Source organism: Pantherophis guttatus, chromosome 3, assembly GCF_059756535.1.
Source record: "Pantherophis guttatus breed Tessera chromosome 3, ASM5975653v1, whole genome shotgun sequence".
Taxonomy (NCBI): Eukaryota; Metazoa; Chordata; class Lepidosauria; order Squamata; family Colubridae; genus Pantherophis; species Pantherophis guttatus.
Window position 1 is genome coordinate 187,850,368 of NC_142065.1, and position 110,255 is coordinate 187,960,622.

The window sequence follows — 110,255 nt, forward strand, 5'->3', positions numbered from 1 at the left end:
GGTAGAAAATGTCAGGGCCTGAGAAAGTATGGAGACTGCTTTCCACAAATTCTTTTTCTCTTCACATACTAAAACTTGAACGCCAGTTTCTGTCTCAATGAAGCAAATGTCCTTAAAGACACACCCTCAGTAACTATCACCGATACCAATACAACCAGTTGAAATTTGGAAAAATGAGATTTTGGTAAATTACATGAAGTAACAGGCCTACTCAGTAATTCAGAAAACCAAAATGGAGACACAAGACCCTATCCCCGTGCCTGTCTCAAGTTCTTGGTTGATGGGGGAAGATCAGAAGAGCAGCTGTACTGTTCTATAGTTCAGGTAGTCCTTGACCTACAATGATAACTGGGTCTGGGATTGCTGTCGCCCAGCAAAGCGGTTATAAAGTGTGACTTGCTTTGCTTACGACAATCCAGGCAATCCTGGTTGCCATCCTTAAATAAATGCCCTGGTCTTTAGACAAGGCAACATCTTTCCAGCATGAGCCAGGGATGGTATGCAAGATTCTGGAGGAGGGTCAGAGAAGAGATTGAGAACAGATTGTGCACAAGAGCCTCAGAGCCAATTGGATTTTCAGGCCCAAAGTCAAACAGCTTTTGAATCCTTTCCACTTTAGGACTGAAAATCTTCCATGGTAAGAAAACTCTGCTTGGATTTTGGCACAGGGCGTTATCAGCCAACCTCCAGAGACCAGAAGGAATCTTCTCAGCAAGTGCAGTTGCAGTTTCACTTAGTGACATGCTTCACTTAACAACCAAGTTACAAGTTACAACTAATTACTAAATTGAGGATATACATGTATAGCTGTAGTTCTGCCCCAACATCAGGAACCCTAATTGTAGGTTCCAATACTCAGTGAACCACTGTAACGTAACTTTATTTTGTCAAAAGCAGCAGCTATAATATCACTTCAGATATACCCTCTTCCCCGGGGTCTTTGGGCCATCAACATATACCTGGCTCTTCTTCATCTTCGGCTTTTTAAATACCTGGGAAGCGCTGATTGTTTTACAAAAAAAGACAGGGCATGTGGCATTTACAAGTTGCCTAAACTTTCTATATCTTTCTTCTGAAATGGCTTCCCCTAAAAATGATCTTGCAACATCCAGAGTTGCTTGATGAATGGTAGCTTTAGAAGCTGATCAAATAAAGGCAACAGCTGGAGGTTTAGGAAAGGGCTTGACAGATTCTGCTATCTCAGAGAGCCAAAAGGTGATCTTCATTCATTACATAGCAGCCTGTCTCAATGGTATCTTAGGTGAAAGCCACATCACAAACCTACTGCAAGCAAAAAAAAAACAAAAAAAAAAAAACACCTTTATTTCTGGCGCATCATGTCATGCCCCAAACACAGGCAAATATTACACACACAAAAAAGACAGTTTTATTGAAATCTCAGGTCTTGTATGAAACAAAATTGAATCCCTAAAAAAAATAATATCTTGCTGCCCTCAGGTACCAGAAGGTCTAGCGTTGGTCCTCAAATATATTTTAAGTATTTCACCATCATCTTGAAATGTTCCGAGTCAGAATGTTCTCAGAGATCCATTTATCGAGTAAAGGAACGAACGTGACGTCCTCTTCCACTGCTTCCGCTAACAAACTTTCCTCTTGAACCACCACTACCACTGCTGTTGGTACTTGCCCAAGATGGTGTAATTCCGCCACGACCTCTGGATGCCCGATCACGGGGGCTTGGCCGGTAGCCTTAAACAAAAGAAAAGGTTATTGGCAACATACCTATGCACTTCTAGTAGGATCTGCAACGTGCATCTCGAAGTGGCATACGGCGCCATGGTGCCTGGCACGCGTGGTGGCACCCATTCCTCTTCCGGGTTTCTGGTGTGCATGTGACAATCAGCTGGCCTTTGTGCGTGTGGCAGTGCCGGAAGAGCTGATCTTCCGTTTTCCGGCATGAGCATGCATGCCAGCCAGCTGATTGGGGCATGCGCAGCAGTAACCAGAAGACTTGCTGACCAGCACGCATGTGTGCGCCAGAAACCAGAAGTTCATTTTCGGGCATGTGCATGTGCCCTGGGGTAGCTCCTCTTCCTGGTCGCTGCCTTGACGAGCGCGTGCATGCGAAGTGCTCCCTTTTCCGCACCTGGTGCCACGCAATCACTGGTCTAATACATATCTCCAACTCACATTTTAATCAATTTAAAGCTATGTATGTTAACAATTAATAAGTAAACATACAAGTTGTGGCGCGGATAAGTTAACTTAAAAGCCTTTAGTAAGGCATGCCTTCTATTTCCTGTGATGATTACCTACTATCTCAGGGAAACTGTTTGACTACCAAGCAATTATGTGTGCTTGCTTTCTATTATTCTGAACAAAACTTTCATCTGGTATTCACTTCTCAATTTCACATTCAATGGTGGTTTTGTGATTTCACTCTTGTTTTGTAAGGCATATTGAGAGCTCCATGCAAAGAACAATTAGATACAAAATGTATAAATGAATTAATTATACTATGGAGGAAAACAATCCCTTACCCGCAGAACTTAAAGGCCTCAGAGGAGGAAGAGGGCCTCTGTTGAAATTGCTCTGTCCACCTCGACTTTCACTGTAAGTTCCTCGGGGGGAGCTTTGGGCACTCCAGCTTGATCCTCTGGCTCCTTCACGGCGACTATAATTTCCTAAATGAAAAGTGCAATTTAAGCCAAACGCATATTGCTCTTATTTTAATTTGGATTTAACAACATTTCAGTTTAACACCATGTTTTTTTTTTTTAATGACAAAGGTAATACAACAGTGCAGGAAGTGAGAAGTGTTAAACTCTGATTTATTTTGCAAGACTTCATCTGTTTGCAAACTTCAACAGCACCCACCTCGCCTAAATGAATTACTTATAAAATTATATATAAATTTTACTCATTTTTAAATAGGAATAGTAACAAAGAGGACAGGAGAAAGAATGTGGGGAAAAAAAACCTGTAGATTCGCTTCTTTTTACTTGCAAAAATAAATAATATAGCAGCATGACAATGAAGTTCACTTTATGGCAGGGGTCTCCAACCTTGACAACTTTAAGCCTGGCAGATTTCAACTCCCAAAATTCCCAGAATTCTGCGAGTTGAAGTCCGCCAGGCTTAAAGTTGCCAAGGTTGGAGACTCCTATTTTAAGGAGTATGTGAGATAACTGACTGTCAACTTGCCTTTCTAAGAGCTCAAAGTTTTCAAGTTCAAGTGAACTATATAACTTACCTTTCGAAGCAGGTGGTGTGAAGAATCTGTTTTGGCTGTGAAAGGCTCCCCGCCCTCCACGGTTCCCTGAGAAGCCACCACGGGAAGAAATTTTCTGTGAAACTTTAGGTGGCCTCTTGGGAGGGGGGATCCCATCCGGTGGAACCACCTCTTTGCTCTCTGCAGCTACAAAGTCATCAACATGCATAGAGGGCGGCCTGCTGGTATTCTGTTTCCTCTGACGGAAAATGTCATGGGGGCGGATGCCTTGGCCAAATGCTCCCCTGCCTCTTCCTCTAGGGGGAGGTACAATATGAGCCCTCTTGGCAGGTTCAATGTACTCCGACTTTCCACTATAGAGATGCAAAGGAGAAGGAGAATTTTTACAAATTCTTCACAAGCCAGCTAAAATCACACAGAATTTTTCTTTTCTTTTTTTTGTAGTCACTTTTCTGAATATTTTTCAGAATTGAACATTGACATTGCTAGTTCAAGCAAGCATTTTCATGTCAGTTAAGTACAAATAGTATTACTATAATTCATTGATATACTCTATAGAATTTACCAAATCTCAGATTTAAGTCTTAAAGGGGTTTAAAGAGTCTTCCCTTCTCTCAACAATCTGGTATACCCTTATTTCATTCTAGCACATATATCTGTTAACATCTTAGAAAGAGAAATGCTTCTTCCATTGGAGTCCACTGTACCTTCTTTGTGACAAAATAATCCAGACTGAAGCTCACCCACATTGGTTAGTTGCATCATTTTCAGCAACGCTTACTTTTTTGCTTGTTTTGATTTGTTTACCAAACTACAAAACTTGGAAGTTTCAGGGTTTAATTTTTCTAAATCATGGGATATAAAATACATGGAATTTGAATGATTTAACATAAGTCACATAAATTATTAGGCTTATGAGAAGTTTGCTGCAACAATGCAAACAATGGGCTGAATAATTTATGACCACAGTTCAGCTAATCTCATTATATCATGCTCACAAAATTACAATTTGTGTAGTGAAGTAATACAAATCCATCTTTAGGATTGACCCTAAAGTGGAATCTACCTGTACATGTAGAGCCAGTTTGGTGTACTGATTAAAAGCATCGGGCTAGAAACCAGGAGACCGTGAGTTCTAGTCCTGCTTTTTAGGAATGAAACCAACTGAGTGATCTTGGGCCAGTCATTCTCCCTCAATCCTAGGAAGTAGGCAATGACAAATCACTTCTGAAATCTTGTCAAGAAATCTGCAGAGACTTGTCAGACAGTTGCCATGAGTCAACAATGACTTGAAGGCACACAAAAAATGTGCAAAATCAAGACCACTGGTTACCTAGAAGTTATAAATGTCTCATGCTTGTGTTTGCCAAGTTTAAAGCCTTTTGTGGTTTTGGTCCGACCAGGAGATGAAGGCTCTGTAACAAATGACCTCTCCAACTCTGCTTGCAGATCAAAGTCACTACATCCTTTTTCTGACAGTTCAATTAAGTCAACTTTCACCTACAAGAATGAGAAAATATTCCATTTTGTAAATCCATGAGTAACATACTAATACTCAATATAAATAGAATGGAAAATATTTACAGAGAGGGTGGCATTCATACTTATGGGACAAAGACAAGAAAAAGAAAACCTATTTCCACAGGCATAAAATTAGGGACTCCTTAATACAAATGTGGGCGGGGATCAGGCAGAGACACTATACAAAAGTTCCAAATTGGCTCTCTACGGTAGAGGCATTGATTTACCCCAACAGGTGGGGAATGGAGAAACTGTGCAGATATAAAGATATCATTGACGGAGGGGGAAACCTCAAATCAAATGATGCTCTGAGAGACCAAGGCATAACCTTAGATTGGTGGACTTACCTGCAAATAAAATCAAGATACCAGAAAGATAAAGATGAATTTGGAATTGAGATATAACGGATTGGACAAAATTTTGATGGGACCAGGGAAAAAAGCGCTGGCCAAGCTATATAATTATTTACTAGATGAAGATAGAGATGAGGATACAATCAGAAACCAATTGAGAGCATGGGAGAGAAACATTGGGCATAGTTTGAACTTTAATGAATGGGAAGAGGCGTGGAATAAAAATTATAAATTAACTAGAGCAGCCACGTATAAGGAAAATCATTATAAAATGCTCCATAGGTGGCATTTAGCCCCTGCAAGATTATCAAAGATGTTTCCCAATGTGCACCCAAATTGTTGGAAATGCGGTCATGGGCAGGGCACCTTCTTTCACATGTGGTGGACATGCCCCGAAGCAAAAAGATACTGGAGCAAAATTCGGAGATGGTTGAAAGACATACTCAAAGAAGAAATTGATTTGACTCCAGAAATATTTCTCCTGGGAATGGTAAAGAAAGGGCATGGAAAGGAAAAGGTCCACCTCCTAATACATATAACTACAGCTGCCAGACTGGCATATGCTCAATACTGGAAAAAGAAAGACCTACCACCAGACGACCTTATAATTAGTAAAATATTAGAGTGTGCAGAGACAAGTAAATTAACGCACGAAATAAGTGATGATGAAAATTCAGATTACGATACTGTGTGGGGAAGATGGTACGAATGGATAAATGATAGAATTAAGGAAGGAGTTTAAAGGTGCAGAAATTAATTAGAAATGTATAGTATAAAAGACACCAGATATTTCTTTCATGTACATATGTATAAACACTGCGAATCCGATGTCAAACAAAATTGTTATTATATTTTATCTGTCTTAAAAAATCAATAAAGTGTAAATAAAAAAAAAAAAGGAAAATATTCTACACTACAAAATAGAAGAGGAAGAAGACTTACGAGACTAGCAATGTGAATCCAAATCTCCTGATCAGACTATTCCTTTAGAAACTATACTATAATAACATGCAGATTAGGTGAAAATTATCTACAGATATAATCCCTCCAGAATTATTAGTTAAAAGGTTGAGGAATGTGTATTAAAGGCATTCTTTAAAATAAAATCTTTTCATTTGCTTCATTTATTAAAATCAAGGCATTTCAAATTCAAAACACTCTGTAGAATGTACCATTCAGATCTGGCACTGACTGGGCAGATTTTCAAACCTGATCACTGATCACAAGAATGTAGAAACAACAGTATCAACTGAGAGGCATAGGACTTCAAATTTAATAGAATCACAAATTGTAGCAAATCTGTATAGATAAGTCCCTCCTAGTCAGCTTTATCAAATCAAAGAGATTTTGCAAAGTAATACTGGAATCAGCTATTAGTATCAGCTCTGTCCCCAGTGATCAAATATGTAAAATACTACGTCTAGGGTCAAAAGTAGAAAAAAAGGTCACATGTACTAAAAAATTACATATATTGTAGTCAAAGGAGGTTTCTATGGCATCTGGTAAATTGTTTTTCAGACCACAGGGATTTTCCAAAAAGATGCTGAAATATATAATTCAAGATGGGGGAGAGGATGTTGATATGAAAAATAGAAATAGAATATAAAATTATATTGGATAACCCCAAGTGCTAACAAGCTTAACATAGAAGTTTGAATGCAATATTGTAGTACTCTCAGAGCCCAAGTAATTACCCAAGAATTACTTTTTAATTATTTACCATGTCAAGGTCAGTTTCAATTTCTTCAGCCTGGAATGGTGAGAACCACATAGACTTCAATTGGTCATCCATCACATCTGCCAAGATGTACATAGTCCTGCAAGGTAAAACACAACTTTCATTATTGGTCAATATTTGTTGAGTTGACACTAATAAATACATTAAAACTTTTCATCTCTTTCCTCAAACTACATATTTACTAAACCTTGTCCTAAACCCAAATTCTAATTACCCTGCCAAAAATCTTTTTGTAGCCCACACTATTAAAACCTTATGAAGATCTGTTCTTAACTGAAACACAAACTCTTGCCATTTTCTCATTCAGTTGCAACTATTAGTTGTTTTATCATTTTAAAACGATATCACATCATTTTACCTGCCATTTTTTTCTTACCTTCAATACATGGTATAATATTAAAAAAATGTAAGTTAAAAAGTAAAAGGAACCGATAGAACACTAGAAATAAAAATACACTTGTTTGATATGCAATTCTGGAAGAAAATTAACAGAAAGAAGGAAAAGGTTGAACTCCATGTTTTACAGAGATAGGGAATTAATAATTTAGTATAATAAATATAGTAATAATAATTATACAATTACTGAAGAATTTCTATTGTGTACCACAATCCCCTTGAAAATAAACTGATTTATTCAAATGTGATCCAAATATACCAATTCCAAATATTATAGTTCTCTTGTCCATGCAAATGTCTTTTTGTTATTTTACCTATTATTAAATAGATGTTGGAGAGATTCTGGAGCAGGCAAAATTGGTTCCACATCTTGATCACTTAGAGGACAAGCCTCTCCAGCAGATTCCAACATCTGCCTAAGTCCAACAACATTATCCAGTAATGCTTCCAGGTTCTCTTCTTCCTTAGAACACTCCTAGATAAGAAACTCTACAGTCATCAATCATATAAAATCTAGCATTCTGGACAGTTAACAAGATACATAGAGAGAGCATTTCACCAGAATATATTTATTTTGGATTCCCATTAGAGATGATGCACTACAAAACAATACAATTATAAGAAGTAATTGTATTAACATAATGCAACAAAAGGTGGCATTTTAAAGGTGAACGGGTTTATTAAAAATTTGTGTACTGTAGAAGCCATTTTATCTGATATAGTGTACAAAAGGCTGTTGGCAGGTTATGTAAGATCAAGATGATGTGTAGACAACAAGACCAAATAATCATGAAGACTGATAGATGCAGGCAGAGAACTCTGTGAAAAGCTAAATGAATGCAGGATGGCAACCATGATCAAGAAAATCAGGATGGCTGTATTATCATCCAAAAATGTGATAAGATTAATCTTATATTTCTCTCATTCGCAACAGTAACTATTCAATCCGAATAATGCATACACAATACAGCCAGTCCTCGAATTACAACAGGTGATTTAGTGACCATTCAGTTACATCACTGAAAAAAGTGACTTATGATCATTTTTCACACTTCACGACCATTGTAGCATCTCCATAGTCATGTGATCAAAATTCAAACAGTTTGCAGCTGACTCACATTTATGAAGATTGCAGTGTCCTGGGATCATGTGGTCACCTTTTGCGACCTTCTGACAAGCAAAGTCAAACCAGATTCACTTCACGGTCATGTAACTAACTTAATAACTGCCATGATTCACTTAACAACGGTGGCAAAAAAGGTCACAAAATGGGACAAAACTCACTTAACAAATGTCTCGCTCAACAACATAAATTTTGGGCTCAATTGTGGTCGTACGTCAAGGACTGCCTGTATCCAATATTACTACTGTATAGGTTTTCACTTATATTAAATATATATATATATATATTAGTGAAAGATATATTACCAAAACCAGTTTCTCCAGTTCAAGGAGCAGGTTTTCAGGAGTTTCTTCTTTGGTCTGCAACTGATATTTTAATTCTGCAGTGCTAAGACCCAGTGTTCTGGTGGGATGATTTCCATCTATTTCCACAAGACTCCCATCATCCCCACAAGATCCCTGAAGAACATGAAAAAGTATCTAAGTGAAAAAGTACTGCAAAATGTATAAAAAGCCATGTTATATGCAACGTAATGTTGCCAATGGAGGACACATAAAATAAACGAACATTCAACATAATCTTCAAGCTAAACAAAGATAAGAATCTTTATGGCAGCTGTAATATATAGCTTTGGGTACACTTGTTTGTATGCACTAATTTGTTACAGAAATGGCTAAGATATATATTAAGCATGCAAAAGTAAAAAGCTGAAGCTATAGTCGTATTATTTCTATCTTACTGCTCTGAAAAGAGTCAGACCCCTTCATCCTACACTTCTCTCTCCTCCTTTTACCATTCCCCCATTTTCATTTGTATTTTATACTTTGGTAAATTTAATAAAAAATACATTTTTTAAAAAAAGTATACACTCATTCTTTCCTTTAAGACAAACTTCCTTTCAATACTAAATAGATCAATGAGATGTCTTTCCTTTTCAATAGCCCTGTGGAAACATGCTTACAGGATGCACATCAAACAGATTTTGCAAAATGCTTTTTTATACTTGTAGATCCATCATATGAAGCTATTTCACAAAACCATGTTAATCGTTGACACTGTGATCATACATAATTGTTCTTAGAACTTTTTATTTCTCTATAATCATAATTATGGGTAGCACTTTCAACATTCTGAGAACTGAAATTTGAATTACTTGATGAATAAATTTATTTATTAAGCAACTCTGGGTGATTCACAAAGTAAAAAAAGATAACAATTGAACCATAAACAATACAGTAACATAAAGGCAAATGAATAAAAAGATGGCAAAACCAAACAACAACAAAAACATGCAAACACTACTCAAAAGGGGCTTCAACTACCCTACCCAAAAGCCTGAACACATTCCCTTATTGAAAACCATCTGAAATTCCTATCATTTTATGTTTTATTATTTCTTGCTTTGATGGAATTGTTGTATTTTTTAAAAATTAGATGCGCCTTGCGTATTTTTGCAACAGAAAAGCAAGATATAAAACTTCTTCAATGAAATAACCTTAAAATCAATACTAACAAACTATGTGGATACTTTGTTTAGAAAGCGTCTTAACTATTTAGATAGCATAGTAGTCTACTTCAAAGATATTTTGCTAAATTACAGTACATTTTTCGCTGTAAAATGTAAGCTTGTATTTACTTACCAAAGGATCAGAATATAGTATCTGTCTCATGAAATCCAGAAAGGAAGAGGCCAGTTCTCCTGTGTCTTTACTGAAGCTGCTCACTATTCTCTTCAGTACTGTTTGCAGAGCACCACAATGTTTTGCCAGAGAACTAAGTTGTTTCAAAAAAGAAACAACTACTGAATTTAATGTAGTTCATAAGTGATCAAGAGACTAAAAAGCAGTTAGTTCATGTCTTCATAAATGAGTATTGCTAGATAAATGTGAAGTAATTTCATTACACTTAATATTCTTAGGTGCAGCAAAACTCTCAGGCTGCTACAATGCTTTTAGATTAGTCAGCCAGTTACAATACCTAAAATACACACAAAGATCATTTTAATTGCAGAACTGATAAACAGAATCTGTCATTCATGGGGCAATTCTTATTCCTTCATTTGCACAAGAGGAGGTCTCTTCTAAAATAATTGCCATAGCAACTGATAGCCAAAACCGTGTCTATCAATACTCTCTAAAAGACTGGCTGCAATTCTTATTATTGAGTAATATTCTTATCTCATTTCATTTAATATAATATTGAAACCAAACACCAGCAAAAATAAAAATGACAGAGTTGGAAGGGACTTTGGAGGTCTTCTAGTACAACCCCTGGCTCATGCAGGAGACCCTATACCAGTATTTCTCAACCTTGGAAGCTTGAAGATGGGTGGACTTCAACTCCCAGAATCCCCCAGCCAGCACTCCTGGCTGGGGGATTCTGGGAGTTGAAGTCCACCCATCTTCAAGCTACCAAGGTTAAGAAACACTGCCCTATACCATTCCAGACAAGTGGCTGTCCAGTCTCTTCTTGAAAGCCTTCAGTAATGGAATACCCACATGAAGCATGAAATCATTGAAGCCAACCCACAATCTTTCCATATTAACTATTACCAGGGTGGATAAAAATCAATGATTTTTTAAAAAAAATTGAAAAAATCAGATTTTTTTATTTAAATCGGATTTTTTTGATTTAAATCGGATTTTTTTTATTTTTATCGAATTTATTTTAATAAAAAACTTTTGAGGTAAAAATCTATCATAAGATAGTTTTCTATTTAAGATACATAAATAATTTAGTTTATTCAGCATGAAATGGAGCTTAGTTATGTAGCATGAGGCTGTATATTCTGTAACACTGGGACTATCGGTGAGTCAACAGTGTAGCAGGAGGTCAAAGGAGTAGCAGAGATGACAGTTGCTCTTTAAAAATTATGATTTAAATCGAGTTGATTTAAATCAAGCCTTTTTACTAGTGATTTAAATCATGATTTAAATTGTGATTTAAATCAACTTGATTTAAATCAAATCCACCCTGACTATTACAAATGGGTTCATCCGCCACCATGGCCCAATGCATGGGAGAAAAGAAGACAGCAGGACACAGAATACTTTATTCTCTTTATAAATCTGCAAACTGATGCAAATGGGATGACATCACTGAACAAAGCACATGCGGTCAACTACGTTTTATAGTCCCAATTATCACCTCTGGGACAGAATTTCTATATCATGCTCTTCCAAGATCAACATTCTGAATTTCAGTGAGGAATTTTACTGGAATATTCGTCTTACATTTTAATTGTAAAAAACTGGACATAAACAGCATTGAAAGATACGAACTCGCTTTAGGAAGCTGATTTTTCAGGTACTGATTTTCACTGTAACATTTTCTTTTGGTGTTGAACTGACATGACTAATCTCCACTGAAAATGAATGGGAATTGCACAAAATTTACAGGTACTTTTAGAAACATTTGAAATGGGGAAATTATACCTTTTCAGATGATAGAATCCATAATTGTGCTCTGTAAGGAACATCATTGTCCTGATACAAGTCAGCAAGCAGGTATAGCTGCTTTCAGCATTAATAACTGTTTCTATCAGGCAGTCACAGATGGAAGCCATGAGTTCCTTGCCTGGCAATGAATTGGAAAGCTGCTCCAATTCAGAAAGAATGCTTTCGGAGGAACTGGGCAAGATCAGGGCGATATCCTGTTTAAAAAAAACACACACACACACACACAATGCATTAATGAAAGGCAGGGGCATATTTTATAATTATGGCAATGCAAGCCTAGTTGGGACTCAAAGAGCTAATTTAGAATGTACCTTGGTTCAGGGAGAATGCCTCAAAGATTTTCTCTTTTTTGAATAACAGACCAACACGACATATTACAAAAGATACCTGAAACTCCCTACAGTAGTAATGTTTTTAGCACAGAAAGCAGATTTACTGCTCACAATAATTAATTGGCTAATAGGTAACTCCTTTAGGGTTAGTGGGCACATTGGGGATTTTGGGAGCATGTTCTTCTTTAGATTTTCCATTTAAATACCTGGTCACAGAAGGACTGTAAAATAGAAGCTAAGTATTCTGCACACTGCTGATGAATTATGTTTTCCCCTGCAGTTTGCATCAAAGACAAAAGTTCCAGGAAAACCTCAGTATATTTTTCATCGCCTTTAGCAGCTCCATTAATCAGGTGCAAAACAGCCAATTTACAAGCTTTGTGGGAAGCCAGAGCATCAAATAAAGCAAGCAAGCGGGTGGTCTGACCAGTGTATTGTTTCTCCTTATCTTCTGGGTTGCTGAAATGGTGAGAAATTTCTTTATTAGGATGATAGCACATCAAGTAGAAATGCAAATAAAAACAAACATGCAAGTTTGAATATTCCCATTCATTCACACACACACACGATGTTCATTCTTGCACAACTGTCAAACTGCCACCTACAGTAGAACCTCTGGTCACAAATGCTTCTGACCATGGCCAAATCGGGTTCCGACCAAAAAATTCAAAAAAAAATTTCGCGGGCGATTTCCCCTTCCGTGCCATTTTTTTTTTTTTTTTTTTTTTTTTTTTTTTTTTGTAAGCATCAAATTTCCAAAATTAGGTTTGGGTCACAACCAAATCGATTTGCGACCAAAGTTATGGAAAGAATTATGGTCATGACCAGAGGTTCTACTGTACTTGAAAAGTTACTGGGATTACTAATAACACTGAAAATAATACTATTAGTGGTGTTTAAGTGACTTTAATGACAAGCAAATGTTCAGGAGGGTTTTTTTTTTCTTGTTTCACTCACTTTATATTAGTCCACTAACTTTTTCTTGTTCTAGGATTGAAATGAAATGAACCAAAACGAAATACTTTTTGGTGTGTAGCTCCCTAACACTTGACACACTATTCAAAGATCAAAACTTCTTCTTGCCCTCCACCCCACAATACAAATTGGTGCTACACAATGTTTGGCTGGACAATCACATGACTGAAGCAACAGAAGGTGTAAGGTTCAAAGCAATTGCTTATGGAGATTCTCAGTCATCCAGGTCTTGGTTGTTCCAAAGATGCTTCTTCTCATCCAAAAAGCTTCTTCGGTTCTCACTTCTGGAAGAAGCTTATTGGATGAGAAGCAAAATGTTCTCAAGAAAAAACAAAGAAAATTAAATTGCCTTTTCAAAAAAAACAAAAAAACAAACCTTTGGTCCAAAGCAAATGACTAAGTATCGAAAAAGACAGGAAAAGAGAACATAATCCAAACAGGACCTTTTAAGTCTACATTCAATTATGGGTAGACAAAATTGTGACCAATGAGATCGACTTTTCTACTTTGGACAAATCATTAGACAAATTATTAAACAATAATTGGCCATATTAAACAAAATATTGAAATGTACCTCTGCAGATCTTCTACAAGTAGATCTAAGACAGTTCTCATAATGAGGAGAGCTGTTGGTGAGGCTAAATCACACAACTGTACACAAATGCGCCTTAGCATATGCTGAATAGGTTGGCAAGTGGAGCCAGAAAAGGATCGTACTATTTCTTGCAGTAATTTTGCCTGGACATGAAGATGCATGCTCCAAAGTTTTCTAGTATTCAGAGCTACTGATAGGTCATGTGGTTCAATAACCTACGGAAAACAAAATAATCCTTTGAAATGCACAATAATCATACATTTGCAACATGCTGTGTTAGTTTCCACTCTGGTATTTTATAGAAAATGTATATGAATGGAGTGAGGAGTTCCAAGAAAAATTGCCATGGAGAATATGTCAATTGGAATTCATATTCAAAATTATTCTCACAAAACATCCCTATAAAGGCACATAACTGGAAACAATTTTACACATCTGAGTGCTCAATACAAATATCCCTGTGGTACCTGATCCTATATTTTCTTTGATTCTCCAGTCTATATTTTGTTCAGGGTTTCTAAATAAAACCAAGCTCTGTGTGTATACAATACAACTATATTAATAAAAACAAAATTCATAAATATGTTTCATAACTCCTCAACTTTCAGGTTAACTGATTTTTTAAATCATTTAAAAGTAGTTTTTATATACCTGAGTGGTCTGCATAGGCAGAGGAAGAGGCAGTAGTTCTGAAAGCAATATAAGGCCAGAGAAAAATCCTTCTGGGATTCTTAGAACAGAAGTAAGAACCTCTTTGAGCATTAGTGACCAAGTATTATTGGCTAGAGTTTCTTCAGAGATAGTTAACTTCTCATTAACACCCTGGGTGAAAGTCAACAAGATATCAACAATATCATTCTGGATTTTCTGTTCATCACTGTCCAAACGCCCAGAGAGGGTTATAGAACATAAAAGCATGTGTAAAGAAATAAGTGCTGAAGGAACACGCATATCTTTAAATTCAAAGGATCCTCCCCGTAGCAATTCAGTTAACATGGTCTTCAAAAGTGTGAGAGTACATCGGGCCATGGAGATTGTAGTGACTCTGTGAAGAGTTGTTCCCATGTTGACATGGAGTCTCCAGGGTTGAATAAGGATGCTGTTTAGTTTTTGCAGAACTCTGATAAAAGTGTCCATTCCTTCAGAAGAGAAGAGCTGAATAACTGCAAGGTTCCATTTAAGGTCCTTCTGCTGACCTTTATGAATGATAGAAATAAAAAGAAAAAAAGTCTTTATATTTTATTTTCGACTTTATAATTAATAGAAATTGGATGCAGTGATTTTGTTAGTGACCAAAGGTAAATATTTTGACGTACTTTTTTCACTCAATAAAAGGAACTGAGAATTACTCCAGAGTTTATATGATCGGTATGCAGAGAACAATATATTTTACGATGCTTGTGTGATTTAATACAATACATTCTACTGAATGAGAACTAAGAGGTTAAAGATTGTACCTTCAACAGGTGGTGGTGGACATGCAATATGACACAAGACACGAAGTGCTGTAGGAAGACCAACTCCTTCCTGAGTCATCAAGCTATCAATGTTCTTTAAAGTAAAGAAGTAGATGATTAAAAAAATATTCAAAATATTCAGTATATCAGATATATCTGATTTAACAGGCAAACACTGCTTCTGCACAAACTATGGAGAGATCCATTTAATTACTGTATGTAACAAAAACAATTACGCAAAAGCCACAGTTCCCCATGTTGACTAATAGTGTAGATTTAGGACTTGAAGTTCACTTATATAGAAAGCACAGGGAAACAGAATGCCCGACTTATGTAACTCTTCAGCAGTCTAGCAATGGATTTGGTTCAAGATTTGGTCCTTCCTTATTGTGCAATACATCCAGCTTTGTTTTTAAAAGAGAACAATTGGTATGTGTTCTGTAAGGTCACCATTCCAATATTTAGAATATTTAGATACCAAACTAAATGTTAGCATGTATTTATTGTTTCATGAATATTTAAGTAAAACTGTAAATAGAATAAAGAGGGCTAGAGTGGGAGGACCAATCTAGATCCCATAAAGGAGAATATTTGTAGCTCAGGGTTGAAATGAGGGACCAATCTAGCAATCCAAAGTGAACAGCAAACACAGCATTGCCAATCCAATTTTTTCCCCTTCCCAAAACATTTTAATTGATCAGCATGTCCATTTTCAACAAAATCTGAACTACAATTAACTTCAGAATACATTTGTTTAAAAAGATGAGCAGTTTGCTATTCTAAGGTTATATTTATTTTTACTTTTTATTTATTAAATTTATATGCCATTCATCTTGCTGCCCAAGGATGGCAATGTAAACCATGTAAAAACTACAAAGTTTGTTACATAGTACAGTAAAAACACACTCCCCCTATGCTTTTACATATTTATTTTACTGACCTGTTTAATATATTCAATGAGATTTGGGATACAATTAATTTCAAATCGGATTGTTTTCAATGGCTCCAACCATTTATTAAGTTCTAAAAACAAACAAGATCATTTTATGACTGTTACATGAGGCATTCAAGAAAATGTGAAAACAATTAGAGCAGTCGGCCTTTTGGTTCTAAAACTGATTGAGTCTTAACAATGGGGACATACTTTGTCACATATACACACTAGGAACATGGTACTCATTTTTAACTAAAAGTCTAAGAAACTTTTATACAATTTTATAATTCAGTTTGAATATTCCTTACTATTTTTCCTTATAACTCTTTATTTAAGATGATGATAATAATAATAATAATAATAATAATAATAATAATAATAATAATAAATGGTCAAATAAAGACTAATATAGTAAAAGTATACTCTGCCCAAGTCCCAACTCTGGATAGTCTACAGTTATTAAAATCATTTGGGGAAAAAAGAGCACAAATAACAGCACCAGACAAAAGAACAACAGTTGCAAAGAAAACAAACCCTCCAAGCCCAAAGGGAACAAAAAGATAGAAAGGGATGTCAGATGTTCTCCGATAAAGCCTGGGCAAAGTACAAAGGAACATATAAAGAACACCATTAAAGAAATGTTTGGCTTATTTATCATAAGTAAAGGCCGGTTAATCTGGTGGAAGAAGAAAGCCATTTTACTCTAAGATTGGTGAGACAGCATCTGTTGTGAGATTTGCTTCCTGATTTGTCCATATCAAAAGGCTGGCAAAGACACACTTTTCTTGCTTTCTCCCAAGGACTATGCACTGAGGCCTTGAGCATTGCTTGCATATGAATCAGATGCTATTTCTAAGCATAGCCTTGGAAGCTATGAACTTCACTACCTAGCAGCCCAAATGTAACTTCCAAGATTACCTGCTTATATTCCCCAATATCATAGATGTCAACATGGATTATAAGCACCACTTCTTTCTGAGCACTATTTATAACTTATCTAGATTACAGATAACATCCATTATCTTCACACCAGGAAGATCTTTTTTTTTTTCATTACAAACTCTAAACATTGAATGATCCACAACAAAAGCCCTCTGTCTCCCTGATAGTTTTAGGACTAGAGCACATTGGTTCCACCACCCAAGAAAGAGTGTTTTTCCAATGAGACCGGTCTATCAGGGCAACCTGGTCTACCCAAATATGGGACAGAGCATACTGCTTCCGCTTTCTCTTTATTTCTTTGTCGATAAATTTAAATTTAACATCACCCAAGGACTGAATCCCAAATTTGAAAATATCTCCTTTATCACTGAAATCATATCCTCCTTCCGCAAGATTCTCATTCTGCCTGACAACAAGTCATTGTTGTTCTGAGGTAGTACGTATCAGAAGGACCAGACTGTATACATCTAAACATCTCCAGTTCAGCCAGTTTGCATTTAAAAGATTGGAACTTTTCTCTGACAGACAGGACTGTTGGTACACACTCCCAGTTTACTCCCAACAGATGTCTTCCCTATACTTGATATGTAAAGTTTTAGAACAAAATAATAAAACAGAAATATTGTTTTTTCTACCTAGATGAATTTCACAGCAGAAGGAAAAACTATTCCATACAACTCTGAGACATCTTATTCATATTGTATTCAAAAGCATCTTTCCACCAATGAAGTATGAAGCACATAAATTGTATCAACCACCAACCTAAATACCCTAAGCAGCTACGGAAACTGGACAGTAACTTTAAAGAAAAAAAAATGTCTGGAAGTGCACTTCATGCATGAAAGAAATTAGAGGTATCTATCAGATTGCCTTTTCCACTCAGTAGCAGATTTACACAATGCTTTGGGCAGCACTTTTGATATTAAGACAAATCAAATTTATGATGTTGGGAAACAGCAAGTGATAACTATTCAAGGAACAAAAATCCCAATACTGTTTGGGAATGTAACACCAGCCCACTTCATATCAGAAATATTTCTCCTACATCATTTAAAACATTGTCCAACAATAACAAACAGTGTACCTTGTAATTTAGTATTATTTTCATCCGCTTTGCAAAGCTTCAGCAGGGGTGCTGAGTACAGCTCAAGCATCTGGACATCACTTGAAGACTGTATCACCAGTAGGATAAGGATGCAAGCATAATTGTAGGCAACTGACTTTTTTGATTTGGAATCACTGTTTAAAACAAAAACCTACAACTTACTAATTTGCTTCGTATTACTTCATTTCATGTTTTAGTCTTCATACTAAGCATAAAATCCAGAGATTCAGTTTCCATCACTGGCTTCTCACCCTCCAGAGATTTAGTGGGCACATAGAACTCAGAAGGAAAGGCAACTGTGCGAGAGGATTCTCACCTGCCCAGCACAGGATTCCATTTATATTAAACACAGGAGACCAATACAGTTATCATTAAAATTGAAAGAGATTTTACCAAGCCATCCTATTCTTTCATAATCCTTCTACTTTTAAAACGTATTACAGTACAGAGAATAGTACATATAAGTAAGCAATCATCTTTAGAATAAAAATTAATTAATAAAAAAACAGTATTGTTCTGAACTGAGTTGACAGTTTCTATCGATCCTGTTACAGACAAGTCTCGCGCCACTACAATTGGAATCAAAATTGCCGTCACTAAGCAATGTGGTTATAAACCATATCATATGACTGCCCTGCTTAATTCCAGGCAATCCTGGTTGATGTCATAACTCCAGATGCACAGGGTCATTAGCAGCGGTGAAATCCTTTGAAGTCTGCTACTGGTTCTGTGAGTCTGTTACTGAGTGCATGCAGGCATGCCTGAGGCACATCCGCACAGTGCTAAAAAAGGAACATTTTGAAGCCTTCTGAGTCTGCAAAGGTAAGTAGAACAGCGGGGGGGGGGACTGCTGTGCCACGTGATTCAGGTTAGCTAGAAAGCAGGAAATCCGACAATTCTAGCTAATATAAATTGCACATCATAACTGATTGTCACCCAGCTGATTGTTGGAAATACTGATCACCTGAACCGGTAGCATTTTTTACTACCGGTTCAGGAGAACCAGTCTGAACTGCTAGCATTTCACCCCTGGTTATTAGGAAGAAAGCAGGAGTCGTCCCAGGTAAAGAGCATTGGGAGGGGGGGGTAGGTAGTGCAGGCTGTACATGAGTTGGGGGAGGAGGGTGTTGCAATATGGCTCAAGCGAAGGAAGATTGGGGGAAAGGTGCAGGGTGTGTAGAAGCACAAAGATGCGGGAAAACAGGGTACAGCATGCATGCAAGAGAAGGGCAAAATGACAGCATAGTGCATACGAGCGAAGAAAGTCAGGGAGTGGGGGGAGACTTACCCAAACGACTTGTTTTCTTTTCTAATGCCTTCCCCATTGACTTTACTTGAGGGAAGCCTGGAGGGAGACTCACAAATGGCGATTACGTGACCATGGGACACTGCAATCAGTTTAAGTGCAAACTGTTTGCCAAGTGCCTAAATTTAGTTCACATGACCGCAGGAGTACTGCAATGACCGGAACTCTTGAGGACCAGTCTTAAGTCCCTTTGTTCAGTGCCATCACAACTTCGAATGGTCACTGAATGAATGGCCGTAACTTGAAGACTATCTGTACAGGAGCCCTCAGAGATATCACTTAATGTATTACAACATTTAGTGATGAGGCCAGTCATACTCTCCACCCAACCCACCTCACAAGACTGCATCTGTGGAACAAGTAGAAAGCAGCAGCATTGTATACATTTTCTTGAGCTGCACAAAACAAAGACAGAATACTGTGAGCCCGCCCATTACAGATATAAATCTAATAATAAATCATTACCCTAATGCTTCTTTGGAATAGAACTCCATTAAAGTAATAAGGCTCTGGAGATTCTTCTCAAGGCTGAAGACATGGGCAACAGCAGCTCTTCCTACTGGGTTAAAAGTTATCAAGTAAAGATTATGAAGTGTTCCCAGGAGATCTGAATGGTCAGTTTCATCAGTGGCTGTGCAACGCTGGAAATGGCTGAAGAGTTCTGAAATGCACTGCAGCGTCTGGGTCGAATGAAGAAGCCATAAGGGAAATGCTTCATCGCCTGCTCCATCTGTTTGCAGGCTTTCTTCTTGATCGGGATCCGAAAACTGACAAAATGCTCGAACCAGCAAATTGGTGGCTTCGTATTCAGAAAGGAAAAAAAGGAGACCTTTCTGCGACTGTGCTAAAAACCTCAGAATATCTCTGACAGACTGAAGCACTCCAGGATGCACATTTGTTATTGGATTGGACAACAGCAAAGTGACAGACTCCAAAAAACTGTGGTTGTGAAGATACCTGAAGAAATGAAAAGGATAAATAATATTAAGAAATAACATCTATCCACTACATTTTCCCATAAGATAGCTAAACTGCAACATCGTACAATTCTATACTTGTATTACACAAGGCATCCTTGTGGTTTGGGATAGAAAACAAATCCCACAAATACAAAGTGGGATGAATTAATATCACATTAATTAATATCACCAATATTAAAAGCAAAATTGATATCCATCACTGGAGAAAGTAATTATGTTTGGTAGAGTTAGAGGTAAAAGGAAAGCAGGGCGTCAGAGAACACGGTGGCTGGACACCATCAAAGGTGACACCAGCAAGAGCCATAGAACAGCTCAAAAGAAGTAGTGCAAGCTCGGAAGATTAGGAGAGATTTGACCCTTAGAATTGCCAAGAGTCAGACACAACTGAATGGATAACAGCAGCAGCCACATCATGATATACATCTGAGCCTGAATTTAATTTCAATAGATCTATACCTGTTTTATATTGTTGCATTACAAAACATAAAAACATTATTTCAATTTTTTACTGATTGCTATATATTCATTCAATCCAAGAAATCAAGACTATTTGTTAAAAGTTAATTAATGATTTTGCAAATCAGATGACATCAAATGTCCCTACAAACTTAAATTAATGAAGCAGATGGCTAATTATTACTATTTTTATCAACATAAGCAGAAAGCACCACCATGGTAACAAGGAGATTACTACAATTTTCAAGGACTACAAATTGGAAATACTGTAGGATATTCAGGGAGTAGATTATGCACAATCTTCTCTTTAAAATCATGAAGAACTCAGAATAGCACATTGCTTGGAAAGTATTAAGAACTTGTGAATTACCTATAGTCTTCAATTCTAAGTAAACATTTGAGTAACTCAAATCTTTTTTTAATTTAAATGGGGAAAGTGAGCTGACTTGTTAAGGAAAATGAGAAGAGACAAAGAAATGGAAATGAAAGTAGTAAAGAAATTAAAATATTTCCTGTTAAATCAACAATCTTCATTAAATAATGGACATGCATTATCAGGACATATTAAAAATTGGGAGGGGAGGAATCTGGCGATCCTCTGGAACATGTAAACAGAAATTCCCAACCTGGGTCAAGTTTCAACTCCAATTAGCCCAGGTTTTGGCTTTTAAATATGCTATGGAGTAACAGTGGAAGTCTGATGAACGTATCTTGAAGGTACCAACTAGAAAAACCAGAATACACATAACTAAAGCCATCTACCCAAATAAAAAATATACATACCTGAACAGAACTGGAAAAGGATCATCCCTTTCTGGAGGCCCTGTAATACGTGCTGTTGTTGGAAAAGATTTCACAGGTGGTTGGACCATGGTGTGTGGGGCTGTCTCCATCAAATGCAAAATTTCATCTAAAATGTTAATGAGTTTTTCAATTTCTCCTTCATTCATAGGGGAGGACTCCAAAATATTGTCCATATCCATTGGAGCATCTACATCATTATCATATTCCTGGTTGCCTCTTTCAGGTCCAGCATCTGGATCCTGCTCAGACTCAGAATGATTTGGAAGGGGTGGAGAATTTTCTGCTAGCTGGTCACCAATTTTCTTTACCTCAGACAGAATCTCATAGAAGTGACATTTCTGTAAAATGGCAGAACCTGCAGTGACTACCCTTACAGTCTGATCCAGGAGAATAAGTTCCAACAGTCTCTGATAGCCACTTTTTTCACTGGCCTCTAAACTACTCCTCAAAAAAACCTCCATTCCTTCAGTCATGCTAATAACACTATCCAAAGCTTTGAAAGCATTCAGTTTAAGGGAAGAGGACACATGATCTGCAAAGAGCAACTCAAATAAAGAATCAATTACTCCCCCTTGCAAGAGGGCTTCTATTCCTCGAGTTCCACATTCTGCCAGCGAAGAGACAAGCTTTGTCCCAGCTTTCAGCTGACGGACATTCAAAGCAATCGGTTGTCTCAGGGCTACTTGAAGATTTAAAGACTGCATTGTCCAGTCAATCAACTGGCTTAGGTAATCCTGGCTTGTATCCTTTAATTGCAAGTAACTTAGTCCTTTGACTACTAAACTGGGTATTTCTTCCAAAGCTGTGACCCACTTTGCACCTCTCTCCTCCTGATATAATTCAAGGAGCTCAGTCAATTTAACAGAACTCTCTACTGCCCCATTGTTTTCCTTCTCTAGATCTTGATCTCTCATCTTGGCAACTTCCATCTCAAAAGTGGTCTTATAGGAGCAACTGAAATATAGAAGAGGTCCAAGCTCCCTATCAAAAGGATCGTAGGTTACAGGTGGCACTCTGGCCAAATCTTCAGCAGTATATTCAATGTCAAAACTTGGGTATTTAAACGTCTCTCGTTCCAAGTCAGCAATTCCATCTTCATCACTTGAAATCTGTTCATAACCATCATCTCCTGAAACAAATATTTAAAATATCATTGTGAAAAAACATACTATAAAACTTATGTTTTAACTGTTGATTAGATAAAATAACATATTGGCTCCCACTTTGTATGTGTGTCCTTCTAAGCATACCGAAGCAATAGTGCCCCATCGAAGCAATAAATAATGTATTATTAATCAAAGCACACATTAAGAACAGAAGGCTATAAAATGCTATCTAATAATCTTCCCACATCTAAGATTCTTTTGTTTTTTATTCCAAAAGTTTCTGTAAGTTTCAATCATATGGACCTCTAAAAAGGTGAGTGTACCAAAAAATAAATGACTGCCAAGTAAACAAGACCAAGATCAGGCTTCAAGTATTCAAAGAGAAAATAAAGAGAAATACTTTGGCTAGCAATGGTTTCTCATGCTTACAAAAGGTGATGCAACTAATTCAAAATAGAACACAGATGCTCAAATATACAATATGTAGAGACAAATTCCAAGTGTCTTTGCAAAAAATATTTGAATATACTGGCCTACAATCCCAACAGCCCTCCCAAAGATTGCAAACAATCTTCATTGCAGCCACACTGAAAAGGTTACTAAGGCACAATGAACAGCTCCTTTACTTTCTGGCCCTTGTTCAGATGGAATGCCTACGTTTAGAGTTTTTTGGTTCCTACTGTATCTTTAAAAGGACAGGAAAAGAAAATATAACATATGAGAAAATATGTATTTAAAAAGAATGCAGAAATGTTGCTAATCTGAGAACATCTCATTAGTAAATGTCAGAACAACGACTGATTAGTCCTAAGAATGACACTAACTAAAGCACTCACTACCGGGTGGAGTGAAAGATATCAGAACAGCAAATAAATACTGCAATTTAAGCTTTGGAAAAATCAAATATACTTTCAAAGAAAACACTAATTTGGGGCTCATCAACAGCTCACATAAATTACTGAATTATCGCAAATTATTGATTTGATTATATACCCAATTATTCCCTTTTCACTTACAAATGTTGGCAGCCTCTCTTGTAAAAATGAATACATTTTTTTTCATCCTTTTCCAAAAATTAAGAGTTAAATCTTCTTTCCTAAAATAATGTGTTTTCAAAATTGGTTCTTAAATACCATACTTTCAGCTTGCAGGTAAATCAATGATTGACTATTAACATCAAGCAAAGATTCAGTTGTATGCATTGCAGTATGCAAAACTCTGTTAAACCAAATATATTTTTGTGCATCATGTATTTGGTTCCCTAATTTAGACATCAAAATATACATTAGTGAAGTTATTTTAGAAAGATGCAAAGCTTTTCTTCTCAGATGTGACAATAATAAAAACAGAATTTCTTCCTGGCTACCTGATACAGGCATTGGCTCATCTTCTTCTTCTCCATCACGTGAAGGGAGGCCAGGTGGGGTTCTTGGTCCTCTAGGTTGGCCATCATAGACTACGCAAAACAGAATTTTCATACACTGCTAACATTGTTTCAAGAACAGGGTCAAACCAGATATGTATCTGCGAGTCAATGCTTATCAAGCAAGGACAACATAATGTATATATGCATGAACCTAGTTGGTTGTATTTGCCTACCTTCACCTTCTTCCTCTTCATCACCTTCTTCCTCTTCTTCCTCATCCTCATCGTCATCCTCATCTTCATCCTCATCATCGTCCTCTTCATCATCCTGAATGCTATCTACTGTTTGACCATCATCATCCTCTTCCTCATCCTCTTCCTCCTCAACATCCACACCTTCTTCTTCATCATCCATTTCTTCTGCTTGTTCTTCTTCCACTTCTGCCTCATCAGAATATGGACCTTCTTGATGAATGGAAGTCCGATCTGGAGAAATGGGCTCAAAATAATCTTCTCTGTGATCAACATCGTCATCTTTTTCTCCAGCAACTGAAAATAATGACATTAATAGCAGGAAAACAAATTGAATGCTTGAGGTTTCAATACTGAAAAGTTACTTATAATGAAAGTTAAGTAACAAAGATATATGATTTAAAGTTATGTTAAAATATACTATTGACCCATCAGATACTGTACCACCAGATTCAGTTTTACATAATGTGGATGTGGGGATGTGACGATTTTAAAAAAATGAATGTCAATTCTTTATTAAACATGGAACCATGTACTCTAAAGTACCATATGTGGGAAGGAAAATTCTTAACCCAATAGTAGGATGCATTGTATATTTGGTTCTCTAATTTAGACATCAAAACATGTATTAGTGAAGTTATTTTAGAAAGATGCAAAGATTTTCCTCTCAGATATGACAATAATGAGAACAGAATTTCCTCTTGACTACCTGATACAGGCATTGGTTCATCTTCATCATCATCAGGAGGAGGGGGGCCAGGTGGAGTTCTTGGTCCTCTAGGTTGAGGCCGGGGAGGGCTGCCATTGAACTGTTCCTCTTTCTCTCCATCAGCTGTAAAAGATGTTTGCACCAAAGAAAAATTATGTATTTTTTAAATCGTACTGCATGATAAACAAAGGCCAAACTGTTTTTGCAATTCCCTTCAGTTTTCAAAGCAGCGGAAATGGACTGCCGAGAGCGGGATAGGAGAAATGAAATTTAAATTGATAAAAAAACAAAACTCTGTGTCTGGTAACACCACCACCACCCTTAAGGGTTTAAATTGGGAAGAAAATTATTCGGAAAAAATCTGAGGCATGTGCTGTACTGATACTCATACTCATGAACTTACAGAATGAATTCCACTGCAAGTAGTACTGAAAAACACAAATGTTTAGAAAAATACGCTTGATTGGTATGAAAGATTTGCTTTTCTAACCAAAACCTTTTTGAAGAGTTAAAAACTAGAACAGAATTGCTCACCTAATTTTGGAGTTCTTTTCAAAGCTTGTTGTTGCTGAGGAGGTGGAGGAGGTGGTGGTGGTGGAGGAGGAGAGTCTCTATCGTGGCCAACCACTCTATCAACAGAGCCATATATTGCCAGTGTCAAGCAATTATACCAGCCTCTTAAAACTAAGCCATCAGTGTTTACCTGCATTATTTAAAATAAAACACAGAATTTAAAATATGACTTGCTACATTTGAATTAACAGTATTAATTTCATCAGTTCTATTTTATGTGTATTGCTTGTTAAACCAGAACTTCAGCTTTGAAAAATCCTACATATCCAAATTCTACAGCAGTTCTGAAACATATGCTTTTTATTTCAAATGTTTTCAGCTCTAATTACGAGGATCTACCTAAAAACATGAAGCCCATTTTTGCTAGGAACATCTGTCTGTTAAACTAAGTATCATACAATGCTATGACAAAGAATGAAATTTGGGGAAATATATTTGTTTCTCTTCTGAATGATTGTAATATAATGACATTCAACAATGCCATAAAGTACAGAGAAATCACAAATCATCATTACACACAGTGTTTCCTAAAGTTTTCAATTTGGTAACCAATTGCAACAAACCACTCCCCAGTTATATCTCTGACGACTCCCATATCCAAAAAATGCAAAACAAAATCTCAACTCATAAGATCTAAGGCATTGTGTAAACAAACACATTTATGTAGATATGTATATATTTGTGTGTGTATATATATACTTAGTAATCCTTCAGCATCCATTGAACCAACTTTGAGAAGACTTTGATGGAATACACTGAAAGTAATCCAGTCTCTGAAGATTACCTCTGCCCAAAAGGGTTTTTTAAAAATTATGATATTAACTAACGAGAGGGACAGCATCACAATTTACATAGTAATTACCTTTGCATTGGGCCTGAAAATAATTGAAGAGTTTTCATCATATTCCAGGCTATTAAGCAGAAGAAAATTAGATATTAGGTAATAAACATGCATATTTTTCTTCAACATCTTCTCTTACTAGCTAATCTTACAATAGGACCTTCTTACAACCTATCCTTTTAGAATTAGGCTGACAACTATACATCTTTGCATTAAGTGGCAGAATAGAGGAACTCTCTACCTGCATTTTATTCATTTTCTGTAGACTGTGTATCCCAAGGATTGCTTGTTTAATGTTATGCAATAGTACAGTTGGACAGAATTTGGCAATGTGACAGCTGAGAAGACCACAAAAAATAATGGTTACAGGAAATGGTAAGTATGTGTTATCAGAATCCCTTCTCAAGAAAGAAGTGACAAGTTTGTTTTTTGTATTCAATAATTTTATAGTTTCTGGTAAAGTATATTCAGTATATTCAATGAAGGAATGTTTTTAGTACTTACCTTCCTAGCCTGTCAAATACAGGTGCACTTGGTTTGCTGACATTGTTGAAAAACAGGTCTAACTGAAATGTATGAGGAGATGTCTCACTGGGAACAGAGTCAAAGTGAAAAAAATATCATCTTTAATCAAAATCTGGTTAATGAGCAAGGCAAGCCTTAAAAGACTGCTAATCAATCTGGAGGAAGATAAAGAGTTCCCAACTGTTAAAAATAGTCAATATTTACATTATTAAGCTCTTATTTCATATATTCCATATATTTTGTAAAATATGGTCCATACTTTTCTCAAATATTCTGATGAGCAGAATGAGCATTCATATATATATATATATATATATATATATATATATATATATATATATAAAATATAGATAAAACTACAAATATTTTTATTTTTGAATTAAAGCTTGTAATAAAATCTAATAAAATCCATGAATTGTAGAATAAAAAATTGTTTTTTTTTCTTTCCATACAACAATTTCTATGACATTTGGCAATGTGTGATACTTTAATCTCTTTAATGTGTGATATTCTTTAATCTCAGATATTTCACTAACTTTTTGGCTAATCTAGAATACATGTATGTCCACATAAAATCCTGAAGTATTAAAATGTTGTCTTTGCAATATACTTTACATTGAATCACTTGACAATGAGATGGCCAGCATATAAATTAAATAAATCAAGTACTCAATGCAACTGTCAATGATCTCCTTTTCCAACTAGTGGAAACTGCTTTTGAAACAAGTGTAAGCAAGATCTCAGAAACAAACATCTATTGCTTCCTCTTCTTCTTCTATCTTGAGTCATGATTTGCAATATCTGAATTGGGCAAACAAGAATTGACATTAGCCAGAACTGACTCCAAACTATGGCTGGCAAATCCAGCTCAAAAGATTATTTTCTCAGCAATTCTTTTACTTTTTCATCAGCATTTCATACATCCTGCCATTACTTATTCAAAATTGAAAAATTATAAGAGCTATATTTCTTGTCTCAATTAAAACACAAATCCTTTTCAAAGTTATTTTATATTTTTGGTTTCTTAAAGCTGAAGTATATTCCATTATATAATGCTGGATGGACCCAGGAAATCTCAGGTTCAGGTCTATTGCAAATTTAGGCATATACTTTCACTCTCTGATTCAATATCCCATTTTACAGAAGTTAACATATCTTCTCATAAAAATAAGAGAACACCACAAAGCACTCTGCATGTTAAAAATGACATAGAAAACAGTGCTGGACAATCTCTTATATCATTTGTTTGCTTACCCATAAGCTCTACTTTCAGGTAAGTTAGAGTGAGCTCTTATTCCTGGAGGAATTACACGCACTTCATTGATGTAAACTACACATGGAAAGCGAACCACGTCTACATTAGTGCTTTGCTAGAAAAAAAATGAACAAAATTCATGAATTTTGAAGTGCAAAGTAACTTTGTTTTGTTTCATGAGCACTCAAAAATCTGTCAAAATATGCATTTCACATAATCCAGACATTGCCTAAAAGTAACAAGTGGTGTAACCATAACCATTCATTCTTCCTGACATGTCCAGATGTAACATGCCATCTGCAACAGACAATAGTATACCATTAAAAACAACACTGCAGAATTCATTTTAATTTGGCTTTTGTCATTTTAACAGTGCCCCACTTTTCTATGATAAACATTGTAACCCTATGTACAATATTGCATATCTGGACACTTAATAAACTTGGACACCTGGTTCACAATTAGTTTACTTGTTTTCCTACGCAAAGACATGTCCTCAAGCATGGAGTGAATTTATGATATTGTGAAATTGTAACATAATGTGTGGATGGCCTTGCAAAACTTGAGCAAGAGATGCTGCCTAGGATCTCTTAACAGTCAGATAAAGAAACTGAGAAGGACTCTCCCTAGTGGATCAAGCATTTAAAAGTGGTGGTGGAAAATTTGTACTTTCAGGCTTTCAAGATTCTGTTAATGTAGCCTTTCAATAGAGTATAATTGCTTCATCTAGTCATGTTTCCTAATCATGGTTTACCTGGAAGGGCTGACAGAAATATTGATAAGGATTTATGGGAAGATCGAATAACACTATGTTTGCTGTTATGCAACAAACATGCTGCACAAATTGTGGTGAGAAGAAACATTTTAGTTAGTTGATTAATTAATTAAAATTCATCTTAGCCATCAAATTTCAATGGACCTGTTAGGGACAGAGACAGATATCATGTTAATAAGCCTGATGAGATGCAGAGGCAGATGATTTGCAGGAAAGGTCCAGGAATTGATTTGAAGAGGCCAAGCAGACAAGAAATAAAGATCTGAATAACATCTGCAAAGCGACAAGTGAAGAAAAAAGAAGTTGCAGAAAATAGAAAAGATTTAATATTTAGCAAAAATATGGAAAAATTGATTATTCATAAGAACTACTGACACAATCTAACAGTATTTTACTTAAAATTTTACTGCTCAGCCTGCAGAAACTTAAAATCATCTAATTTAAATAATTAAATCAAATAATTAAATTAAGTTGGAGAAGACTCCTAAGAATATCATGAACAGCAAAGAAAATAAACTATGGATCACTGAACACATTAACCCATAGATCTCGCTTGAGGCATAAATCGAGAGGGGCAGATCTAAGATGGCAACAAAGCAGCAGCTTCTCTACTGAATTCCATATGATAGTTTATTTGTGGTAAACAGTCAAAATGACCAGGCTCAAATTATAATAGCATCAGAACATTATGTGAAGATCCAGCTCTCTAGAAAAGGCTCTAATATTGGGAAAGGTGGCAGGAAAAAGAAGACCAGGATGACCAATGTGGATGGTCTAAGTGGCAGTGGCAGTGGCAATGAGTGAACTATTGAGAGACTTGAAAGACCAGATAGATCCACATAAACAGACAGACAGACGTATTTCTTAGCATACATTCACAGGACTGCAGTTAATAGAAACTGAACCTAACTTGTGAATATCTTTTCTTTACAGGATATGTGACTGGTTTTATCTGATGTTCAACAAAGAAGTTCAATTCCAATAACTTGTCAGCAAATTCTTTTAACATTAAAGAAATAAGTAATTCTTAAAATAAAACAAGAACATTTTAGGAACCCCAACTTTTTATAGTTTTAAACACTGACTGCTTTTAAATTCTACATACTCTAAGAACTCTTAATGAAAAGGTGCATAAATAAAAACATCTAAACATTATAAAATCTTCCCCCAAAAATATAGCCTAAGATTCCTCAGTAAACAATCAATTCTTATGCAATTATATTATTGATATTCTTAGTAATGTTAAGAGTATCAATTGGAAAGACAGGATACTATTATAACAATAAATTAGTAATAATCAGATTGAATCATTTAGTTGAAAGATCTTAGAGGATATTTAGCCTTACCCCCTGCTCAGTACAGGATTCACTACTGCATGTTTGATAGATGACTATCCAACCTCCATTTGCAGACTTTCTTATGCCTATCCTGAACCTATATCCTGAACCAGTTTTGACCCACTGGTTCTGCTCCTACCAATAAAGAATAAGTCCTCTTCATGCGACACCTTTCTGATATAGACTAAATGATCCCAAATCATTTAACCATTCCTTATTTGGTTTGCTCTCCAGATCCCTCACAGTCTTTGACATAATTGCTCTTTCCCCATTTCAATATATTTCATGTCCTTTTTAAAACTGAGATCAAAATAAACTAATGAAGTTTTACCAGCTTATACTGAAATGTACTAAAATAACATAATAAAAAAAATCAGCATGCCCTTCATTTGCTAGATATGGGCAAAAAGCATATTAAAAACCAAAGGGGCTGGAATTCTGATACATTTTTACTACACTATCCAAAATAATCTAAGCACCTAACATTGGGCAAAAGGTTCCTTTTACCTATCTCCTAGCATAAATTTTAAATTAAATTCTTATATCAAGACAACAGAGCTCCAAAGCTGCATGCATGTATACAATCCACACTAATTTCACAGATAAAGCAGTATACCACCTGCACTTCAATTGATCTTAGAAATCAAATAGCACATAAATATAATGATCGCATGTAGAGAAATTTATATTCAAAGATTGACTTATTGTTGTTGTCTATACAGCATTTCGATGAATCCCATTATTTCTTTTATCTTGATAATGAATTTAAGAAAGCGACATGTTTTTAAATGTTGATTAATAGAGGATGATTTTATTGCGGTCATTATTTAACTGAATTAGTCCTATACCGGCATTTCGCCCTTCAAAGCTTTACTAGGGGAGAGATAGGAACAGGAATTATATCGCTATGAACTATAATCGGAAGGTTCATATTTCGATTGAAAGATAAACTTGGGGGGGGGGGGCAGGTTATGCCAAAACGGCAAAAAAATTAAATATCCATCATATCTATACACGGCCGCACACCTACGGCTCAACCAGATCGACTTATATATATATATATATATATAAACAACTATCGCTACCGTTACATGAAGCTGATTTCCTTTGTGGAGGCTGCAGAAGGAGCTCTGAACATAAGAGCCCATTAATTCCCGCCTGATAATGAACATCTTCTCTCAGAGCCCAATTCCATCCTATCTGGAAGGCGGGGGGCGGGGGGGAAATGGAGGGGGATGGGATAGAAAGACCCACATTGCCTCCGTTACCTCAGTGCTCTGGTGTTTGAAAGTATCCAAAAAAAGCAGCTCCGTTGTTGCATCCGCCGCCATCTTGCGTCGGCGGAAGCGCCGAACCTTCGATGACGAGCACTTCCGGGGCAAAAAAAAAATGTGTGTGGGGGTTGGCATGTGGTTTGCATAGCTGCCTTTGCCCTTCTTTTTTATCTGTATAAAAAGCAAAACAAACCACCCATGCCCGGAGGTTAAAAATCAGGAAGGCAGGGATTTTTTTGAATTTCTTTTTAAGGTACCATAGACCAGGGGTCTCCAACCTTGACAACTTTAAGCCTGGCGGACTTCAACTCCCAGAGTTCCTCAGCCAGCTTTGCTGGCTGAGGAATTCTGGGAGTTGAAGTTCACCAGGCTTAAAGTGACCAAGGTCTCCAAGTTTTGCTGGATGAGGAATTCTGGGAGTTGAAGTCCGCCAGGCTTAAAGTTGCTAAGGTTGGAGACCCCTGCCATAGACCAACAGCAGCTCTCCTGCTATAACATCTCGAGTTTGACAGCAAACGGACAAGTCGATGAGGTTGTTAAAACCGCAGTACAAGTCTTCTCTTATTTAGGAATAGTATTATTTGCTTAGGATTGGTTCCAGTTGAGTCTCGCTTTAAGTATTTTTTTATAGCAAGCCTGCAACGAGTGGGAATGAATTTATAAGGCAGGCGCATTTGAAAATAAGACGCCCATATAATAAGGTGACTTCTGAGATTTCCGGTGCCCGGTTCAGATATATCTAACTGGGATTATATCCAAATGAGCAGTGAGGCCGGCTCTGGATGAATAAATGAGCATTGAACTGAGAAAAGCCTTTCTTTAAAAATCCACAGGAGGAAGACAATGGCACCTTTTCTGACTAACACATTTTATGAAAAGACACCAGGCTCCACTCTGTATTGGATGATGTGAGCCATAAGATCGCAAACGTGGCTATAAATTAGGCAGCATCTTTTCCGACCAATACATTTTATTAAAAAAAATAAAAATGTATTCGTCGGAAAAGATGCTGCCTAACTTATTTTTTTCTATCATTCACATGACTACTATTTTTAAAACCACTTTAATCCCGAAATCCGTTCATCTTGAAAATAAATTTCAGGCACTGGGCTTACTAGAAGCTGATCCAGGAGTGAAATCCAGCAGGTTCTGACAGGTTCTGGAGAACCGCTAGCAGAAATTTTGAGTAGTTCGGAGAACCGGCAAATACCAGCTCTAGCTGGCCCCAGAGTAGGGTGGGAATGGAGATTTTGCAATATCCTTCCCCCAGGAGTGGGGAGGGAATGGGGATTTTGCAGTATCCTTCCCCTGCCATGCCCACCAAGCCCACCACAGAAACAGTAGTAAAAAAAAAATTGAATTTCACCACTGAGCTGGTCCATGAATGTCACGTATTCTTCAGGGATTCTGACTGGTGACGTGTTTCTGTTCACTGAGCACTTAACAGCTGGCATAACATCCCAAATAGGATGTAATAATACAGTTAGATTCCACGTAAAGCCCAGAAAGTAATTTAGATACCAGGACTTTTAATGCCAGTGGCAACATCTACACAGTAAACCATGGCAATAAGGAAAGATATTTCCCCTTATATCAGCTTGCAAAAACTGATAGTCTGATGGGCTTCTTTGTGAGTCGATTTAGGATGACCAGAGATGAGTTTTGACAACATGCATTCTCTGCAGAAATGCACAGAGTGACTTCTCAGTACAGTAAAGGATGTATTCTGATTTATTGTATTTCCTCTTAATCAAGTCTTACCTAAATTAACATCTCCAAATGTCCTGTAAGGCACTCCACACACACAGAAAAGTTTAAAAGAATAAAAAGGGGGCAATTTTGTAAGCCAAGTCACTTGGAATGCCTCCGAGAAGAAAAAATATAATACATAAAAAGGATTTCTACATTTAGATTTTCCCATTCCGGCTTCCGCTCTCATGCAGAGCTAGGCAGATGTGTTGTTTGCTTTACTAGACCCTGGAAATTTTGTAAACAAACCACAAAAAGCAGTTGTCAAACCAAACAGCCATTCAAATGCTTCTGAATACAGATGGTTCCTAGAAATTCCGAACCGGTACCATACCAGAGTTCTGCCCTTAAACATAAAATGCAAACTGGAGCTATCTCCTATGCTACCCTATGGTACCTTCCAGATGTTGGATTAACTCTCAAAATCCCTAGTTAGGCTAATGGTTGTATGAGCAAGAGATACAGAAGTTGAAGTCCAGCTGAGAGCAACATTCTTGTTTAACTCTAATTCATTGTAATACCGGTAAACTTGTTGTCCTTAGTTGCAAAGTTGTGTCTGACCTATCGTGACCCCATCGACAACTTTCCTCCAGGCCTTCCTGTCCTCTACCATCCCCCGAGACCATTTAAGCCAGTGGTTCTCAACCTGGGGGTCGAACAACCCTTTCACAGGGGTCGCCTAAGACCATCGGAAAACACATATTTTCAATGGTTTTAGGAATAATTTTATGGTTGGGGGTCACCACAACATGAGGAACTGTATAAAAGGGTCGCGGCATTAGGAAGGTTAAGAACCACTGATTTAAACTCACTTAAATGACTGCTTCAGTGACTCCATCCAGCCACCTCATTCTCTGCTGTCCCCTTCTTATTTTGCCCTCAATCGTTCCAAGCAGACTCTTCTCCTTCCTTCTCATTAAGTGGCCGGTAAAAAAAATACCGGTAATAGCTGCTGCTGAAAAGAAAAAGCGAGCCGGGTAGACAGAAATCCTCGTTAACTTTCTTAAAATCAGTCCAGAAACCTACTCAAATCTTCTGCGATCCCTTTTTTTACTGTATTTCGTAGGGTTGCCAGGTGTTCACTATTTGAACGGACAGTCCACTTTTTTCACATTATGTTCACTATTTTTTCTCACAAAACAGTGGACATTTTTTTTTATTCAAAAGCTTTATGATGAAATGGTACGTAATCTAAAGCTGTACAGCCTAAGAGAATAAGGATAGGAGAATCGCGTTTTGTCTTTTTTTTTTTTTTCATAAGTTAGAATGAGACAAAGATCGAATATCCATTGAACTCGATTCTCCGAAAAAATTAATGATGAGATTAAAATAAAAATATGTTATAAAATTATGTACAGTTCACATTTTTAAAATGTATTGTAGCTTGTGTCGACTGACCTAAAATGGCGTGTTAAAATGTTTGTAAGAAAATATATAATTTAATTGTAATTTTTTTTTTTTTTTTACTATTTAACCCCCACCCCCCACCCCCAGCTTGTCCGCTATTTTTTGGAAGCAGACCTGGCAACCCTATGACTGTAGACTTTCCCGCAACAATCTGGGCAACGCGCTTAGGGGACAGCCGTGTTATCTACCTATCCGTTTCTTTACCTAGCTACTCCCGGAGCAGCGTCGGGCGTAGCAGCCACCTGTGGAGAGGCGAGCTCCTGCGCAGACTCCAGAACCGCCATTGAAAAGCTTTTTGACCGCTTTCATGAATGGCAGGCAGGCAACCAGCAGGGGAAGCGCTGCTTCTTTCCCCCTGAGGAGGGCGGAGCAAGCGAGAGTCTCCTCCCCTTCCAAAGGAACGATTGGCCGCTTCCTGCAACGATTTGCTCCGCAAGGGAAGAGGTGACTGGCGGGGCTTCAAGCCTCCGAAACTTGACCGCCTAGTCCTGCAGCGACGCTGCCGTTCAGCCACCTGTTTTCGGCTGCCGCAGTTTCCATCGCGGGTGGAGGTCTTTCTTGCCAAGCGCAGGCACAGAGAGAGACGTTGCACAAAAAAAAAGAGCAGATCATAGGTGGCTGTGTGACCTGCTCCTCAAGGCCAACGTTTGATTGCAAAACGATTCATTCCACCGCTCTGGAGCTTCTGCGCATACGCTGCAGCTGAATGAAAACATTTTTTTTTTTTAAATTTGATTTATATGCCGCCCTTCTCCGGAGACTCAGGGCTGCTTACAGTGCGTTAAGCAATAGCCTTCATACTTTTGTATATTTTATGCAAAGTCAGCTTATTGCCCCCACAAACGGGGTCCTCAATTTAATCAAACGGACTTGCTTGGAAGGCCGCCCTTCCCCAGGCTGGGGTGCAATTCCCATCATCCTCGCCAGCCTCTCCAACTGCTGGAGAAAAGATCAAAGATCAAAGTTGAAGGCTGGGCTGGAGAAAGGCTAGTCTCCCCCACCCCCACCCCAGGCTTCACCCTCTGGAATCTGCATTCGCCAGTGCCTACCTTGTTCACCTGAGCGAGGGCGGCGCCTTTGAATGAAAGAAAGCGAAGACAAATCAGAACCTACAGCGTGAAGATGCGCCCTTCAGAGACTTACTTTTCTTTCTCTGATTGGGCTGGTTGGTTCTTCTATTGCTTTACCCGATGCTTCCTCCTGCTTGCAAGGCTCTCCCCCTTGCCCTCCACGTTTGACACCGTCCAAAAGGCCGAGCTGTCAGCTGTCCTGGCTTCTTGGCTGAATTTTGAGTTAGCCAAGCTATTTGGAGTGAATCTGATGCTCTTTTGGTAATTCGATGTCTTGCTAAGAATTCAAATAACTAGGTTTAACAATACTACTTTCACTACTTTAAGGGCAAGCTTGCTGTGTCCCCGTATTCGCTCTGCTGTCTTTCAGCTTTTTCAGGGGATTCTATTTTAATATTTTATTTCAAAATAAGGAAGGGCGCAAATGGGATTCTCTGGAAGGAACCTGGGCTGCATCTTCGGATAAAAAGAGAGAGGACTTAATTAACTGGAATACAGCTCACTGGAAAGCAAATTAAACACCTGCCATATTTACACAATACTTAAGATTAACATGGGGTTTAGCTAGTTTAGGATTCAGTGGATCAACTAGATCAGTGTTTCTCAACCTTGGTAGCTTGAAGATGGGTGGACTTCAACTCCCAGAATTCCCCAGCCAGCGCTGCTGGCTGGGGGATTCTGGGAGTTGAAGTCCACCCATCTTCAAGCTACCAAGGTTGAGAAACACTGAACTAGATTTAAAAGACTCCAGGTACTTAACATTCAATCCATAGTGAGTGAGACCTGCTGAGTTGAATGGCACTTATACCTCAAGGATGAAAATTAAAAGCAAAATGTCACGTGTGCTTATTCCAAACTTAAGTGCTACTAGATTCACTGGAACTTGTGTATCAAATCTGCAGTTTGGTAAATCTACTGAATACAGGACTATTGCCACCCTGTACATACAATGGCCACCTACTCCGCTTCTCAATTTCAAATGCCTTGGGCAGCTTCTATAGCTCTTTTTGTTCCAACTTGTGCCCCTCCCTTTCAAGTTAACCATCTTTTATCTCATGACCCACTCTACTAAAGCTTTTGGATTGCAACATTGAAAGTTTGCAAAAGGGAGCACACTCTTCGCTGCGTTTACTGCAGCAGACTAAGATAACATCTTAAAATATCTAAAATTGAATGGAGTTTGGTTTCAAGTACCTGAAAATAGCTCAAGCCCTCTAGCATTCCTAATATATTTTGACCTCTAAGCAAGACTAATATCAGCAATAGTTTAATGTTAGGTGCATTTAAACAGAGTTTATTTCTACTTGGGATTACTGGCAGCATTTTAATAAAGTTGACACAAACTTACTCCAGTCATATTTCATTATAACAAATTTCTATATGTAGAGATAAATTACACTAATGATATAGGTGCAATTTATTTCTAAAGTATCCATAACCTTGGATTGTTGCCAGCCCAACTTTTCTATATTTTTCTAATACAGATATAGTAGCTCTATCAGGATAGAGCTCATTCATTCATTGCTGCTTAACCAACCAATTTAACATCTCCAAATTTGTTGAACTTTTTCAAGTCAGAGTTGGCTCCTGGCACATGAGTGGATTAGTCCTTGTAGCTTTCTTGGCATCTTTTTGGAAGTAGTTTGCCATTGCCTCATTCCTAGGGCTGAGTGTGTGTGACTGGTCCAATTTCACTCAATTTGATTTTATGCCTAAAGTGAGACTAGCATTCATAGTCCATGACTTTTTAGCCTTGTGCCTTAACTACTACACCAAATTGGCTCTCATAATTTTTATTTTAATTAAAATTACAAGAGCTGAAATCCATAAAGAGCTCCAGGTTGAGACAGTGTTATATTTCATGTTCTTCTGGTGTTTCTCAATCTGTTTACACACGTGGAAAGCACCTGCCGAGGGACATTATAGTGAAATGTCCAGTAGACAAGAAGGCAATCAGCTGCTTTCCACTGACAGTGCCTTTGACCCCACCTTCTACATGCCTCACCAGCCCTCAGCCAGCTGCGCTCTTCCTGCCTGGAGCTCTGCTCCCCTATAGCGAGCCCTTAGTCCGTCCCCTCTTATTGCCACGTCCCAATGGGAAAGAGCCAATGGGCGGGCTCCCTCAGGTGTCTCCAGCCCGCTCGGTCTTACCTGCACCACGTGGGGAGGGAGGAGTGGGCAGGTAGAGCCACCTCCCTAAACAGCCAAGCCCGCAGCCATTGCGCGCTTCCGAGGGGTGTAGCCGAACTTATGCTTCGGAATTGGCTCCCATGTAATTAAGTTTCTCTGGGGCCCCCCCTCCGAAAGCCACACCGGGGCCTGCGTCTCTCTCTCCTAAAAGAAGGACCAGGACGGAAAAGCAGGGCTTTGGTGGTTGGAGGTGGGGGCCAGGGAGGGGGCGTTTTCCTTCCTTCCTTCCTTCTTTCCTTCCTTCCTTCCTTCTTTCCTTCCTTTCTTTCTTACACTATAAATTGGGCTCCGAAATAGCGGCTGGCTGGTTTTTGCGGGGAGGTTTCCTTCTTTGCAAAGTTTGGTGAAGTGCGCGGGGGGTGTTGTTTGTCTTTCCTTTTTCTCCACCCCAATTTCGGGGGGCTTCTTTCTCGTCCGCCCTCAGCATGACGACGTCTCCCGATTACCTGGTCATCCTCTTTGGGGTCACCGCTGGGGCGACCGGAGCTCGACTGGGCTCCGATGAGAGAGAATTAATCCAGCTCCTATGGCGAGTAGTAGATCTGGCCAGCAAAAAGGTATTTATTTTATTTATTTATTTATTTTTGGTCCGGCGTGGAGTTGGCGGGTTACGAATTTACCTGAACGTGGCCGGGGGGGAAAAAAACCTTCTCTCTTCCACTTTTTTTAAGTTAACTGGCTCCCGGATCGGTTCAAATAATAGGAGTTAAAACTATGGGACCAGCCCAATCCGCGCTTATTGAGGAGATAAACCCTACTCTCGATTTCGAAAGATTAGTAGAACTTCGGAGGGATTTTGTCCGAGCTGTTGTAAATCGTGTGTGTGTGTGGGGGGGATGGATATTCCACAGAGGAACTATAATCACCGGTGGGGAAAAGGCAGATAATTTAAATCGGTCTTTTTTTGCACTTTGACGACCAAAGTTGGTTGGGCGTGTTGGGAAAGTTTTCGTTCGAAGGGGGAAGTAGTAGGCTTTGGGTGGGGGGATCGGGGAACGTTGCGGGGTTAAATGTGTTCCCCCCTTACCCCCCCAAAAAAAGAGGGGCGGGGTTGGAGCCTGGGAGTCGAGATGGAAGGGCTGGATCCCCGATTTTGGATTCCAGTTTTTTGGGGTTTTTTTGAGGAGGGGGTTATAAATGAGCCTCCTGGTTTTTCTCCAAGGGGGCTCGAAAGAAAACCGTAGGACGCACCAGGGTCCCTGCCTGCCGTCCCTCGAGCAGGTGGAAGAAAGCGATTCCAAAAGAAAATTTATTGGGAGTCTCTCTTAATGGAGAAAAAGGCCACTTTTTCCTTGGGCCAAGAGACCGAGCCTCTAGAGCAGGGGTCTCCAACTTGGGCAACTTGAAGCCTGGTGGGGGAATTTTGGGAGTTGAAGTCCACCAGGCTTCAAGTTGCCCAAGTTGGAGACCCCTGCTTTAGAGATCAACTCCCCCCCTCCAAGAAAGCCTTCGCCGCCCCCTACCCCTCTTCCCGGCGGGGGTTGGCTGGCTGGCTGCCAGATCCCATGGGGGCGAACTGATCTCTTCCTTTCCTCCCCAACCCTCCCCCTCTCCTCTCCCCCACTTTTCCCTGGAGGTGGGCAGTCTTCACCACGTCCTGATCGGGCCCGATCGCCTGGAGCTGACGGACGAATGCAGAGAGGAGACCGGCTTAGACGAGGACAGTCTGGCGCTCGCCCCGCAGCTGGAACAAGCCCTGGGGCAGGTAGGCGAGACGGACACGAGGCCCTTTTCCCTTCCAGGGCCAAACCTTGGCTTGCTTGCCCCCTCCCCTCTCCCCCCTCCCCACCCGACAGAGCTTTCTGGAAATCGGGGTGTGCGAGGCGCACCAGATCACTTCGGGGTTGGGTGTGTTGTGGGAAGGGAAGGAGATTAGAGGTGACTCACAGCCTGAGAGAGGGAGAGCAAGCGTGAGAGGCAGGTGGCTTCTTGCCCATGTGGACTGGTGGTGCATGAACTGGGATGGCCAGCCTGGTTGAGTCAGAGATGCTAGTGACCCGACTGTCACTGGGGTCAGTGATACCTGCTGCTATCAGCTCTATGGTACTTATAATCATTTATTAGTGATCCCCAAAGTCATCTACTCTGATCCAGTGAAGAATCTAAAGGTGGGGAGGGGGAGGAGAGACGGTGTTCAATAAAGTCAAAAGGACAATCCCAACTATGTGCAGCCACCATATTGATTTGGATGCTCCAAATCACCCAGCTGTCCTTGAGTCATATCCTCAATAGTTGGGTTGGATGACCCCCTATAGGGCAGTGTTTCTCAACCATGGCAAATTTAAGACAAGAGGACGTCAACTCCCACGGCTGGCTGGGGAATGGTGGAAGTTGAATCCGGTGAATTTAAGTTCCACACATCTTAGAGTGGCCAAAGTTGAGGAACGCTGCCCAAGGATATGCAGTACGTCGGCAAGGAAATATCCCATAATAGTATTCAATCTCATGTGACTTAAGGGCTGGCAGAAGATGTGACTGAACTCTTGAAAGGTTTCTGGTTGCCCCCTGGTTGGAATAGCAGTGTAAACAAAAAACCTAATTTATGCTGTAATGATTTGGATCAGAGGCCTCTTGCTGCTTTCTAACTATCTTGGATTTCTCACCATACAGCAGGAGATTTCTGAATGTACAGTACAGCACAGTTAAAAGACTGAGGAAGTCTAATCTGGTGTCTCCATTAAAGACTTCTTCCTTCTCATGGAGCTAATGATGACTTTGCCATGTTCTTGATGGTTGAAGTTGATTACTACAAATGCATCAAGATTCATGCAAATAATACAATTAGTCTAGCTTTTAAACTGAAAGGTACACCCTCACTCAAGTTGAGGTCAAGCACTGCTGATTGCATGGGAACATCAAGGTTTTTCTGGCAACAGTACAAGAGTGATTTGCCATTATCTTTTTTCTTGGAAGTATTTTCCGCTTTCCAGTTAGCCTAAAGCTCTAGTTTCCTAGGGATGTCCCATCTCAGTTTGGTCTAATGCTTAGACCAAGCTAGAAAGTGGGAGGCTAGAAAGTGGGAGACCATGAATTCAATTCCCACTTTAGCTATGAAAGCCAGCTTGGGTGACTTTGGGGTCAGTCATTCTCTCTCAGCCCAATCCATCTCACAGGGTTGTTGTGGGGAAAATAAGAGGAAGGTGTGTTGGATATGTTCACCAGCTTGAGTTATTTGTAAAAATACCAAAAGGTGGGATACAAGTAAATAAAGATTAAATGATTTGGATCCTGTTTGCCTTTTTTTGCTGTTTGTACCAGCCAGTTTGGATAGCTACAACTCCACCCAAGCCACTCTGCAATCTGTTGCACCAAGTGTATTGCATTACAATTCTCAATTATTGTGTTTTCTGGAAGACTGGAGAAGGCTGATTTAGGTGATCTTTTTAGATGCAACAGCTTTTTGAAAAGATACTGACCGTGATAAGACAAATCAAAATAATTCACAAGCATTAGCTATGTCAAATAGGCTGACACAGCTATTGTGTGTTGCTGTTTCTACCATTATTATCGAAGAGTTTGAACTGATACCAATTTCTATGACACTGGAAAAGGGGGCTTCAATTAAAACAGACTTTCTGTGTGGTGCTGGAAAATCAGAGGACTCCAGCCAAGATGTCATAAAAAGTATGATAATTCAAGTTACTAGAGCATTGTTTCTCAACCTTGGCAACTTTAAGACATATAGACTATGGTGGCTGGGGAATTCTGGGAGTTGAAGTCCACACATCTTAAAGTTGCCGAGGTTGAGAAACACTGTATTAGTTAGCTAGAATGGAAGAAAATGAACTTCCCATTTCAGGGGGAATTGTTTGGCATAAACAATGCCTCCCATTTACATTAAGATGTGCATCCTTAGTGAAAGTATACAAATATTAATTTTACAGAATGCACTTTCATATCATAAATGCTTTGTATCCTTTTTTAGTTTAACCAGTCTGTGAGCAATGAACTAAATATTGGCGTTGGTACGTCCTTCTGTCTCTGTGCCGATGGGCAACTTCATATCAGGCAGGTTTTACACCCTGAAGCATCAAAAAAGGTAAGTGGACTAAATTCAGTCTCTCTCCTCTCCCCCCCCCGCCCCCCCCCAAAAAATCAGGCTGTGATGCAGCACACAAGTTTTCCCTTAAAAACTCATATTTGCTGTCACATTTTTGCTTATTAAGGCTTATGACATTACAGCTGGAATTGCATTAGTGACTCCCTAGCTAAACTTTTCGGGTTTCCTGGTGTTTGAAATATTAAAAACAATGTGCCACATTTTATTATTCACAGGCAATGTATTTGCATTTCCATGTTACAAAGAATTAAGAATCGATTTAAGCTTAATGAATTTGAGTTTTGCATCAATCTTGCCCATGAGTAGATATTGAGGAGCAAAAGGAAGTAGCCCAGCAAAACCATCATGTCTTTTAGATGCCTGGGAAAAGTTCTTAACTGATCTTAGAACAGTGCTTCTCAACCTTAGCCATTTTAAGATGTAGGGAATTCAAAATCCAGAATTCTGCAGCTAGTCACAGGGTTTTGAAGTCCCTACATCTTAAAATTGCTAAGATTGTGAAATAGACAGTTCTTGTTCAAGCATTTTGCTTGCTGCTTATTTGGTTGTACTGCTTTGTTTTGGATTTCTTGCAAGTTATCTTGAAATTTGGAATAAATGTAACACATGTAACCATTGATAATATATCTTTTTAAAGTGTTTAACTCATGATTGATGAGTAATTGCTTGTATTATAACAATTCTCTATAAGGAACTGTTGCAATTTGTCTTTTAGATGTGGAGTGACTTTATATTTGGCTGCAGTTAGTACATTTCATTGTTTTTATCACTCTTCTGTTCAAAGAGATTAAATCTCTCATCTGCATCTTCAAAAATCACATTGCTGTAGATCTTGAAATTCTGGTAGTGAACAGTATCTATTCCCCAAGCATTCCCACTGTCTCGGTGTTCTATGACAAAAATATGCATCTGGCATGAATTGATACAATTTTAGAAAATAGGAAAGCATGCCACTCATACGTCACTAATTTGTCGTTTTTTCCCTTTATTATAAATAAAGTTCTTCTTAACCTACAGGTATCATTTCTCATAAAACAATTGAGTTCAAACTGTAATGGATTAGTCTCAATCCTTGCTAAGATTCTACTCTTTGGCCGTGCCACTGAATAAAACACTTACATTCTTGAGGGATTGAAACCCAAAATAGTGTTCAGTTCATCCAAGAGACTTGGTGCTCCTTTTAATATAAAGGCCCAACAGACTACATATTTTTAATTTTTTCTTGTTCCCACCAAATGAACACATTTTGTTATCTTCTTCTGTATTGTTTATATATTCTAAAATCTTACACACATCCTACAGCAAAGCTGAAGATCTCTCATGTTATAGTGAGAGATTATATGCCATTTTATAGTGGCATTGATAGTAGTTACTTGGCAGTTCTTTAACAGAAAAAGAAGTGATAAATAAACTGATCTAGCTGGCAAACTCTTGGGAAAAATTAGTTTACATTTAGTCATAGTTGCTACAAACCTACCACTATCTGAGTATGATAATTTTCTACACAGCCTCTGAGCAAAATAAAATCGATGACATATTCTCAGTGCATGATTTCATCTATCCTGTGAAGCCCAGCTTACATTCAGCTTGTAACAAATCAGTCTCCTTCAGCAGAGAATTCCCTCCAGACATCTCAAGGGGCTTGAAGCAGTTGTCTGTCAATGTATCACAAAACAGATCAATCATTCACAAAAGCATGCACTTCATCTCCACTCCTTTCTCTCAGCCATGCAAAGAAATAATGCTTGTCTGGAGTTTATAGTTGGATAGAGCATCAACTAGCTTCACAAGGCAAGGAAAATTTCCTCTTTACAACTAGAAGATGAAAGACTTTCAGCCCATCTTTTTAAACTGTGGCTGCAAAGGAGAACAGCTGTTCTCAAAGCTAGGAAACTATGGCGAGATGAGTTGCACTTTTGTTCCACCAAAACAAAAAGTCTACAGTGGTTATGTCAAAAACATGGCATCTTGAAATAAAATTTAAGAAATTAACCTTGAGACAAACCTGTCTTAAAATGACAGGGTGAGAGGGATTCTGTTGTTATTCCTTTGGGATGAGTTCAATTGAACAATCCTTGCATTGTATGAGTAACAGAAGCTGTTCCATGTTACGACTTTTCCTAATTTCTTGGGGCAATTCTATGTCAAATCATACATTTTTATGTTGTTTTGAATTGCAGTCAAATGGGTGTAAAATCTTGTTAAATGTTATGGTGAATAAGACAGCATGATTAATCTGGTTAAATATTTTATGTAAACCAAAGAGGAGGCTTGAAATGGATGTTTGGTCATGGACTTTGTATAGAAATATTTTTCAAAGTAAATATTAAGACAGAAGGAAGTATGGGTGTTTTATTTATTTTCAGTTTAAAATCATTTACACTATAGGCAAAGCCTGAAAAGTCAGAACCACTGCTTTAATTGCCGATTCTGAATTTAGACTTTTCGAAGGGCTTTTGTAAAATATGTTAGACTCCATAATTGGGTTGCTTTATTACACGTAAAAAAGAAACCACCCCAGTGCTAAACAAACCAGAATACCTAGGTTCACACAACACACTAAGCCAAAACCAACCAAATCACTTTGTGAATCTATCAGTTTATGACTTGACATAATATATAAGCACAGCCACTGTCCTTTTTTTTCTGTGGATATGAAATTGGTAATTAAAGAAAACTAGAATCTACATAGAGGGATGAGGTGGCTCAGAGGCTAAGACGCTGAGCTTGTCGATCAAAAGGTCGGCAGTTCAGTGGTTTGAATCCCTAGTGCCGTGTAATGGGGTGAACTCTCGTTACTTGTCCCAGCTTCTGCCAATCTAGCAGTTCGAAAGCACGTAAAAAAATGCAAGTAGAAAAATAGGGACCACCTTTGGTGGGAAGGTAACAGCGGTCCATGTGCCTTTGACATTTAGTCATGCCGGCCACATGACCATGGAGATGTCTTCGGACAGTGCTGGCTCTTTGGCTTTGAAATGGAGATGAGCACATATGTGCGAAGGGAACCTTAACCTTTACCTAGAATCTAAATGTGTTTAAGGCAGATTAGTTTCTCTTTTAGCTATGTTCTTGAAATATAGAAGCCTGATCATATTTTTTGCCTACAGGTAATCCTTACAACCATTTGTTTGGTAGCTGTTCAGAATTACAATGGCACTGAAAAAGTGATTTAGGACTAGTTTCACACTTATGATCATTGCAGCATCCCCATGGTCACCTGAACAAAATTTGGGCATTTGACAACTGGCATGCATTTATGACAGTTGCCCTGTCTCAGGGTTATGTGATTTGTAAACGTTCCCAGCTGGCTTCCAACAAGCAAGGTCAATGGGAAAGCCAGATTCACTTTAACAACTGCAGCAAATCACTTAACAGTTTTGGCAAGAGAGATTGTAATATGGGACACAACTCACTTAACAACTGTCTTGCTTAGCAATGGAAATTTTGGACTCCAATGTGGTCATAAGCTGAGAACTTATTTGTATTGACATAAAATGAATCTGGTTTTCGTAACCGGATGGCTGCCAGATACATTGGATTAGAAAGAGTCCTTATTGATCCCAGCTAGTAAATTCAGTGATTTGCCAGCTAGGAATAGCAGAGGTTTAATAGATTTCTACAATGGGGAAAGGCTGACAGATTTGCTGGTTTTAAAGAGGTCTTTTTGGCCAGTGAAGTCCCAACTTTGCTCTGGGCTGGAATTAATAAGGAGATCGCAAAACCCTTCTTGGTAATTGATTCCACTCTTGAAATGCCCTTATTGTTAAGAAGATTCTCAAAACTTTCGATCAGAAGTAGCTCTCCTGTAACTATTGTTCAGTGCTCCTTTCTAGGATGATCGAGAACAGATCTTGACTTTTTTTGTGTGACATCCTTTCAGGTATTGATGGAGTTCTATCATATCCCATTTGTCAAAGCTTAACATACCCAGTGCCTTCATTCTTCATACCCACTTTCTCCTTTCTTCTTCATAAGTTTGTTTCAATTCTCTAATCTTCCACCCTGCCCTCCTTTTTTGTACCTGTTCCAGTTTCTATTTCAGCTATTCTTAAAGATAATGGAGAGAAGTTAAACCAGACTATCAACAATTTCCTGCAGTGTCCAGATGTAATTCTTATTTGAATTTGTTCAAGGGCAGGAAGCATTCCCTGCCTAGAATTCTATCCAGCTTGGAATTCTATTCCTCCGTTTGCTCCTAAGTGCTTAGCAGAATGTACATCCTCTTCTTAAAAGGACCAGGCCAGGTTAGGAGCTGACTCGATCTGCCTTTTCATGTTTAACTTTTGTCTTTTTGACATTTTTTTTTTACAAAGCAGTTGGTCCAGTGATGCTTTTCTCTCTTATTTTGAACATATTAGAATAAATTGTTGTGGTTCTTAGCTTTCCTTGCTTATTCAGCTGGCTCTGATCTTACCAACATCCATGAAAATATACATTATGTGACTTTCTCTTCCTTGATGACCTGTCTCTTTTCCAGTTCCTACATACAGGCAATCCTTGACTTGCAATCATTCATTTAGTGACCGTTCAAAGCAGAGGTGAAATGCTCCCGGTTCGGACCGGATCGCCTGATCCAGTAGCGATGGATGCGGGTAGTTCGGAGAACCGGTAGCAAAAATCCCGGCCACCTCCCCATTGCCCAGCTGAGCCGCGCAATCATCAGAGGTTTTTTTTTAATTTTTAAAAGCATTTTTTCTACAACCTCTTCGGCCGAAAAGGTTATAGAAAAAAAAAATTTAAAGGAAAAAAAGAAAAAGCCTCTGCCAATCAGGCAAGTCAGCTGCGATCATCAGAGGCTTTAAAAGCATTTTTTTACAAGTTACTTTTTTTAAAAGTAAAAAAAAAAAAGTTGGCCACGCCCACTCAGTCATATTACCCCCCCTCCCCACCAAGCTACGCCCACAGAACCGGTAGTAACAAAATTTACATTTCACCACTGAAATGTAGTTCAAAGTTATGACAACACTGGAAAAAAAATGACATGGCTGTTTTTCACACAACTGTTGCACCATCCCCATAGTCATGTGATCAAATTCAGATACTTGACAACTGGTTCATTTTTATGACTTACAACAGTTCACTTAGTGACTATTCAAAGTTACAGAGGAACTGAACAAGGTGACTTACGACCATTTTTCACACTTACGACTGTTGCAGCATCCCCATGGTTGCGTGATTTACATTTGGATGCTCATATTTATGACGGTTGCTGTGTCCCGGGGTCATTTGATCACCTTTTGCAACCTTCTGATCAGCAAAGTCAATGGGGAAACCAGATTCATTTAACAACCGAGTTACTAGTTTAACAACTGCAGTGATTCACTTAACAAATGAGGCAAAGAAAGTTGAAAAATGTCGCAAAACTCAAGAAATTTCTCACTTGGGAACATAAATTTTGGGTTCAGTCAGGGGTGAAATGATCCTGGTTCGGACCGGATTGACCAATCTGGTAGCGATGGAGGCGGGTGGTTTGGAGAACCGGTAGCAAAAATCCCTTCCCCCCCCCCCCCCCATACCCAGCTGAGCCGCACAATCATCAGAGGCTTTTTTTTTATTTTTAAAAGTATTTTTTCTACAACCTCTTCAGCTGAAAAAATGCTTTTAAAAGTTAAAAAAAAAGCCCCTGACGATCGCACTCAGGTGGGATTGTCAGAGGCTTTTAAAAGAAAAAAAAAGCCTCTGACGATCAGACAACTCAGCTAGGATCATCAGAGGCTTTTAAAAGCATTTTTTTTACAACCTCTTCGGCAGAAATGGTCTTAAAATGGTCTTAAAAGTTTTTTTTTTTTTTAAAGTTGGCCACGACCACTCAATCGTATTTTCCCCACCACCACCAAGCCACGCCCACAGTGTGCCATACTAAAATTTGTAGTAACAAATTTTACATTTCCCCACTGGGCTCAATTGTGGTGGAAAGTTGAGGACTAGCCATAGTGTCTTTTTATTAGATTTTCACTAGCTTCTTACAGAGCTACACTGCCATTATTATTATTATTATTATTATTATTATTATTTTTTGCTGGAATTGTGTTTTAAGTGTTTTTGCTATCCATCTTGGATTCCTTTTCCTACACTATTCTCCTATCATGGAATCCTTCTCTTTTCTTGTGATTGTTGTCTACAATGCAATCAAAGTCCAAAATCTTCATTTAACTACAGTTAGCTTTAGGTTCTGTTAATTCAAGGATTTCCTGATTACATTGGCCACTTTCCTTGAAAATTCTGTTTCCGCTTGGTCTTGGTTAAAGTCAAGAGCAGCTGGTTTCCTTCTGCCTTTTTTCACCTACTGACGAAGAAACTTGTCATGAAGATAGGGCAGGAATTGCTTCTTGGAAGGACTCTGCTTGGCAAATGTGTAATGAGTATAACTCTTCGTAAGTGGGTGGTCAGTTAAGTTAATTGGGCATGCTATCAATTGAGAGTTTGCACTACAAATTGTAAGTGACTGATACCTTGGTTTATTAGATGTAACTTGTTTTGCAGAATATCTTGTTACCTGAATGCTTCTACTCATTTTTTGATCTCCGAAAAGAATTCAAGAAATGTTGCCCTGGATCACCTGAAATTGACAAATTAGATGCTGGTTCCATGATACAATGTATCCTTTTAATAAATATATAATTTATCTGTATATTTCTATAATGTTAAGGAAAGTTTATATATTGCCTTTATCTCACCCTAAATATTGACCTGCCAAAGGCTGTTTTGTTTTGTTTTTTAAATCAGGAAGTAGCTACAGAAAATCAAAATAGTAGATACAATGATGGGTGTTTAAAAAAACAAAACTAGAATAAAAATTGGAGAACCAATAGGAAGCAGAACAGAATACACTTGTGTGTGTGTGTGTGACTGTCTGTCTGTCTGTCTCTGTGTATGTATGTATGTATCAGTGGTGGGTTCCTCCCGGTTCGGCCCGGTTCGGCTGAGCCGGTAGTGGTTATGATGTGACGTCACCGAACCGGTTCTCTTTGTCCTGGAGCTGGGCCCTCCCGCCCACCCCTGCGTTATTCCTACCTTTATTTCTTATTTTTTTTAGCCCAGCTGATAGGTGCGGCAGAGTGGATTGCCGCACCTCAGCTGGGAAGATCCTTAATGCGCTTGCGCGGAGCGCAAGTTTGGCACGCACGCGTGAAGCACGTGCATGAAGAGAACCAGTAGTAAAGCCGGTTGGAACCCACCACTGGTATGTATGTATGTATGTATGGTATGTTTGTACCCCTTGGGTAAGTTAACACATTTTATATTATCTTAAGGACGTTTATTATGAAATCTTCATTGAATAGGCTTATTTTAAAGTCATGCTAGCTGACAGATGTTAATACTGTATGCAACAAAGCTATGATTCTAAACTCAGTTTCTAAAAACAAATGTACAAGAAATAAATAATACCAGTATAAAGCAGGGTTAATGTGGTGCCATTTACTAACTACATTCTTAATTGTGAGCAATGCCTAGAGCAACATTAGTTCAGCTTTTTGATAATTTCTATATATTGGTCTGTTGAATGGCTTTGGTGCATGGTTTGATTGTATAACGTATCATTATAATATTATGAAAATACATCCTTTGGTCCAATCGGAGTTGCTTGTCTATGTGCTCTGTTTTGATGAAATTTCAAATATAATCCATAGTATGTGATATTTTCTACGGATCTTTTAAAAGGAAAATATGCCCTAGTTACAGATTGTTCAAGTCTGAACTGCCATCGTTGTAAGTGAAGCTGATTTTATTACATTGTCTTATCAGTTAGAGTAGAGAGCTGTAAAGGCTGTCTATGAAGGGTTGCTTGCAAGTCCAGGGTTCCTGACTACCGTGTTTCCCCGAAAATAAGACCCTGTCTTATATTATTTTGAACCCCAAAATAAGCCCTTGGCCTTATTTTTGGGGAAGACTTATTATTTTGTGGTGCGTGGAGGAAACCAGAGGAAATGGTGGGGACTGGCTGCACATATGTTGAAATATTTTCAGGGAGGGGTTATTTTTAGGGGTGGGGGCTTATTTTAGTGCATGCGCTCAAAAGCCCGATTGGGCTTATTATCAGGGGATGTTTTATTTTAGGGGAAACAGGGTATCATCTGAGTTACAATAATTGAAATGCCTGGTGGGTTGAACAACTGGCCTCTTCCTGCATTCAATGCAAGTTGAAATTCCTCCTTGCCAAAATGAGTTTTTCCTTGGCCCAGCAATCTATGGGACAAAAGTGGCATTGAAGTTGAAACACTGGTCTGGATAAAGCCATAGCAATTCACTGTTCCCCATTTCTAGGGGACACGTCCCAACATGTAAAGACCTTTGATATATGTAACAAGGGAATGGGAGGTTCTATATATGGTAATAACCCTAAGAACGGAAAGACAGTTGCAGCTTCTGTTGAACAATAAGTAGTGGTGGAATGAGATTGGAAAATATGCACTCTAACCGGTTGCTAAAACACGTTTACATGCAATTAAATAAAGCCTTTGTAGGACTTGAAAAATAGTCCCAACCTGGGACCATAAACCTTTCATGCAGAAGGCCAAGAGATTTGTTTAACGTGACTCGGAAAGAAAGTTTAATTGAAAGCAGTTTCTCTCCACTTAAATCATTTTTGTTCACCATTTTATTTAAAGAGGTATCTAGATTTACTTTTAAATTCAAGTCCTTTTTTAAGAAAGATGCTCGGTTTAATAGAAATCTCAAAAAAAAAATAGCAATTTAAACTTCTTTAATAAATGCTGTTAGATTCAGGCATTTCTCATCACCCAGTACAGGTAGTCCTTGACTTACAACCTCAATTAAACCCAAAATTTCTGTTGTTAAGTGAGTTTTGCCTCATTTTACGACCTTTCTTGCCATAGTGGGTAAATGAATCATTGTCATTGTTAAATTAGTAACACTTTTTAAAAAAAAATTGATTTATATGCCGCCCTTCTCCGGAGACTCAGGGCGGCTTACAATGTGCTCAGCAATAGCCTTCATCCTTTTGTATATTTATACAAATATTTATACAAATATTTATACAAATATTTATACAAATATTTATACAAATATTTATACAAATATTTATACAAAGTCAGCTTATTGCCCCCACAACTGGGTCCTCAATTTACCTACCTTAGAAAGGATGGAAGGCTGAGTCAACCTTGAGCCTGGCGAGATTCGAACCTGCAGTAATTGCAGGCAGCTGGTCTTAATAACCAGCTTAATAACAGGGTGCCTTAGACCACTGTACTACCAAGGCTCTTGGTTGTTAAGTGAATCTGGCTTCCCCATTGACTTCGCTTGTCAGAAGGTCACAAAAGGGGATCATATGACCCTGGGACACTGCAGCCGTCATAAATATGAACCAGTTGCCAAGCATCCAAATTTTGATCATTTTGAGCAATTTGCCAGGCCCCCTGGGACCTGTTTTGGCTGGCAAAGTACTGCAGGAGGCCATCCAGGCTGAAAATGGGTTGTGAGGGGGCATGCGTGGTCCCCTGTGCCCTGGTCTGGCTGGCAGGGTGCTGCAGGAGGCGTCCATCCCATCTCCTCTGAGGCCAGCCCACAGAGGAGAACTACAATGCTGATCCGGCCCTCAAAGAAATCCAGTTTGACACCCCTGATCTAAATTAAAGTCTCCTCTTTGCAAGACTTTATTAGAAAACAAGACCAATGTTTCCAATGGATTGAAAGCAATATCACGATTAAATTTATAAGCTCTTTATCTATGCATTTATGATTGCAGTCTGATCTTGAGCAAAATTAGAGAAAATCCATTGCAAATGTTTTAACGATAGTATTTGCTGCAAAAGGAACTTTACCTGATAAATTCTAGCATGATGTGTTTGACAAAACATGAAGAAATAAAAACATGTGGCCATCTGGTCAACTTTGTACTCAACTTGTTATTAAAAGTTGCAAATTGTAAATGAGACTACTTTATTAAGTAGTCTAAATTATTACATTGCTCGATAATTGCCATAATACCTAACAGCAGGTTTTCCCTGACTGTAAAGTATACTCTCTTGGGGAGCCCTAGGCAGAGTCCGTGAAAACCCTTTGTTTTGTTTTGTTTTATTATTAAAATAGAATTGGTATATTTCCATATGATGGCAAATAGTGAAACCATTCTAGTGGAAAAAATTCACAAGAAAAACAGAAGTAATGATAATGCGGATAATAACTTCCTTGGCTTAAATTTAAAGTATGCTTTTATATATAATTGTATACAATTATTAACCTAGTTACTACCCAGTTCCAGATTTCTAGATAGTTTAGTTACATAACCCTATACGTATTCTGCTTTTATTTTTATTGGATTGATTAATTGATTTGTATTATATCCCACTTTTATTTATATCACTCAAAGCAGGCACATGTAAGGCTCCCTGCCCTTGTTTTCCCCACAGCAACAACATCCCTGTGACTGTGAGTGATTTGGACTGATAAAGTCACTGGCTAAAACTGGAGGTTAATGGGGAGGGGGAAATTTCTTAATGTCTAATCCAGCATCGTAGCCACCATGTTGACTTTCCAGGTTTAAAACAGTCCTCTTTCAATGACAAAAGTTTGTTAAGTGATTTGAGGCCAGTGACTTGTCCCCTACAGCAATCTACCTCGCAGGGGGATGAATTTCCAAATATGATTCCTAGGGAGAATAAAAGGTAAAGATAATATTATATGTTCCCCTGTCTTTCACCCATAGAAAAAAAGACCTCAAGAAAGCCATGTTAGCATATTATGGCAAAAATATTAGGAGGTATCTGGTAGCATTTTTTCCAACTAACATGGAAGCTCGCAGAAAGCTTTTGTTAATTGGAAATGGTACTAGTAGACACTTCCTTTTTTTCCCCCTAGAACGAAAGTGGAATATTGATCTTAATTATAGCCTTCATGGTATATCCCAACTTTATTTTTCCTAGAGCGTATTCTGATTTTTCATCTTTAAGACAGGTATAGCAGGCCTTTTTTAGAAGTTTATAGTCATTCCAATCAATCACACTTCTGTTTCTCAGCCTTAGTGACTTGAAGCTGGGTGGACTTCAACTCTCAGAATTCCTCTGCCAGCTGTGCTGGTGAGGAATTCTGGGAGTTGAAGTCCACCCAGCTTCAAGTCACTAAGGCTGAGAAATACTGCCATAATTGATTACTGTTTTCTGGTTGGAAAAAACACTGGCTACTTTTTTTATTGTCCTGCAGCTATCCTTCCCCCCCCCTTTTTTTTTTTTTAAAATATCAGTGAATGGAAATAAATACAGAATTCCCAAAGGGACCTAACCAGTGTTATCTAATTATATTTTGCTACTTGTAAGGGTTTGGTAGAAATGTTCCTCTGTAGGATAATATTGGCCTTTTGGATTGTGGTGTTCCATTTCTGATTCACATAGCCTTGGTCTGATAACTCTTGCATCATTCTTGAAAATATTGTTGTTGAGCCAGTTATCCATTGTGTCATTCTTTGCTATTTATGTAGTATATTTTACAGGTATACTGTACATGTTAAGATTTGGACTTTTATTTCTTCTGCCCATGGCTTAACCTGAAGGTTTTTTTTGTTTTTACTTTAAAGAGATATTTGCTGAGAAAAGAACTACGAATTTCGAAAGGGCCAGGGCCAGGTCTGTGTTTCAATTTACCCATAAATACCAGCACTGGAAGATTTGTCAGTCTGCTCTGTTCTGACTAATAAGCTGCAGTTCTCAACTTGTGAAGCTTGCTTAGCCGGTTCACAGTAGCAAATGCCCCAAGGGTGGAGTGAATCAAGCTTGCACTGGCTACTTATATATCAAGTGCCTTCAGAGAATGCATTCCCCTTATCCTCTAAATCTGTGTTTGTCAACCTTAACAATTTGAAGATATGTGGACTTCAACTCCCAGAATTCTCCAGGCAGCATGAGAATTTTGAAGTCCACACATCTTAAAAAGTTGCCAAGGTTGAGAAACACTAAATAGTTAGACGTGCAGTAACCATTATACAGCCACTGATAAGCCTACATAGAACTAGACTGTGTAGTGTACTTGAGTTGTACTTTGAGATGACATTCAGGTGCATAGAAAAAATCGAGCATTATAACATTTTTTTAAAATTTGATTTATATGCTGCCCTTCTCCGGAGACTCAGGGAGGCTTACAATGTGCTAAGCAATTTATACAAAGTCAGCTTATTGCCCCCACAACTGGGTCCTCAATTTACCTACCTTAGAAAGGATGGAAGGCTGAGTCAACCTTGAGCCTGGCGAGATTCGAACCTCCAGTAATTGCAGGCAGCTGGTCTTAATAACGATGCTTTAGACCACTGTACTACCAAGGCTCCTTGGTACATTGAGGATGCAATCTGGGAATTTAGGTTTAATACACATAGAGTAGCAGTGCAACCATATGGAAGCTACCGTAAGGCTGTTCCAAACCAACTAAACACCCTGTCCTGAAGATTGTAGGGTAGTACTTGATTTATGACTGTAATTGATCCTGGCAATTACAGTCACAATGATGATAAAGCAGGTCATCCTATGACAGACCTGATTTTATGACCTTTTTTTTGCCATGGTCATTCAGCAAACCCATTGTTCACTATGGACAGGTTTTGTCGGAAACCGGAAATAAACGTTGAGTTTTGGCAAAATCATCATAAATTCCAATCATGTGATCATAGGATGCTGCAAATAGCTGTAGATGTGAGCCAATTGCTGAGTTGATGACTACAGGGAAGACGGGGAGGACACAACCATCAGAACTTTAGAATCAAGATCACATGAAGTGTTAATACCACTTTATAATGCCTTGGTAAGGCCACACTTGGAATATTACATTCAATTTTGGTCGCCATATGTAAAAAAGATGTGGAGACTCTAGAAAGAGTGCAGAAAAGAGCAACAAAGATGATTAGGGGACTGGAGGCTAAAACATATAAAGAACGGTTGCTGGAATTGGGTATGTCTAGTTTAATGAAAAGAAGGACGGGGGGGGGGGGGTGAAATGATAGCAGTGTTCCAATATCTCAGGGGCTGCCACAAAGAAGAGGGAGTCAACCTATTCTCCAAAGGACCTGAAGGCAGGACAAGAAGCAATGGATGAAAACTAATCAAGGAGAGAAGCAACCTAGAACTAAGGAGAAATTTCCTGACAGTTAGAACAATCAATCAGTGGAACAACTTGCCTCCAGAAGTTGTGAATGCTCCAACACTGGAAGTTTTTAAGAAGAGATTGGACAACCATTTGTCTGAAATACTATAGGGATTCCTAAGCGGGATGTTGGACTAGAAGACCTCCAAGGTCTTTTCCAGCTCTGTTATTCTATATTCTAACTTCAAAGCCAGGTCTTAATTTTGGTCACTAAGCTACTGGCTATCAATCAAGGATTAGCTGTATTGCTAAGAGAAAATTCTCCTCCACTGAAACATGTTCACAATCCCAAAACAAGACAAAAGGCATCGCAGAATGCTTCCCTTAATCTGCTTTTCTATTGCCAAATATATTTTATAGGTAACGTTCAAAGGCAGATTTTTATCTTCCTTTGGAATTTTCTTGTGAAATTTGAATTGATTTTTAAAAGAAGCTAATAGCTTATAGCAAAGGGTATGTGCCTGCTCACAGGTTACTAAGAGGCTGTATATTTTGCTTTTATCACGATGTTTCATAATGTCAACAAATGCTTTGGTTAAGCAAAATAATTACTAATGTCACTAATCTTGAGAAGCTGTAGAGGGTAAATGGATCACAGCAGAATATATTCTAGCACTCCCTTCTATTGCCATTGATGTGTTAAAGCAGTGTTTCTCAACCTTGGTAGCTTGAAGATGGGTGGACTTCAACTCCCAGAATCCCCCAGCCAGCGTTGCTGGCTGGGGGTTTCTGGGAGTTGAAGTCCGCCCATCTTCAAGCTACCAAGGTTGAGAAACACTGTGTTAAAGGAAGATAATCCATGAGAATGAAGGACAGAGGAGTGCAGGGACATGGGATAAATAAAAACATGATGCAACAGGATAGAAAATGGGGCACTCTGGTATTTTTTATTTGCACTATCTTTAAACAATCAAGGTAAATTTGTTTCAATAAAAATAGCAAAATTTTCCTGCATTAGGTATAAGCTTTGGCCACAAATGAATGCCAATACAAGTAGTTCTTGACTTAGAAGAGTAATTGACTGCAGAAATATGGTTGTAAGTTGTGGCTGTCATTAAGTGGGTCATCATGTTTGCTGGAAACGAACAAAAGATGGCAGAAATCGCGATCACATTATAGAGCGGAAGGGTTGGGTCTACACTTCACCCCTCCTCCAATTATTGGAAGGCCAGAGGTATATGTTGATGTCACCAAGAAGGATTTTGGTGAATGATTTTGGCCTTTGTTGTCAAGGTTTTATGTGCAGGAATGGGACCAAGAAGACAGCTTAGGAAACAAACCACTTCCTTGCCAGCTCTTAGCACCCCACGAAAACCACCTAAACTGGAATCTGCCTAGCCCATGTAAATTTGGGGAACATTTGGTGCAATTAAAGATGGGGCAAGGATGGTTTGAGGTGCCAAAGGCCTGCCATTTGAATGATTGCTTTAAGATTCTTAATGTTGTATTCAGATCTGAATCCTGACAAGCGGAGCTCAGCACAACGTTTTGGAATGCAGCAATTGGAAGATATGGGCAATGTGATTTTAGCACTAATTTCAGAAGCCTACAGTAAGCAAACAGGGTATTCCTTTGGGATGGGATGGTTTAATTTTACTTGTATGGACCTATTCAACATTATTTTTGTTACTGCCTTTTTGAGGGATTGTTGAGTGGGGTTTTTTAAGTTTGAAGCAGGAATAGGAATTTTTTTAGTGTTAGAGGCACAGTTTTCTTTGGCCAGACATGCATCAGACTTTTCACAGAATGTCAATGGCCGCGCTCCAAAAATGAATGCCTTACTGGGGCTTTATGACATATTAAGATATAAATCATTTAAATCTTTGTGGTCATTAAAAGTCAGTACTGATTTGATGGCACATAGTCAATAAAATATGGTGGTGCATATGAGCAGTGGTTAGAGTGCAGTACTGCAGCTACTTCAGCTGACTGCTAGTTCAGCAGATCAGCGGATCAAATCTCACGGGCTCAAGGTTGACTCAGCCTTCCATCCTTCTGGGGTAGGTAAAATGAGGAGCCAGATTGTTAGGGGGCAATATGCTATTTAGTATACTGTCTTTGGTGTAAGCTGCCCAGAGTCCTCGGAGAGTGGGCGGCATAGAACTATGACTAATAAAATAAATAATAAATAAATAAAAATGGGAATATGGGTTTTGAGTACCTATTTTTCTTTAGCCTCTCAAAGTTCTAACAAGTAAAAAAAATTGGCTACAAAGAGGATATGGACAGAGCAAAATTGGCTACATTTTTTGCATCCAGTTTTAAATGTGGCTAAACTTTTTTCCTCTTTCCTCCTCTCTGTCCCTCCTCCCCCCTCCCCCTCTTTCTCTTTCTCTCTCCATACTGGACATCATTGCAGGAAATTATCAAAAATGGGATATTATTAGTGGACTAAAAGAGCGATTCAGGCAGAGAAGTCTTCCTTGTCAGACTATTGACCCATCAAATTATCAAATATGAACTACAAGGAATGTTCAGCGATATATAGAAAGGCATAACCAACCTTCCTTGAGTGTGTCTAGGAATTAACCAGACTCTTCCTGCATGCAAACATGTGTTGTATCATTCAGCTAATACGTCATCCTATGGAAAGTACACCTTTGAAGGAGGCAGGTGACAATGCCATAAATCTACCTACAGAGAGTGTAGGTTCTCCATCTCTGGAGGTTTTAAAGTCAGATAGCCATCTCTCAGGAACAGTTCTATTGGTTTTCCTGCACATCTGAGAAAGTGAGAGTAGATGAACTTTGTATTCCCTTCCAAATCTACAGTTCTGATTCTACGCACACTACAAATGCTGGGGCAAAAGAAAAGGGCCTTGAGTAGCAAGCATTGCAATGAGATCATATCCATCGTCTGTCTGTCTGTCTCTGTCTGTCTGTCTATCTATCTATCTATCTATCTATCTATCTATCTATCTATCTATCTATCGCAGGTGGATAGTATTTCATTTTGCTATTCAACCATATTGTTGGAAATGGAATTGATTTTATTCTTTGTTTTATAGACCACAGGTTTTCAGATCCAGAAAGGGTGAACTATAAATTTGAAAGTGGAACCTGGTAAGTATGTACCTTAAAATAAAATATGAAAAGCTTTTTAAAGACTATTAAACATATTACTAGGCCTTCCTGAGATATGTCTATCTTTCTGGAGCCCAGGCCAAAAGCAAATAGAACAAATAGAATAGAAAATTAATGTTGACTCTCAGGAAAGAATCCTAGGAAGTTATGAAGAACTGTTACCTATATAAAAATGTAATGTAAGAGAGAGGATCCTTTTAATTAAGTTCAAAGCCTTTCTTCAATGCAAATTCATTTGAACCCTTACTCCTTTGAAAAAACTTTTTAAAATCAACACTGTAATTACCCTTTTGCTGTATGTTGCAAAAAATACAGCAAAATTGCAAAATTGCAGGCATATACATTTCTTTCTTTCTAAACAGACTAAAGAGAAAGCCAGTGAAATGTATAACGTGCTGTCCTGAAGGTTTTTTCAATCTTTAACCAACAGTAAGAATAAAAAGCCCCAAAGTGATTTAAAAATGGGGTTTGTTGAATGTTGAATCCCCCAAAAAGTCTACATTAGTCATTCAGAGCATGGTGGAATCTTGCGACTCCCAGCTGATCGCAAGAGATTATAAAAAAAACCCTCAGTTTTAGCCATCTGCTCACCACAAACATCTGTCCATAGTACATATGGGTAATCTCAAAATCTCTCCTTTATCCAGAGAGTATTTCTGGCAGCCCACATCGAATGAGCAGCTGCCTTTAAGTGACAATGTCTCTCACATTCTGCAGAATTTCAAATTGCCATTCCCAACTGGAAATGACTCCCAAGTGCTGGTTTTTCTCATAACTGTGGAAATGTGTATGCCTTTTTTTCCCTACAAACATAGAAAAATACAACCTATACTGAAAGACAATGCCTGCTAGATAGACGAATAGGAAATTAAATCTCAGTTTCTCTCTCATAGGGCATATCCACACTGCCAGGGTTCTCTGATATTAGTACAGGCCACTACTGTATTTTTTGGAGTATAAGATGCACCTTTTTCCCCCCTAAAAGGGGGTGAAAATTTGGGTGCATTTTATACACCGAATGGGCTGCAAGAATGGAATGTTTTAAATTTTAAAGCTGATCATTGTGCCTATATGTTTCTGTGTGTGCATTTTTTAAAATTAAATTAATGTGCTGCCCATCTGACTGATAAAATGACCTTGAGCATATTGTTTTGATGCTTTTGACGTTTGTGTAAACTTATTTTAACATTATATACATATATTTTGTGTGTGTGTATATAGATACAAATATACACATATAGGCACATACATGTATATATCCAATAAGAGCTATTCATAGAAAAGAATGGCATTATAAATTGCTTTCTGACATAGAAAATTGGGAGGGCAAAGTAGCTGTAAATTATCCAACAAGAATGGTAGTAGAGGCGTTACAAACTCAACCTTTGAGAAGTTGGTTTGCTGAAGCATCCAGGGCTGGACAGAATGTTCTTAAAGTAAGGTCTCTTTGGCCTCAGGACACAATAGGAACATCTTAAGGGTGCAGCCCCAATAGTTTAATGACTACATTGCAAATGACTATATTTATCTGTACAGGTGATGGATAAAATTAGCCAGAACAACACTAGTGAATTATGAAGAAATTCATCATGTAACTTTAGAAAGAGAGATTAAAATGTAATTGTCCAGTACTTATAACTACTGTGAAGAATATTGGAAGCTACTTTTTAATATCTTTTTTCCCCTTATTTTCTTTACTTATTGCATTTTTAGCTTTTTTGTTATTTCTTTTTTATTTTCTCTGTTCTAATTTAGTTTTTATTAGTTCTTATTTTTGCTCTTAAAACCTTTAATAAAAATCACTCCTATAAAAGAAAAACACGCGAATCACATCATACTAGAGGACGAATCTCTAATTTCAAAAAAAAAAATAGCGGTGAATTTTAAAGTTTCCACTTAATTAACTGAAAAATGTTCTGATGAGAATTTACAGCTATGGAAAAGCCTTAATGTTGTTTGTGGCTGTGGTTTGTGATGATGAAAATATTAAAGATATTAATAAAGTTATACTTATATTTGATCTACAGCAGCAAGATGGAACTTGTGGATGATAACACCGTGATCCGAGCCAGAGGCTTACCTTGGCAGTCATCAGACCAGGACATTGCCAGGTTCTTCAAAGGATTAAATATTGCCAAGTTAGTACTATCTAAATGATATACTTGTTATGTTTGGATATGTTCCATTATCCCCAGAGGTCCACTTATTGACTGAACTTGATAGCCAAGCCAAAGGTTGTTTTCCCTAAGCTTCAGGGAAAGGCAACGTATTCAGACATCAATATGAATGAACGTGTTTGTATATTTTCCAATTCCTATTCAAGATGGCAATTTATGGTCTTCCAGACACGTAGACACTGATGAGGAATGCTAGGGTTTGTAGCACAGTCTCCCTACTCCTATAGTAGAAGAATGACAATTGGTCCCCTATTGCATTAAATGGGAGACACAAAAAAAGAAGAATGCCATCTTAGATTTGTCCAGAGCTTTGCACTTCACCAAGGATTATCTGTCTTCTTTGAGTGGTGTATAAGGTCATCTGGTGCTAAGATTAAAAATCATGCAGATAAGTGAAAATTATGTAGCAAAAGCATGTTTGAAATGGGTTTTTCCCCATTTGATAAAATGGCCTGAAGTAAATTTCTTTTTACCTATGGCATTAAAGTCGCCTAGAGTCAACATTGATTGGAAGGCACAAAATTTATAAGCGGTGTTTATGAATAAGAGCATCCTGCTCTAAAAAAAATGCTCCATTCTGCTCCAAATCTTACAGCAGAATAGCAATAGCACTTAGACTTATATACCGCTTCACAGTGCTTTACAGCCCTCTCTAAGCAGTTTACTGAGTCAGCATATTGCCCCCAACAATCTGAATCCTCATTTTACCAACCTCGGAAGGATGGAAGGAAGGCTGAGTCAACCTTCATCTGGTCAGGATTGAACTCCTGGCTGTGAGCAGAGTTAGCCTGCAATACTGCATTCTCACCACTATGCCATCGCAGCTCCTTCTTGATCTTAAGAAGTAATTTTGCTATTCATATGTTTATCCAAAGTTGCTACTTTTTTCTACTATGATTTTATGTTCCAACTTTAATGAAGGCAGCTAATAAGAAGATTTAAAAAATATAAAAAGGAAGGAGTCAAAAAGTACAGAAGGCCAAACCAAAGTGAACAATAATACAACCCACTCCACTTAAACATAAATGTTTCCTGGAGAGCTGCTTCTTAACTCCTTTTCTTTTTATATACATTTTTATTAAGTATAAGTGAAGTGTATTATGCTTCAGCAGATGCTTTCACAACCTCTGCAGAATTTTTTAAATACTAAAACCCTGTAATTCTATAATTATTTAAGTGATTAAAAAATGGCTTTTAAAGTTGAAAGCAATTCAAGAATAGACACCAAATTTGGGGTCTCGGGAATTAATATAACTTTTAGAGTTAATATAGGGATTTCCAAAGCGGGAGGCAGGGGTTGCCTCAGCTTCATCTTCTTTAATTAAGATTGGAGAGTGAGAAGTGATTTCTTTTTTTTTTTAACACTCTGCTTGAGAATCCTGAGTTCATTCAAAAAGCATCCACTGTTCAAGAAAAAAATAAAGTTATCTGCTTTGTCATTTAAGTCATAGAACAGTCCAGAGAAATGGCATAACTACCACACTGATGTCTATGACTGCAAAGAAATACAATCATTTTATTCCCACCTCACCATCCTTTCAGTACCTATCCTTCCATCCCCCCACCATTCAGTCACAACTGATAAAACTTCTTGGATGAGAAGCAAAATGTCTTCTTCTTCTTCCTCCTCCTCCTCCTCCTCCTCCTCCTCCTCCTCCTCCTCCTCCTCCTCTTCTTCTTCTTCTTCTTCTTCTTCTTCTTCTTCTTCTTCTTCTTCTTCTTCCTCTTCTTCCTCTTCTTCTTCCCTTTCCCTTTCCCTCCTCCTCCTCCTCCTCCTCCTCCTCCTCCTCCTCCTCCTCCTTCTCCTCCCAAAAACAGTCCTGTTGCCTTTTGAAAAAACACCTTTGAAATTACCACACTGATGACACTGGGATTGTAGATACAAATGATGCCACTAAATACCAGAAGTCCGTGGTGAGGTGATTTTCCACAAATCTTTTAACCAAATAAAGTGTTGCTCATATTTATTTTAAAACCCTTTTTACAGTAACAGAACTGGAAGGAACCTTGGAGGTCATCTAGCCCAACCCCCTGCTCACGCAGGAGATCTGTACTAGGGATTCGAACTGCCGAACTGCCGACCTTTCTGATTGACAAGCTCAATGTCTTAGCCACTGAGCCACCTAAACTTTGGAAGTGAATTTTGGGCTAAAATTCACATTGTAGAATTAATGGAATTGTAATTTTTTAAAGGAATACATCCAAAAATAACTGGAATCACTTTTTTTCCTTTCCACATAAATACAGCTTTTATGAAAAGGAACATCTACTTAAATTTCTTTCTTCTTTTTTTGTAACCTTTTCTTCCTCTCTCTTCAGAGGAGGGGCTGCACTTTGTCTCAATGCCCAGGGCAGAAGAAATGGAGAAGCTCTTGTCAGGTTTGTAAGTGAAGAACACAGAGAATTGGCATTGCAAAGACACAAGCATCACATGGGGAACCGGTATATAGAGGTGCGTTGGTCAAGTTCTGAATGGTATATTTGGGTGAAATAGTGGAAGGTTTGCCTGAGTTTAATTATACTTTTCTTTTCTTATCTCCAGGTATACAAAGCAACAGGTGAGGACTTCCTCAAAATTGCTGGAGGTAAACTTTCTTTTCCTATAACCTAAATTAACATTTTAAATCAGCTTTCTATGATTGCATTCTCTCCACATTTGTGGTCCTCAACTAGAAGAATTTTCAGCAGTAGCCATGTTCAGAATATCCAGGTTAAGGAAAGCTAGTCCTAAATAGAAAAACCTTCCTTTCTGTTAAGTTAAAGAAATTGATTGAATTAGCCAGGAATTTTAGATCTCTGGCTACATAACTGTGTTAACTGCCATTAAGGTCTTCAGGTAATTTTAGGGCAAGAATTGGATAAGTACAATTTCTTTGTAGATTGAAGAAGGAAAATAATTTGCATTGGCCATTGATCTAAAACAACAATAAAAATATTAATTTTTATTAATTCAGCAGTACAACTTTTAAAATGGGAAGATCTTAATGTATTATCTAGCATAGGGGTCAGCAACCTGCGGCTCTGGAGCCGCATGTGGTTCTTTCACTCCTCTGCTGCGGTTCCCTGTCACTCAAAATATCACAACCACCAATATGCGACAACCACCAGCATGTGATTTATTGAGCTTTTCAACCCCTGGTAAGCCAACCATGGATAAATCCAAGAAAAGAAAAGTTTCAGAAGAAAACAGAATGTTTAATTCAACTACATATGCTAGTTTTGTGGCTGCTCAAGAAATAGCCAGGCACGGGAAGGATTTTGTGGCTCCCGGTGTTTTCTTTTCTGTGGGAAACGAATCCAAATGGCTCTTTGAGTGTTTAAGATTGCAGACCCCTGATCTAGCATAATGCAGGTTGAAAGCCAGTTTGGTGCCATGATTAAAAGCACCAGGCTAGAAACCGGGAGACTGTGAGTTCTAGTCCTGTCTTAGGCACAAAAGCAGCTAGATGATTTTGTGCCAGGCGCTCTCTCTCAGTCCAAGGAAGAAAGCAATGGCAAGCCATTTCTGAAATATTGCCAAGAAAACTGCAAAGACTTGTCCAGGCCATCGCCAAGAGTCAATGCTGACTTGAAGGCGCTCACACACACAGACACACACACACACAGCATATGAAACAAGATTAGAGGTACAGCGCAAGAAACAATGATGGTCCAATTATCCACAGATATTCCCAATTGCAATGTTTAATTAAACCATACAGATGATGCTCCCAAGATATGATAGTAAGGTGAAGGCACTTTCTTGAAACCTCCTCAATGTTTAAGAGAACCAGCCTGATCCAAATACAGTAAGTCATGATTTCTGGCCCATGATTTCTTGAATAAATCAACTGCTGGGATCACGCAACATATAGTACTACAAACTACTGGTTTACAAAATATGCTCCATATTGTATCTGGACAAGAGTTACAATGGGTGGTAACAGTAGGGCTTACCATATGGTTAGAGGATACAGAACCTGCTCTACTAGGGTGTGGAAGCTGTAAACCCTATAGTAGTTTAATTTTTAGTTTCTAGTCCAGGAGCCATTGGAATAGAGTTTCTGTACAATAGTGTAGTTCACAGTGTGTGTGTGTGTGTGTGTGTGTGTGTGTGTCATTCCCATGCTACTAAAAAAAAATTCCACATTGTGTTTATTACCTAAGAAGGTTGCCACCCTATGCATAAATTGCTATACAACTAGTCCAGTGTTTTTCAAACATGCTGGCTGGGAAATTCTGGGAATTGAGGTTCACACATTTTAAAACCGCCAAACACTGCATTAGATCTATTTTCTTTCTTCATAATTCTGGGTTGTGGATGGGTACCTAGCCTTCTAAATGTTTTTTCTTGTTGTTCTTCAAGGTACATCCAATGAAGTAGCCCAGTTCCTATCTAAAGAAAACCAAGTGATTGTTCGGATGCGGGGTCTCCCATTCAATGTAACATCAGAAGAAGTGTTAGCATTTTTTGGTCAACACTGTCCTGTGACAGGTGGAAAAGAAGGCATCCTTTTTGTGACTTACCCTGACAACAGGCCAACGGGAGATGCATTTGTGTTGTTTGCTTGTGAGGAATATGCACAAAACGCACTAAAAAAGCATAAGGACTTGTTGGGGAAAAGGTATATAGAACTTTTCAGGAGTACAGCTGCCGAGGTACAGCAGGTGAGAACCAGTATTCTCTGATATTATGGTGTGAGATGCTAATTCAAGATAACTATGGAATTCACAACTGCAAGATAAAGCAATCACCAATTTGAATGTGTTTAATGGAAGACTAAACAAATTCAAGGAGGATAAATGCTATATATTATTTGAAATGTCTTTGAATAGTAGTAGCTTGGGTTGGTAGTTATGTTATTGGTTTGAACTCCGACCTAAGCAATTTGGTTGCAAACATTTCATCCCCATTCGAGGAGACATCTTCGGTGCGTTTTGGATTGTGCTTGTCTGGGGGATCACTAGACTTTAAATACCTTGCTGAGTCCTGGTCTGATTTCGGGTTGTGTGATTGACTGGCTGTAGTTGCTGAGTCATAGTCCTTTGCTTTAAGTATCGTCTGTATATACTGTACTTTTTGGAGTATAAGATGCACTTTTTCCCCCCTAAAAGAGGGTAGAAATATCGGTGCGTCTTATAGACTGAATGCGGCCATTTTTGGCCTCTTGAACACCCCCCCCCCCGTACATGTCGTTTTGCAAAAACAGGATGCGCAGAGGGTTTGGAAGGCCTGAAGAGTGCTCCTGGGGACTGGGGAGGGCAAAAACGGGACACATGGGGGTTCAGGAAGCCAAAAACGGGATCATTGTTTGCAAAAATGGGCCAGTTTTTCACAAAAACAGGATGTGCAGTGGGTTTGAGAGGTATGTACAGTGGTCCTGGGGGCTGGGGAGGGCAAAAACTGGACGTGCAGAGGCCAAAAACTATTTTTTTCTTGTTTTCCTCTTCAAAAGCTTGGTGCATCATATACTCCAGTGTGTCTTATAGTCCAAGAAATACGGTAGTCTGTATACAGACTATATATTATCTCTGATACCAGATATAATTTGGTGGCTACTATACTTCTGAAGATAATCTGAACTAGGGAAAATATTTTTTTTAAGATTTTGGCCTCCAAAATTAAAGAAACTAATTATAAGCCTGCAATGGTTCAAGGCAGGCCCACTGGCCAGGTGAGAGGAATAGAACTGCCGTGACTCAGTCCTGATACATCAGAATGTTCACACAGAAAGTCGTATTGTGTTTTCTGATAGGAGAAATCATTTTCCTACTAGATGGCTTTCATCCCACCTTCATTGGTGGCAGGCACTGAGGTAGAGACTTTGTTGTGGCAATAATGTCCTTGAAAAATGATTAGCAGACCATCTCAATGTTAGGGCAAGGAGGGTGTGGATGAAAGACAATATAAAATTTACCTTAAAAAAAACAAGTTTACCCAGTTAATTGGAAAGCAGCTGTTAGTTGAGGTATTCCCATATCTAATCTCTAGCATTTTTTTTTTTTTTGAAAAAGCATGAGAAATCTATCCCAAATTTTAGAGATTTGCTGCCTGTCGGTGTAGATTAGGCATGTGTGGTCTTTTAGTCATGAAGGGCTACATTTAATATTTTTTGAAGTGGTGAAGGCCATCGTGCTAAGGGTTAGGCTTCAAAACAAGAAAAGCCAGATTGTGCACATGGGGTGTCTAATATTTTCTCTTTTTCTCGGTGGGGAGTCTTTGTTTTCGAATGCATTAAGCTGACTTTAGAGCTTACACTAGTCATTTGGTATGTTTCCTGTTTCTAAACATGTTTATTATTTTTTGCTTGCAGGTCCTGAACAGGTATTCCTCTGCTCCTCTCATCCCTCTCCCAACTCCTCCTATTCTTCCTGTGCTACCTCAGCAGTTTGTGCCTCCCACCACTGTCCGGGACTGTGTTCGTCTGCGTGGTCTTCCATATGCTGCCACTATAGAGGACATTTTGGGATTCCTGGGAGAGTTTTCTGGAGATATTAGAACTCATGGGGTTCACATGGTATTAAATCACCAGGTTAGTGAAGAATATTAACAAGAATGTACTCACAAGGAAGTGGTTCAGGGGTGGGCTGCAGGGGATTCGCAGGGATTTGGGAGAACCTCTAGCTAAGATTCTGTGCAGTTCGGAGAACTCCCAAATTCCATTCCTGGCTGGCCTCACCCACCCCACCCTGCCCCTCCCAGGAGTCCCCACATGGCCCTTTTTGGATGCAGGTAAGTAGAAGGCGCACACAGAGACTCAGGGAGGGTGAAAAATGGGCCTACCAGAAGTTTGGGAAGGCCAGAAACAGGCTTTCTGGCCTCCAGATGGCCTCTGGAGCCTGGGGAGACCATTTTTGCTCTCCCGGAGGCTCAAGAAAACACTCCGGAGCCTGGGGAGGGCAAACCCCCCCCCCCGCACCATGGCGCAGGAGGTCAACTAGGCCATGTCCACCATGGCCACGCCCACCCAGCAACCAGGCAGAGAACTCCTTGCTAAAATTTTTGAAGCCCACCCCTGAAGTGGTTGCTCCTGAAACAATGAATAGGACTTTGAGTCTTCATTTTGCCCAGTGGTAAGGCCAGACATTTCTCAAAGGCTCAGAAATAAAAGTAAGGAAGCAAGAGTGACTCCTGCATGGAGTGAAGGCTTTATAGTTGTTTGGCCTAAAAGAAAAGACTGGCTTCCTAAAAGGCCCAGCAGCAATAATGAGGCATACATGCCAATACAGAACACTTTAGTTTCTGCACAGCATTGGCCCTTTCAGAATTTGCCTCTTTGGGAAATTGTCCTTTCTATGGGAAATCTATGACCAAAATAGTGGTAATCAGAGAGTGCGTGACACACAGAAGGTGAGATAGAAGGAAAGCCATCATTTTGCCCGTTGCAAAGCAGAGAGAATATATGCAGCTCAGGGTTGAATGTGGAATTCTTGGTGCTCTCTGAGCTTGGTTATTTTCTTACAGACATTTCATTACCCCACTAGGTAACATCATCCTAGTTGGGTAATGAAACATCTGAAAACAACAACCAAGTTCAGAAAGCATCAAGAAATCTGCAAGAAAGATTGCTGCAAGAAAGGTAGAAGCAGGGTATATGTGAACTTTCTAGAATAAGGATGGCACTCAGATGTTTCCATACTACAATTTCCAGCAACCCAGCAAGAAGTGCTAAGAGGAGTATAGCAATATCTGGGATGCCATATATTATTTACACTTCTCCTAACTTCATATGCATCCCTTACGGATAAGGAATTGCCCACATCTGGCTTAGGCTATGCCTACCACCACACCAGGACTTCATAGTCATAACCATAAGGTTGCAAAGTAAGTTGAAAGCCAGCATTGGAGAAAAACAAATACGAAATAGAAAAGAATACTTCTTCCTCTTGTATGGAGCCTTGCCTAGCAGTTAAAGATTCCTCCCAACTTCAACTTAGAAAAAATATGTGTATAGTCCCAGGAGGACAAAAAAGTTCATGACTTCAGTGGCACTTGAATGAAGGTAACATATGTCATTGACAGTCCAGATGATACCTCTGCCCTGATGTGAGACAGTGAACTAGGCTTTACTTACTTTAGTACAGCAAGAATTATCTTAGATGATAAATCCATAATGCTGATTTGTTTTCCAATAAAAATATTATAGGTTAAGAAACATAAAAGTAAGTTTAATGTAGTAGAAATTAGTGCTTAAGTGTGCTTGGTAAAACAAGAGATGGATGAATGGATGGTCAGTCAAGTATGAGGGGATGCCAAGTGAATGTTGACAGAATGATCAGTATGCAAGAAAGAAATATGTTGAGGTGATTTGGTCAACAGAGAGAGTGAATGAGGATTGAATTGTGAAACAAATGTATGAAAACAAAATATGAAAAAATGCACTGAAAGGAAGGAAAAGACCATTCATGATTTGAAATAGATGGCAACCTCAGAAACAGAGATATGAAAAGATTAAAAAGATAAAAGACAAGGTTTCAAGTAGCATGTGGATATAGTGGAGGCAAAGATTGTTAGCATACTTTAAAAAGTATGGAAAATTAAGCATGGTGTGTAAAACTTATATTTAGGTAGATTTGATTTTCTTTCATCTTTTACTCACTATTTCTTATTCTTTTTTCCGCTCTATAAAATATTGCCAACGTTGAACAAGAATAGCATGCTGTCAGAGCATATGTATCCATGTAATATACAGACAGTAATAACGGGTTATTTCATGCAGTTATAAATGAATGAATTGCAAGGTAATTTAGTCCAATCATATCCTCAGTGTAGGAATCCATTAAACTCTCCGCAGTAGTTGGCCAGCCAGTTGCCCTTTGAAGGTCTGCAGTATGGGGAAATCCACTGAAATTCTGGCCAAGCATTGCAACTGTGAAACCGCTCGTACCATCAATAAATCCCTCTTAATATTCTATTTGAATATCATTTCTTTTAAATTTAACCCACTCCTCTTTTTATTTTTTCATCTGTTTCCATCTCTTCAATAAAAAAAATGGCACATTGATAACATTTAAAAGAGCCTAATGGGAAGCTTTTTAATCCTATAGTTTGAACCCACCCACCCTTACCCAGAACAAATAGTGATGCTTATTCCTGTTTCTCTGGAAACAGCTTTTTAAGTACTCTCACTTTCAAGCAGAAATAAATGAGTTCTCCGCTACAAGAAATCTATGGCTCTAGCAAATTATGGCCTCAGACAGCGTAACCGAACTACTGGGTTACATTTATACCTGCTAGCAATTGGGGAAACTGCAATAATGAAAACCATCAGAGAAGAGACTGCTGCTGTATTTATCTTAGCTATTAAAAGGCCTTTCTGGCTTTCCTCTTTCATTTTTACTTGCACCTTTCCCAAACAAGATTGTGTGCAGCAGTTTATTGCTATGTCACTGTCCTTATATATTGTCTGGCATGAACTGTCTATTGGAGTTGTACTTCATACCAAATGGCTCAGTATCCCAGATACCAAAAAAAAACCCTTCAACATGCCATTTGTAGAATGTTGCTTGGTGGTGACACATGGACAATCTTTTCTGCAGCAGCACCTATCATGTAGAATGATCACATCACAATTTTCCAGGCCCAAAGGCTGATGTCTGTTTTCTATCCCTCCCTCCCTCCCGCTCTCCCTCTCTCCCTTCCTTCCTTCCTTCCTGCCTGCCTACCTACCTACCTACCTACCTACCTACCTACATTCCCTGAAAGCTGGTATGGTGTAGTGTCAACATATTGGACTAGAATCAAAATAACCCAGGCTCTACTCCACCCTCAGTCCCAGAACCTTACTGGATAACTTTGGGCCAATTGCACTCTCTAAGTCCATAAAGGCAAGATAAATCCAGTATCTATCCACTTCATAATAAGATAATTTATATACTTTTATGAAATGAAAATAAGATGGGGGCTTATGGACACCCAATCTGGGTGTCTCCGTTACTCAATCTTGGCAACTTTAAGATGTATGGATTTCAGCTCCCAGGAATTCTGGGAGTTAAAGTTCACACAGGCTAAAGTTGTTAAAACATTGGTTTAACCAAATATGGGCAAGCCTCTTTCTCTTCCCCCTTCCCTGGTCTATTGTAATAGAGAGAAAGAAATGCCGAGATATTTTGATTCTACTTTAAACTAGCTGCAGTTTGATTTTGTGTTGGAAACAAACTGCAGTCCAGCTTATTAGACAAATAATTCAACCTTATAAACTACAGCGTGAAAATCATTTGTCTTAACAACTCCTATTTAAAATATCAATATTTTTATCATCATTTATCTGCAACTATGCTGGCAGAGGATGAGAAGGTAGAAACTCAGGGCTTGTTGATATTACATTAAACCATTGTTTAACACTGCATCTCAATGAATACAATCCTCTCTGTTGGGGCATAACTCACTGGCCCAACATTTTCATCAGCAATAAATAGCTCCCAATTGCATTAGTGTGTGAGTTAGAAACTATTATTTGGTCTAGAAATGACATTTTCATGCCACACTTCAGTTTATACAGTTATTGTTATTCCCTGATGTGTGTTTTTCACAAAAATAAATGGATTGGAAAATTCTCCTTCAAAAACTAGGTCCTAAAGACCAATTTTAAAAATTATACTTTAAAACACACCGTCAGCCTTACCAAGTACATCAGACAAGATATGCAACTAGACCAGGGGTCAGCAACCTGCGGCTCTGGAGCCGCATGTGGCTCTTTCATCCCTCTGCTGTGGCTCCCTGTCACCGGTTGGCTCCACAATTGATAGGGCTTTCGGTTAGGACAGGTAGAGGAAAAAGGATACTGCACTAGGAGGAGATTCTATGGGGGGGGAACTGGACTTCTGGTCGGCTCCAGAATTGAATGGGGGGCTTCAGGTTAGGATCTTTGTGGCTCTTTGAGTGTTTAAGGTTGCCGACCCCTGAACTAGACAAATAAATGAATTCTACTTTATTGCAAGGCTACATTAACAGATTCTTGCAAATCTGAAAGTACAAATCTCCCACCATCCGCTTTACAGCCTGGGAAGTTATGGAGGGTCCCTTCCAAGCTTCTTGCTCCATCCATTATACAGCTCCATCCATTATCCATCCATTATGCAGAAGCTCTCTTACCTGACTGTTCCATGGACAGCTTCGTTGCCCTGCTTCTCAAGGATTTGCCCATATACTGTTACAGACATTCCTTATTATGTAACGTCATATCATTACAATAGAAATATTTAGTCTATACTAGTGGTGAAATCCCAATTTTTTTACTACCGGTTCTGTGGGTGTGGTGTGGCTTGGTGGGCGTGGCAGGGAAAGGATATTGCAAAATCTCCATTCCCACCCCACTCTGAGGCCAGCAGAGGTGGTATTTGCCGGTTCTCCGAACTACTCAAAATTTCCGCTACAGGTTCTCCACAACCTGTCAGAACCTGCTGGATTTCACCCCTGGTCTATACTTTTAAAGCAATCTTAAAAAAAAAAAAAAGCTACAATGACCCCAATCCTTTGAAAAACTCATACCTTTTAGGAATTCAATACTACATATGCAGCAATGTAGAGTGGACCCACACAAAAATCAGTCTTCCAACTTAAGATGACTGTTTTTTTAAGGTAATGTTATACTTATATGCTGAGCGAGTGGTTTTGCTGTGGTGCTCCGGTTCTTCATGTTTTTGTCCTTAGGGTCGACCCTCGGGAGATGCCTTCATCCAAATGAAGTCTTCTGATCGCGCCTTCTTAGCAGCTCAGAAGTGCCATAAAAAAACCATGAAGGACAGATATGTGGAAGTCTTTCAATGTTCTGCTGAGGAGATGAACTTTGTATTAATGGGGGGCACTTTAAATCGAAATGGCTTATCCCCACCACCATGTAAGTTACCATGTAAGTCTTGCTTGGGTCTTGGTGCTATTCTGTGCTGTACGCTGGTAGGTGCTGGAGCTCCTTCTCTTGACTCTTATGCCCCTCTCTTGGAAAGGTTCAGCATATGGGGCTCTAGAGTGGAAACTTTCCCCCTTGAAATCAGTTGCAGACTTTATGGTTGTTCTCCTTGGGTTGTGGACTACTGTGATTCACAAAGGAATTGTCTTCCCTACTCTTGCTTTTCTGCTGACATACACACTTTCCCCCCCATTCCTGGGTGCCTAATTTGCACTGGGCAGGTGTCGATGATTTTTTAGAATAAACTATTTGCAGTTTAGCTACTTAAGTTCACTGTTGATTATAAATAGCATAATTTAGCTCCTTGTAATGGTGGAAACTGAGATCCTACAGAACTGAACAACAGAATACAGTTGAGCTGTTTTAAAAAAGGTGAACCTGAAACCAGATTAGAAAAACAACAACCAAGTAGAGATGGTTTGTCCTTCCTAGTTATTCAGCTTCTTATAAAGAATTACTGTAATTCTTTATAAACAATTATTGTAACTGTAATAAAAGATCTGTGATTGGCAGCACAGACATGGTTATTTTTTCAGAAGCATTGTAGTGGGAGAAAAAAAAAATTCTACTTTTCCCCAAGTTTAGTTTGTCTCTCCCCTGAAAAATAAAGAGTTTTGCAGTGTGTCATTAATGTAACATGTAGTTTGACCTTTCAATGGCTTTAAAAGAATAGGACAGATTTACGGAAAATAAATTTGTCAGTAGATATAGTCCTTGATAATTTATATGCACCTTCTAAATTTGGAGCTGATTTTCTCCTAGATGCCAACTAGGGACCAACAAAGAACAGTAAACTTATGTTCACAAATTCTCCTTCTGAACTTCCTAAACATTTGGCTGACACGAAATGTTAAATTAAATATACTTTTGAACAAATAGAATTCACACACTTCTGAAAGTGCACTGATATTCTAACTACGGCTTGCATTTTATTCAAGCGTGTTATATTACACCTATAATAAAATTTAAGATCACACACAAATCAGCTATCTTAATGAATGAAAGTGCATAGAGAATTTAACAGAAAAAGTGAAGCATGCCACTTGCAAATGTTTAGAGTAAGGTTCCATTTTTAATCACTAACTCTTTAATTAACTCTTTGTCTGAAGAGTTCGGTGTGATTCAGTAATTTCTTTCAAAAGGTGAAAAAAACATTCATCATGTGTCACTTAGTCAAGCTTTCCTTAAAAATGCAAGTACAAGACAAAACAGATATATATTTCTGCTGGAATTGAAGAAAAATCCACATAAATTGATCTCATGAATTGCAGGTGATGTTCAAGAATACTGCCTAAGTTTTAGCTAGTGTGCTAAAACTTTGCTCTCTGTTTGCAGGGAATATTGTGACTGATGGTCCTTGTATCTTTTCCTGTTCTTAGGTATTTCTCCACCTTCATATTCTTTTCCAACACACACTGCAATAATTCCAACAGAAGCAGCCCTCTACCAGCCATCCCTATTCCTCAATCCACGAACCCTCCAGCCATCCACAGCATACTATCCAGCCGGCACTCAGCTCTTCATGAACTACACCACCTATTACCCTAGGTCAGTGATGGTTATCCTTTTTGGTGCCAAGGGCCCAAAGCGTGTACCTGCGCATGCAAATGCATGTGCATGTGCCGGAACTCCCAAAATGCAATGCGAGTGCCCCACACACATGCGCCCCATTTTGGGCCTGGAAAGCCTCCTGCACCAATCTGGAAAACGGGGTGCAGGGGCACCGTGCAAGACCGCCCACACCCTGTTTTGGGCATGGAAAGCCTCCTGCACCAACCTGCACCCCCTCATGCATGCACCCCTCCCCGTGCACCTGTCCCCTCCATGCACCCTGCCCCCCAGGCATCGTGGCAGAGACCCGAAGACCAGCTGGCCAGTGGGAGGTGCACGTGCATGAACGGTGGAGCTGGGCTGGGGCGACGGCTGGCGTGCCCACAGAGAGGGTTCTTCGTGCTACCTGTGGCACGCGTGCCATAAATTCACTATCACGGCCCTAGCTAATCCCCATCAAGGCAAGGCAAAACAAGAACTCCTTGTATGAATCGCAATGATGAATAGGACAAGAAGCCAATGCTCATTGCTAATAGGATGCCTTGCAATAATTTGCCAGTGGCTAAAAGTATCAAAACACATCAGATAACTGTGGATAGAATAATTCTTTTATGTTTTCCTAGTTGGTAGAGAAGTTTTCTTAAAATGTTACCATGCCGCCTAATTGACTCTTTTTTTTTTTGCAAGGAGTCTGATTTTTGCCAATTTCCCCCCTTTATCTGCAGCTCTTTGTGGTCTTTGGGGAGTATCATTCCTAAAGGGCAAACTCACAAATGCAGATTTCCATTGAGTGCAGAGGGGATCATGGCCTGTGTGTGTGAAGTAGTCACATAAGGCTTTCTCCATGGAGTTATTCTCTGGTTCAGAACAATAAATTAGCATGAAATCAAAGGAAAGAAAGTCAGCTAGATTTGCAAATTACTATAGAGCTGCAATGTTATAATATTTATTTTGACTAATCTGTAATATTTATTTTGACTAATCTGAAATGTTATAATATATATTTTGACTAATCCAATCATAAGATTATTCAGTAACAGTATTTGAAACAAACCATGGTTCAACATGGTATAAATTCAATAACTTATTATTGATTATTTATAAACCACAATGCCTGGCTACACACAACACATGAGGGCCTACTGTCTATGTTCAGTAAGTCAATTTTTGGAGAAAAGATCTAATATAGGCCGTTGGTCTCCATTTTCAGTTAATTGGAAACTTGCATCAGAACCAGCTATTTGTCCCTGCATGGTATCCACGGTGATGCTAGTCCCATTAATTTGGCTGTGCTGAAGAATCATCCAAGTTTTTGAGAGAGTGTGGTAGGGACAAAGGGAATAAATTCCAGAGAATAGAGCAGGTAGAGTAGGAAAAAGAAATTCAGAAAAAGCCAGGAAAATTTGAGAACTGAAGAATTGCATAGCAATGAAGAAAAGGATGATGACATAACAGGAGAAGGTCATCCAAGAAGTCCTAAACCCAGAATCATTGGTGATGGAGTGTGTGCTTGACCTGGAGACAATGAATAGACAAGGCTGAGGTGAAAAAAAAGGGGTGACTAGAGAACAAACTTCAAGGTTTTTAGAACAGGAGTCTTCAACCTTGGCAACTTTTAGACTTGTGGACCTCAATTCCCAGAATTTGCTGGCTGAGGAACTCTGGGAGTTGAAGTCCACAAGTCTGAAAGTTGCCAAGATTGGAGACCAGTGGTGGGATGCTACCGGTTCGCCCCAGTTCGGGCAAACCGGTAGCATATTGTACAACAGACGGAAATTGGATTGTTCCTTTTGTAATCTCAGTTCAGTTTTGACTTTACAGCATGCAGCAGAGAATGGATCTCTACAGCCAGATGGGTCGGCCAGGACACTGCCCAAAGAACGGATACCTCTTTAAAGGTCCAAGCTGTTAAATTTTCTGAAAAAAGTAAGTCTGCATACTTTATTTTTCTGCCAATTTTTTTCTGAAACTTCCTAACAGCTTTTCTGGATGTAGATTCTCGCCCTTCTCCCATCTAATCCTTACCATTCTCCTGACTCCCAAAATCTGTCCTCCCTTTACTTCCTACCCCACTTCCCAGTGTCATTTTGGTTTACTGGCCAAGGTTTGGCTGCTCCATGCTGTCCTTTTTGGATTGTGAGATATAGCAAATGGGTAATAACTGCATCCACATGCATCTTCAGATTATGAGGTTCCAAAATATTCCTTGGGGACCACCATCACATAAAGGTTTCAATGCAGGCCTTCCAGCTCAAAAAAAAACCTTCCCCTGCATTTCCAGAGGTTCATTCTGTTTCTTACACAGAGGTTCCATGTTTAATTGCCCTGGCTAAGGGCAGATAGCATTCCTGTCTGCATTGTCAAATAAATGTGTTTAGGATCCTCAAGTGTTGATTTTATTTGACAGAAGAAGATGTTATAATATCTTTACCATTGGCCATAATTTAGTCTTTAGTGGGTGTAAGGCAGGGGTGGGTTCTATTTACTTTTACTATTAGTTTGGAATGGAATCATGCGCACGCTGTGGCTTTGCTCATGCGCGTGCCTTGCTTCTGCGCATGCGCAGATCGCCGATGATGACATCCGGGGCAGTGGGCGGGGCCTCCTGCCGAGAGCAACCGGGAGCAACCCACTACTGGCGTAAGGTCCCACATATATCAAAATTCAACATCTGACTTCCTGTTCTAATCAGCCAGATGTCTTTGGGAAGCCCACAGATATGTTCCCTCTGATCCTGGAAATTACCAATAGGCCAAAAAAAAAAAAAAAAAGTGGAAGAGATAAGCAAAAAGATTGATTATATCCACCAGTGATGACATTTTCCAATGAGATCCTCACCTGGGCTGCATTTATTTATTTAATTTATGTGCCACTTCTTGGGGTTTAAAATGACTCTGGAAACCACAATCTTCATCCAACCGTCAGGAGCCTGAGGAGGTAAAACTAACCTGGTTCAGAGGACATCCAAGTTATGATTATTTAAGTCCAGTGTAGTGCATTGTTAATTCTGGCCAAGGAGAAATTCCTTAATCCACAGTTTGTATCCATGTTTTGGTATATCTACATTTAAATCAATGATAGCTGCCTGTCCAGACCAAGACAGGTGGAAGCATATGGATGTAGAGTTGTGATCATGTGATCCCCTTTTGCGACCTTCTGACGAGCAAAATCAATGGGAAAGCCAGATTCACTTAACAACTACGTTACTAATGTAACAACTGCAATGATTCACTTAATAATTGTGGCAAGAAAGGTCGTAAAATGGGGCAAAATTCATTTAACAAATGACTCACTTAACAACAGACATGTTGGGCTCAGTTGTGGTCATAAGTCGAGGCCCACTTGTACTTGCAGAAGGAGAAAGAGTTCAGGGTGGGACATGAGCTGGTAGGTTATAAGTAAGTCAAAGTATAGATGATCCTCAACTTACAAGCATAATTGGGGTCAGAATTTCTGTTGCTAAGCAAGGCTATTGTTAAGTGAATCACGCCCAATTTTATAACTTTTGCCTGCAGTTGTTAAGTGAAGGATGCAGACGTTAAGTGAATCATGCAGAAGTTAAGTGAATCTGGCTTCCCCTATTGACTATGCTTGATAGGAGCCAGCTGGGAAAGTCGCAAATGGCACTCCCATGACTCTGGGACACTGCAACCATCATAAATAAAGGAGTATTGGTTGCCAGGTACTCCAATTTTGATAATGTGACTCTGGGGATGCTACAACAGTCATAAATTCGAAAACCAGTCAGTCACTTTTTTCAGTGCTGCTGTCATTTTGAGCGGTTGCTAAACAAATGGTTGTAGGTCAAGGCTTACATGTACTGTATGTAACCATACAAATGACATGATCCAGTCCTTTTGCATTTGTTATAGGCTCCAGTTCACATCCTATACAACTTCACTGAACAAAATGGAAATCCCGCTGAGCAGGCTCCAAATTCTACATGGCTGCAATCCTTCAAAACAGAATCTCCACCATCTTGGATATCTGCTGATGTCAGGAAATTGTGTGGATTTTTTAAAATAACCAAATGTCACCCCAGAAATAGCCTTTCTCCATCTCTCATTCTATACTTGCCACTGAAAGCCTTGGGGACCACATAAAAGCACTACCGGAAATCACAACTGCCAAATTCACACGGGAAGAATATTTGTAGGTCTCTATATCCAAAAATTACATTTATCTGTGATCACTAAAAGTATCCTACCAAGGTTAAGGCACTCCTAACATTTGTTGATACAGCACATCATGGCATACCAACTTTTCTAGTTTCATGCACATTTTAAAAATAAAATAAAAAGGTCTGAAGACCTTCAGGTTTATGCCATTGTGGGGTGGTTGTTTCTGTGTGTATGTTGCATTTGTATGTGTGTGTATATATATGCCGATGTATGTGTACTTGGGTGTGTAAACACCTTGATTCATGTATATTTATTTGTTTAACAATATTTTTCAGGTTCTAGGCAGGTTTACTTGTCAGTGTAAAATGCAGTATGGGGTGGGGAGGGGAGAGAATGGTGTATCATTTTGTAAAATATAGCTTATAAATATATAAATATATATAATGTAATGCTCTAAAAATTTGTATATTGCACATGACTACTGTATATTTAAATTCCTCTAGTCAGATAATCTAACAGAGGAGAAGTTATTAATGGTGTACAAATCCTTCAGCAATTCTACTCTTTCCAGAAGCCAATATATAACTTATAAATCTTAGTATCAAATTAAACCTGGACAGTTAGAAAGTTTCTTCTCACCATTGTCTTTCCTGTGGAGGAAGGAATTAAAATGTGTGCGGTAAAATGTAGAGATCACTACACTGTAAGGGGCTGGGATATGGAAATTCTCATTTTAATGTTTTACATCAATTTTCCTGCTGGTATCCCTGACGAATTATCAAAAACACACAATTTTTGTATCAAAAACATACAGGGGCTATGTCACTGTTGGTAAAATTGATTGGAATCGTTCTTGCTGGATTCTGTTCAGACTTGATGAATGAATGTTATGCTCTTTGACTCACATTACAGTTTTGTCTTCCACAAATATTAAACTGTTTTAAATCAGTTTACTGAATTCTTGAATTCTGTACATTGGCAGGTAGGGTGGGTAAATAAACAGTTGGTCTTTCAAGTTGGGTTTTTTCCTCCCCAAAAATCTAAGTTGAACCTGTTTTAAGAAAAACTGAGAACTGTATGCCTTTTCCCCCTCACAATATGTCATTGAACCTATCCATCAACTAACAATTCAAAATTATGACTCTTCAAAATTCTATAAGACACTTTTTTATTTTCTCAACTGTCATCCTTATCATCTAGGTGGCAGCATCAAACTCACCTTGGCTGATCTCAGAAAGTGACTATCCCAAAGATGCTTTTTTCAACTGCACTTTCTGTTTTTTCTTTGAAGCCGTTTCTCTTCTCATCCAAGAAGCTTCCTTCAGCTCTTTGGTTAAGACTACGGTAGTTAGTACTTGGACAGGAAGCCACCAGAGGGAATCCCAAGGATGCACAAATAGGGTACAACAATCAACCCCTCATGCATTGCTGCTGATGTATCTGTGGTCATCAGGAATGGAGCCCAGATCCACACCTTTTCCATTTTCACCAGTCCAACTGATTTACTGTGTTTCATGATATCTTTTATTGCATCAGCTTTAGGAACATTTAAATTTTAATCTAGAGAAGGGACTTTTTTTCATAAGAAATAGGTCACAACATCCCTTTTCCCTATGAGCAAAGACTCCCTTTGCCAAAGAGGATGGCATGGATTCTTGCTCACTCTTGGGATAATGGACATTAATTCTGCGCCATTCCAGAAGAGGGAGCTCAAAATCAAATTCCTAACCTGTCCATCTGATCTCGGCCTTATCTTCATAACTTCTAGACCAGATTCTCAATAACAGCAAATTATTTCTGCCTGGCTCCTTTCCCCCGACAGAATTCAGGTCATCAGTTCCTCTTGCTTACAATCGCAAGAATGTATGCTCTATGTATGGAAATTGTACTACATACAACTTAGCATCTCTGAGAAAAAGGACCAACACAAACAGAAAACCTCAAAACTGTAGAGTCCTATTCATTGTTTCAGGAGCAACCACTTCAGGGGTGGGCTTCAAAAATTTTAGCAAGGAGTTCTCTGCCTGGTCGCTGGGTGGGCATGACAATGGTGGGCATGGCTGAATTGGCCTCCTGCACCACGGCGTGGGGGGATCATTTTTGCCCTCCCCGGGCTCCAGAGGCTTTCCTCAAGCCTCCAGGAGGGTGAAAAACGGCCTCCCCAGGCTCCGGAGGCCTTCTGGAGGCCAGAAACATTTTCAGCCTTCCCGAATTTCCAGTAGGCTCATTTTCTGCCCTCCCCGAGCCTCTGTGCGCGCCCTGCACTTACCTGCATCCAAAACGGGCAGCATGGGGACTCCTGGGAGGTGTGGGTTGGGCGGGGCGGGGCCAGCCAGGAGTGGGATTTGGGGGTTCTCTGAACTGCACAGAATCTTAGCTAGAGGTTCTCCCGAACCCCTTGCGAACCCCCAGCAGCGAACCCCTGATGCTGTTTAATAAAATGTATTCCTCAGAAAAGGATTACCAGAGGCACTCTTATTTGAGAAGTGAGTGCCTTGATGTGAGTTAACACAAGGAAGGAAGGACTGGGTGAAATTCTCTGGACATCAGTACTGTTTTGTTTTTTCTTAGTTTCAGGTAGTTGCCTTTGTTGCTGGAAACAATAAGTGATCCCATAAGCAGATTTGTATTCAAAGGATTCAGGCAGCCCAGAAGATGGCGTGCTTAGCATTCACCTAGATCTAATTCCCCTGCTGCTTTGTTCCAATTTCTTTGGCTCTGTTTGTAGGCTAGCTTTATCAACCAGCCCTCAACAGTTACCTAACCTAAACACTGTTTTTATTAAGCTGTATTTCCATACTGGCCACAAAAGAAGGGACATTGTTTCCCCAACCTAATACCATTGAGATATACTGTATATGTGCTGGTGGGAATTAATTTACCACATTTAAAGGTAAATTTAAAGAGTCCTCTCTTGGTCTTTCTGGACTTGACTAAATAAATAGCCTTGTCTGGAAATGCTGGTAATCACCAAGAGGAAAATTACTCTGCAACAGAAAACAGTCTCTCTTATATAACAAATGAATACGAAAAAAAGTGTGCAAGAAAGCAGCTCACCTCAGTTTAAATTTATATTTGGAAGAATTTAGTTGCATTATGTAGAAAGCCATCAATGGAATAAAGAGCAATTTGGCTTTGTAGGAAAGACTAATTGAAACTGTTCAGCTCTACATCAGAGTTTTTGCAATATAATGTCTTTTTAGAACGAAAACAGTAATTCTTGTAGTGTGTGTGATTGCAAGTATACTTTCAAATCCTTCCCGTCCTCTGCATTAAAATGCCATGCTGGTTCTACATATCAGATTGAAAGCAGCTTAAAAGCTGGGGCCTTTTGATAAATATTAATGATCTGAAGCCGCGCATACAGGAAAATGATGTACTCTTAAGATGCTCTGGAGTTGAAAATTGTCAGTACTATTATGGTTTTCTCCTGGAAATAATAAATGATTCAACAACTGTATGGTTACCATGGGGATAGCTTCTCATCGAGCCTAAAATTATCAAGGTGCTGACAAGCCACTATTTTTAGTACCACAGATGTGCCTCTTTAAAAACAGAAGAGTGATATGAGTGTGTCAATGTGTATGGATGTATGCATCTGTAAGAAAAACATGAACTAATTTTCAGAATTGAATTATTATTGTTGTTATTTATAGTCCACGTACATGGTATTTTAGAAACTTATATACAATTTTTCTTAAATCTTCATTTTGAAGGCATTTATAATGTAAAAATATAATCCAGAGAATCAAGGAGAAGACAAGGAAGAGTGTCAGCAAGAAAACTGACTAAATTCCTGATTACTAAGAGCAATAACAAAAAAAAATGACCTACACAAGCAGCTGTTTGTAGATCGCTCAGATATTGGTGTTTTAGTAATATTTATACAACATGGTGCAGAAGTATTGTGGAGGGCAGAGAGATTCAGCCAACAAAATATTGGTTGTTGTAATACTGTAATTGAAATTTATATGGTGGAGTCTCCATTTTTTTAAAAATGCATACGGGTGGGAAAATATCACAAGAATGTAGTTGAACAAGGTAGAAGAGAACATACAATTAGGGGTAAATAATTTGCTGCAATAAGAGCATTCTGTTGTCAGTATATTACAACATCTGCATCTGCCGCATTCATTAGAAGAAAGCTAATGAAGAGAGTTAAGTCTGACCTACAAACTGATTTCATAGACTCCAGCCTTCATGAAAAAAAGCAATTATAGTTAGAAAAAGTACTCAAGAACAGAGATATATATCCTCCTTGCACTAAACATTCCAGCCGTTTCACAGCTACTGATCATATCTCTGTACCATGTGAAAAAACCTGTTTGTATGGGAGACATGTTGTTAAACACCACCAGAAAATGCTTACAATTATCTTCCCTGTGGGTTCAGTTAAACCCTGGTAAAACAGACAGGTGGATATAAACATACATACACGTAACAGTAACTGTACATAATAGTTCTAGATACTATTTGTACATAACAAATAGATGAAGCACCTATGACTTTCACGTTACACCAGTTAAAAACGAAGGGAAAATATTGTCATTAAAACACTATAGAACCTAAGATGCCTGTTCTGACGTAGTAACATCCACATATGTTGGACAAAAGTTTCCATAATTTCTAACCGACATGGCCAATGTAGACATTATGGGAGTCATACACCAACATTTCATTTACAACATAATCCAACAGCAGCATTTACAGAAGGCAGGCCTGAGGATTGGAGCTGCTAGTAATGACAACTTTGTGTGCCATCTTAAGATCACCACTTTGGGTTAATAAATGTCCATACCTATTTCTTTATTTATTTGTTCCATAAATGAGAAACAAGTCCAAAGACTCTAAATATTCAACAATAGCATCAATGCACCAGGTGCAGAAAAGCATCACACTAGAGCAATATGAACTTGTGGCCACAGAAAGAAAATAATTGGCTTCTTATACTAAGCCATCATTGCATTGGTTTTGTCTTTTCAATACAGTATGAACAAAGCCAACTGGCTTTATGCAACAAATCATGATTGAGAAAAGCATACATTTGTTTTATGTTTGAACCCAATTGCACTAAGCCATCGTCGTTTGGGCATCATTGTTTGGGCATGACTTACTGAATTAGCGGTAGCTGCTTGGGTGACCCAATATGATGAATCATAAGCCCACACACACAACATTATGGTTTAGTTTGCTGTGCAAATATAAGCAGGTTCTATGCTTAGGTTCCATATCAAAGATTTGTGCAATATAAGTAATCCTTGATTAATGACCTCTTGTTCAGCAATTGTTGGAAATTATGATGGTGCTAAATGAGTGGGGATTATGACCAGTCTTCAAAGTTCTGCTTCTGTGATCACAACACCCTTGTGACCATGTGAGCCCTGGTATCAAACTCACGGCGTCACGGCGGCTTCATGTGACATATCGTGCCTTTTTTTCGCCTTCGCTAAACTGGGTGTGGGCGTGGCCAGCACGTGATGTATCTGGCCTGCAGGCCACAAGTTTGACAGCCCTGATGCATGCAGACTCTGCCCTCAAGCTCAAGTTCGAACGTGACAGTGCTAAAAGTTGACTTAGCCTTCCATCCTTCAGAGGTCAATAAAATGAGGACCCAGATTCTTGGGAGCAATATGCAAATAATACTTCTAAATTGTAATCCAACAAAAGTGTGCTGCAAATTGCTATTTACATAAGCCTAAATGCTTTCTGGTCTGTTGGCAACTGGCTAAAGTAGAACTAAACAAATTTAATATTAAAATAGGTTAAACAGACCACAAAAGAATATTAAAATAGGTTAAACAGATCATAGGAGGAGGCTAAACATCTTAGAAAAAAACCATAGCCAGATGAGGATTAACAGGGTAGAAACAGACCAAGCTTCCTGATAAAAGATAATTCTATTTGAATTAATATATCAACACCTTTCTGAAAGCTTTGTATTCAACACACCTGAGGTAGGAGATAAGCTAGAAATTACACCAGGTATTTTTAAGTTGCTACAGTGTAAAAACTATGTGGTAAGCCAATGTTTTTCAAAAATGACAACTTTGAGATACGGTATGCGGACTTCAACTCCCACAATTCCCCAGCCAGCATGAGAAATTCTGGGACTTGAAATCTATACATTTTAAAGTTGCCAAGTTTGAAAAACACTGAACTAAACTGAAATAAATAATAGACTACAGCAACGGCCCTTGTAGTCATCACTCTGCTTTTAGGAACTTTCCCCAGTGCCAAACAACAGTGTTGTCAACAAACTATGCAGGGCGATATTTGCTCTCAGTAGCAAATCTCACCTGTACTTATTGTATTCCAAGTCATTTTAGTCACCTGATTTCCCTACCACATAATGGTTGATACCGCCTATCTATGACTTTACACACCCTGAGCCTTCCCTGACAGAGTTAAGGAATAAGAAATGCTGTGTTAACACTGCGACAGCTGAGAATTAGTTAAAGCTGTCTCACTCATGGGCTGGGGATGAAATAAAGTTGGGGACAAGTTAGAAAAAAAGAGCAGTTGTCAAGGCATATATGTGCTGTGGGTAGGTACAAGGGGGCTATAGCCTTCTAATGGTCTTAACAATAAATTATACTCTCATTTGTACCCAAAGATTTCCTTGATCTGAGCTACCCAGTTCTGAATGGTTAAACTCTCTGGTCTCTGGTAATTTACATAGAGATTTATAAAAGGCAACACTTGCAGGGAAAGAAGTGGTAGTAGGTGATTGGCTTCAATCCAAAAACCTTATTTTGTCTTTCGGCTCCACCCATCACCATTATTTCTGCCAGTGAAAGATTGATGGCAAGACCCCATGAATTACGATTAGGCTCCAAAGTCTAAAATCTCCATTGTATAATATGTGCTTGACAGTTACATAAACTTAGTTTTGAAAGCACTACCTGGGTTTGTTTATTTTACCTTTGCCTTTCTTGGCTTGAGAACAATAAGCCACAAGTATGCATTTACATTCAGTGTTTAATATGGGACCAGTAGGGAAATTCTGAGAATTGAAGTCCAGGCATCTTAAAGTTGTCAAATTTGAAAATAAAGGGGGTTTGGAAAAAAACAGGGAAAATTGGATTTATTTAGTTCATGTAATCTTTTCTGCCATACTCCATTTGAGCCTAATACAATTCTTCAAGGACAGGCAGCAGTCCCAGTTGGTATGCAGCTTCCAAGCCCCTTGTTATAGCCCTCAAAACCCATTTTAGCTAAGATTGTAAAAAAAAAAAAAGCATTAAGAGAATTGTCATCCATTTGAACAGGAGTTCTTGCAGGTTATGGTGCAACTTGCATAAAAATAAATAAGTGTACTCTCAGTTGCACTGTTGTGGCCTAAAACAGTACATCAGAAAATATGTCAGAGATAAAACAGTGATATCACAATTACACTCCTAAGAGAATAATTCTAATGACTTCAAATTCCCACATGTACGATGCTGACTTACCAATTTTGTAGTCTTCTGACCACAAAGATTAAGATTCCCCCAAATACTGCTTACCTGCAAGGAGTTATAACATTATAAGATATAGGGGAAACAAAGATTTTACTGCACAGATTATCAGTAAAATGTTATATGTACCCATAAGGCTTCCTACATCCTACTCTTATTTATGCATTTTTACACAATCTTACCACTTTCATCTCTGTTTCTCTTCCGAGTATTAAGCTGCAGATCACCTGTTGCTGTTACTATTAGCACAGGGACATTAGCAGTCTTGCTTGCTGAGTTCAGGAAAATGTCATGTAGGTTTCTTGGAAGAAATATGGAAGTGATTTACAATTGCCTTCTGGTTTTTCAACTCAACAATCCGGGGCCTCTCCTGGTGGGCTCCCATTCAAATAATATCCAGATCAAACCTTGCTTAGCTTCTAAGCCCAAACAACATTAGCCAGATTCTTTTATCATACATCTTATAAATCAGATTTGTACAGAATTTATTAATACTTTTAAACACATTTTATGTTTAATTGCTGGATGCCGTGAGTGCCTCCCTGGATAAAAAGGTGGATATAAATAAAAACAAAAATGAATAAGCATTAGGTACAATGTGCTTTGATTGGTTGTCACACTATAATGTAACAACTAAACCTTACTTCCAGAGGGTGTACTCTCCCCCTCCCTCCTTCCCCCTTTCACATACACACACAAATTGTTGTAAATTAACATTTTTCAATTAAACTTTGCTCCAGAGCAAAGCAGATGATTTGCCCAGACTTTTAAAAAAGCCTTATTTGGCAAGCTATTAGACATTTGTTTTAACTTGTTTACTGGTAGACTTGTAGTCTCTTCAGCAACATTTCCATACAACTCTGGCAACTATGCTTTTCTCCATAGTTTCGAAATTCAGATGGGAAGATGAGAACTGAATAACAAACAGGCCCAGAATATGTTAACTCTAATAATGATGTATGGCATGTTTACTTTTATAACCGAACAGAGTGTGGGTTTTGTCAACGTAGTCAATATTGACAAGGTATTCTTTGAATTCTTGTACAAAATTGCAGCTGTCGAGTCTGGCTAATTCCTTGGCAGCTCTTCTTCCTGGACTAGAACTTTAGAACTGTAAGGCAGAGGAAACAATTCAGTCTTTCCCAGCCTGGCAAGTTCCAGATGTACTAGGATCAACATTCCTGCAGATATATAAAAACTGTAAATAAAGCGATTGGCAATGTTGATTAGGAACAATGAAGTCCAACCAGTGTTTCTCAACCTTGGCAACTTTAAGATGTGTGGATTTCAACTCCTAGAATTCCCTGATCAGTCTTTTCCCTCGCTGGGAAATTCTGGCAGTTCAAGACCACACACAATACCATTGCCAAGGTTGAGAAACACTAGTCCAACACATTTAGAAGCCATAGGCCTTTAATAAATATGTTGGCAACTTTTAAGATTCGTGGAATTCATCCCTCAGAATTCCAGAGCCAGCTAGGTGTTAAAAGTCCAGACATCTTAAAAGTCCACACATCTTGTCTAAGTTGAGAAAATGCCATAGGCAGAAAAACATTAAGATAAACCTGACTGTAACTTAATGGCCAGTGGGTAGGAAATCCAGATTTGCAAGATTGGCTGAGGAGGTAGCTTTAAAAGAAGACTACTGTATTTCCCTAATCCAATTGCATAACAAAGAGTTCTTGAAGATCCAAACTCAATCTTTTGTGTGATGTGATTTTATCGTAATAAAGGTATTGATCATGAATTTATGTTGATTATTACTCACATCTATCACATCTGCAAGATTTTTATTCAATAGTTGTGTAATATATTATTTATATACATATCTACATATCTGCTTCTTAGAATTTATATTTTGCGGCTCTTATAATTTATTGATTCAAATAAGACGATTCATTTTCTTTTGACTATTTGCTAATATTTGTCCATTGCCTTTTAAAAATCTATGTTTTCCTATTCTGGATGCAGATCTCTGGCAAACCAGGCAAATGATGCCCTTTGCTTTTATTACCTTGACAGAATGCTTTATCACTTTCTTTATGACTAAGTCATCTACCAACAAAGGAAGATATTTCGAGTTTGAAATTGGGACATAGGTAAACAGTAGAACAGCAAGCAGACATACTTTAAATTGAATTATAGCTAGTAATCCAAAGCAAATGTCAAATGAGTGTTCTGAAAATATTTTAATTGGCATTTATTTTAATTGGCATCTAGAGAAAGCTTTTCTCTTCTTAAATACTTCAAATGGAGAGCCATCTAGTGATGTCAGTGGATCTGGATTACATCCAAGATCACTGGAGCTCAATTGTAATCAAGTTAAGACCTGCTGCAAGGGGTCCGGAGCGTCATTCTTTCTCTTACCACAAAGTGTTCAGAGGGAGGGGGAGCAGGGTGAAATTAGAGGTTTCAAATATTATTGCATTCAGAGGCAGTATCAAGAGCAATATGAACAAAAATGCCCAGAATCATGTTTGGCAGGAAACAAAGGAACTGATTTGCGTAGTGCAGAAATCCTAACCAGATTTTTCCACTGCACCCTCTACCAGTTGTACTAAAAAAAAAAAAAAAATCCTCAACCAACCAACCAGCTTTCTCAGCAATAGGCAAAATAATTGGTTATGCACATTAAGGAGGCATCATAAACCATTCCAGGACAAAGGACACAGAAGACTCCATTTTTAATATATAAAGTCTACCATGTTTATTCAATAGATACACATTAAAGACAACCCCTGAAAACCAGGAACACAACTTCAACACTCCGTTACGAAGTGTACATATGTGTATATATATAAATATGCGTAAAAGCACCTATACACACATACCTAGTTCACAACTGCTTCTGCTAAACCAGAGGGTGTGCGCACGCATATAGATATATACACACATTTTATTGTTTTTATTTTTAAAAGCTTGCGATTAGCTACCTTCTGTTAACAGAGTACTTCATCCACAATCTCTGATAATGTTCAGTTGAAGCCAGCTGCTTTCTAGTTTTTAGATTCCCTTTTTCTTTTTTTTCTTTTTTTTTAATGGCTTCATATAGATTGTATTTCTAGGTTTTTGTTTTTTGTTTTAAAAAACAACTACCAATGCTCCAAAGGAGAAGAAATTGCAGAGGGGAGGGGGCAGACAAGGGTCATCAGAAATGAAATTTTCCTCTTCAGCTAATCAGAAACGGGCAAGAATTTATTTCCTTCTTTGGGGGGGGGGGCATATGGACTTGCCATGACATACTGGAATCAAGAAGCAAATCTCTGGGTTCTCTTCTGGCTGGAAAAAAATCCCCCTCCCTTGTCCCTCCCCCGCCCCCCAATTACCGGGGTAGTTTTCCTAGAAAGCTTGCTGAAATATGACCCCCTTTCTGAAAAATCCAGCTTGTAAGGAGAGGAGGAGCTTTGGGAAAGAAGCGGGGGGTGTGGAGAGGAGAGGAAAGCTTGGACCAACGTGTTCGTCCTCAGGAGACTCCCAGCCGTTACAAAACACACAGGGTTTGCCCACAGCCCAGTCAAAACAAGCAGGGATAGGATTACAGTACCACGGCCACCTGCCTGGGAACACAGCAAAGACACCAAAACACGGGGTGGGGGGGGCAGGGGAAAAAAGGGGGGGGTGACCTTCGCGAGAAAGCTGGAGAAGGGAAGGGCACGGTGATCCAAAGCGGATTATATATTATCAAGTGTCCAGCAGCGTCTTGGCCAGGGTGCCCACCCCTCCTCCTCCCCCCCTTCCGATCGTGTACGTGGACAAGGTCTTTACTAGTCAATTGCCCATGTCCTAACCCGCGCACCCAGGCAGGCGCGGGCGCGCGCGAGGATTTCACGCCAGACAATGCCACACGCGGGGATGGTCCCTTCTTTGCGTTTCCCACACCGAGGGCAAACAGCGAGAGAGGTAGGGTTTTTCGGCGCCCCGGTGGCAGGCGCCAACTCCAGCAACCGAAGGCAGATCCGGATCGTCTGGGCAGGGAGACAGACGGGAGACGGGACCGATCGACGGCCGGACGGGAGGCTGGAGAACAACCGTCCGGAGCCGCAATATAGCACCTCTGTCTTTTGCTTTGTTGTGTTGTGTTTCCCCGAAAGAGAAACGGTAGCAGATCGTCAAGTTGGCTCAAGAGTAATGAAAAAAGCGACCAAGAAGCATCGCTTGGAAGTTCAGGCAAAGCCCCCGCGAGGGTCTGCTTCAAGTATCTGGCCGTGGCTTGAACCGCCTCTGGGGCTTTGTAGTCGCAGCCGCTGGCCGGCGCCTCGGCGACCCTGTCCCCGCGCGTACCGGGATGAGGGGAAGCCAAATAGACGAGGTCGCTTCTCCAAGGCGCCTTCCCGGGAAGAAGCGGGGCCAGGCGAGGTTAGGGCAAAGCTTGCAAAGAGGCGGCGACGGTGAAGGTTGAGCCCGCGTCTCCGTCGCTGCTACTGCAGCGGCAGCAGCTCCCGGCGGACGAAACGGAGCCCGGGGAGCCCGTGGTAGAAGAAGTCTCGGCCGCCGTCGAAGCCGCCAACTGCAACCTCCGCACCGCCTCCTTGATGAGGTTGCCGGAGAGGATGAGCTGCTGCAGGAGGCGGTGAGGGTCGCCGTCCTCTTCCTCGTCCTCGTCGGCGGGCAGCAGCGAGCGGTAGCGGTGGCGACGGGGTTGCTTCCTCCCGGCTCGAGCGGAGCTCCGCAACCAGCCCCGGCCGCACAGCTGCTTGGAGACCCGCGGGCTGCCCTTCTGGTCCGCAGTGGGCGGCGGCGGCGGCGGAGGGGGCGGCGGCGGCCAAAGGAGCAGCGAGGGCGATTGGCGCGGGTGGGACGGCGGGTGGCGGTGGTGTAGCGAGGCTAAGAAGCCGAGACTTCTCGGGGACGAGTAGGGAGCCACTCGGTCCCGGCCGTGGTGCCTCGGGAGGAGGCGAGGGGCCGCCGGCGTCCGGTGCTGGGAGCTCAACTGCAGCACCTCGCCCAGCTTGGCCACCAAGGCGTCCACTTCTTTAGAGCCGCTGCCGGCCGTCCCGGCACCGCTCTGCAATGAGACGGCGGCGCGCTCCAGGAATAGGAAGCGTTCTCCGCCCGGCCGCCGGCAAGGCATCGCCGCTGCTCTCCTGCCTGCTTTCCCCTTCGCTTGGCACGCGTGGCTGTTTCTGGGGCGGCCACCGCAGCGACGCCGCTCGTAACTGCCAAGCGAGCCCTCTCCCCGCACGCTCCCTGCCTTCTCCAACGCCGCTGTTGGTGCTGCGGTTGGTTTGTAAACAATGGATGACGCGCGCCGGGCGCGTCCAACCGCTCCCACCGAAAGAGGGGGGGGCGACACCTCAAGGGGTTTCAAGTTGCCAAGAGAACTGCGGTTCTTTCTCCCGGTGCAGAGTCTTCCGTGGTACGTCGTGTATCCCAGGTGGATATAAGAGTGCGAAAGCCGTGAAAAAGGAGATTAGTTAAAAAGGTTCCTTCCTCTGCGCCTTTCTTTCCTCCCCCGTATGTAAAGTGTCTGCGTTCCCGTGGACTCGCCTGCTATTTTAACGTCGGCGGCCGGGGAGTGTGGGCGGGGTCTCTGTGATCGAGAGCAAGGGGCGGGGCGAGGGTGGCGTCATGATCCTGGATTGGAGCCAGCGGAGGTCAGCATGGCAACAGACGTACACACACAGAAAGAGAGAGAGAGAGAGAGAGAGAGATAGAGATACACAGAGCCGGCATGTGTTGTAAAGATAGGATCTAAGGCAGGAGGGACGGCTGGATTCGTTTGTAGCATATTTGCCTTGGAATAAACGTACACTAATTTATTCCACTGGGGTTTTACTCCCAAGTAAATGTTTAGAAGACTTGAATTACTACTAAAGCTGCGGGGGGGGGGGGACCTTAGTAAAAAGTCCCAGTAGGCTTATTGAGTAATAGTGCTTCTGCTAAAGCATCTTTGCCAGCAGTTACACTCTCTTTTTTTCATTTCCCATAATGCCTCAGGATAAAGCTTTATGCTAGGCATTATGGGAAATTAAGGCTGCACGTGCTGGGATTGATCTCAAAACTTTGCATCTGATCTTCTTTGTAGTGGTTATCCAGCCTCTAGTTAAAAACTTATAATAAAGAGTCTGTGGGAGTCGGACCTTCCCAGAAAGATTCACAACTGTTTTATCCTTTTAATGTTAGGTTGAAATTGCCTTTGTGGCTATTGGAACAGGTTGCTTTGGCCCTGTGCTCTGCTACATCATTTGTTTTATTTGGAAGTAGAAAGTAACATATATAAAACTCTTACATAATTAAACACTAAAAGAAAAAGGTCTGGAAAATTTTAAAGATCTCAGAAGATTTACTCAAAGGCTCCTCCTTTTTCAAAATAATTGAAATGTAGACTACACAGGTGTTTAGTTTTTGCTAGACAACCCCGTGACCTGTTGGATCATCCTTTCGGATATTTTCCTTACTAGACAGACAATGCAAGTTTAACTTCCCATCCACATTCCCACCATCAGTTGTAATCATGTGATACCCGTTGACTTTTTCCCTGGCTTCCCCACTGATTTGTGAGAAGGTTCCAGAGAAGGTTGCAAATGAGCAACACGTGACCATGAATAACAGCAGCACAATGGCACTGAAATGGCAAAAACTGTCCAAAATTTCATTCCCATGGGAGTAATGGATCCCAGTATTCTGTAAATTAGCTCATTTGAGGTATCTTGGTTGAACATTTTTTGCCCTATGATGCATTGTTTCACCCAGTTAAAGGTTACAGACTTGAGAGAGTTTTAGTGGTATACTAGATAACCTGTGACCCTTTGGGTCATCATTTCAGAGATATTTTCTTACCTAAAGAAAGAAACAGAATGACCATGAGCGGGAACAATTTCTGACTTCCTGTTGGCTTCCCCATTGAATTTCCTTCTGGGAACATGGCAGTGAGTGTCAAAGATCTATCTTCCTTCCTTCCTTCCTTCCTTCCTTCCTTCCTTCCTTCCTTCCTTCCTTCCTTCCTTCCAGAGGTTGTTCTTGACTTATGACCACCACTTAGCACAACAGTTTGAAGTTATGACAGATCTCCCAGGGATTCCAAATTTCTGATGGCCACTTGCCCTCCAGTCACATGACTGTATTTGAGGTGCTTGGCATCCATTTACAACCATTTGTAGCATCCTGCAGTCACACAATTGCGTTTTATGATGGTTTTGCCAAAAGTAGGCATTTACTTTCGATTTTTGACAAAACTGGCCCATAGCAAACCATTGGTTTGCTTAATGACTGCAGCAGTTACTTAATGGCTGTAGTGTTCACTTAATGACTGCCACAAAAAAGGTTATTAAGCCAACCAATTATGATATATCCAACCAATTATAGTGAAGCCCAGGCAATCAAATAACAAACCAACCGCTGAGGGGAAGAAGTCTGTTTCTCTCTCCAGCAATATTCCATGGTGCCCTTAATGAAATGTGCAATGAAAATAGGAAAAGTCTATTTTTCTTAGCCTGTTTTGTCCCATAAAAGTGAATAAACTTATTTGTTTGCACAGAGTAGGATTCTTCTCCACACAAGTGTTCTCTTCCATTCTGTAAATACAGAGGGCATATTTACGGAGTTTTTTTTCTTGATGGTCTAGTATAGAATGTTCTTCAGGATTGTCTTGAAATGTTTACAGTTCCTTTTATGGCAGTTGTTTCCACTCTTCCATCTTGTAAGTTATTTATATTTCAGTTGCCAAACAATTCCCAGCTTTCCATTCAATTATGATATGTCCTCCTCCTATAAGCACAAGCTGTCTTCCTGTCTACTGTTGTATGGGTTTGTGTGGGTGTCTATGCATTTATATTTCTTTTAAGAATAGAGCCTGAATTAATCAGAATTATCAAAGGTGTTACATCACTACAGGTAAGATAATTTTATATATATGAATTCTTTGCAAAAAAAAAAAGAGTCTAAAAAGTTAAGAAAAAATCTGTTCCGGACATACATATATAAAAAGATTTTTTTAAAAAAACATTTATTGCCAAGCAAGGGTCAGATTGTTGCCACTCATCCTTGTGCCTAAGTAGCTCAGGAAAAAAAGAGCAACAATAGAAATTGGTTCTCTTTGCTTTCCCCTTTTTATGGGAAGGAGACTAGAAACTAGCTTCCTGGAAATGGAATAACTTCCTTGAGCCCAGGAACAAACTGATTGAATGAGGGAAGAGTTCTTCCAATGCATAGAAGGGTGTTTGGGGGTCAAAAAAATTAAAGATGATAACTACGACTACATGACTGAACCCTGGCCATACAACATACATAGAAAAAAGGCATGGCTTTGATTTTGTAGTTACACCTGTCTTGACTTTTTTGGCTCCCCCTGAATCCTTCTGCCAGTGTCCACAAGCTCCAGTCCCACAAATAAAAAATCCAGCTTTGCTCTGGTTTCAGATATAATGATAAACATCCCAAAGGTACTTTCTTCCAAAAAGCAACTGGACTTTCTTGTTTTGCTAGCAGACGTTTCGCTTCTCATCCAAGAAGCTTCTTAATGGTGGAGAATGGAAGGATTTTATATTCTGTGGAATCTTGTGGTCATTAGCCCTCTTTCTGAGAATTGTTGAGGTTACTTGAAGGTTTATCTCTGCCCTCAGGCTCACCTGAATTCTGTAGTCTGTAATGTTTTTTTCCTGGAAATCCTTCCATACTCCTACACGATTTGAAGGGTGTTCATCCCAAATGGCATAGCTCAGGGGTCAGCAACCCATGGCTCTGGAGCTGCATGTGGCTCCTTCATCCCTCTGCTGCGGCTCCCTGTCACCCAAAATATGTGTCACAACCACCAATATGCGACACCCGCTGGCACACAATTTATTGAGGCCAACCATGGATAAATAAGTTTTTTTATACATAGCATAAAAGTAAAAAACGATATATGCAGTGTTATCTTCATTTTAGATGTCAAAAGGGTTTTGTGGCTCCCAGTGTTTTCTTTTCTGTGGGAAACGGGTCCAAATGGCTCTTTGAGTGTTAAGGTTGCCGACCCCTGGCATAGCTAAATGTCTGTGGAGATTCTCAGTCATCCAGATCATGGTTGTCCTGAAGGTGCTTTCTCCATAGACACTTAAAAACAAAGAGACAGGCAGCTTCTCAAAACAACCCAATGTCACCTAAGAGACAAGCCCAGATATGCTTTTGATGTGGACTAATTTTGAAACAGGTTAGGGTTAATTTATATTTGCTGAGAATATGGCTACCTGAGTAGACAAGTCTATTCTGGTGGTGCAGAATGAGTCATCTTAAATTCAGGTCACTTATAGGAGAATGCAATATTATAAATGCACTGTTATTATATATCTCATTTGCCAGAAAAGATATGTGATCAGTGTCCCAACCTATTTATTTTTTTCATGTATATTAAAAAGCTTTATGGTTCTTCTCACTGCAATCACAGAGGCATGAAGGAAAATGCCTGCCTCCTACCCCAGGCTGATCCTTAGCTCTAATAAGAAGTGAAAGTTATGGGAGTTAAAATTCAAAACCTCAGCAGGTCATCAGGGTGAGGAAAGCTAATTTACTTAGGTGGTTGTACAAAATAAAGCCATTTAGGGCATTGTTTTCGCATTTTTCTTTCAATCGGCAAGTCTGTTACACACAGCCTTGGAAAGGAAGCAGGATGGAATTTACCAGAATACATAGGAAACAAAGAGCTTGCAATCATTTATTTCCTTAAACATCCACATTGCCAAAGCATTTAAGGTTGCTACGTGACAACGAAGAATTGCCAACTGCATAGGTACAAAATCTAAACACAGTATTCCTCATCTTAGTTTTCGCTAAACAGTTTCAGACTACATTTATTATTTATATGAGAAATGACATTAAGAAGCAATTTCTTGTCTTGCTGGTTTTTGCTGCTTTATGGATGCTTTATTTAAGAAAAGATAATAGGATGCTATTTTGACGTTTGATAACACCTTGGTTAATTTTTTCCAATTGAAATATCCCATCAATGAATGTTTTTTTATATATATACAATTTCAACAAAAATAGTACCTTAGCCTGATTTCTATCCAGAAATGTTCTGATGTGGTAATGTTCTGATGTGGTGATGCAGAACAGGATGTTATGTCAAATGCCACTGATACTACGTGACCCTTTTAACATCAGTAGAATCCCTGAAAATATGTCCTATTATATATTACAAGGAGATCCAAACTTTCTGGCATCATGTTCCTATTTTCATATTTTAGGAACCCTTTTACTGTATCTCTTCACTTCTCATTTATCCCATGCTTTTTCTACCATTATTTCAGTCCATGTTTAAAGATAAAAACAATCACAACATTATATCATGTTTTATCTTAAATTTTAAACAATATGTTTAAAGAAAAAAAGTTCTAATGAAAACATAATGTAACATTTTTGCTTGTTTGCTTGTTTATTCAATTTATATGGCTACTCATCTCACATACAAGAAATTAACCAGATTTAATGTAAAGGCTATTATTTTCTTCACAAGTTGGGAAAACCTAGCTTTTAGAGTGCACAGTGCAGGATTGTTTCTGACAACCAGTAAATTCCTTTGTTTCATTTTTATTGTGAGTGAAGTTGAAAAGCTGCTTCACAGAGTGACATGGGGGGGGGGGCAAACCCCCATAGAAATGATACCTACTGCTTCTTCCCTAACTTTTGAATAAATTTAAAAATGCTTCATCCTAAATTTCTCCAAATCTGAATTTTAAAAATTATTTTCACATTCAAATTATATTTTATATCAAATGCTTATGGGCAGTTAACTGACATCCGTGTTAAAGCATACTCATTTATGAGTAAGATTGCCAGAAAAGATGCCTGGAAATAAATAATTTGATTGTTCACATCCTCTTGACAGTGTTCATGGTAACTTTGACTTTCAACAAATGAAAAATAACGAAATGTTAGGGATCTCAGCTTATGTTTGATGTTTAAAAGTGGATTGTTTTTCTGTTTAAATTTTAATGATATATTATAGTATTATTTCAGCTTGAATTACTTTGAAAACATGTTCTGTTTGGGAATCCATCATATCTCTGAAAAAAAGGTGTTTTATGACGTGCTTCTAAATTCACACAAAGAGCTGCAAAAAAAATGTATTTAAAGTGATAATTCTTCACACTATTTGTAACTTTGGATCGTATGTATCATCCATGAATATTTAGCAAACAAATGTTTGTTTGAATTGACTGATTCCCTTCCCTCTCCATAGCAACAAATACAGACCAAGAGCCAAGCTTGGCTGGCGCATTATCTGTGCATACAGCAACCGTTTTTTTCCAGTGAAAGTTCATTGAAAGCCTTTGATGTGATCATAGATTCTGTCAGTAAGTTTTATTTTCAGTGTTATTGTTAATGTACTGGTAAATTGATTTCCAACCATTTGTTTAGCAATCATTTGAAGTTACAACGGCACTGAAAAGAATAACTTACGACCTTAACTTGCACTTATGACTATCACCGCATCCCCAACAGTCATATGATCAAAATCCAGATGCTTGACAACTGGCATGTATTTACAATGGTTGTGGCATCCCGGGCTCAAGTGATCACCATTTGTAAACTTCCCATCTAGCTTCCAACAAACAAAGTCAATGTGGGAACACTGTCAAGAAGATTGTGAACAGCCAATTTTACATAACAACCAGACAATTCACTTAAGAACTGCAGTGATTCACTTAACAACTGTGGCAAAAAAAAAGAGTCATAAAGTCAGGAACAACTCACACAACATCCACCTTTTTTGGCAATGGAAATTGAGGTCCCAATTATGATTGTAAGTCAAGGACTAACTGTACCAGAACTAGACTACCAACTGATACCATTTGGTTACATTCTGTGTTACTGTCACACTAAGTTATGAAGAACAATGCCTCCAAGTATTAAAAATATCCACTACTGTACAATATGTCATCAGTGTGATGTGCCATAGAATTGTCAGCAAAATTTCAATTTTTTTCTTGTTTTTGGTACCTAATAATAATGCTTCAAAAGAGTCTCCTCTGTATCACACACTTTTCAACTTGAGCAATGACAACCTGTAAGATGCTTCTACTACTTTGGCTGATGCTTGATGGAGAAATCCCACAGAACCAACTTCATGTGTTTCAAATTTTGAAGTAGCACCAAAAGATTCCTTGGGTTTGTCTTCCAAAGACCTGTGGTTTGTGGTTTGCTGTAATAATTCATTCAAGGCAACTGGGTTTCATGACATCACAGCTAAAGACTGAAGGGTCTACTGCAGGGGTGACAAACTCGTGACGACATGTTGTCATCATGTGACATATCATAACTTTTTCCCCCTTCTCTAAATGGGGGTGGGGGTGGCCAGTGCATAACGCATACAGCTTGCGGGCCCCAAGTTTGACACCCCTGGTTTACTGGATGGTCAGACTCATTTTTCCATGGTGAAAAACTATATTTATCATTGTCTTCAGAGTCCTTTTTTAATTAACTATAACATATTGTGGGTATGTACACAGATATATGTAACTTAGTTATATTTAAATTTTGAATGTTGTAAAAGCAAATCAATTCTTCTTTGAATTTAGACCACTTTTTAGATCTGTTCTGAATATTTCCCTGCTTTACACATCTTTTGATTCTAAGACAATTTTTGTTTCTCACATCTGTAATCAATCAATTAGAGACCCGCAGAGAAGCAGGAACAGGAAGAAGCAAATCAAAAGAATAGAATTATGTAGCATTTAAATAGAATTTAAATTGAGCAGGTAAATAAGCTATAATTCACTTTCCACAGTAAATGATGCAAAAGGCTCTTCCGCCTCTTGCATCTGGCCATCCTATAACAAAGGTTTATACTCACTTTGATTGCATCAACCCATGCTTAGTCACAGGAAATAGTTACAGAGAGTCTTAAACTTACAACCATTCCTTTAGTGAGCATTCAAAGTTACAATGGCAGTGAAAAGGGACTTATGACCGCTTTTCACACAACCATTGCAACACCCCCATGGTCATGTGATTAAAATTCAGACACTAACTTAATAACTGCAGTGATTCACTTAAGAACTGTGGCAAGGAAGGTCGTAAAATGGGCCAAAACTCACTTAATCGTCTCATTTAGCAACAGAAATTTTGGACTCAATTATGGTCCTAAGTCTAAGGCTACCTGTATCTAAGCCATACCACTATCAATTTGATCCCACTGCTGTAAGCTTATTAATTGGAATTACATAAAGTTTAGTATCTTGAGTTGGTCTAGATTAGGAGCCCAAACTCTTCAACTCAACAACCCCTTCAGGAACTTTCAGATTATTCATCGAGCCCAGATACTGATTATATGAAAATAATTTAATAAATACTGCTAGTTGTACTACAAATAATAATAGTAACAATGGCATTGACCCCTTGGATAATGCCAATCCTTAGGTAGCTCAATACTGACTATTTTGAAGAGCCCTAATTTGGAGTCAGGTAGATTGTCCTTTTCGATGTGTGAAATAGTAGAATTGTAATATCCAAGTCTTATTTCAAATTCTGGCTTCCACATATTCAGTACATTCCAGATATTCAGAGCAGTAGCTGCTCTGGATCCATACATAATGTCAAAACTCAGGTAAGCTTTCTAGGGTTGCCAGGTCTGCTTCCAAAAAATAGCGGACAAGCGGGGGGGTGGGGTGTTAAGTAGTAAAAAAATATAAAAAAATTACAATTAAATTATATATTTTCTTACAAACATTTTAACACATATTAAAATAATCACTTCAAAACTTTACTTAAAATTCAAAACATCAAATATATTATAATAATATGTAAAATATTAAATTACATTTTACTTTGCTGTCATGTGTATTTTTTATTTGACTGCGCAGCTTTGATCAATTCTTTGTGTTTAAGGAATAATTCTTTAATTTCAGTACAACGTTGAGAAATATTAAAAAATATACAAAGTTCACTTCGAACTGATGGTACAAGCAGTCGGTTACGTTCGTCAGTCCACAAATTTCCCATGACGCTGAAAATTCGTTCAACGTTTGCATTTGATACCGGAATTGATGCACAATACTAGAATAGTTTCAGTAAACTTGGAGCTGGCTCTTTCTTGAAAAAGTACGTCCACTTATCAAGGGATGAATCGCCCTGCAGATGAACATAAACTTCTTCTAAGGCAGAAATTTAATCAAAGAGAGTGTTGGGTGGAAGTTCCTCTCGCCATGGTGATAATAACCAGATGTTCATCATTTCTTCTAAAGTTGGAGGATTATTGCGATCAATTAGATTGAAACAACTTAGCGTCTCATATACTGAATTGGTGAAATTATACTACTTTTCTAGGTACGCAATGGCTCTTTGATACATGTTGATGGCTTCTTTCTTGAACTTTTGCACGGCATTCTCAGGCAAATGTTTTTTACGTAAGGCAAATAAAACTTTCATTCCAAAAAACTGCTCATCGTATTTTTTTTGCAAAGAATCACGCAGCTTACACATGATAATGTGAAGATCACATGCAAAAATTTTCTTGCTTTCCACCTTCAGTAGGGTGTCTTGCATTATTGACATGAAGAAGTGCGTGAAATATAAATACAATTCTGAAATTGTTGGTTCATCGTCCTTTGTGAGTTCATTTTCCTGATCCGAAATAAGGTTCCAGATAACCTTATGGCACTCATCAGATCCAAGAGAAATAAAATACGATTTTAGAGGTATCCAGTTTAAAAGAAGTCTTTCGACCGCTTTAAACAAACTTAACCAACGTGTTGGAACATGGCGCAAAACTTCATGGAATTTTGACTCGCAAAACTTACGTACCATTTCATCATAAAGCTTTTGAATAAAAAAAATGTCCACTATTTTGTGAAAAAAAATAGTGAACATAATGTGAAAAAAGTGGACTGTCCACTCAAATAGTGGACACCTGGCAACCCTACGTTGGCAAGCTATGACCAGTGGAGGGAATGATAAGATGGCAGATTCTTGTTTACCTTTTCCTGTGACTTAGATTATACAAATGGAGGCCTAGTGTATGTTCAGATATTAAACTCTCTGATTTTGGCTTGGTGTGTTTTGTACATACAGTCAAGTGTGATTTATCAGTAAATCATGGTTCTACTTGCCATGTCTGGATGTGAAATGAGCAAATAATTGGATCTCACGTGTACAAACTCAGATTCAGAATTGGTTGTAAAGAAGCAAGAGCTGAGGAGATTTGGAATCTGTGGTGTGGAAGTTTTGTTCTGGTCCTCTGGCTTCTTTCAACATATGGCTCCCTTTCATGTTACAAAGGAATGTATAACATTTTACTAAAGACGATTAAATTTATTCCTGTTTAATATGCATATATACATTTCTGTCTTTTGTCTTTGAGAATGCCAACTCTTTAGAGAAGATGCCAATTTCAGTCAGCAGGAAACAGTTCTCAAATGTTTCCCTTGACAATCTGTTAAGCCGGCTTAATGATAATAGATTTATGAAAGGAACAATCAATAAACAAGTTCACAGTGATGATTCACAACATGTGCCTTTTGTTGTATGTAGGTTACAAGATGTTCTGCCTGAAGCTGAAATAAACTTCCTTTGTTTGTGTCTCAGGACAGCTATGTGTATACTAAAGCCCCATTTCTGAACAATAAGGCAACTATCTATTGCCTTTATTCATAAATATTGTAAATACAATACTCCATGAATTAATGGGAAAAAAATCTTTTCTGGTACACGAGTAAGGGAAAAGGGGGGAAGCACTGAATGCACAGCCAGCATTTTTTAAAAAACGATTTCCCCTAATTTATATCTGATACTAAAAATTAATGGCTATATTTACATACCCTATTAAGTTAAAGGCAAACTATTTTGTGGCTTAGCATTTATGGTGATGAGTATTTAAAACAAAGATATAACTGAGAAAAAAAGGATATAAAAAGCAGCAATTGAACTCATTTCACCAAGCAGCCGCTTTTCTTTTCAGGTAAAGCTCAAATTCACTTCACAATAATGTGTCAGGCAAAAAAAAAATCAGTCTTTTTCACCAAGGAGGTGCAATGAAGAAAAATGCTATGAAAAGCATGAATTCTATTGGAAAAAAACATATTTCCATATTCAGAACACGTTTTCCCACTTACACCAAAGTATCACCTCAGAGAAACTTTCATTATAGGGTGTGTCCTAGGTTTAGATTCTCCCTCAATCTCAAACTTCACTAGATGGCTCTAGACAGGAGTGAAATCCAGCAGGTTCTGACAGGTTCTGGAGAACCAGTAGCAGAAATTTTGAGTATTTTGGAGAACCAGCAAATACCACCTCTGGCTGGCCCCAGGAGTGGGGTGGGACTGGGGATTTTGCAGTATCCTTTCCCTGTAGTTGGATGGGAATGGAGATTTTGCAATATCCTTTCCCCGCCATGCCCACCAAGCCACACCACGCCCACCAAGCCACGCCCACAGAACCGATAGTAAAAAAAATTGGATTTCACCACTGGCTCTAGACCAGTTTCTATTTTACAGCATAAATCTCATTCAGTCACAATTCTACTAGGCTACTCACATTTTCTTTACAAATCATCCTCAAATCATCTGACCCACCATCAATCCTTCCATCATGTTCTGCATTTTGTAGATTGAAAACCCTTTCAACATGGTTTTGGCCATTGACCTGGAAGACAGGAGCTTGCTGAGAACGATTTCACCTGTTTTTATTTAGCTCGAACTGGGCAGAATACTGGCCAAAGAACCCACATTACCCCTATTGCATCATTGAATATATCTGGAGTTTCCAGTGCTCTGTGAGTTAACAAATATGTGTTTCTTCTTCCTTTATAGAAGGAGGACCATTTTTGTCCATGTCCCCAACATATAAATCTATTTTCCTGGTGGCTTTGAAACATTCTTCCTTAAACACTGGCAAGAGGCTGTTGCAAGGGAGCATTTATTTTTGAATGTATGAGCAAATGCATTGCTGCTTTGTGGTTAAGCAGGTGTGATTCAGCAGCAGGTATATTGGTAACGCTTATTTATTTATCGGTACTGACACCCAGATTGATAACATAAAATAAAATTGAATGAAAGCAATAGAATAATAGATTGAACTGTAAAAAAATGACACTCAATCTAATCATGGGGGGGGGGAATTAGATTTCTAATACCCCAAGGAACAATTCCATCTTCATGGTCTTCGTGAAACCACTAATGAACTTCTAGGTAAAGACTGCTCCACAACATGGGACCAGCATGGAAAAATACTATTTTCAGGCTTCTATGCCTTTTCATCTCATGTGTGAAGGACCTTAAATCTGCTTATAGGGTTCAAATATACTACATATTCCTTCCAATAGAGAAAGCCCTAAAGATTTATTGAATGCTCCTGGGTCGATCACATTGGAATGGGGAAAAGACAAAATAACAGGTGAGAGAATGTTGAATTGTGCTAAGAGCTTTTTGGAAGGACACTAAGATACCAGAATCTACAACAATAACTGTATAAGCTTCTTTTCACACAATACATTTCAATATGTTCCTCTGTTTTAGAGACAGATGACGTGGTATACAAATTTCATTTTTAAAAATTATATGTAATGCAAACTGCCAATCTCCAGGACAATTTCTAAAGAATTCCTGTAGTTTTTACATTAGGATAATAACCAACCCTAGAAAGTAAAATGAGTGCATAGGCACAACCACATGTCCTTGGAAATATACCCATTTGAACTGACAGTCTACCTGACCTCATTTAAACAGTGTCCTATATTCCTTTCATATTCATATGTTGATATATATTGCTAGTCCATGTATGACATGCCATACACTAAATTCCTTTCATTAATTATGTTCAGAAATAAAATATCAAATAATTCAGATATTTGCTAGGTTAAACATTCATTGTTAAGTGGCTAAGTTGTTTAAGTAGCAAAGCAGGGTGTTTATTCCTTATGTGTTCACATCTCATGTCATCAACTACCCCAGTATTTCTCAACCGTGGCTATTTTAAGATGCATAGACTTCAGTGTAGTGGCTCTGTGGCTAAGACGCTGAGCTTGTCGATCAAAAGATTGGCAGTTCAGCGGTTCAAATCCCTAGTGCCACGTAACGGGGTGAGCTCCTGTTACTTGTCCCAGCTTCTGCCAACCTAGCCCTTCGAAAGCACGTAAAAAATGCAAGTAGAAAAATAGGGACCAACTTTGGTGGGAAGGTAACAGCATTCCGTGCGCCTTTGGCATTTCGTCATGCCAGCCACATGATCACGGAGATGCCTTTTGACAGCGCTGGCTCTTCGGCTTTGAAACAGAGATTTGCACTGCCCCCTAGAGTCAGGAACGACTAGCACATATGTGCGAGGGAAACCTTTATCTTTACCTTTAGACTTCCAGAATTCTGCAGTCAGTAGGAAGTTGAAGAGTTGAAGCCAACATTCTTAAAGTTGCCAAGGTTGAAAACCTCTACATTCATTAATACTATCCTAATTTAGCTGATAGAAAAGCTAAACTGGAAAGGGAAAGACTGGCATAAATAATATAATAGTAGAAAATATGTGTAGCTGGGATCGAACTGGCAACTTAGTTGTGTGTGATCCTTTACCTACAAGTCAAGAATTCATAAAAGTAAAGGTCAGCTTACACACACAAAAGAACCAGCCTTCAGTTTATAGTTTTTGCAAATGATAATCTATTACAAGCCAGCAGTAGTAAAGCATTGACTAATGTTTGCAATTCTTTACTGGCTGCTTAATTAAGTAATTAAAACCCCACAGGCTCTTTTCACTCAGATAACTTTGTCCTCGTCCTACTATATAAGAAACATCAGAAAAGAGAAGTAAGAAAGGATTATATAAAGTAAACGATGCAGGCTTCCTTGTTTCTGCAGTTTACAGGAATTATTACATCGGAATTTTCTAAAAAGAGGACATTCATAAGACTGCTTTACTCAATGGACTGTGCCCTATTTGGTATGTAGCAGTAATTGATTTATAGTTTTCACCCTCCTTCCCAGCAGTCATTTTGTCTCTCACATCATAAAGGGATCGGCTCATTAAAACAAGACATGCGTAACTGAGTTTGAATTAATATTTTCCTACATCCAAACCAGGAAATCTTTTGTATATATGGTTTAAAAAGGGTATACTGCTACACAGGGGTGGGTTCCACTTACCTTTACTACCGGTTCACAACAGGATCACGTGCGCGCGCTCGCTTCGCTCGCAGATTGCCGATGATGACATCAGGGGGGTGGGCGGGGCCTCCCACCAGTTTTATTACCGGTTCTTGTGAACCGGTCCGAACCAGGGGCAATCCACCACTGCCACTATGAGAATTAAGCAAGGACCAGTCAAGGAGCACATACTATCACGTTGCTTGGTCATGGGAAACCAAAATGAGGTGGATCATGGACTCATGTGTTTTTATGTGTATCACTTTGATAGTCATAGGCACCATTTTGACTTTGTACACACACACACACACAGAGAGTCTGGATTTGAGGAAAATTAGTTTTGAAATCTGATGTTTATTCTGTGCTGGGAAGCAGAACTTTATTCTCAAATGTGGATAGATTTGCAGATTTACAGCTTGGTCTCATTGGGAAGTAGTCTTTTAAGCCTAGAGCAGGGGTCAGCAACCTGCGGCTCTTTGGGCCCTCTGCTATGGCTCCCTGTCAGGTGATCCCACTATTGGCTGGCACCGTCCTTCACCCTCTCCTCCCAGTCACTCCTCACCTCTACCTGAGAAGGTAAGGACGATGGCGGGGGATGGAGAGGTGGCCAGGGCAGAGACAGAGAGATACAGAGAAAGGGGGAGAGAGAGAGAGAGACATAGAGAGATACAGAGTGAGAGGGGGAGAGTGGGGGAAAGAGGGAGGGAGGGCAGAGAGAGATACGTCAAAAGGATTTTGTGTTTCCTGGTGTTTTTTAACAACTGATTCTCTGCCCTAATGACTGGCTGGGTAGGCTTGGCTGGGGGGGTCATGTGACTGGTGGAAGTGAGTGACATCGAGTTGGCCACGCCCACCCAGGTTTTGTGGCTCCTGGTGTTTTCTTTTCTGTGGGAAACGGGTCCAAATGGCTCTTTGAGTATTTAAGGTTGCAAACCTCTGGCCTAGAGTGCTCTTAGAAATGCACCATTGGTTTTGACAGAGCTATATCAATTTAAATCGACATGTTGTGGATCAAGAAATAGCGTCTCCTTCAGTAAGGCATGTCTATTTTCATATTACCTTTTTAGAATGTTAAATATTTATAATTCAATTTTGCCATCTTAGCAGAAGCAATTTGTTCAGATTCATAGTTATATAAATTAGAGTCGCCTTGGGCTAGATGACCAGCAGATAAGTTTGACAAATAAATAAAAAAATAAATTTGTGATTAAAACTTTTCTACCCTATTGTCTAACACAGTAGGTGCTGCTCAAGACAGCTTATTTAAATTTAAAGTTGTTTATTATCTCAGAGCTATTCGAAAAGTATCGTATTTTACTTTTATTTTAATAAAAATAAAGTATTACTTAGGCACATGAAATCTTTCCTTCTGCTGCATTGATCTCAGTTGACTCTAAACTTTAATGTTGCTTGTGAAGTATTGCCTTGAGTATGTTAAATAAAAGCAGCCATTGTGATTTATAAACAGCATTCAGGCAGTTGTGGTTTATTAAATAAAGATGAAACATGCTGCAGTTTAGCACGTTGTGAAAGCTTTAAGAGTATTTTCACAGAGAGTTTTCACTGTACAATTGGTTTCTCTGATTCACAGAACGTTCTGCATCTCAAGGCATAATCATCTTCCATTTATAGCTCTCCTGTGCCTCCCTGCTCATGCGTTCATTCGTCCTTTATGTTTGTTTGTTTCCATAGTAGTAGCTCTCCTCCTTGTCCATAATCTAATTGCAGCCAGGATTTCAGTTGTGCCATTCACTGTTTCTATAAATGCACTCCTTCTTCTTCTTCTTTTTGTGCCATATCCGTCATCGGACATTGGCAATCATGTTGGCGATCCTATTTTTATCAGCAGCCGCACGAAAAAGTGCCGCCGAGTTTTGTCGAAACCAGTTCCTTAGATTTTGAAGCCATGATGTTCTTCTTCTGCCTGGATCTCGTTTGCCTTCAATCTTTCTGTGGAGGATTAAGTGAAGTATGCCGTATTTTTCCTGGTGTCACCTCACATATCCGAAATATTCTAACTTTCACTTTTTAATGTTTTTGATGATTTTCCTTGGCTTTCCCAGGCGGCTTATCACCTCCTCATTTCTGATTTTGTCAACCCAGCTTGTATGTAACAGCCGTCTGTAAATCCACATTTCAAACGCTTCTAGTCTCTTCAAGTGGCTTTCTGTTAGAGACCAACTCTCTACTCCGTAGAGCAGCACAATACTTGAAAGATTTTTTTTTCTTTTTAAAAAAATGTCCCTGTTAAGCTTGATTTCTCATGTTATCCACCGATCCTGCTCAAATCTCACAATCTGTTTTCTTCTTTTGAAGACAGCAGTGCAGTTTATGCCCATCCTCCAGAAATGTATTAATGCTGCGCCTGTTGTTTATCCTGCTTAAATTAGCAAGGACAACATATACACTATGCAAAACCAGGCCAGTACACATTCATTTCTCATTATGTCACTGTGAGAAAAGATGCCGTTTCTCTGTTTATGTGTAAGATAATCCAGCTTCGATGCCTGATTGGCTGCCAAGTTAAAATGGATCTTTGAGGGTTTTTCCTTTTACCATGTATTTATTTCACAGAATCCTTATGGCTGATTTTTCCATTTCCTTATAGTTTGCATAAACATTTAGAGTTGCACTTCTTTGTAGTAAAAGCTTTCCAGGCCAGGAGATTTTATGGAGTTAGTCTAGAAAAAGTCAGGGAGTCGAGATCTGGATAAGGATCAGAGAACTTGTTGGTCAGATATTTAATTCACTGACTGTCTTGAGCTATTCCCAGATCCTTCTTCCTAACCTACTTGACAGATTTATGATGAGTGAAATGGGATGCTACCCTGAGCAATTTTAAGAAAAGGAAGGATCATCACAGTAAATAAGATGTCAGGGAAAAGTTGTTGGCAGTCATACTTTCTTGGCTATGGATAGAAAAATGGGATTACTTTTGACTCTAAAATGGGAGCAGTAATCAATAATGATCTTGGTTAACTGAAGATCTTGGCCAATTATTGTGTTCACACAGTCTGCTAAATTATGATGGAATTAATTTGGGAAAAGGATTGGTGGGACAAGAGGAGTCTTCACAAAATTAGTGTGAACTGTCATAAAGCAGATGAATTGAATGAGGCTGCTCTCCTTCTACCTCTCCACCTGGTTTCCCGTATTTTTCCATTTAAGATTTAATGACTATTTAAACTATCAAGGAAGGTCCAGTGAATCAAATCTGATTTCTGACTTTTAAAAAAGGCACCCCAACTCTATTTTGGCCATGATGCTGAAGGTAGAAATTTTTAGATGGTTATGAGTGTTAGAAGAAATTGCATATTTCCTCCTTCCCATTTGGAGAATTTGAGGAAGCATCTGGTCTTTTTTGTTTACTTCCATTACATTCCCCAGGAAGCTGGACTGAAAGAGTTTCTAAGAAAGTATTTTATGAACATTCTTCTGACTTCCAGAAAATGGCTAGTTTATTAATGCTCAGTAAAAGATACCATGAATGTATACTGATTTCCATCAAGAGCCTCAAGGATAGGACTCACTAATAAAAGATGTTGGGATAACAAGAAATAGACAATTGGCACTCTGCAGATAAACTCCACAATGCATATCAACCGGAGGGGAGAGCAGAAATTCTTGGTGCTTTTTAGATGAATGCATGTCTAACTCTACCAAATTCCATAGCCACGGCCAATGCTGAAAATTCTGGGAGTTGATATCCACTCATCTAGATGATACTATGATGGAATGTCTAATACAGGGATCAGCAACTTGTGGCTCTGGAGCTGCATGTGGCATCCTTCACCCCACTGCTACTGTTCCCTGTTACTCAAATTATGCATCACAACTGCCAATGTGTGACACCCGCTGGCAAGTGACTTATTGAGCTTTTCAACCCCTGGTAGGCCAACCATGGATAAATCCAAGAAAAGAAAAGTTTCAGAAGAAAACAGAACATTTAATTCAACTACATATGCTAGTTTTGTGACCGCTCAAGAAATAGTTAGGCACAGGAAGGGTTTTGTGGCTCCCGGTGTTTTCTTTTCTGTGGGAAATGGGTCCAAATGGCTCTTTGAGTGTTTAAGGTTGCAGACCCCTGATCTAAGAGGATCTGAGAAAGCAGAAAAGGAAACAGCACCACTGAAAAAGAGACAACTCAGCCCAGGAGAGTGGAGTACTGTGAGAAAAAGACTCAAAAGGACTCCACCTTAACAGGGATAGGTATAAATTCAGCTGGATAATTGCTCTGACAAGGGTCAAAAATTCTGTTACAATAAATTAAAATGGTTGTTATTGCCTAAGTTTACCTGCCTTAATGGATTTAACTGATTCACTTTAGTTATAACATGTAAGTGAAGACTGTTCATGAATTCTATTGATTTTGCACAGATTCATTATTCCATTTTCTAATGGAATAATGCATGAATATTGAACCAGCGATTCTTTAGATACTGCTGAACTACAGCTCCCAGATCCCTCACCATGGTCAATGTTGAAAGCTGTAGTGCAGCAACATCTAGATTTCCACATATTGATTAACCTTATAATATAGGCTTCTCAGATAACCTGGAAGATGCAAATAAAAAAAGTGTGGCTCAGTAGAAACCAGAAACTAAAAAAACAACAACAACAACAACTTCAGTAATTATGGTGAATATCTTAGTTAACCTGTTAAATCAGAGTGTGCCTATTACAAAGAAGTCAATACCCATGGAGGAATTATTAGAAAGTCAGTTGAAAATGCATTAAAATGCTTTTAGTTACTATAACATATGGAACAAGGCGCCCGGTGGCTTAGCGGTTAAAGATGTTGAGCTTGTCAGCTGGAAAGCTGGTTTCAAAACCCAAGTGCTGCATGATGGGGTAAGCTCCCATTATTTGCTCCAGCTCCTGTTCACTTAGCAATTCAAAAGGATGTAAATGCGAGTAGATAAACAGGTACCACTTTGGTGGGAAGATAACAGTGTTCCCTGTGCGTCCGTATATACTCATGCTGGCCACATGGCCATGGAAAAGTCTTTGGACAATGCTTGCTCCCTCAGCTAAGAAATGGAACTGAGCACTGTTCCCCAGAGTCAGACACAACTGGACAGAGGAAACGTTTATCTTTACTACATATGGAACACCATATATATATTTTTCAAAAGATAGCCGGAGAATTGGAAAGGGCCCAGAAAAGGGTACCTAAACTTTGGGTTGAAACAATTCTCCCTTGAGAAAATGCTATTGTGTTTGGAACATCTTAGCTTGGAAGGAAGACAAGTTAAGTGGAGCTATAATGAAGGTGCACAACATTATGTGCTGTATAGAAAAGTGTTTTCTCCTCTGGCAAGAGGATATTACCCTAAAATCTTGAATGGAAAGAAGTTCTCACAGTAAGCAGCTAAGCTATAAAATATTTTTTGCAACTAGTGACCCCTTGGGTCATCCTTTCAGAGATATTTTATTTTACTAGATTCCTCAATGCCTTCAGCAAAGACAGATATTCTAATGTACTGCCCTCACTGGAAAAGTTGGAATATATTCAGAAATATATTTATCTTGAAAACAGCCTGTGTTGAACTGTATAGCACAGTCAACAACAGCAGAAGGGATGTTTTATGACATCTGTATTATAGAGCCGAGGTGGCATAGTGGTTAGAGTGCAGTACTGCAGGCTACTTCAGCTGAGTGCTGGCTGCAGTTCGGCAGTTCAAATCTCACCGGCT

At 39.0% G+C, this 110,255-nt stretch overlaps 3 protein-coding genes across 5 annotated transcripts; 1 reads left to right on the top strand and 2 right to left on the bottom strand.

Moving 5' to 3' along the window:
* Window positions 1-1,364: 1,364 nt before the first annotated feature.
* VIRMA (vir like m6A methyltransferase associated) lies at window positions 1,365-35,179 on the bottom strand. 3 transcript variants are annotated; one of them, XM_034422452.3, is made up of 25 exons: window positions 31,675-31,993; window positions 28,294-28,409; window positions 27,019-27,105; window positions 26,536-26,584; window positions 25,635-25,803; window positions 25,101-25,223; window positions 24,374-24,688; window positions 24,141-24,230; window positions 21,648-22,797; window positions 19,894-20,385; window positions 18,102-18,256; window positions 16,082-16,164; window positions 15,142-15,235; window positions 14,336-14,880; window positions 13,664-13,899; window positions 12,321-12,573; window positions 11,759-11,976; window positions 9,965-10,097; window positions 8,630-8,782; window positions 7,516-7,676; window positions 6,788-6,884; window positions 4,527-4,693; window positions 3,215-3,546; window positions 2,502-2,645; window positions 1,365-1,710 (listed from the first exon to the last, which is right to left on the bottom strand). In XM_034422452.3, exons 1-25 carry the CDS (start codon window positions 31,813-31,815, stop codon window positions 1,553-1,555), a joined length of 5,661 nt encoding a protein of 1,886 aa, XP_034278343.2. In that variant the 5' UTR covers window positions 31,816-31,993; the 3' UTR covers window positions 1,365-1,552. The 3 variants fall into 3 exon arrangements, with proteins under 3 accessions (XP_034278343.2, XP_087747486.1, XP_034278344.2); XM_087891360.1 differs by lacking the exons at window positions 24,141-24,230; window positions 31,675-31,993 and adding an exon at window positions 35,041-35,179; XM_034422453.3 differs by lacking the exon at window positions 24,141-24,230.
* Window positions 35,180-38,385: 3,206 nt separating this feature from the next.
* ESRP1 (epithelial splicing regulatory protein 1) lies at window positions 38,386-77,949 on the top strand. The gene is made up of 15 exons (XM_087890759.1): window positions 38,386-38,653; window positions 39,673-39,801; window positions 42,022-42,135; window positions 48,640-48,754; window positions 56,692-56,790; window positions 58,247-58,301; window positions 60,350-60,460; window positions 62,819-62,951; window positions 63,042-63,084; window positions 64,845-65,146; window positions 66,793-67,011; window positions 72,132-72,318; window positions 73,767-73,935; window positions 75,741-75,864; window positions 77,811-77,949. The coding sequence occupies exons 1-14, from the start codon at window positions 38,522-38,524 to the stop codon at window positions 75,832-75,834; spliced, it is 1,902 nt and encodes a 633-aa protein (XP_087746885.1). The 5' UTR covers window positions 38,386-38,521; the 3' UTR covers window positions 75,835-75,864; window positions 77,811-77,949.
* Window positions 77,950-88,197: 10,248 nt separating this feature from the next.
* LOC117668513 (GSK-3-binding protein-like) lies at window positions 88,198-91,112 on the bottom strand. The gene has a single exon (XM_034422458.3). It carries the CDS (start codon window positions 90,585-90,587, stop codon window positions 89,874-89,876), a length of 714 nt encoding a protein of 237 aa, XP_034278349.3. The 5' UTR covers window positions 90,588-91,112; the 3' UTR covers window positions 88,198-89,873.
* Between the last annotated feature and the right edge of the window lie 19,143 nt (window positions 91,113-110,255).

What these genes read in the sequence shown, in the direction of transcription:
- VIRMA (XM_034422452.3), bottom strand. Translation starts at nt 31,815, where the DNA reads ATGCCAACCCCCACACACATTTTTTTTTTGCCCCGGAAGTGCTCGTCA. An exon ending in TCAAACACCAGAGCACTGAG is followed by an intron (nt 28,410 to 31,674) that starts GTAACGGAGGCA and finishes TTTTTTTTCTAG; the next exon opens with CAAAGCACTAATGTAGACGT. An exon ending in TATTCCAAAGAAGCATTAGG is followed by an intron (nt 18,257 to 19,893) that starts GTAATGATTTAT and finishes TGTTTTAAACAG; the next exon opens with TGATTCCAAATCAAAAAAGT.
- ESRP1 (XM_087890759.1), top strand. Translation starts at nt 38,522, where the DNA reads ATGACGACGTCTCCCGATTACCTGGTCATCCTCTTTGGGGTCACCGCT. An exon ending in CTTCCTCAAAATTGCTGGAG is followed by an intron (nt 63,085 to 64,844) that starts GTAAACTTTCTT and finishes TTGTTCTTCAAG; the next exon opens with GTACATCCAATGAAGTAGCC. An exon ending in CAGCTGCCGAGGTACAGCAG is followed by an intron (nt 65,147 to 66,792) that starts GTGAGAACCAGT and finishes TTTTGCTTGCAG; the next exon opens with GTCCTGAACAGGTATTCCTC.
- LOC117668513 (XM_034422458.3), bottom strand. Translation starts at nt 90,587, where the DNA reads ATGCCTTGCCGGCGGCCGGGCGGAGAACGCTTCCTATTCCTGGAGCGC.